This window comes from Schistocerca serialis, chromosome 3 (assembly GCF_023864345.2).
Source record: "Schistocerca serialis cubense isolate TAMUIC-IGC-003099 chromosome 3, iqSchSeri2.2, whole genome shotgun sequence".
In the NCBI taxonomy this organism is placed as follows: domain Eukaryota; kingdom Metazoa; phylum Arthropoda; class Insecta; order Orthoptera; family Acrididae; genus Schistocerca; species Schistocerca serialis.
The window spans coordinates 329,477,866-329,622,044 of NC_064640.1; positions in this window are offsets into that span (position 1 = coordinate 329,477,866).

Here is a 144,179-nt window from a genome sequence, read left to right on the forward strand (position 1 = left end):
GTGCATCTGCATTCGATCTAAAAAAAAGTCAACAGTGAAATTGATCCAAAAATAGAAAAAAGCAAACGTTCAATTGAGGCAAAAATAGAAAATATGATTAAGTAATTTCAATCATCAACAGACCCAAAGATAGGCAATGCAATTAAACAATTTCTGGAAGAATTTAATGCTATTTTTGAAGTATCTAGATGTTATCTGGCTTTAAAGGTAGAAGACTTGCGAACGTAAATGACACACTTGATGCAAAGGATCAGTGAACGAACATTATTTCGTCAATAAGTTATCAAATGTTATTACAAAGTCTGAATACGCAACACAATTCACTAACTATGTCATTACATAAGACTTTGATGAACGAATAAAAGAGAATAATGGAAGTTTTAAACAATATTTAACAAGTATTCTGACACAATTCGATAATTACTTTACCAAAAAAGAAATAGAAACACTTTTTACACATAATGAAAAATATGTAGTCCAATACTTTAAAGAGGTAAGTAATTTTAAAGATAAAGTATATGATAAACAAATATTTGAATTAGCTTTTATGACTGAAGGTGAGCAAAAAATGCACAATTTCGAATACAAATTCAGGCTTAAATGAATTATTGTTAGTGGTAAGAACATAAATAGAGACTTGAATGTTGATGACTTTGGCATCACTGTAAGTGTAGCTGATATGCTATACCAAATAAATAATAATAATCAATCCATAGTGGTACACTAATCAAATTTTCTAACTGTAAGATTGCAAGATTAGAAAATATGGCGAATATAGAATTAAAACTTTTTACAAAAATAATTATATACAACTACAAAAATTGATTAATTAAACACAGAAACAATTCAATGAAAAGATGATAGAAGTAAAATGAAAAAGTTTTGTGAAAGAATGGAGATGAAGTATATTTTAAATGTTTGGGATTTGATAATTCACAAATCAGCAGTATAAATAAAGTTAAAGTAATTTTGTAAGATGTATGTGGTTGACTTACATCTCGAATTTTTCATGCATATAATTAATATCAGTAATCAACTCTTCTTGTCGATAGTAACCCAACAGATTAAAATAATTTTGATAGCAAACAATGTATAAGTTTTCTTTCATTCTTTGGTATAAATTGATTGAAATTCGATTGTAATTCAATCTTAACAGTTCTTCACTATTAGGATGTCGATCTTCAATTCTGTATAGCTGTTTCTGTAAATTTTTCCTCTGAGTTGTAATCGCATAATTATCATATTCACGATCATCATCCAATAATTTTAAAAGAACGAATGTTGGTCTTAAATTTTCATTAACTCTTTGAGGAACAACATGAGGTATAAATTATTTAGTTTTTCATTCCTTTTATTTATTATCTCTGAAGCAGTATCAACTGTTTCTCTCAAGTTTTGAATGTGATCATCTTTCATTTTAATTCTATCACCTTTTAATTCTATTATTTGTCAGTTTAATTAATTATTTTTGTGGTTGTTGTATGTAATTGTATTTTATCTTTGTAAAAAGTTTTAGTTCTATATACGCCATATTTTCTAATTGATGGGGAACATCATGAGAAACCCATTTTCTAAATCGTTTGGTTTCTTCCTTTTTAGATTTTAGAATAGAGTGCAGATTCATTGGTGAAAACTGAAGATTTTTCATAGCCTCTTTAGATGCCCTTTTAAATCTTCAAATATTTTACTGTCATCTATAACCACTTTTTTTCTAATGGCCTGTTTTCTGTTTTTATATCCTAATATTTCAGCAACATCTTTGGTCTTAAATCAAGGATTTTCGTCATCAATAATGTTGTATGTAAGATTGTTATTCATGAAGTAGCTGCCTAAGCACCAGGTCTACAATCAACTCCAATTATTAAGAAAAATCTTTTAATAGCTTAGCAAAAAATAAAAGTTAGATGAAATTTGTATTTTGTGTTCGCCATATTTTCTAATGATCTTTTAAAACTGTTTCGCAGCTGGTAATTTTGAACACATAACTAACTGATTCATTTAAGAAAATTTGTTTTTTAGAAATCCAATAAAAATTATTTCTTATAAATGGTAAACCTAAATGAAGTGGTAGCTAGAACAAAAGAAACTTATGAACTAATTGAGCATTCTGAAGACTTGGATTGTCCTATTTGTTTAAGTGATGAAAATAATCATCGATTTGTCAAGACAAGCTGCAATCATATTTTTCATAAGGATTGTATTGATGAGTGGTTAAAGTAAAAAGAAACTTGTCCATTTTGTAGAACATTTATTTAAAACAGAACACCAACAAGAGCTGACATATTGGCAGCCCATAATTCTATACCAGGGCCTATAATCACCTCCGTTTAGAAATTTAACTTTTTCACAAATTTAATAATTTTTTTCTCTATAAATGGAGCTGGTTCAACAGCAGTCCTCTGTGAAATCCAAATTTTGAAAATGCTGTAGTACTGAGAAGTCAACTGATAATTTTCCTTTATAGAAATACATAAAAGATGGCTACAGAACGATGTGTAGACCATGTATAAATAAATATCATGTAAAAAATTCTAATGAAAGTCGAATTCCTTGCATATGTGGAAAAAGTGTTGCTAGATATTATTACAAAGAACATACACTCCTGGAAATGGAAAAAAGAACACATTGACACCGGTGTGTCAGACCCACCATACTTGCTCCGGACACTGCGAGAGGGCTGTACAAGCAATGATCACACGCACGGCACAGCGGACACACCAGGAACCGCGGTGTTGGCCGTCGAATGGAGCTAGCTGCGCAGCATTTGTGCACCGGCGCCGACAGTGTCAGCCAGTTTGCCGTGGCATACGGAGCTCCATCGCAGTCTTTAACACTGGTAGCATGCCGCGACAGCGTGGACGTGAACCGTATGTGCAGTTGACGGACTTTGAGCGAGGGTGTATAGTGGGCATGCGGGAGGCCGGGTGGACGTACCGCCGAATTGCTCAACACGTGGGGCGTGAGGTCTCCACAGTACGTCGATGTTGTCGCCAGTGGTCGGCGGAAGGTGCACGTGCCCGTCGACCTGGGACCGGACCGCAGCGACGCACGGATGCACGCCAAGACCGTAGGATCCTACGCAGTGCCGTAGGGGACCGCACCGCCACTTCCCAGCACATTAGGGACACTGTTGCTCCTGGGGTATCGGCGAGGACCATTCGCAACCGTCTCCATGAAGCTGGGCTACGGTCCCGCACACCGTTAGGCCGTCTTCCGCTCACGCCCCAACATCGTGCAGCCCACCTCCAGTGGTGTCGCGACAGGCGTGAATGGAGGGACGAATGGAGACGTGTCGTCTTCAGCGATGAGAGTCGCTTCTGCCTTGGTGCCAATGATGGTCGTATGCGTGTTTGGCGCCGTGCAGGTGAGCGCCACAATCAGGACTGCGTACGACCGAGGCACACAGGGCCAACAACCGGCATCATGGTGTGGGGAGCGATCTTCTACACTGGCCGTACACCACTGGTGATCGTCGAGGGGACACTGAATAGTGCACGGTACATCCAAACCGTCATCGAACCCATCGTTCTACCATTCCTAGACCGGCAAGGGAACTTGCTGTTCCAACAGGACAATACACGTCCGCATGTATCCCGTGCCACCCAACGTGCTCTAGAAGGTGTAAGTCAACTACCCTGGCCAGCAAGATCTCCGGATCTGTCCTCCATTGAGCATGTTTGGGACTGGATGAAGCGTCGTCTCACGCGGTCTGCACGTCCAGCACGAACGCTGGTCCAACTGAGGCGCCAGGTGGAAATGGCATGGCAAGCCGTTCCACAAGACTACATCCAGCATCTCTACGATCGTCTCCATGGGAGAATAGCAGCCTGCATAGCTGCGAAAGGTGGATATACACTGTACTAGTGCCGATATTGTGCATGCTCTGTTGCCTGTGTCTATGTGCCTGTGGTTCTGTCAGTGTGATCATGTGATGTATCTGACCCCAGGAATGTGTCAATAAAGTTTCCCCTTCCTGGGACAATGAATTCACGGTGTTCTTATTTCAATTTCCAGGAGTGTATATGCCAGATTCCAAGTGAAGAACATTCGAAAATTTGATTATCAATGAATGACAAAGGAAGCTGTAACTGATCAAGCATCTGCATCTACAAATAAATGTAAAAGTTGTCAAGAGATTGAAGATTTAAGTTGTTTTTACATATATCCTTCACATAAAGATAAATACAGTAATAAATGTAAGAAGTGAACTTTAGATTACATAAAGAATAAGAAAGCTAAAGCAGCATCAGCTGAAACTGGCTTAGGACTGCGTCCAGTGCAATCATCTTGAACTTTATAATTAATTACCTATTAAATAAGAATCCTTACCATCTTTTAAGTAATTATCCTTACCATCGATTTGTGAAAAAATATTTTTCGTAAATCTAATGAAATTTTTCCTTTAAACAGAAGGAGCAAACTGGAAAGATACATATCTGCTTCAACTTCGTGAACAAATGGACCAGTTCATTGTTGCACAACTTTGTGAATATTGCAAAAGAAATAATTTATGTGGATGTATTAAATTACGTAAATCTGACCTAATTACATTTAATTTAATCATTCTACACCTAACATGAGGGACAATCTTTTGAAACAACTACCCTATCATAAAATTGAAAATGATGATGTTTTCCTAACTAAAGGAAAAAAATGTTTCAGTTTTTTACTGATGTGTTTGCCAAAACTAAAGAAGATAAACCATTGAAAAAAAAACATTTCCATTTTCTACAGATGTGTTTGGGAAACATAAGACTAGAACCAATAAAGAAATATTATTTCCTTTTTACACTGATTTGTTTGAGAAACCATGAGACAGGAAAACAATTAGTGATTACATAGTTGATAAAGCATTTGCAAGCAGGTTACAAACTGTCGATTTTGAAAACAGTATAGATTAACTTGAACCTGATCATTTCTTGTCTGCAGTGAAAATTAAAATTCTGAAAATGTGACACAATGTAAAAGTACATCATGGCTTGAAGATAAATTTGAATTTATTTTGTGAGTACAAATTACAGACAGATGATAAAGTACAAGAATTTGGACAACAAACTCAAAACTACACCATTATGACAGAGAAGGATTTTAGTAAGAAGCTGGAGTGTGTGAAGCAAGATATTTTAGCCAAAATATCTTATTTTCAAGCACAAGGATCAGGATGGACATTAAATAGAATTATTGGTTTACGGCTAGCAATTAACAAATCTTTTCCACTGAGGGGATCATCTTACACTTAGTTACCTGCAGATATTAAAAACTAAAATGTTGCCTCAATGTAAAAAATGATAATCAAAAATGTTTTCTGTGGGCTATAAAATCCCCATTGTATCTAGCAGATAAAAATGCTGAAAGACTAACGAAACACAAAAATATTGGTCCTGATCTTGATCAGAAACTTGAAAATATTGAGTTACCTGTAGTGGTTAATCATTTTCCAAAAATAGAGAGTAGAATTAATGTATCTATCAACGTCTGTTCATTTGATGAAAAATATCAAATCCATCCATTAAAAGTTACGAAAAGTAAGAGAGAGACATGTAATGCTCTATGTCAAGAAAGAAGGTGATTCACACTATTGTTATATAAAACATTTATCCCGGCTTGTCTCAAGTCAAATCAATAAACAGGAAGAAGAGAAATTTATTTGTTATGTGCTTGCTTCACTTCAACTGCAAGCAGAAATTGTTTGACTAAGAAACCATTAAAAGTAGAAACGCCAAAGTAATTATCATATATACGTTTTAAAAATTATAAATACACATAGAAAGTTCCATTTTCTATGTATGCTGATTTTCAAAGTTTACTTTTGAAGATGGACAACTGTCAACCGAATCCAGAAATATTATACACAATGAAATATCAGAAGCATGAACCAAGTGGAATTTGCACTACATCAAGACATTATAAACATCATTTTGTTTATAGAGGGACAAATTGTCATAAAAACTTCATAGAAGGCATGAAAGAAGAGGTTGAAGAGATTGGAAGGATTTACTCTGAAACTGAAGAAATGAAACCACCTACACCTAAAGAACAATCAGAACATAACAAATCTAAAGTTTGCACACATTATAAATGTCATTATACAAGAAAAAATAGAAAATTTCATCATCATGATCATCTAACTGGTAAATACATTTCTCCATTTTGCAATAATTGTAATTTGAAACTAAAGCATCCTGACTTTGTACCTATTTATTTACATAATTTATCTGGATATGATTCTCACCTCTTTGTGAAAGAACTTGGCTATGATAAGGAGATAGGCCTAATCCCAAACAATTGAAATAGATATATCAGGTTTTCAGAAGAGTACAGAAAGTTTGAAAATGAGATTTATTGACACTTTTAAATTTATGGCTTTGTCACTTGACAAACTTCGATCAAATTTGAAGAGAGATCAAATGAAAAATACTAGAAAGTTTTACCCATTAGAATTATTTTATCTAGTGATCAGGAAATGTGTATGTCCATATGATTACATGCATTCATGGAAGAAATTTGAAGAGACATAATTACCACCAATAGAAGAGTTTTACTATAAACTGAATGGCTATGATATAAGTGATGAATATTACGAACATGCATTAATGGTTTGGAAAAAATTTAACATGAACAGCCGTGGTGAATAACATGATTTGTATCTGAAAACTAATGTACTATCGTTAGCTGATGTGTTGTATAAAAGCATATGATTGAGACCCATCTTGGTATTATACTGCCTTCGGATTGTGTTAGGATGCAATGTCGAAAATGACCGAAAAACAGCTTGAGTTGTTACATGATTATGATATAATTCTAATGGTTGAAATAGGTATACGAGGAGGAATATCACAATGTTGCAAGAGATGTGTAAAAGCCAATAAAAATACCTGAAAGATTTAGATGATAAAAATATGTCAAATTATTTGCCACACTTAGATGCAAACATTCTGTATGGCTATGCTATGAATCAGTATTTACCATACGGTGGATTTGAATGGGATGATCCCAAAAACTTTCATTCTGAAACTATAAGTGAGATGCCAAATATGTCACGAGAGGGATACATATTTGAAGTAGATCTAGAATATCCAAAAGAATTACACTATTTACATAAAGATTTCCCATTAGCTCCTGAAGGGACAACTGTGCCAGGGACAAAGGAAAGCAGATTGATTACTACTCTGAATTAAAAGCATCATTATGTAATCACTATAGACACTTCAATCAGTATCTGTCTCTTGGAATGAAACTCACAAAAGTACATAGAGTTTTAAAATTTAAACAATCTGATCGGCTAAAGAAATATATAGATCTGGACACACAGATGAGGACCAAGGCTTCAAATGACTTTGAGAAAGATTTCTACAAATTGACAAACAATTCTGTGTTTGGTTAAACGATGGAAAAAAATCATGAAACTGAGTGAATATAAAATTAGTTTCAGATGGAGAAAAGTGTGACAAAATTACAGCAAAGCCAAACTTTAAAAGCAGAACTATATTTAATGAAAATCTTGCTGCTATCCATATGAATAAATCAAAAATTACTTTTAATAAACCTATCTGTGTTGGAATCAGTATACTTGATCTATCTAAAGAATTGATGTATGATTTTCACCACAGAATTATGAAACCAAAATATGGAGAAAATATTGTGTTGTGTTATCAAGCTACTGACAGTTACATTTACAACATTAAAACTGAAGATTTCTATGAAGAAATGAAACCAGTCATTGATAAATTTGATACAAGTGGCGGTCCATCCCATAATATTTATGGTATTCCACAAGTAAACAGGAAAGTTGTTGGAAAAATGAAAGATGAATGTAATGGATAAATAAATGGATGAAAGCAGAGCTCACCATCTGCAGCATCGTCGACAGGACTGACTGCGGACCTTTGGTACAGAGCCGAGTGGAGGGTCTGAATCAGAGGCTGAGACGGTTCTGCGACCATGTTGGCTGCAGATTCCTCGACTTGCGCCATAGGGTGGTGGGGTTTTGGGTTCCGCTGGATAGGTCAGGAGTCCACTACACGCAACAAGCGGCTACACGGGTAGCAGGGGTTGTGGGGCGAGGGCTGGGCGGTTTTTTAGGTTAGATGGCCTTGGGCAAGTACAGAAAGGGCAACAGCCTCAACAGGTGCGGGACAAAGTCAGGACATGCGGGGACCAAGCAGCAATCGGAATTGTAATTGTCAGCTGTCGAAGCTGCGTTGGTAAAGTGCCAGAACTTCAAGCTCCGATAGAAAGCACCGAAGCTGAAATCGTTATAGGTACAGAAAGCTGGCTTAAGCCAGAGATAAATTCTGCCGAAATTTTAACAAAGGTACAGATGGTGTTTAGAAAGGATAGATTGCATGCAACCGATGGTGGAGTGTTCGTCGCTGTTAGTAGTAGTTTATCCTGTAGTGAAGTAGAAGTGGATAGTTCCTGTGAATTATAAACGGGTGGAGGTTACACTCAACAACCGAGCTAGGTTAATAATTGGCTCCTTTTACCGACCTCCCGACTCAGCAGCGTTAGTGGCTGAACAACTGAGAGAAAATTTGGAATACAATTCACATAAATTTCCTCAGCATGTTATAGTCTTAGGTGGAGATTTCCATTTACCAGATATAGACTGGGACACTCAGATGTTTAGGACGGGTGGTAGGGACAGAGCATCGAGTGACATTATACTGAGTGCACTATCCGAAAATTACCTCGAGCAATTAAACAGAGAACTGACTCGTGGAGATAACATCTTGGACCTACTGATAACAAACAGATCCGAACTTTTCGACTCTGTAAGTGCAGAACAGGGAATCAGTGATCATAAGGCCGTTGCAGCATCCCTGAATATGGAAGTTAATAGGAATATAAAGAAGGGAGGAAGGTTTATCTGTTTAGCAAGAGTAATAGAAGGCAGATTTCAGACTACCTAACAGATCAAAACGAAAATTTCTGTTCCGACACTGACAATGTTGAGTGTTTATGGAAAAAGTTCAAGGCAATCGTAAAATGCGTTTTAGACAGGTACGTGCCGAGTAAAACTGTGAGGGACGGGAAAAATCCACCGTGGTACAACAACAAAGTTAGGAAACTACTGCGAAAGCAAAGAGAGCTTCACTGCAAGTTTAAACGCAGCCAAAACCTCTCAGACAAACAGAAGCTAAACGATGTCAAAGTTAGCGTAAGGAGGGCTATGCGTGAAGCGTTCAGTGAATTCGATTGTAAAATTCTATGTACCGACTTGACAGAAAATCCTAGGAAGTTCTGGTCTTACGTTAAATCAGTAAGTGGCTCGAAACAGCATATCCAGACACTACGGGATGATGATGGCATTGAAACAGAGAATGACACGCGTAAAGCTGAAATACTAAAGACCTTTTTCCAAAGCTGTTTCACAGAGGAAGACCGCACTGCAATTCCTTCTCTAAGTCCTCGCACAAACGAAAAAGTGGATGACATCGAAATAAGTGTCCAAGGAATAGAAAAGCAACTGGAATCACTCAATAGAAGAAAGTCCACTGGACCTGACGGGACACAAATTCGATTCTACACAGAGTACGCGAAAGAACTTGCCCCCCTTCTAACAGCCGTGTACCGCAAGTCTCTAGAGGAACGGAGGGTTCCAAATGATTGGAAAAGAGCACAGGTAGTCCCAGTCTTCAAGAAGGGTCGTCGAGCAGTTGCGCAAAACTATAGACCTATATCTCTGACGTCGTTCTGTTGTAGAATTTTAGAACATGTTTTTTGCTCGAGTATCATGTCGATTTTTGAAACGCAGAACTACTATGTAGGAATCAACATGGATTCCAGAAACAGCGATCGTGTGAGACCCAACTCGCTTTATTTGTTCATGAGACCCAGAAAATATTAGATACAGGCTCCCAGGTAGATGTTATTTTTCTTGACTTCCGGAAGGCGTTCGATACAGTTCTGCACTGTCGCCTGATAAACAAAGTAAGAGCCTACGGAATATCACACCAGCTGTGTGGCTGGATTGAAGAGTTTTTAGCAAACAGAACACAGCATGTTGTTATCAATGGAGAGACGTCTACAGACGTTAAAGTAACCTCTGGCGTGCCACAGGGGAGTGTTATGGGACCATTGCTTTTCACAATATATATAAATCACCTTGTAGATTGTGTCGGAAGCCCCATGCGGCTTTTCGCGGATGATGCTGTAGTATACAGAGAAGTTGCAGCATTAGAAAATTGTAGCGAAATGCAGGAAGATCTGCAGCGGATAGGCACTTGGTGCAGGGAGTGGCAACTGTCCCTTAACATAGACAAATGTAATGTATTGCGAATACATAGAAAGAAGGATCCTTTATTGTATGATTATATGATAGCAGAACAAACACTGGTAGCAGTTACTTCTGTAAAATATCTGGGAGTATGCGTGCGGAACGATTTGAAGTGGAATGATCATATAAAATTAATTGTTGGTAAGGCGGGTACCAGGTTGAGATTCATTGGGAGAGTGCTTAGAAAATGTAGTCCATCAAAAAGGAGGTGGCTTACAAAACTCTCGTTCGACCTATACTTGAGTATTGCTCATCAGTGTGGGATCCGTACCAGATCGGTTTGACGGAGGAGATAGAGAAGATCCAAAGAAGAGCGGCGCGTTTCGTCACAGGGTTATTTGGTAACCGTGATAGCGTGACGGAGATGTTTAATAAACTCAAGTGGCAGACTCTGCAAGAGAGGCGCTCTGCATCGCGGTGTAGCTTGCTGTGCAGGTTTCGAGAGGGTGCGTTTCTGGATGAGGTATCGAATATATTGCTTCCCCCTACTTATACCTCCTGAGGAGATCACGAATGTAAAATTAGAGAGATTAGAGCGCGCACAGAGGCTTTCAGACAGTTGTTCTTCCCGTGAAACATACGCGACTGGAACAGGAAAGGGAGGTAATGACAGTGGCACGTAAACTGCCCTCCGCCACACACCTTTGGGTGGCTTGCGGAGTATAAATGTAGATGTAGATGTAATGGAACAATTTTCTGGTTTGAGAGCAAAACTGTATACTTATAGAGTTGGTGACAAAATAGAGAAAAAATGTAAAGGAATTAAGAAATGTGTTGCTAAAAGCAGAATAAGTTTAGAAGATCACAATGATTGTTTGTGTAACAAGAGAGAACAGTACAGCAGAATTAATTTCATTCAAAGTGAGAAGCATGAAATCTTCACAGTTGAGGTATACATAAAAGCTTTGAGTCCACATGACAACGAGAGATATGTCTTGGAAAATGGAGCACATACATTAACATATGGGCATTACAAGTTATTAAAAGTCTAACAAAATTTTTCAAATATAAATTAAATAAAATTTTTGTATATAAATCGAAACTCTCATGAAGAAGCTTGATGATGTAAGTGTGTCGAAAGAGATGTAAAAAACAGGTGTGCTAGACGTAGACGTTTCATATAATGTAACTGTCTGTGAATATTTAAAAACTAGATTTGGAGAGAAACTTTGTCTAGAGCTCAATAATTTGCTTTACCAGACATCTTTTCTGAATTAATTACTGATTGGGATTTTGAAATAATCGGAAAAGGACAAATGAAACTGAAATACAGGGGATGGATGAAACTTAAAAATAAAGATAATGAATTTCATTATATACAATTCTCAATGTGCAATTTTTTATGTAAGATTCCTTTGTTAACTAATTCATTTTATTTATTTCCTTATGTTCACCTTTTATAGAATGAAGTAAAAATGGGTGAATTTGACATTCGCTGTTATAAAAAATAATATTAAATTAAATTTCTTACCTTCAACTACGGAAATGAGTCATTAATTTTATTTTCACCTTTTATATGAAATGAAGAACTCATAAATAGGTTGGTTATCGAATAAAGGAGGTAAATAGCTAAAATCGGTAGAGTTAATGAAAAAATGGGGTACGGAGCTAAAGCATAGAGATTGGTTGGAATGATTTAAACAGACTGAATTAAAGATAACAGTTGAGTTAATTAGAAAAATGTGGTATTGAGTTAGTGAGTGAGTTAGTGAGATAGAACCTACAAAACGTATCTACTCAGAACATATGAAGGTGTAAAAAGATTTACGTACCTCATAACTGAAAATAAATTACAAATTGATGATGCTGTTGATTTATTGACCTATGGAAATAACACAATATCTCATAAAAGAGATTGTCGAAGTTTATTTTCAACAATTGGATTTAGATTCAAGTTGAAATGAAAAATTTAAAAGGTTTAATAAAAGAAACTACCGAAACACCAATTACATATATTTGTATGAATGATGCTTGTCAATAAATCGACGGATTAGCAGTACTTCATCAAGGAGAATTAGTTGGAAAGGAAAACTTATAACCAAGAAGTTGAAATAAGTAGAAAATTAATAAATAAATTTAATGGGTTATTATTAATAATCTTAAAGGAATTCCATGTATAATTAGACTGTTGAATAATCTACCTCATATTTTTTGGGAATTAGAAAGATATGTGAAAGGTTTACTACATACATTTATTAAAAATTATCCACTCAAAATACATGTTCTGAGTTACAATTACTGTGCTCGAGGTCCTACATTAGAAGGACGATTAATGATAGCACATCCAAGAATAAATAAATAAGCGAAATTCCAAAAATATTAATATATATATATATATATATATATATATATATATATATATATATAAAGATAGTGGACAATTATAACATAGGCATAAAGGGGATAAAGAACTTCAATTATGGCAAAAGAAAGTATCATTTCAAAGCACTGCCATAAGAAAAAATCTATTATTTCAATTAGGGGAATAATGTTTGAAAATAGAAAGTTAGGAATGGGTACTGATGTTGAATCAGGTTTATAATTTTTTAAAATTAAATAATTTTATATATTTTTAAAATTATATAATTTCAAAATTGTTTTAACGATACTATTCTATACAAATGAATATTATCGAATATTCCTTACTAACAAGTGGTAAAACTAAACCTTAATCAATTAAAATTAAACTAAATAATAGACAGTAAAATAGTACAGATTATTTCTTAACAGATGCTCAAAAATGAAATGGGATTAGAAAATGGATGACAGTTAACTTTTAACATTATGAAACACTGTTGTTAAAAATGTTATTGTACGTCTCAAAAAAAAGGAAAAGAAACTGGGTCTGTGTTAATAAACTACAAAAGAGGATTTTAACCATTATTATTGGCCACATTATCATACTTAGCCGCTGCTAGTACAATAGAAGGAAAGTAGCAAAACAATAATGGACAAAAATTCAAAAAGATCAAGAATTGGAAGAGCAAAGAAGACATAATTAACAATGGGGAAGAAATGGGAAAAAAGAAAAAAAAGAGAGCAAACAGTTTCCAGACATGTTTAATATAGAAAAACTTGCTAAAGATAAAAAATTAAACAATTTCTTATTTATAGAAGATTTATGAATTACCTATTAAATCTAATTAACTTTAATCTGGAAGAGTACATTTAGATACTTCTGCTAATGTTCGTACTTAATTGCTTTTAAAATATATAATATTCATATGGAGAAAATAAAATTAATGAACAGGTAAAATACTTTCGGAAAATTTAATCTATATTATAGTGATAAAGGAATACAAAATGTTGATGCATTCATTTGTGGTCATTTATGTTTATTTGTATTAAAATTACTGTCAGATAATTCAATATTTCAAGATATTTTAACTTTAAAAAAATACATTTCTGGAAATAAATTAAATATAAGATATGAAGAATTTAATACACTTTAGAATCAATATTTGATCAATACTAAATGCAGGACAATTAGAATAAAAACTTAATACAAATATTAATGATGATGAATTAAGGGGAAATCATACGAAAAATTAATTGAGCAACTATTAAACACTAATTATGGAAAGTAAAATTGAAACATATCAACACATATAATGTTTAATTACACATCAACTAGAAACAGAATAAAAACTAATACAAACATCAATAAACAAGGATTATATAAAGTAAAAATGGCATTAGATCTAAAATTGAAAATTTTATCAAACTATTTCAGGAAGATCTGGGGACAATTTAGAACCACCAAGATAAATGTTTCCTTAAAAAGAACATTAGTAGGAGTGAGTGATGTAATTATTGGGTATGATGCTGTTACCAAACAATAATTAGAGAAAGAATTTAAAATCTTATTACATATGTGAAATATGAAAATATTTTAACACCTATAAATAACTAAGATGCTTAACAAGTTGTAGGAATAGAATTAAAAAAAGTTTAGCAAATTTTAGTAAATGGAATATGATTTATGGTAGTGCAACAAAACACTATCTTAAAGAGATGAATAATGTTATTTCAACATGTAAATATACTTTGGATGGGTTCAATGTTTTAGAAAATAAGGTTTATGATAAAGAAATGATTTATTTTTCATTTAAATCTCATAATTAACAAATGAAACATAAATTTGAGAATAAAAGTCCCCAAAAATACAGTTGTAACAGGTAAAAACATTTAAAATATTTTTCATTTAACCATTTTAAAAATTTTTAAGTGCATTGTGATAATAATGTCAAAAATGTCCCATAGATGTGAAAAAAATTTGTTTTGTGAAAAAATTTACATATTTTGTCTACATAATTACTTAAACACATCGTTGAAATAGAACAACAAAAACTGAAAGAAGGAATTTTTTGAAATTGTGTAACTAAAAAGTGTAAATTTGTTAAAAAATTTTATTTATTGGCCTAAATGCACACAACAAAGATGTGCTTACTCATACAGGACGCATTTGTGAAGAAATTATTAATGAACTATATAAACCAATATGAAGCAATTTTAAGCAAAGATATGTTATGTCTTTTGGAATAGACGAATTTTGCCAAGGTGATTTGGTAGACTTGGGTTGTGGAAAATTAAAAGGCATTCCAAAAATAAATTAAGGATGTCAAGACTTATGAACCATAATTTATGTTCTTAAAGATAGGGTCAGGCTATACCAATTAAAGATAAAATTAGTAAAAATGTAATGAACACTTCTGAAAATATTTCCTGAAAAGAACTCAAAAACATTTACCAATAGATGATGGAAAAAATTACTATATAGATTTTCAAGAACTTATGAAAAAAAGTATTATCAATTATTATCCACCTTTCAAAGAATAACAAGAATCTGTTGAAGGATTTAATGGAACAATAAAAGAAAAAATTTTGAAATTTTGCGCTTCAAAGACATTACAACTGAATCCCTTCAGTTAATAATCTACTTAATGATGATAATAATACAAAATTTTCTGAATACGAAATATAACAAAAGAAGTAAACGAAAAAAAGTATCAAAAATTTTTGCTCTATTAAATAAGATGCCAAAGTAAAAAACTGATGATAAAGTCAGAATTAACAGGAGTTTTGAAGAAAGATACACAGTTAAATCTTTGAGCGAAATTTTTAAAAATTAAAAGTGCTATTTATTCTGGTTAAATTACATCTGAATTAAGAGATTTTAATTTAGAAGTAGGAAAGGAAAACTTTATGAATAAGAACTAATAAAAAAATTTCTGATATATCTCTTGCAGAAAAAGATTTGGGAAAGGAATATGATAAAGTTTTTCTTAAATGGTTAGGATTCGAATAACCATAGTAGTTGGATTCAAATAAAGTAGTCTTATAATATCATTAGAAAAGACTAGACCTTTATAGAATTAAGAAGTTTTATCTTTATAAATTAACTAGTTTGTAAATGCAGGAAATGAAAATTTATGTAATTTATTCTTTTCCAGATAATCTAAAATGTATAATTTTAATATTTTCAATAAAAATGGAGAAATTATTATAAATGATGTAGATGGTTGTGTTCATCCTAAACACGTTCAATTTTTTCCAAGTTTTAAAATTATTCTAGCCAAAGGTACCGATTAATCAACCTATCCAATAAAAAATTTATCACATCTTGGGTTGTCAGGTGTGCTGCCGGATATCAGCGTCGTACTTGCACGATATTTCGGTCACGTAGCTCGAGACCTTCATCAGGTGCGACCTGAGACTGCTCCTCGAGTGGACCTGGTCCAGTATTTACGCCTATGGCCTTCTCCCTCCACCAACAGCTGCATGCGCTTCCTCTGTGGTCCGCGCCCATTCCCTGTGACCTGCTGGAGCGTTGCTGCTCCGTTTTCCGTCCGCTGCGGTTCTAGGTGTTCCCTCTGCGGTCCGCGCCCACCAAACCCGCTCCTGGGGGTTTCATCTACGGTCTGGGGTACCAGGCGTTCCCCCTGCGGTCCGCGCCCGCTCACCACGACCTGTTGGAGCGTTGCTGCTCCGTTTTTCGTCTGCTGCGGCTCTGGATGTTCCCTCTGCGGTCCGCGCCCACCAGTCCCACTTCTGGGTGTTCCATCTTCGGTCTGGTGCTCCTGGCAGTCCGTCAGGGGCTCGTTTACCATCTCCATGTCTCTGGTTCTTCTGTTTGTGTAGTGCTGCAGCTGGCCCCGTTGCTCCTTTAACAATTCCAGAGCCGGATCCCAGGCTCTGCTTAGCTGGTACCCTGTGTCACGATTCATAAGATCGTCAGACATTTTAATCTCAATCGATTCTCTTATAACACTGTCCCAAAATCTGGGTGTTTGTGCTACAATCTTGATATCCTCATACTTCATGGCATGATCTAGTTCTAGACAGTGTTCAGCAATGGCTGACTTAGTCACCTGTTTTAATCTAGTGTGCCTCTGATGTTCTTTGCACCTGATCTCCACAGTTCTTGTCGTCTGGCCAATGTAGGACATGCCACATTGACAAGGTATATTGTAAATCCCCGGTTTTCGTAACCCCAGGTCGTCTTTGACACTCCCCAGCAGTCCCCTGATCTTGTTGGATGGACAGAAAACACACTTGATATTGTGTTTACGCAGGATCCTACTAATTCTGGCAGAAATAGAGCCAGCATAGGGCAGATATGCCACCTTCCTTGCTTCATCTTGGTCTTCTTCAGGAACATATGGTATAGTGGCTGGTTGGAGTGCCCTCTCAATTTGTCTGTCCATGTATCCATTCTTGGAGAAACTGTTTTGAGATGTTCTATCTCTATGGGTAGATTCTCTTGGTCTGATAGGGCACGTGCTCTGTGGACTAAAGTCTTCAGAACCCCATTCTTCTGTGCAGGGTGGTGACAACTGCTGGCCTGCAGATATAAATCAGTGTGTGTAGGTTTTCGGTACACACTGTGGCCAATTGATCCATCTGCTTTCCTCTGGACTAGTACATCCAGAAATGACAGCTGGCCATTCTTCTCCAGTTCCATGGTGAACTTGATATTAGGGTGGCATAAGTTAAGATGTTCAAGAAACTCATTGAGCCTGTCCATCCCATGTGGCCAGATCTCGACGGTGTCATCCACATACCTAAAGAAGCATGTGGGTTTAAATGTGGCTGTCTCCAATGCCCTCTCCTCAAAACTCTCCATAAACATGTTGGCAACCACAGGGGACAGTGGGCTGCCCATAGCTACACCTTCAGTTTCCTTGTAATATTGGTTTCTGTACAGGAAATACGTGGATGTAAGTGTATGACTGAACAGGTCCAACAGAGCACCATCAAATTTCTCTGCAATCAGTTCTAGTGAGTCCTTCAGTGGGACCCTGGTGAACAGCGATACCACATCAAAACTAACCATGATGTCCGAATCTGTGATGTGCAGTTGCCTGAGGCGTTGCAGGAAATCTTCTGAGTTGCGGATGTGGTGAATACATTTCCCTACATATGGAGCCAGGAGACCTTTCAGGTACTTGGCTGTTGTGTACGTAGGTGCCCCAATATTACTGACAATAGGACGTAGGGGCACACCCTCCTTGTATATTTTAGGCAGACCATACAGTCTAGGTGGCACTGGCGCTTTTTCCCGTAGTTGTCTGATGATCTTATCGGGCATCCCTGTTTCCTTCAAGAGAGCACTAGTCTTCTTGGCCACCTTGTCCGTGGGGTCACACTCCAGAATTCTGTATGCAGGGTCCTCCAGAAGTTGGCGTACTTTCTCGTCATAATCCACTCGCTGCAAGATGACAGTGGAGTTCCCTTTGTCTGCTGGCAGTACCACAATGCTGTTGTCTTCCCGTAGTTTCTTGAGTGCAAGCCTCTCCTAGGTTGTGATGTTCGATTTCGGCGGCCTGGCCTTGGTGAGGGCCCTGCAGGTCTCTCGGCGGACTTCCTCTGCCACATTAGGTGGAAGTGTGGCTGCAACTTGCTCTACTGCACTGACGAAACCTGAAATGGGTACGTTTCTAGGGGTCTTAGCAAAGTTGAGACCCCTGCTGAGTACCTTTAAGGTGGTATCATCAAACTGTATGCCACTCAGATTCGTCACCGTGCGTGTCTCTTCCATCTGCTGTGCTTTCTTGCTCATGCAGTCAAACTTTGCAGATTGGCAAGATGAGGCATTCCTTCTAGCACACTCAGCTAAAGACCAGGGGGCACGGTCTACTCAATCCCAATCTTTTCTTGTTAAGGAGGCTGCCATGTACAGATGAATGTGTAACAGCTCCCTGGAGACAACATCTAACCTGTGGCGCATATCTCGAATCCTCTCTCTCACCAGTGGCATGCTAGCTCTGCGTTTTATCTTGTTCGCCGCTCTGGAGTTGATGTGATGTTTAATTCTGGCAAATACTGGTACCACTTCTCCATCTCGACACCTCAGCAAAAAACTGAGAGAACTCAGCATCTTCCCTTTCTTCTGCCGTAACTTGTCCAGCTTCTTGATATTCTGATACATCTCCTCCCCGTAGAGACTTTTGATGTAACTCTTCAGGCTTTCCCGGCGATCTAATGACATCTTGCGTTCGTGCAAGTACGACGCTGATATCCGGCAGAACACCCGACGACCCAAGATGACATTAGATCGCCGGGAAAGCCTGAAGAGTTACATCAAAAGTTTCTACGGGGAGGAGATGTATCAGAATATCAAGAAGCTGGACAAGTTACGGCAGAAGAAAGGGAAGATGCTGAGTTCTCTCAGTTTTTTGCTGAGGTGTCGAGATGGAGAAGTGGTACCAGTATTTGCCAGAATTAAACATCACATCAACTCCAGAGCTGCGAACAAGATAAAACGCAGAGCTAGCATGCCACTGGTGAGAGAGAGGATTCGAGATATGCGCCACAGGTTAGATGTTGTGACCAGGGAGCTGTTACACATTCATCTGTACATGGCAGCCTCCTTAACAAGAGAAGATTGGGATTGGGTAGACCGTGCCTCCTGGTCTTTAGCTGAGTGTGCTAGAAGGAATGCCTCATCTTGCCAATCTGCAAAGTTTGACCGCATGAGCAAGAAAGCACAGCAGATGGAAGAGACACGCACGGTGACGAATCTGAATGGCATACAGTTTGATGATACAACCTTAAAGGTACTCAGCAGGGGTCTCAACTTTGCTAAGACCCCTAGAAACGTACCCATTTCAGGTTTCGTCAGTGCAGTAGAGCAAGTTGCAGCCACACTTCCACCTAATGTGGCATAGGAAGTCCGCCGAGAGACCTGCAGGGCCCTCACCAAGGCCAGGCCGCCGAAATCGAACATCACAACCGAGGAGAGGCTTGCACTCAAGAAACTACGGGAAGACAACAGCATTGTGGTACTGCCAGCAGACAAAGGGAACTCCACTGTCATCTTGCAGCGAGTGGATTATGACGAGAAAGTACGCCAACTTCTGGAGGACCCTGCATACAGAATTCTGGAGTGTGACCCCACGGACAAGGTGGCCAAGAAGACTAGTGCTCTCTTGAAGGAAACAGGGATGCCCGATAAGATCATCAGACAACTACGGGAAAAAGCGCCAGTGCCACCTAGACTGTATGGTCTGCCTAAAATATACAAGGAGGGTGTGCCCCTACGTCCTATTGTCAGTAATATTGGGGCACCTACGTACACAACAGCCAAGTACCTGAATGGTCTCCTGGCTCCATATGTGGGGAAATGTATTCACCACATCCGCAACTCAGAAGATTTCCTGCAACGCCTCAAGCAAATGCACATCACAGATTCGGACATCATGGTTAGTTTTGATGTGGTATCGCTGTTCACCAGGGTCCCACTGAAGGACTCACTAGAACTGATTGCAGAGAAATTTGATGGTGCTCTGTTGGACCTGTTCAGTCATACACTGACATCCACGTATTTCCTGTACAGAAACCAATATTACAAGGAAACTGAAGGTGTAGCTATGGGCAGCCCACTGTCCCCTGTGGTTGCCAACATGTTTATGGAGAGTTTTGAGGAGAGGGCATTGGAGACAGCCACATTTAAACCCACATGCTTCTTTAGGTATGTGGATGACACCTTCGTGATCTGGCCACATGGGATGGACAGGCTCAATGAGTTTCTTGAACATCTTAACTCATGCCACCCTAATATCAAGTTCACCATGGAACTGGAGAAGAATGGCCAGCTGTCATTTCTGGATGTACTAGTCCAGAGGAAAGCAGATGGATCAATTGGCCACAGTGTGTACCGAAAACCTACACACACTGATTTATATCTGCAGGCCAGCAGTTGTCACCACCCTGCACAGAAGAATGGGGTTCTGAAGACTTTAGTTCACAGAGCACGTGCCCTATCAGACCAAGAGAATCTACCCATAGAGATAGAACATCTCAAAACAGTTTTCTCCAAGAATGGATACATGGACAGACAAATTGAGAGGGCACTCCAACCAGCCACTATACCACAGGTTCCTGAAGAAGACCAAGATGAAGCAAGGAAGGTGGCATATCTGCCCTATGCTGGCTCTATTTCTGCCAGAATTAGTAGGATCCTGCGTAAACACAATATCAAGTGTGTTTTCTGTCCATCCAACAAGATCAGGGGACTGCTGGGGAGTGTCAAAGACGACCTGGGGTTACGAAAACCGGGGATTTACAATATACCTTGTCAATGTGGCATGTCCTACATTGGCCAGACGACAAGAACTGTGGAGATCAGGTGCAAAGAACATCAGAGGCACACTAGATTAAAACAGGTGACTAAGTCAGCCATTGCTGAACACTGTCTAGAACTAGATCATGCCATGAAGTATGAGGATATCAAGATTGTAGCACAAACACCCAGATTTTGGGACAGTGTTATAAGAGAATCGATTGAGATTAAAATGTCTGACGATCTTATGAATCGTGACACAGGGTACCAGCTAAGCAGAGCCTGGGATCCGGCTCTGGAATTGTTAAAGGAGCAACGGGGCCAGCTGCAGCACTACACAAACAGAAGAACCAGAGACATGGAGATGGTAAACGAGCCCCTGACGGACTGCCAGGAGCACCAGACCGAAGATGGAACACCCAGAAGTGGGACTGGTGGGCGCGGACCGCAGAGGGAACATCCAGAGCCGCAGCAGACGAAAAACGGAGCAGCAACGCTCCAACAGGTCGTGGTGAGCGGGCGCGGACCGCAGGGGGAACGCCTGGTACCCCAGACGGTAGATGAAACCCCCAGGAGCGGGTTTGGTGGGCGCGGACCGCAGAGGGAACACCTAGAACCGCAGCGGACGGAAAACGGAGCAGCAACGCTCCAGCAGGTCACAGGGAATGGGCGCGGACCACAGAGGAAGCGCATGCTGCTGTTGGTGGAGGGAGAAGGCCATAGGCGTAAATACTGGACCAGGTCCACTCGAGGAGCAGTCTCAGGTCGCACCTGATGAAGGTCTCGAGCTACGTGACCGAAATATCGTGCAAGTACGACGCTGATATCCGGCAGAACACCCGACAACCCAAGATGTCATTAGATCGCCGGGAAAGCCCGAAGAGTCACAAAAAATTTATCGATAGTTTTGTGGAAGGATATTTGATTTTATTACTTTAAAGAAAAAAATTATATTTTATAGAAAATAAAATATCCTTTTATTTTGTCAACAGTTTTATTAAATTTAACCTAAAATCTATTGAATAAAATGGAAGGACAAACCCTTAATTATGGTAAAAAGTTAAGAATATGAAATACTTTATGTTTTACAAATATTTGGTTAATTCTTAAAACTTTATGAAGAAATTCTGGGGGATAACATTTAATCGAAAATTTGCATGGGGTTCTTGTGCTGGAGATTCTATTTGTAGGTAAAAATTATTCTGGGTTCGAAGTAAAAGAAACTTTTGCAAAAGAAGTAAATTTGTTGTTCATAATGGAATTAAGATTAACGATTGATAAATATAATCCAAATTAACAACTCGAATTAGAACAACACAGTTAAAAAAACCTTATAATAATAATTTTTTTCCATGTATTATTAACTGAAAAATCACTTGGACGGTTAATGGAAATAATGTCAAATTATAAACAACTTGTAATTGTAGTACATGAAAATTAAATATGTATTCCATTATTGAAATAGAGACAAACACCAAAAAAATAATTAAATGATTGATTCTTTATTATCTGATAAAGATAATGTATGGAATATTTATTTGAAAAATGATTTTTGAAAGCTGACGACTCAGTGGTTTTTAATGAAAACACAATTAAAAACAGATATTGGTATAAATCCCTAATATGTTATAATAAATTATCCTATTTATGATAAAATATGAAACAAAGAAGGAACAGTATTATGACACACAAAAAGAGTTGTGCAACTATGTGCTACTCTTAGTGACGTAATTCATATTGAAATTTTGCTCTTATATTTTTTTATGGACAAACGAGCTCAACATAAAGTTACAGCACTGATTTTAACAAAGAATTTTTAAAAATGTTGTTTGTTTATTTATTTAATTTTTTAGAAGGTTTTACAAATAACACATCAACTTCTAGACAACGTTTTATTATTTTTGAAAAATTATGAAAATCGCATTGTTTCCTGTATAAATCATATTATGACAATCAAGAATAAAAGGAATTGAAATCCTTGATTTCTTGGAATTTTTTTTAATCTGCATTTTCATCATCGTCACTATTTACATTTTCATCGTTATAAATTGATTATTATATTCTTGTGTGTTCTTCACCTGGAATAGAATTAAAAAGTTCTATTTAATAATACTTATAAATATTTTTTACACAAACACTATTTATACGATTTTATTATTTATTTTTATGCTCTTCATTTAAACAAAATCTACACACTCTTCTATGACCATCTTTAGTAAATTAATATGAAGTAACTAATCAATTGATTCTGCAATTCGACAATTTCTACAGATCTTAGCTTTCATTCATTTAGAAAAAAAAAAATATTACAAAAAATGAAAAAAATTCAACATTTAAATATGTTTCATTATATATAATTACTTTATCATACCCTTATTTTGTTACAAATGCCGATATGTTCAGGTGTCTATACGTAATTACTTTATTACTTCCTTATCTTATTAAATAATGTCAATATGTTAATCTGTCTATTTTTCTTTATGGAACATGTCACTTATTATTTTTAGGCCTTAATGATTATTTTACTATAGTATTTATTGTTAAATTAACGATCTTAGAAATATGAAAATTTATTCTATTTTTAACACTACATCTCTTTATTCCTGTTGACAATTTCTCTATATTTTCGCCAATTACAATATACATTTGTGATCTTCAACCACATAATTCTTCCACTATTATTAGATTATATTTTAAATTCATTTTTCCTAATACTTGATTTTACTTTAGCTATATTATAAACATCATTTTCTACATAATTGATTGTATCAAATTCATTTGACATTTCATAAATATAACTAGCAGTATCATAATAACAATGCTCATTATTTTTTCTTGTTCTGTTTTTATACTAATATAGTGAAAATTATTTATTAATAATTCCAATATGTACAGTGTAGATACTGCAATAGAAAAACGTTTATTAAGGCTTTATTCACACCATAGCAGCCAAATTTTCATAAAATATTCTTTAATATTTGAAATCTGGTTTTGGAACTGATTTATCATATTTATCTGAACCTGAGACTAATTTTAGATTTACTCTGTCTCTCATGTTTTCGTTCATTTTCCCAAATACTGTATTATTCATCAGTTCAAAGAACTTTTTTTAAAATTATTTTAACGTTTTATTCTTATTTCGGTATTTACATCTATGTATTTTTTAAGCAGACAGATTAATACATTTGAATAATTTATATATTTTTATTAATTTCTCCCTAGAGACAAATAATGTTTCAGATTTCTATAATGAATAATGTAATTGTAGTTATTGTGTAATGAAGTTAGTAATTTTATTTCATTAGTTTCTGGTAGAATTTTTGGGAGCTAATTGTAAATTTGTATGAAAATCATTTAATTCTTTGTGTATTCTAAGTTTACATTAAAAATACATTCAAATTTAGAAGTTTTAATATTTCACTTAATTTTTCGAAATGCAAAGTTTTTCTGTTTATCCCATTTCGAACATCCTAAGGTAAATATCAAGACATTGATTTCCATATTCATTACTAGTATCCAAAAACATTGAGTAATAATATTCATTTTAGAATCAAAATGTTAAATTTATTTGTTCTTAGTTTCCACATATCTTTTACTGTATCAAGAAAATCCTCTCCTATTCCTTCTTTGACAATTGAAATCATAGATAATCATCTAATAATTGCAGTGTTTCCTCAACTATTTTTAACATATCGTAAGAAAATAATCCTGGTGCTGTATAGTACCAGGAAGTATATAATTCATAAACTTTTATTTAAATTTCATTGTATTTTCTAAAACATTTGCTAATAATAAAACATCAGATTTTAAACATAAAAATGATATTCTAGTTAGATTTTTGTTAATATTTTCCCTAATAAATTGCATTTGTTTATAATCTTACTTACAAATATGATACTCAATTTATTAATAAAATCTTCCTTTGATGTAGTACTTATTATTCAAATTTTCCCCAGCTATCTATGTAATCATAAAGAAACAAATTTTCTTGTTACTAATATTATAAATTCCTCTGGAAACATTTCGAGTAATCTCTCATTCGAATATCTTTAAAATGGAAGACAGATTATTAGGCCATGAAGGCACAAATTATAATTATCAACAACTCTTATGTCCACAATTTTCAATTTTTTTACTAACAGAACTAAAATATCTATTTTTATTATTTGGTACTAATTTATATTTCTGTTTCCTCATAGTCATGTGTTTTAGAATTAAATGGGAATCATATCCTGATTCATTATGTAAATAAAGTGGTCCAAATTTAGGATGTTTTAATTATAAATAACAATTATTACATAATGGATCTGTTGATTTACTGTTAAATTATCATGATTTCTTTTCCATAATAAATTTTACATAAAGTACAAAAAGTTATATTTATTGAGCCTTATTCGTTCTTCAAAAGCTAAAGACATCATTTCTTCTTTAACATAAAGTTCTCCATTTTCTTCAAGTTTTTGTCCCCACATAGTCTCTAATTTTTGGATTAATTCTTCTGTATATAACTGGATTTTATTGCTGTCCACTTATAGGTTGAATATAATAACAAACATCACTTATTGAATTTTTGGTATTTTGTAGTAAAAGTTTTTGTGGATTGTGCTGACAATTATCCCTTTTTAATGCAAATGTATATATTCGATTTTCTCTGGTAGTTCTACTTATATTGATTAGTTAATTAAATAATGTTTGAATGATCATTTAAAATTATTAAATATTAAAATGTAATAAACAAAAACATAAATAAATTTTTGTATATATTTGTAGTAATCTGACTAGTAACAAGTCCAGATTAACATTTATCCAACAGTTGTAACAATGATTTTCTTTTCTAAAACACAATAAATGATTATGTGTGTCTTCTCCTAGAATTTGTTGTTTTTAAAGGATATACCTGATATTCTACATGAAAAAGTGTACGATATAAGTGTATTACTTTTAGTCTCAATTTTTGGAATACCATAAATTTTATTGTCATTTTTTAAAGTGATCATTAATTTTAGTGTCAGTTCTTGCAATATACTTATTTGCAACAGGAAATCAAATATCCGGTTTTTTTCATCAAGATATTTAACTAATTCTTTACAGTTACTTGTTATATATGAATTTTTACATTTTGGTCTATCTACTGAATTTAATGTTGATGCTATAGACAACAGAAAACGTTTTAGGTCATTAATTTTTAGATTAATGCAAATATTTTTTCTTTTATTTTTTCAGGTAATTATACATTACATGTGTTAATCGATAATTGTAATCCAATAACTGTATTTAATGTCCCTCCTGATCCTAATGTTCGAAAATTACAAATTTTTACTGTAATATCATTTTTACCATTACAACATTTTCAATTATATCTTTTTCTTTAAGAATTGTATAATTTTTAGTTTGATATCCATATTTTATTATGCATAAATCGTCTTCATTAGGTAGTCACAAAGTAAATTTAAATTTATTATTTGTCCATTAGATAATTTAAGAGTTTCTTTAACTACTTTTGAAATTTATATTTTACAATTTCTTTCTAAATGCTTTTTCAGGTAAATATTCATTAACTGTTATTTATCTTGTTGTTTACCAAATATGTCAATAGTAAATGGAAATTTGTTTTAATGGTTTATCTTAAGTTTGTAAAACTTCATCACTACTTTCAATTTTATAGAAAGATGATCGTTTCCCATTATTTTCTCCTATATATGTAATATATGTATATATATACAGGGTGAAAAGTATTTAAATCGACATACTCTAGCAGGTTGTAAGGGACATCAAAACAAATATTTTTCCCTAATGTCAGTTTCTCCTATGAGGAGTATTCAAACCGGTAGAGGAAGAATGCTCTGGTGGTAAATTAATTAAACCAAAAAACATTTTTCCATTATTTTATGACCAAGATACAACACATTAACACAACCCAATTTCAATTACAGTAGATTTCCAAAAATACCTCCATCGACACATAAACAAAGGTTACACCATAGGATCATGTTCTGTCTGACATGGGCAAAAACACCACGAGTATCCTGAATTGTTCCTGCTGCTGCTAATATCCGGGCAACCAGATCCTCTTATGATGCAACAGCAGTTGCGTAAATAAGGTTGCACATCTCTCCCTGCACAAAAATGTCCAGAGAGGACATATCTGGGCATCGAGCAGGCCATGGTACAGGTCCACCTCACCCAATCCACGTTTCTGGGAACTGTCGGTCCAGGAATCGATGCACTCGATGACTGAAATGTGCCGGCGCCCCATCATGTAGGAACCACATGCATTGTCTTGGAGGGAGTGGGGCGTCTTCCAGCAGTTTTGGCCCTGCTCTGGCGAGAAAATTGTAATAGTGCCTGCCATTTAACAGCCTAGGTAGCAGATACTGCCCAATTAAACAGTCCCCCAACAACACCGACCCACACATTAACGAAGAACCGCACTTGATGAGCGCTAGTAACTGTGGCATATGGGTTATCCTCACTGCAAACATGCAGATTGTGCAAGGTGAGGACTCCATCACGCCCGAACATTGTTCCATTTGTAAACAACACAGAGGATGGAATTGTAGGATGCATTTCACACTGTTCCAGGTACCACTGCAAAAACTGTGATATGGGTGGATAATCAACTGGTTCCAGATTGTAGACACACTATAAGTGAAATGGACGTAACAATTACTCTCGAAGGACTGTTTTTACATTCGTCTGATTCGTCCCCATGTTACGTGCAATTTTACGAGTGCTGATTGAAGGATCCCGCTCCACATGCTGCAAGACAGATTCCTCAAATTGCAGCATTCTCACAGTGCGACGGCGTCACTGTCCAGGTAATCTGCTAAATGACGTGGCGTCATGCAAACGTTGGTACACAGCAGCAAAGATCATATGATTCGGGATACGGCGATTAGTATATTGTTGTTGATAACCCCGCTGTGCAGCTTGTCCATTGTGGTGCACTACGTATTACGCACCAACCATATCAGTGTACTCACTCCCGGTGTATTGCTCCAGTAGTAAACAGAGACAATGCACTACTACACTGGTGGACAGCATTTGCCTACAACTGAAGAGCGTAATACGCCCTCTAACAACTGAAAACTGTAATATGGCCTCTATCAACTGAAGAGTGTAATACGGCCTCCATTGGTTTAAATACTCCTCATAGGAAAATATGGCATTAGGGAAAAATATTTGTTTTGATGTCCCCTACAACCTCCCAGAGTTTGTCGGTTTAAATACTTTTCATACTGTATATTCAGTCATTAGATTCAGTTAAATTTAATAAAATATATTGGTTAGGAATGTCGTTGTTTAGGGGGAGGAAAAATCGGCACTATTAGAAGAAATCTGCCGATACCACCTGCTGGATCAGGTGGAGTGGAATCGGCAGATTCCATCTAGTATCACATAAGGATATATATATCCTTATGTTACAGCACATGGAATCTGCCGATATATATATACAGGTATATATACATACATATATATATATATATATGTATGTATATATATATATATATATATATATATATATATATATATATATATATATATATATATATATATATATATGACTATTACGTTTTTAACTAAAAAGTAAATAGGATTTTTTTATTACATTTAAAATATCCATTGAAATTTTCCACTTTACAATACCTCTAATTTCATTTTAGATGAAAGTAATTCTAAGAAGTATAAGTAAGAAAATGCAGGTGTCTTAAAATTCGTATATTCATTTGTAAAGGAAAAAAAAGATTTTAATTTTTCAATTCTAGTAAATTATTTTTTTATTCTAGAAGTTTCTTAATTTTTAGTGTTTTAATTCTGTAATTTTTAAATTTTCAATACATTGTATTGCATAGGAATTTTTTAATTGATTAAAATATATAATTCATTCCCGCTTTTTTCAGTGATTACATTCAGTTAAATTTAATAAAATATATTGGTTAGGAATGTCATTGTTTAGGGGGAGAAAAAAATCAGCACTAGTAGGAGAAATCTGCCGATACCACACGCTGCTGGATCAGGTGTGGTGGAATTGACAGATTCCATCTACTATCACATAAGGATATTTTATTAAAGGTAGCCCAGCAGTTGGATTTTAAGTTCTTGAAACTATTTTTAGTCCACTTTTTCCTATAGGATGAGCATTTTCATAGGAAGATACTACAGCAGAACATATGAAACATTTTACCTCGACTGGCAGCAGATTTTCATTGTCCCAACATTGTCTAGAATTGTTTTGACATTTAGGAGAAGAAACTGGTCTTCAGATATCTACTCCAGGGTAGCTTTCAACTTACTAACACAGTCAGTTAACTGAAATTGGATTACTGTCCTCAGTGTTTCTCACTGCTTCATGAAATGATGAAGCGTAGCTGAGAAAAAAAAAAAAATCCCAGAAAAGGTGCTCTGACAGAAGGTTTGAAGGAGCAGTAGACATGTGATTTTAGTAGTTTAAAAATTCTGATAACTCTTTCAACAGCAGCCAATAGTGCTAACCATTGTGTGATAGAATAACCCAGAATCATTGAAAATGTGTTTCCAAAAAGCTACAATGGTGTTTCAGACTTTCAACTCTCATAGTTTATGATCTGAAGTATCCAAATATTTTGCAGACTACCATTTCTGTATCTATAGGATAATTGTCAGTAGCTGCTTGAACTGTATTGTGCAGAATACAAGCAGCACACCAAACCCATATCAGTTCATGGCTAAGCTTCACTTGCAGGTTGCTAAAAACATTGTTCTGACCATTTCCTTCAGCACCTCCAAACCTGCAGTTATTATTACGAGCACACAACACAACAATTTCTTCTTCTGGACCATTTTTTCTGAGGCAGCCTGTTAAATAGTCACTTACATTAGTAGATGTTTCTCCAGGCAATGATTTCAGTTGTGATATGCTTATTTCTACACCAGGTATGGAAACAAAATATCTAACAAGGACAAATGAAAACCTTAATCTCCTTATGGTTAGATACATCAGACGCAAGTAGAAATAAATATCACCTTTTCCAAATTACATCACAACACAGTTAAAATATGAGCAACTAGTGCATTCAGGACTGTGGGCTATGTTTCTGTACTTGCACATGCAAATTTACACTCTAATGATGCTTGAAGAAGCTTTGATGTACAGTGTGTAGATATGAAGCTATGACTGTCCTGCAAAGTATTCTATGCAAAAGCTCCCTTAGTTATAGGTAACCTCTCCTGCTGTCCACAAAGTTTGTCATATTTAAAGAATTACTTTAATGTTGCACTAGACACTGATACAAGACTGCTGCTTTATGTTCATCAGTTTTGTAAGTGACACTGTCTACATCCATGTTCACCAAAGCTTAATGAGAGACTACAAGCATGTGTGTGGTATCTCATTTTTCCTCCAGTTTGAAGAGCTTTCTTGCTTATGAATAGATATTATTTTAGCAGTTACATGTTGAGGGAGCATTTGCACATCTTTGAACTCATTCTTGCTGTGATATATAATCATTCATGAAGAAAAACAACTTAACTTAACTAATACAATACAGCATAATCCTATGTAGCACACAATACAATCTGATACAATTATGCATGAACTGATGAGATATAGAGATAGAAACAAAGACTTGCAGCCTTCATTCTTGTGATGGAATTCGCATAAGCAGCTGACACCTTGCAAGTCGGTACCAAAGAGTGGTATGATGGTCCCAGTTGTTTTTGGTATTGATGGAACTTGAACCTGGAGGCAACCACATGGTGTCTCTCAGACTAGTCATTACCCAGCAGAATGCGTATCTCCCAAAAGGAGAGTGTGACAGGGTCTAACAGAGTAGCCAACTTTTGGAACAGAAAGGCCTTTGCTGGTGAACCCCAAGGGGGGAAAAAATATGGCTGTGATGAACCATCTGTGACTTGAAATGCTGTGGGATACTGTTTCAGATGATACAAGTATGTGTTCCAGACCTCCTTAGTGTCAATAAAAGATTGAAATAATGGGGGAGGTATGGGAGTGCCACTAGTGAGACATGCTGAGGCCTGGCACAACTGGGTCTCAAGCGCTCTGAGTTTGTACACCCAAAACTGAAGTTATTTTTGTAACAAGTCTACCTGGAGCTGCTGCTGTTGCGCCAACATCTATTGATACTCCAGCACACAAGCCAGCTTTGTGTCAATGTTACCAAATAACTTCCTGTTTCTTTGTCACCAATGCTACATCTGTGCGTAGTCAGGTATCAGTACACACATTAGAGCTCTGAAAGAAATGGTGACACATAGAGAACCATCAGGCAGGAGAGCCACCAGCACAAGAGTAAACAAAATGTGACAGACAGACTGCAGAAAAAACAATAGACGGGGACAAACAACCTTGATTACAAGAAGGCCATACCTGAAGCCTTGAAGACAACAAGGCCAAGAGAAGCAGAGAGACAAATTAAAAATGTGTCCAGAGAGAGTAACTGGATGATAAGCAAGGTAGTTATCAAGCAATCTTAGAACAGCAAAAATGAATCCGAAAATATTATGCATTATCATTGAACTGACCAACTACGTGCTGGGCAGCCACCTATATACTGGCTGCACAGTCTGCTGTTTTCCACTGTACTCATGTTGCCAGATGGTGATCTCCCCATGTGATGACAGCACTGCATGGCTGTCATGCCCCCTGATGGCCACTTAAGTTGATGTCCTCTGGTGGGGATTCTAGTCTTCCTATTAAATGAATAGCCCAATTAGTGGAGATTGTGGATGACCACTTCATGAAAAATCATCATGTGTGCAACCTCCAGTCTGTATCAATTGTGGAGATGATCACCATACACAATCCCAGACGTAAACGTGCCACCTTAATTAGTATATGTAAAATCCAGGAACTTAGCCTCCATCAACACCCTCTCCCTTTTTTTGAAGCCCAAAAAAGAGTGTCCACTTACATCCCATCCCAATAGTATAACAGTTTGTTGGTACTATACCCAGGCCATCAGCATTTCCCTGATTATTTGATCCATTAATTGTCTCAAAGTTGATTATTGATATTCAAAACAGTAAATTAGCCCATTGGGGAGATAGATCTTGTGGTTATCGCAGAACCATATTGGTTGTAATTCACTCACTGCAACCAGCCAGAGAAATTACATCATCTTTTGCCATGCAAGCTCTTCCCAGAAAAGTCATAATGTGAACCATTGGTTAATGCAGTCACAGACCACAGGTTCCAGTGTATTCTGCTCCTCTTTAGTTCCTATGCCCACAGAATATAATCCTCCACAAGAGACCAATCACTCTAATGTAGTTAAGGAGAAAAAGAAGAGATTTGGTTACACTGGAGGTACCGGATCTTCCCTCACCAGCAGGTCCAGAAACCACGTTTGTAGATGTTACTCCACCCACACAGGTGACAGACAGCGATCCTGGAGAATGACCATCATGCCTAACTAGGCTACTCTGAACATAATAACGCAATGGAACTGCAATGGATGTTACTGTCACCTACTAGAACTACTACAGTTAATGGAATCTCTCAGTATGTATTGTTACCCTAAAACCACACTTCACTGATGACTGTTCTCCAACCCTTCAATGTTACCATGCCTTGTATCAGAATCATACTGGCCCTGAGAAAGTATTGGAGAGTTTTATACATTGGTTTACACAGGAGTTGTCAATGAGTGGATTGCCCTCTTTACCACACTGCAAGCAATATCAGTGTGCCTGTGAACAATTCTAGTTGTGTTCTGTGCCCAATGCACATTTTTGGTTGCCAGCCCAGCAGTCTCTTTCACCAGTCTACTGGCTTTGCTACAGTGATCACTACATGATGAACCAGTGGTAAATACCACTTTCTGACGTTCCTGTCACTTCTTTGCCACTACTAACTAACCAACTTACTACTTGATGGACTATTGGCAGTCTTCGCCTCTAGTTAGGGAAAGCTGGAAATTGCACCTATGCTATACCTTTCGTCCCCTCCCCAACAGGTTGTATCAACAATGTTGTGAGAAACATATCTGGTGTGATCATCCATGCTGCTGGAAACGCTGTCCCCCTTTGTATTGACCCCCTCCAATAGCAACCAGTGCTGTGCAGGACAAAAGACATTGCAAGCAGGTATTCGGAATCATCAAGGGCCCTGCAACATCTCATGTGACATATTTCACAGACAGCCCTCATCGTTTTGAAGCAGATCTATGAAAAGGTGCACTAGATAATTAAATTCAATAAAAAGGACTGTTGGGAGCATTATATCTTTTTTTTTTATGTATGTCATCTCATCTCAGTTGTGGGCCAAGCTCTCTAGTCTTCTGGTCTGCCAACGATCAACAACTGTTCCAAGTCTCCTATTTCACATTACTATTTCTCGCTATGCATATGTTCTTGATGAATGTATTATGCCCATGAAAGACAAGTTCAACACATCGCCATATCCCTTACCCCAGAAATCCAGAATTATATAATTATCCTTTCACTGACTGAGAACTGCTTCATTCTCTTTATTCATCATATGATATGGCCCCAGGTTCTGATTCAATTCATAACCAGATTATCCAACATAAGAATGTGAGTCACATGCTCCACCTACTCAGGCTCTTCAACTGTATTTCACTACAAAGTGTCTTCCTTCCACAATGGAGGGACCATATCATCATACAGCTCTGATGTGAGACCAACATTCCCAACATGTCCACACCACTACATTTGTAGTGTGCCTAAGAGATGTTTGCGCATAATACTCATTACTCGAGGCAGATTAATCTACCAAGTTCCATACGAGTTTGGGCATAGCGTGTGCATTCGCACAAGAATGTCAATGGCCGGAAAGCCATATTTTAGCTATATATGATGGTAGTATCTCTTCCCAAAAGAACAGTTACCACAGATGACCATGCAGCTTTGTTAGAAATGAAATGATAATTAAATGGACACCCTAGCTGCAAACAGGCATTGATGCACTTCATTGGGGACATGTTGAAAATGTGTGCCCCGACGGGGACTCGAAGCCAGAATTACCTGCTTGTGGTGTGGACATGTTGGGAATGTGGGTCTCACGGGGAGCGTGCAAGGGATACTACGCTAAACTGTCTTCTCTGCAAATGAGAGTGTATGTAGTCAGTGAACCATCGCTAGCAATGTCGGCTGTACAACTGGGGCGAATGCTAGGGAGTCTGTCTAGACTAGACCTGCCGTGTGGTGGCCCTTGAAGGCTCAGATGGATAGAGTGTCTGCCATGTAAGCAGGAGATTCCGGATTCGAGTCCCAGTCAGGTCACACATTTTCAACATGTCCCCAATGAAGTACATCAATGCCTGTTTGCAGCTAGGTTGTCCATTTCATTATCATTTCATTTCTAGCAAAGCTGCATGGTCATCTGCAGTAACTGTTCTTTTGGGAACAGATACTACCGTCATATATAGTTAAAATATGGCTTCCCAGCCATTGACCTTCTTGTGAAAATGCACATGCTATGCCTGAACTCGTATGGGACTTGTTAGATTATTCTGCCACAAGTAATGAGTATGATGGACAAACATCTATTATTCGCACTACGAATGTAGTGGTGTGGACATGTTGGGAATGTGGGTCTCACACGGAGAGTGCAAGTGATAAGTCCCTGCAGGTGCACTATCCTTTGTGTCATAGGTGGCTCAGCTGGATACAGCGTCTGCCATGTAAGCAGGAGATCCCAGGTTCGAGTCCCATCAGGGCACACATTTTCAACGTGTCCCCTATGAAGTACATCAATACCTGTTTGCATGGTTTTGTGGTCCAGCTATCTGTTTTTCAGGCAGTAATCAGACACAAGAATTGTATACAACTTTTTGAACTTTGTGAATTTAATCTTGTCATTCACAAAATAAAAATCAACTGTGGCAAGTCACAGGAGAACGTCAAGATGGGTCATGCATCTGAAGTTGTTTTACACCTGATGGAAGCTTTCTTGAACAAAGGATATGTGCTTCATATGGATAATTTTATAATTCTGCATCACTTACAAAATTGTTGTTGACTTGCAAAACCTATGTGTGTGGAACATTACATAACGTCAGGAAGAAAAACCCAAATTATTTCTTATTATGTAATGAAAAAAAGGTCAGTTGGTGCAGAAAAGGAATGCAATATTTTGTTTTTAAATGGAAGGACAACAGGGAATTCATGACCGTTTCTAATATACAACAAGCCAAAATGGTGTAAGTTCACACAAGATGTAGTGGAGTTGCCTTGAAATCAGGTATAGTCAGAGACTACAACTGTTGTGTTGGCAGAAGAGCCAACACCGTGTTACTTGAGGAGGCCGAAATGCATGCGTTTTAGCTCACACAGGCTGGCGTGAGGAGGGAAGAACTATACTGACATGAGGTCTGGAACATGACAAGGAATTAGAATGCAGAAAGTGGGCGTAATTAGTTTGATACTTAACTTTAATCCATTAATGATGAACGTCGCTCTTGACGGTATATGAGTCACAATATTATCTGTTCAGAAGACATAGTAACTGAATATGGCACCTTGCTAGGTCGTAGCAAATGACGTAGCTGAAGGCTATGCTAAACTGTCGTCTCTGCAAATGAGAGCGTATGTAGTCAGTGAACCATTGCTAGCAATGTTGGCTGTACAACTGGGGTGAGTGCTAGGGAGTCTCTCTAGACTAGACCTGCCATGTGGTGGCACTTGGTCTGCAACCACTGATAGTGGCGACACGCAGGTCCGATGTATACTAATGGACCGTGGCTGATTTAAATGCTACCACCTAGCAAGTGTGGTGTCTGGGGGTCACCACAACAACAATGGCATGAAAGGTGTTGATCAGTCAGATCAAATGCTGTTATATTATTGATCACTGCAAAAAACTATTAAATGGCCAAAAAAACTTGATCTATATGTAATGCAAATTTGTCTGCACAATGTCCAGGGGTTTTATAATCAAACAGCATGAAGAGTGTCAAGTTTCCAGATTTTAGAGAAAAAATTATTCTGGCATTGATTGGGGAAAGGACGCCAGACATCCCAAAGAAAATGAGGACTGATGGAAGCTTTCATTATTTAGAGACAATAAACATCACAGATAAATTAAGTGTGTCCAACAAACCCATGCAGACTGTGCACACAACAAAAGAAATGCTATGAATCATGGTACATTTGTCCTATTTGTGAGGAAATGCTGGTCTTTTGTATGGAAGAATACTTCAAGACATATCATCAATTGAAAACTTTATTTTAAGTACCATTAGTGACACAAAGTATTCATTTCATGTCCAAAGCTAAAATAATTGTATGAACTCTTGTATAGATTTTTCTGTTAGTTTATTCCAATTGTGAAAATAAAAATTCTGTTACACCAAGCCCAGATGCTTTACTATACTTGTCTCTGATGCCTGAGGCCAGTAAATTGCATGTATTTCCTATTAACATTTTCATTTCGAACTTTATGCTGAAACTCATATGAGGTGCCAGCAGACATGTCATCAGCTACAAGATAACTTGTAGTTGGAGGTCACCATGTTAAAAGTAGCCAATCTGTACAAAGCTATTAAATACTGGTAACCCACTTTACTTTGAACAACAGGTGATTTACAGCTTTCAAATACATTTCAAAATTCATAATTTCGTCATGTTACCTTATATACTTTTGTTTCTCGATAGAGCAACATCATAATTGTAAATGAAATACATAGTGTTGTGCTTTTCATTAAGAATTCATAATTTGGCTCAGTATGGTAACTGTAAATGGATAATGTTGATTTTGATGGATGTGATCATGTTTGACACATACTGTAATTAATATTATTTTTAAACTTTGAAGTAGGTCTGTTGTTTGAAGCTCATAGGATCAATATTTGTCAACAGTAATACTTCCATCAGCTGAAAAAAGGGCCAGTTCTGTCTCTTGGTTTAACACATGGTGGTTATTCTTTCAGACAAGTCCAAAAGACGAGACACCATTTTTTATCCAGCAGCCATTATGTACTAATACACAAAGAAATTACAGACCTTGCCTGTGAGTGGCCACTGATTGAAGTCAGTGGGGAATCAGGAACAAATTTTCAACTTTCCCCATTAATTTCAATTAATACATGATTGCAGTGAAGTTCTGTAATTTCTTTGAATATTAATCAGATAAAATGATAGATAATTATTCTAGATCAAGCATAGATGTTAGCCTTAATTAAACCTTGGAGGCCACTCATTATTATTTACATTGTACTGAGAGTTATTGAGATTTCATGAATTTCTTCAGCAGCATGGTGTAACTTGCTACTTGTTGTTATTTAAGTAAGAAGTAAAGCAGTCTTGTAGTGAACCATGTATACCATAAGAATGTAGGTTTTTAATAGAAACTCATTACAGAAATGGTAAAATACCTTTCATACGTCACAGAAGATGCCAACTTGAAGTATTATATTGGTTCAAAATTATTTTGTACTCATTGGATGTATAAGTATTTTCTCCAGTGGAGCATAAATTCTGAAATATGAAAGATTATTTGCTAAGTATCCCATTAGTGTCTTTGTATGTGCCAACCTTGAAGACTTTATCACATTAAATAGAATGGAAAATGAGGTTGAGAGAGAGAATTATTGATGTTTATTGAATAATCCTTCATATAGAGAGGCATGACAATGGTATACATTAATCTGAAATGAAATAAATTCACTGGAATGAAATTAATGAAGTCATTTTGTATGAAATCAATCAAGATGCAATGACATGAAATGATATTAACAAACACTGGTCAGAAAAGGTAAACCTGCAGTATAATAAATGTGACATGACATAAACTTTGTGCTAGATTGCAGCTCAAATCCTTGCAGACATGAAGCTATTTTAGCCTGCCTTCAGCCCTGAATTAGTTTTTCACTGTCACTGATCTTTCCTTCTGTTGCTCAGGAACACTAAAATCTGAAGTCCTCCTATGGAGTACTTGAGAAAACAATGGAGTACTGATTTGGTGGAGGACCCTGGTTCATCCTGTCATAAAGATATACATCAGCTAAATTAAATCCACTGAAGTGAAATTAATAGATGAAAACATCTATGATAATGTAAACTTTAGTTTGGTCTAAGGGAATGCTTAAAGAGCCAAGTGGTTAAGCACATTGTTCAGGTTAAAATCCCAACCTGGGATAAGTTTTCCTTTGTCATGGCATATTGATGTATTTATCTGTCAGTGAAAATATTCTTAATTAATTATGTATTACATATAAGTCAAGGAAGATTGATGGGTTGGTTGAGGGTTTAAAGGACTAAACAGCCAGGTCATCAGTCTCTTGTTCATATAACAGTCCATCTGGATTTAGTGACATCAGTCAGAAATCTGATGAAACTGTGACAGTATCTAGGAGTGGTAAACATGGAAGCATCAAAAGCAGTATTGATGCCAAGGATAGGAAATAACTGCATGAGAGATAAAAATATATGTGTGAGGTGGGTCTGCAGGCCAGAGAGCAAATGTGGACCACAGGGGCCTCATCTGCAGTGATGGTCATCATCTGCACATATTTGGAAAAGTTAAGACATTACTGGAGTAAATAATTCCTTCTAGCTGGGTGGAGAGGAGGTCCATAATATTGAAAATGGTAAATATATCATAGATGTTGGTGGGACTGAAAAAAGTAAAATAAAGTGAAGGAAGTAGTCAGGTTGGTGAGGATGTAAGTGGAGTTAAGTATCCTCTATGGCTCAGCATGTGATGGGAGACCACTCTCCCACAATTGTCTTGCCCCTGATCTGATATAGTTGAAGTGTTCTCTTGATGGAACTATAAAAGCCTGTTCCCTTGTCCTTTTGTCATCAGTTAAGATGAAGTACAAAGAATTCTTAAGACCTCTCCTTCCTCAGGATACTATGTGAAGAGGCATTTCTAAAAGAGTAAAATAGGGTGCTTCAGATAACAGGGCTAACAACATCTAAAAATAATTAAAAGAAGAGTACAAGAGGGATGAACAGTGTGACTAATCGAGTAAATAGTGTTGGGGATGCCCCATTCCAGCTTATGGATTGAATGACCTCAAAGCCTAAACAGTGCCCACCTCCATCCTCAAAAATAAGATAAATAAAGCAGTTTGAACCATTATATCTAAGAATATGAATCACTTTCTGGATGGAAAAAAATAACCACTTAACTTCTCATACTTTGTTTGCTAACATTAGAGGCCAAAAAGGAAAAAGGTAACGCTTGTTGTAGAGATCCAGAAGGAGGTGGCATTTCACCAGACATGAGCTATAGGGCTCTGGAACCCCTGGTTCCTTATGGAAGACAAAGCTTTGTGTTAATCTAATGTGACTAATGTGGAGGAGACATAGCACAGTGGATTTCTTCTGGTAGGAATGGAAGAAGGGCTGCCATGCAGTTACATTCTCCTTTATAGTATGTAGTTCATTAGAGGGGGCAATAGTCCAACAGATGATGTTCCATATCCAAGTCAGTAGAGTTGTTATATGCACCTGTAAGTCCATGCCTGGGATTGTCAGAGGTGATTGTAAAAGTAATCGCTTCTAGTCAAATGGCTGCCCAGTTCATTCCCTGGGATACCCACTTGATTTGGACCCAGTGAAACACAAGTGAGCAGGTAGTATGGCTAAGGTCAGAGAGAAGATCATGAATAGCAGATATCATCAACAATGGGAGGTTTGATAAACAAATTGTAAAGCTCTATTAATGGCTATCAGCTCCACCATAAAAACACATGGTCCCAGCAATGAATTTTGTCACCCACTGTATGAAAAAAGAATTTAATATGGTGGATGATTAGGAAATTGTTGTATGGTGATTGTATAAGCGATCAAGATGTGGCATCATAGGTACTGAAAATCTTTGATCTCCACTTCCAGAAGCAGAAAGTCTGTGGAACTAGTCAAGATGATGTGAGTGGCCAGTCTCAATCCACAAAGATGTATTGGGTACAGTAGCTTCAAAATTAGTGGTTGCACTGAGCCATTAACCTGGCAACCATTATCCACCTGGGACAAGATCAGGACCTGGTAAATACAGAGCAGAATAGCATCATAGCACAATATGCAACCCCAAGAGGTGTGGGTGAGGTAACAAACAACATTAAACATTCGTTTTTAACTGATGAATATGGGGCAAATATGTCAACTTTTTATCCAAGAGGAGTCCCAAAAATCAGGCCTGAATAACAATGTTTCAGTTCTAGGTATCCAAGTAGAGTTCTGCGATGAACTGGAGCACAATGAAAAATGGTTGATCATGTTTTCATGGGAGAAAATTGGAAGCCTTTTTAAGAGGCCCAAATGAAAGCTCTTTGCATGGCTCCTAGCAGCTGCCATTCAGGTGTAGTTGTGTATTAGGAAGTTTACCAAATGCAAAAATTGTCAAAATACAGCATGGGGTTAGCCACTGGTCCAACAATGATCACTGTCCCATTGATGGCTATAAGGGAGAACATAGCATTAAGTAAGGAGCCCAAGGGTCACTGTTTTCTTGGACCTGTGGAAGCTGAGCAATGTACCAACCCTAATCCAAAATGGTGGGATCGATATAAATTGACAAATAAGGATTGGAAGGGAGCCTCCATATCTCCACTTGTGATGGGTAAGTTAAATCTGATAACATTAAATGCTGTAGTAAGCTTAATGTAGCTATAAAACAACTGCAGCGAGATCCTGCCACGAAAAATAAATGCAGTAGGTTTGCTGTTTCTACCCTAACCAGATGATCAGTTGTGGATCATCCCCCGAATGTGGTAGTGTAGATATGTTGGGAATGTGGGTCTCATGGGGAGCATGCAGGGGATAAGTCCCTTCAGGTACACTACGCTTTGTGCCCTCAGTGGCTCAGATGGATAGAGCGTCTGCCATGTAAGTAGGAGATCCCAGGTTCGAGTCCCGGTCAGGGCACCCATTTTCAACATGTCCCCAACGAAATACATCAATGCCTGTTTGCAGCTAGGGTGTCCATATAATTATCATTTCGTTTATTGTTAGGAATGTAATTATCACTCATGATGCTACTGAAATGATGTAAAAGTGGTCTAGTTTTGTAGAGTTGGTCATTAGAGCGCAATGAGTGGTCTGACAAGTGTAGATATCTCAATGTCAGCTGAAAACTGTTTCTATGCATAAAAGATTTCCAGAATGAGACATTGCAAAAAGGATGTGTACTGCAGTAACATTCTGTTCATGGAAAGCAATAAGGTCCCATGTGTGGCATGTAATCTGCCCCTCCCTCACATAATTGGTTTGTTGATTGTCACTGACTTTACAATAAATTCCTCTAATAGGCTTCAAGAGGAGTAAGATTTACAAGTTACTTGTTTACTTGTCTTCTTTCCTATAGTTGGCCCCAGGTCTTCATGTACAGGGGTTGATTCTTGAAGCTGAAATTTTTCTAAATTATAGGTTCTCATGGTTCCAGTTGCCATAACTATTGAAGAATTGCCTGTTTTATGTTGATTTTTATTGTTTAACATTTTTCTAGATCACACTGTATTTACAATTTCCACAACAAAATCGAAAATTACATTGTTATTGCCAAACATAAAATATATGTTTGATCACATTAGAGGCATGCCCACTACCAATCCATTCTGCAGAACTAACAATGTTCCAACTACTTTACAAACTTTCTTGACAAATGACTTTCTATTAATCTACACCATTATTTTATAGATGGATCCAGAAATAAATTTAATAAGTGTCGTCCAGTTGCACAATTAATAATAGGAATTTTAAGTGTGCCAGATATGTTGTAATTTCAAACGTTTCTAAAATAAAGGTAATTTTAACTGTACGTATCAATTGTAACATGGAAAATAAAGTAATTTCTTGTTACAGATTACAGCTTGAAATACAACACATTGTGTAAATAATCATATGAAATTCTTTTAGGGAAACAGGTGAGATAATATTAACTTGTTTAAAAAGTAGAAAGTGTTTTTAGTATCAATAACTTCTGTTGAAGAAAAGTAATGCTGGAGGAGGATGTCCCTTTACAGGAGACAGCCCCAGAAATACTTTCATTTCCACAACATTTGTATCCCTCCATCTTGAGAGCCAGGTTGACCTTCTCCTCCCACGTTTTTCTGCTTTCTGGCTCACATAAGGATTTGTTTCTTGAAGCAATGACGTTCAGGGCTCTTTGGCGAAAAAAATAAATCAACAAGTGCATTGATCCCAAAATTTTCTGAGTCTAATCTCAACGCAACATTGTCATTGAATGTAAATATTGGTGGATCTTGAGGAATGTCTGTACACTCGTCACTGTTATTTGAAGTGTTGCTACTGTACCAACCTGCTCATCTTGTTCATTGAATTCACTGTTGTCTGCATCTGAATCATCACTTAAATGTTCAAATGAAGATGATTCGTGGAAACCCACCACCCTAGATTTCATTCATAAACTCTTCCCATTCTAAATCATTCAGCTGTTCAAGTTCTACATCACTCAGTTTCCTCTTATTACTAGCCATTTTATGAGGAAAATTGAATGCAGATAATGATAAATGTCACTGAACCATGTACAATGAAGACTGAACAACTACTGATGCAGTTACAACAAAGATCTGGCTCATTTTTTTTATACAGATGGACTACAAATGAGATGCCTATTCACTCTGTACAAACTTCTTAATACGACTTCTGGAAGCAGTTTACTGATTTTGGCTGCAATTGTCAATGTGTTAAGCTTTATGAAAACATAGCTCAAACAGATTTGTTCTTCAAAAAATAACCCACCTTTAGAGATGGTAGAATTCTAACAATAACTTATAATCAAGGTAGAAAACATTCAGTTATTGGGTGTACATAGTAATTAAAACTTAAAGTGCAAAAGACATATTAAAACTTTTAAGTTTTGCGCATTTTTTCCATAAGAATAACTGAGAAGTTTTACAACATAAAAGTCTGTAAATTATAATATTTTGGATACAAATTTTGTAGATATTGTTAAGGATTATATTTTGGGCAACATCCAACTGAAATGGAAAGTGCATATTGTTTTACAAAAGACATACACATGTTACAGGTATATGTTCAAGCAGTGGGGAATATTAATAACAGAGGGAAGACCATCTTTATGGCAAGCTGAAAAAGAGATTTAAAGAGAGGTGATATATACGTGTGCATGATATACACTTTCCCACAAATATATTTCTCTTCTTCATATTTCCTGTGTGTTACCACAGATGACGTGTCACAGATCTCATTTGTACTAAGATTGCAGGACCACAAGGTGCCTATTTGCTTCCATCACCCTGAGTGAAATGCATAAGTTCTAACAAATGTACACCAACCTGCTGCCTTCTATGGTTGTTGTCCCCTGTGTAGAAAATAGCTTCTAGATCATGAATCCATACTCTTGAAGCTGTAAGAAACTCTTAGTCAGGAAATGTTGTTTTAGAAATGACAAATTTCCAATCTGTTTGTTTACATGGGATGCCACACAAGAAACTGCACAAATACATTCCTTTTTAGACTCACAAATAATTTTTATTCTTCAGCAAATTAATGAAATGCATATTTTCATAATTAGTATCACACTGTTCTCAACTGCTATCCAAATAACCATACACTGTTAATAAAGTCATAACTAACCTAGACCACAGCAGACAACGTGTCTGTCTTCCAATACTGCCAAACTAGCTCTGATTTACAAACTAGACACTGCTAACTAAGTCTTAACTGATACCATGGCAGACAACATGGCTATCCTCCGAGGCAACCGAATGAGCTCTTATCTTGCAGCAGAACCACTTCGCCCACAATCCAAGTTAGGCACAATCCAAAGATCACTGAAGTGCTTCATCTGCCTTTTCATTTTGCAGTTGATTGTTATTTTGCTAGTTATTAATACTTGTGAAATAAAGGAATGATAGCATGCTATTTTGAGAGATGCTTTAGTTTGAAACTCAAGTAAATACGGTGTTTAATTTTTCAAATATTGTTAGTAGAAGATTATCATTTTGGTGCCCAACTTCCAAATGCAGCAGCCAACCATGGAGAGGGACCACAATTTAGGCAGGCTTTCTCACGATACTCATACAGAACCAATCATCTGTCATTGGTACCTCACACCACATTATGTCATATAGCCATAGCCGCCTTCTTAACTGCTCTAACAAGAGCTTCTTGTAGCTATGGATGTCAGTCAGTGAGGCCTTGCATGAAGTCTGCATTCCAAAATATCCCCAAGGCAAGTCTATTACAGAGATGTTATTGTCATGGAATCACTTTGCCACATGCCGTACATTATGAACAGGTGGTTGATCATGTTAAATGATGCAATTGTCACACCCAAACTGTTCTTCAAAAGTGGAAAGCAAGAAGGTGCTTAAAACAGCAATGTAGGCCTGTGATGTGATAGTGCCAAACAAGGGGTGCAAGCTTCCTCCATGAAAATCATGACCACACCATAACACCACCACATCCGAATGTCACTGTTGGCACTACACACGCTGGTAGATGACATTCACTGGGCATTTGCCATACCCACACCCTGCCAGCGTATCACCATATTGTGTATCATGATTTGTCACTCCAAACAACAGTTTTTCACTGTGCAATCATCCAATGTTTATGCTACTTACATCAACTGAGGAGTTGTTTGGCATTTACTGGCATGATGTGTGGCTTATGAGCAGCCGCTCAACCGTGAAATCCAAGTTTTCTCACCTCCCGCCTAACTGCCATAGTACTTGCAGTGGATTCTGATGCTGTTTGGAATTCCTGTGTGATGGTCTTGACAGATGTCTGCCTATTACACATTATGACCATCTTCAACTGTCGGCAGTCTCTGACAGTCAACAGCCAAGGTTGGCCAGTATGTTTTGTGCTGTACCTGTCCCCTCACATTTCCACTTCACTATCTGATCAGAAACAATGGATCTGGGGATGTTTAGGAGTGTGGAAACCTTGCATAAAGATGTGCAACAAAAATGACACCCAACCACCAGACCATGTTCAAAGTCTGTAGGTTCCACAGAGCACCCCATTCTGCTCTCTCACATTCTCTAATGACTACTGAGGTCACTGATATGCAGTACCTGGCAGTAGGTTGCAGCACAAGGCACCTAATATGAAAAACATATGTTTTGCGGGTGTCCAGATACTTTTGATCACATAGTGTAAATATAATCAATAAGACTCATAACTAAGTAAATCATTAATTAACAGCTAGGTAAAAGGTACATTAGTAATACCAGTGGTATGCAGGCTGCTTTACTATCTCCTGTCATTAAAAAAAATCTGTATATATGCAAAGAAACAATTTTTTTCCAGAATTTGCGATTCATTTATCTGAGCTTTGTTTTCACAGTTGTTTGTGACCAGAGCATAAATACTTCATTGTCAGCTGTCATATAAGAGTAGCTAAACATGCCAAAGTATTGTTACTCTTCTATGAACTGGATGGAAATCTGAAATCTTTGTAATGTGCATTACTCTAATTTCTGAGAACACTTTAATAGTCTGTGGAAAATAGGAAAAGGTACATGAAAGAGAAGGGAGAATGAGAAAAGGTGAGATGGTCTGGCAAGAGTTTGAGAGCATGTGGTAGCTGATAGCCAAAAGTAAACAGACATAAGTAAATTAAAAATATACAAATACAAAAATAAGAGTAAATAAATATGAAAGAAAGCACACTATAAAATGGCAAAGTAACAAAATAGAGCATAATTTTGTCTTCTTCTTCATTTTTGTGGTCTTATCCCACGTCTTCATGGAGTCAGTTTGTTATTCTCACTTAGGCAATGTTAATGGTAGAAGGTGGCTGGATATCCTTCCTGTTGCCACCCCTTCCCTCGGGATGGAATGTGTGTAATCCATCTGTCTATATCTAGTATTAGCGTAACTAGAGATGAATATGAGTACCAGCCCAGTATTCACTTAATGGACTGGGGAAATTGTCTAAAATACATAGCCAGGCTGGCCAGTGCATTGGGCCTCATCATTAATCTGCCAGGCAAATTTAATGTGGATCCCGTGTGCCTACCCAAACCCCAGGAACATCATGCCATGCACTTGGCTGATAAAACTGAGTAGACAGTGGGAAAAATAAAATTAGGTATCACAAAGAATATAAAAAATATTTAAAGGGAAGGTGGAATGAAGGAGGTTACACGAATAAAGGATATTAAGACAGTGTAGAGAGAATAGGCATGTTTGTAAAACAAGAATCTGCAGATTAGGAAGTTACTCTATGATAATCTGAAAAGCTTGCACTGGAAGAAAGTATCAGAATGATGAAATAGGTTCTGAAACTATGATGATGAAAATATGTATTAAAAGTTATTATCAAGTCTGACACAATGAAGAAGAGTATTTCAGTTTCATCATGCCAGGCATACAGAACTTTTATGAAATAGTTACTGTTGATACTTTATTTTATTGCATCATGTGTAATTAATACATTCACAAAAGATGATGCTGTGATTTCCCATTAACAGTATGATATGGTAATATGTTATTTCTGGCAAGTGCAACACCGATGTGCTATTGCATAAGAAATGTGTTATGTGCAAATGGAGGAAACATATACTAAGTTAAATGGAAAAATAGTTATACAGATTCAAGTTTAGGACTGTTGTTAACTTTGCCTCTCTCTCTGCTTTAGTATGTGTAATAACTATACCTAGTTTCATACAACAGTTATGGATAGCTTACGATTTACCCCCTGAAAGGGCAGACTGTTTTTTAGAATATGAGAGAGCACACAGTTTGTACAGTGTCTTCATGTTACCAAGGTAAATATATAAGATTAAAATCACACTTTAATCTCAGTTTAATGAAACTATGATAAACTAAACTTACATTATGTAAGTTAAAGCACTGTATACTTAAACAATAATAAAAATATATTGCTCTGTTGCCATGGTCAGGTGTTACCCCAGAGTAACAACTCATTTGAAGCATTAAACAGAACAGTTGCATCCATCCCAGCAAACTCCTTATCTGATTAGACAACTTCCTCATTGTGGGACTGAGCTGCTAGCACATAATCGGGATCATTTTCCTGTGTGGAACGTAACTGTTTTCTAATGCAGCTCACTGTTTATTTTATTTTATTGCTGCTCACCTGGATGTGTGACAACACAATTTATCACTGTGCTAGTGGAGACTATGCTGAAGGAATATGTATGGGCTCACAGTTGTGAAACAACAATGGAATGGTGCCAAACACTTTTATTTGTGTTTGGTGCACTTTATACATATGCACACTGGCTCTAAGATTAAATAAAGGCCACAAATTTGATTTACCTCATAATTTAATTGTACATTATTCGTATGGTACAATGTTCAGACATCTTTAATATTAAATAGGAGTAAATGACTGATGCCTTTTTCTCGTCACGTCTTCACGTCTGCTGTGCAGCGAGCTACCTTAATTTAAGTATTAACTGTATTTTTCTTACTTGTGACTTCTTCTTCCGTGTGTATTTGCTTTTAGGAAGCTTTAATTGTCGAGTGCTATTAATAGTTCCATAGATTTCGTGTTTGTTTTGAACACAGACAGAGAGAGTCCGTTTAGTCAACCATAGTGCCAGTCATGCTAGTGTTTGTTTTCAATACAGTCCAGAGACAGGTAGTGCTATTTTCATTGTTTTCTACAAGAAGTGACTAGCAACCACAGTTTAGTGAATAAACAGCCGCCTTTAGTGAATTAGCAGTCTAGTTAAAGGTTGATTAACTCTCTTCAGTAAATTGATTCCTTAGGATGGATAGGATGTGTGACTGCTGTGTACGGACACAGGATGAGCTGGCCACTCTTCGCGAACAGCTGAGCGTGTTGATGGCCGCGGTCAGCCGTCTTCAGGCTGCTGCCTCGGAGTGTAGTGGCTGTGGGGAGTCTGGTGCGTCGCAAGGTACACCCCAGGTGTTACATGCTTCACCCACTGTCCCTGCTGTCGAGACATCTTTGCGTGTACTGGGCGTGGTTGGGCCACCCTCTCCCCAAGGGGAGTGGCGGGTTCAGCGGCGTTTGCGGCGCACGAGGCGGAGGGTCAATGTGGAGGCTGGCCGTGTGGCATCGCCCGCTCTGCCTGGGAGTGGACATGTGGCTGCTCCTTCAGCAAGGTTCGAGCAGGCACACGGGGGGAGGGGTTTATTAGTTATTGGGAGCTACAACGTTAGACGGGTGATGGAGCCTCTTAAGGAAATAGCGGGAAGGTCGGGGAAGAAGTCTCATCCAAGGTGTGGAGGAGGCCCTACCGGCGGCGATAGGGAGCACTGGGTGCACCCGACTGCAAATTGTTGCTCATGTTGGCACCAATGACTCCTGCCGTCTGGGTTCAGAGGTCATCCTCAGTTCGTACAGGTGGTTGGCGGAATTGGTGAAGGTGGAAAGCCTCGCTCGCGGGGTGAAATCAGAGCTAACTATTTGTAGTATCGTTCCCAGAACCGATCGCGGTCCTCTGGTTTGGAGCCGAGTGGAAGGCTTAAACCAGAGGCTCAGACGATTCTGAGGAGATCTGGGGTGCAAATTTCTCGACCTCCGTTATTGGGTGGAGAAATGTAGGGTCCCCCTGAATAGGTCAGGCGTGCGCTGCACGCCGGAAGCGGCTACAAGGGTAGCGAAGTACGTATGGAGTGCACAAGGGGTTTTTTAGGTTAGAGAATCCCCTCCCTAGGCCCGACAAGACGCCTCCTGAGACACAGCAAGGTAGGAGTAGGCAAAATGCAACAGGGAATAACAATATTAATGTGCTAATAGCAAACTACAGGAGCGTCTACAGAAAGGTCCCAGAACTGCTCTCATTAATAAACGGTCACAACGCTCATATAGTACTAGGGACAGAAAGTTGGCTGAAACCAGACGTAAATAGTAATGAAATCCTAAACTCAGATTGGAATGTATACCGCAGAGACAGGATGGACAGTGAAGGGGGAGGCGTGTTTATAGTGATAAGAAGTGCAATAGTATCGAAGGAAATTGACGGAGATCCGAACTGTGAAATGATTTGGGTGAAGGTCACCGTTAAAGCAGGCTCAGACATGGTAATTGGATGTCTCTATAGGCCCCCTGGCTCAGCAGCTGTTGTGGCTGAGCACCTGAAGGATAATTTGGAAAATATTTCGAGTAGATTTCCCCACCATGTTATAGTTCTGGGTGGAGATTTTAATTTGCCGGATATAGACTGGGAGACTCAGACGTTCATAACGGGTGGCAGGGACAATGAATCCAGTGAAATTTTTTAAAGTGCTTTATCTGAAAACTACCTTGAGCAGTTAAACAGAGAACCGACTCGTGGCGATAACATATTAGACCTTCTGGTGACAAACAGACCCGAACTATTTGAAAATGTTAACGCAGAACAGGGAATCAGGGATCATAAAGCGGTTACGGCATCCATGATTTCAGCCGTAAATAGGAATATTAAAAAGGGTAAGAAGATTTTTCTGTTTAGAAAAAGTGACAAAAAGCAGATTTCAGAGTACCTGTTGGCTCAACACAAAAGTTTTGTCTCAAGTACAGATAGTGTTGAGGATCAGTGGACAAAGTTCAAAACCGTCGTACATAATGCGTTAGATGAGTATGTGCCAAGCAAGATCGTAAGAGATGGAAAAGAGCCACCATGGTACAACAACCGAGTTAGAAAACTGCTGTGGAAGCAAAGGGAACTTCACAGCAAACATAAACATAGCCAAAGCCTTGCAGACAAACAAAAATTACGCGAAGCGAAATGAAGTGTGAGGAGGGCTATGTGAGAGGCATTCAATGAATTCGAAAGTAAAGTTCTATGTACTGACTTGGCAGAAAATCCTAAGAAATTCTGGTCTTATGTCAAAGCGGTAGGTGGATAAAAACAAAATGTCCAGACACTCTGTGACCAAAATGGTACTGAAACAGGGGATGACAGACTAAAGGCCGAAATACTAAATGTCTTTTTCCAAAGTTGTTTCACAGAGGAAGATTGCACTGTAGTTCCTTCTCTAGATTGTCGCACAGATGACAAAATGGTAGATATCGAAATAGACGACAGAGGGATAGAGAAACAATTAAAATCGCTCAAAAGAGGAAAGGCCTCTGGACCTGATGGGATACCAGTTCAATTTTACATAGAGTACGCGAAGGAACTTGCCCCCCTTCTTGCAGCGGTGTACCGTAGGTCTCTAGAAGAGCCTAGCATTCCAAAGGATTGGAAAAGGGCACAGGTCATCCCCGTTTTCAAGAAGGGACGTCGAGCAGATGTGCAAAACTATAGACCTATATCTCTAACGTCGATCAGTTGTAGAATTTTGGAACACATATTGTGTTCGAGTATAATGACTTTTCTGGAGACTAGAAATCTACTCTGTAGGAATCAGCATGGGTTTCGAAAAAGATGGTCATGTGAAACCAAGCTCGCGCTATTCGTTCACGAGACTCAGAGGGCCATAGACACGGGTTCACAGGTAGATGCCGTGTTTCTTGACTTCCGCAAGGCGTTCGATACAGTTCCCCACAGTCGTTTAATGAACAAAGTAAGATCATATGGACTATCAGTCCAATTGTGTGATTGGATTGAGGAGTTCCTAGATAACAGGACGCAGCATGTCATTCTCAATGGAGAGAAGTCTTCCAAAGTAAGAGTGATTTCAGGTGTGCCGCAGGGGAGTGTCATAGGACCGTTGCTATTCACGATATACATAAATGACCTTGTGGATGACATCGGATGTTAACTGAGGCTTTTTGCAGATCATGCTGTGGTGTATCGAGAGGTTGTAACAATGGAAAATTGTACTGAAATGCAGGATGATCTGCAGCGAATTGACGCATGGTGCAGGGAATGGCAATTGAATCTCAATGTAGACAAGTGTAATGTGCTGCGAATACACAGAAAGATAGATCCTTTATCATTTAGCTACAAAATAGCAGGTCAGCAACTAGAAGCAGTTAATACCATAAATTATCTGGGAGTACGCATTAGGAGTGATTTAAAATGGAATGATCATATAAAGTTGATCGTCGGTAAAGTAGATGCCAGACTGAAATTCATAGGAAGAATCCTAAGGAAATGCGATCCAAAAATAAAGGAAGTAGGTTACAGTTCGCTTGTTTGCCCACTGCTTGAATACTGCTCAGCAGTGTGGGATCCGTACCAGATAGGGTTGATAGAAGATATAGAGAAGATCCAACGGAGAGCAGCACGCTTCGTTACAGGATCATTTAGTAATCGCAAAAGCGTTACGGAGATGATAGATAAACTCCAGTGGAAGACTGTGCAGGAGAGACGCTCAGTAGCTCGTTACGGGCTTTTGTCAAAGTTTCGAGAACATACCTTCACCGAAGAGTCAAGCAGTATATTGCTCCCTCCTACGTATATCTCGCGAAGAGACCATGAGAATAAAATCAGAGAGATTAGAGCCCACACAGAGGCATACCGACAATCCTTCTTTCCACGAACAATACGAGACTGGAATAGAAGGGAGAACCGATAGAGGTACTCAAGGTACCCTCCGCCACACACCGTCAGGTGGCTTGTGGAGTATGGATGTAGATGTAGATGTAGAATCAAACATGAGGAAAGATGCGAGTGCAATGCTAACAACAAGACTTGTGAAACTCAAGTTGATTGCCACAAGTGCAAGTGATTTAAGTGATTTTTGTGTTGGACATGCGATAATGTGTGCCAACATTTCTCCTACAAGTATTTATTTACGTCATTAACTTTTTCCTTTTGTAAATAGCACATAAATGATTTTAATTTTCTTCATCAGTTTTTGTGTTGAAACTCAAATACCAAATGTAATATTAAAATTGACAACGTTATTTTAAGTGAATAATGTACATGCGTTCAGTGTGCATTCCATCATTTGCAACTATGACTGACTGTTAACGGCTCATTTCTTAGCTAGAACTTAACCTTGGTGAGTCACATACTGATTGTTCCTCCAGAAGTGCAACGTTAGCTTTGTTACTTGTGAAATACTCAATTAAACCCCCCCATGAACCATGGACCTCGCCGTTGGTGGGGAGGCTTGCGTGCCTCAGGGATACAGATAGCTGTACCGTAGGTGCAACCACAACAGAGGGGTATCTGTTGAGAGGCCAGGCAAACGTGTGGTTCCTGAAGAGTGGCAGCATTATTTTCAGTAGTTGCAGGGGCCACAGTCTGGATGATTGACTGATCTGGCCTTGAAACACTAACCAAAACGGCCGTGCTGTGCTGGTACTGCGAACGGCTGAAAGCAAGGGGAAACTACAGTCGTAATTTTTCCCGAGGGCATGCAGCTTTACTGTATGGTTAAATGATGATGGCGTCCTCTTGGGTAAAATATTCGGGAGGTAAAATAGTCCCCCATTCGGATCTCCCGGCAGGGACTAGTCAAGAGGATGTCAATATCAGGAGAAAGAAAACTGTTGTTATAAGGATCGGAGTGTGGAATGTCAGATATCTTAATCAGGCAGGTAGGTTACAAAATTTAAAAACGGAAATGGATAGGTTAAAGTTAGATATAGTGGGAATTAGTGAAGTCCGGTGGCAGGAGGAACAAGACTTCTGGTCAGGTGACTACAGGGTTATAAACACAAAATCAAATAGGGGTAATGCAGGAGTAGGTTTAATAATGAATAGGAAAATAGGAATGCAGGTAAGCTACTACAGACAGCATATTGAACACATTATTGTGGCCAAGATAGATACGAAGCCCACGACTACCACAGTAGTATGAGTTTATATGTCAACTAGCTCTGCAGGTGATGAAGAAATTGGAGAAATGTATGATGAAATAAAAAAAAAAAATTATTCAGATGGGGAAGGGAGACGAAAATGTAATAGTGATGGGTGACTGGAATTCGTCAGTAGGAAAAGGGAGAGAAGGAAACGTAGTAGGTGAATATGGATTGGGGGTAAGAAACGAAAGAGGAAGCCACCTGGTAGAATTTGGCACAGAGCACAACTTAATCATAGCTAACACTTGGTTCAAGAATCATAAAAGAAGACTATACTAGGAAGAAGCCTGGAGATACTGACAGGTTTCAGATAGATAATATAATGGTAAGACAGAGATTTAGGAACCTCGTTTTAAATTTTAAGACATTTCCAGGGGCAGATGTGGACTCTGACCACAATCTATTGGTTATGAACTGTAGATTAAAACTGAAGAAACTGCAAAATGGTGGGAATTTAAGAAGATAGGACCTGGATAAACCGAAAGAACCAGAGATTGTACAGAGTGTCAGGGAGAGCATAAGGGAACAATTGACAAAATGAGGAAAGGAAATACAGTAGAAGAAAAATGGGTATCTTTGAGGGATGAAGTAGTGAAGGCAGCAGAGGATCAAGTAGGAAAAAAGACGAGTGCTAGTAGAAATCCTTGGGTAACAGACGAAATATTGAATTTAATTGATGAAAAGAGAAAATATAAAGATGCAGTAAATGAAGCAGGCAAAAAGGAATACAAATGTCTCAAAAATGAGATCGACAGGAAGTGCAAACTGGCTAAGCGGGGATGGCCAGAGGGCAAATGCAAGGATGTAGAGGTTTATCTCACTAGGGGTGAGATAGATACTGCCTACAGGAAAATTAAAGGGACCTTTGGAGAAAAGAGAACCACTTGTATGAATATCAAGAGCTCAGATGGCAACCCCGTTCTAAGCAAAGAAGGGAAAGCGGAAAGGCTGAAGGAGTATATAGAGGGTCTATACAAGGGTTAAGTACTTGAGGACAATATTTTGGAAATGGAAGAGGATGTAGATGAAGATGAAATGGGAGATATGATACTGCGTGAAGAGTTCGACAGAGCACTGAAAGACCTGAGTTGAAACAAAGCCCCCGGAGTAGACAACATACCATTAGACCTACTGACAGCCTTGGGAGAGCCAGTCCTGACAAAACTCTACCATCTGGTGAGCAAGATGTATGAGACAGGCGAAATACCCTCAGACTTCATGAAGAATATAATTATTCCAATCCCAAAGAAAGCAGGTGTTGACAGATGTGAAAATTACCGAACTATCAGTTTAATAAGTCACAGCTGCAAAATACTAACCCAAATTCTTTACAGACGAATGGAAAAACTAGTAGAAGCCGACCTCGGGGAAGATCAGTTTGGATTCCATAGAAATATTGGAACACGTGAGGCAATAATGACCCTACGACTTAACTTAGAAGCTAGATTAAGGAAAGGCAAACCTACGTTTCTAGCATTTGTAGACTTAGAGTAAGCTTTTGAAAATGTTGACTGGAATACTCTCTTTCAAACTCTGAAGGTGGCAGGGATAAAATACAGGGAGCGAAAAGCTATTTACAATTTGTACAAAAACCAGATGGCAGTCATAAGAGTCAAGGGACAGCAAAGGGAAGCAGTGGTTGGGAAGGGAGTGAGACAGGTTGCAGCCTCTCCCCGATGTCATTCAATCTCTGTATTGAGCAAGCAGTGAAGGAAACAAAAAAAAAAAAAATTAGGAGTAGGTATTAAAATCCATGGAGAAGAAATAAAAACTTTGAGGTTCGCCGATGACATTGTAATTCTGTCAGAGACAGCAAAGGACTTGGAAGAGCAGTTGAACGGAATGGACAGTGTCTTGAAAGGAGGATATCAGATGAACATCAACAAAAGCAAAATGAGGATAATGGAATGTAGTCAAATTAACTCGGGAGATGCTGAGGGAATTAGATTAGGAAATGAGAAACTTAAAGTAGTAAAGGAGTTTTGCTATTTGGGTAGCAAAATAACTGATTATGGTTGAAGTAGAGAGGATATAAAATTTAGACTGGCAATGGTAAGGAAAGCATTTCTGAAGAAGAGAAATTTGTTAACATCGAGTATAGATTTAAGTGTCAGGAAGTCGTTTCTGAAAGTATTTGTATGGAGTGCAGCCATGTATGGAAGTGAAACATGGACGATAAATAGTTTGGACAAGAAGATAATAGAATCTTTCGAAATGTGGTGCTACAGAAGAATGCTGAAGATTAGATGGGTAGATCACATAACTAATGAGGAAGTGTTGAATAGGATTGGGGAGAAGAGAAGTTTGTGGCACAACTTGACTAGAAGAAGGGATCGGTTGGTAGGACATGTTCTGAGACATCAAGGGATCACCAGTTTAGTATTGGAGGGCAGTGTGGAGGGTAAAAATCGTAGAGGGAGACCAAGAGACAAATACACTAAGCAGATTCAGAAGGAAGTAGGTTGCAGTAGGTACTGGGAGATGAAGAAGCTTGCACAGGATGGGGTAGCATGCAGAGCTGCATCAAACCAGTCTCAGGACTGAAGACCACAACAACAACAACTCAATTAAACATTTAATACTTTCACAAGAATAGTGTTTATTCAAGAAGTTGATTCCATAGTACAATTACCAGTATTTGTTCAAGTTATTTTGCTGTACAGATTTTTTTCAGTGTAAATACACACATTGTTTTTATTTTTATTATTCCTAATATTATTATTTTGTTACTTGTGAACTATTGTTATTTATTTGAAGTCTGGGCATCTCAAAAACACATCTTCCACTGTGAGCAAAGATTTATTTTTTAGGAAGTACTTGTTTATCAGCAATACACTGCTTACAGTTTTGTCATATGTTGATAACTGTAGCTATATGGTGTGCGCTTACCACAATTTGTTTCCAGTTAAATTTTATCAACCTACTTTTTTTTACAATGTTCACATGAAGAAATAAATCTGTAAATTAGGTATTAGCAGTGACTAATGTAAGAAGGTGTTGTACTCACTGACATCTCTGTTCTCATGTATATGGATATGGAACTTTCCTTTGCATACTTTGTGATCAATTGTCTCTCACAAGTTAAAAAAAATATTATTTTGGTATAAAAAAGTCTGTATTTTAACTAGTGTATATGGCATTGTATGTTTATTGCAATAAGCATGTGGATTCTCTATTTGTAACACACAGGAAGTCCTGTAGTCTGAAGCGATAGTATTTACTGAACTGCACTATCAGAAATAGGACTTTGTGCACCATTATTTCATAGACGCTGCCTGTTTGCATCACAGGTTCATAAAACCTCTTAGTTCAGAACTGGGTATTCTTTCTAAGGTAATAGTTTTATTTATTTACTAATTTGTTACATCCTGTGTACGCTGAAATTATGATACACAAACTCAACTGGAATGAATGAAGAGAAGAATTAGCTGTGACCTTGTTGGAAAAAAATCTCAAATTTAGCCAGAAGCAATTTTAAGAAAACAGTAAGATAAAACTTCATGTTTGAACTGTGTGAGTCCAATGTCACAACCACTGTGCCTTCCCTAACTTCTTCCATTTTCCTCTCATTTTTTTACCAAGCAATAACTGTGCAGGTGTAAAATATACACACCAGAACATAGATTAATAACCAAAATTCTGAATTGTGGAATCTGTTGGGGAAGAGGTATGGTGAGCTCATGAAATAGACAAATGCAGACCACTTTGTCAGAAAATACTATTCCTGGAATGTAAAGTCACACTGTTTGAAATACATTTTGTTTTTAGATTGTTCCTAAGCAGTCTCATGCTGTCTCATCCATGTACTTGTTTTAGCTGTTAATGATGCTGTTCCTATGGGCTGCTAGTTACACATTCTGTCTACTAAAAAAAATGATGTTTCAGTCATTTAATCAATACATCATTAGAAGCATCTGTAATTCTGTGTGAAACTTTTGCTACTTGCATGTAAATATGTTTATTAACTGAAACTTCATGTACATCTACATTGATACTCTGCAAGCCACCCAACGGTGTGTGGCGGAGGGCACTTTACGTGCCACTGTCATTACCTCCCTTTCCTGTTCCAGTCGCGTATGGTTCGCGGGAAGAACGACTGTCTGAAAGCCTCCGTGCGCGCTCTAATCTCTCTAATTTTACATTCGTGATCTCCTCGGGAGGTATAAGTAGGGGGAAGCAATATATTCGATACCTCATCTAGAAACGCACCCTCTCGAAACCTGGCGAGCAAGCTACACCGCGATGCAGAGCGCCTCTCTTGCAGAGTCTGCCACTTGAGTTTATTTAACATCTCCGTAACGCTATCACGGTTACCAAATAACCCGGTGACGAAACGCGCCGCTCTTCTTTGGATCTTCTCTATCTCCTCCGTCAACCCGACCTGGTACGGATCCCACACTGATGAGCAATACTCAAGTATAGGTCGAACGAGTGTTTTGTAAGCCACCTCCTTTGTTGATGGACTACATTTTCTAAGCACTCTCCCAATGAATCTCAACCTGGTACCCGCCTTACCAACAATTAATTTTATATGATCATTCCACTTCAAATCGTTCCGTATGCACACTCCCAGATATTTTAGAGAAGTAACTGCTACCAGTGTGTGTTCCGCTATCATATAATCATACAATAAAGGATCCTTCTTTCTATGTATTCGCAATACATTACATTTGTCTATGTTAAGGGTCAGTTGCCACTCCCTGCACCAAGTGCCTATCCGCTGCAAATCTTCCTGTATTTCGCTACAATTTTCTAATGCAGCAACTTCTCTGTATACTACAACATCATCCGCGAAAAGCCGCATGGAACTTCCGACACTATCTACCAAGTCATTCATAAATATTGTGAAAAGCAATGGTCCCATAACACTCCCCTGTGGCACGCCAGAGGTTACTTTAACGTCTGTAGACGTCTCTCCATTGATGACAACATGCTGTGTTCTGTTTGCTAAAAACTCTTCAATCCAGCCACACAGCTGGTCTGATATTCCGTAGGCTCTTACTTTGTTTATCAGGTGACAGTGCGGAACTGTATCGAACGCCTTCCGGAAGTCAAGAAGAATAGCATCTACCTGGGAGCCTGTATCTAATATTTTCTGGGTCTCATGAACAAATAAGGCGAGTTGGGTCTCACACGATCGCTGTTTCCAGAATCCATGTTGATTCCTACATAGTAGATTCTGGGTTTCCAGAAATGACATGATACGCGAGCAAAAAACATGTTCTAAAATTCTACAAGAGATCGACGTAAGAGATATAGGTCTATAGTTTTGCGCATCTGCTCGACGACCCTTCTTGAAGACTGGGACTATCTGTGCTCTTTTCCAATCATTTGGAACCCTCCGTTCCTCTAGAGACTTGCGGTACACGGCTGTTAGAAGGGGGGCAAATTCTTTCGCGTACTCTGTGTAGAATCGAATTGGTATCCCGTCAGGTCCAGTGGACTTTCCTCTATTGAGTGATTCCAGTTGCTTTTCTATTCCTTGGACACTTATTTCGATGTCAGCCATTTTTTCGTTTGTGCGAGGATTTAGAGAAGGAACTGCAGTGCGGTCTTCCTCTGTGAAACAGCTTTGGAAAAAGGTGTTTAGTATTTCAGCTTTACGCGTGTCATCCTCTGTTTCAATGCCATCATCATCCCGTAGTGTCTGGATATGCTGTTTCGAGCCACTTACTGATTTAACGTAAGACCAGAACTTCCTAGGATTTTCTGTCAAGTCGGTACATAGAATTTTATTTTCGAATTCAATGATCGCTTCATGCATAGCCCTCCTTACGCTAACTTTGACATCGTTTAGCTTCTGTTTGTCTGAGAGGTTTTGGCTGCGTTTAAACTTGGAGTGGAGCTCTCTTTGCTTTCGCAGTAGTTTCCTAACTTTGTTGTTGTACCACGGTGGGTTTTTCCCGTCCCTCACAGTTTTACTCGGCACGTACCTGTCTAAAACGCATTTTACGATTGCCTTGAACTTTTTCCATAAACACTCAACATTGTCAGTGTCGGAACAGAAATTTTCGTTTTGATCTATTAGGTAGTCTGAAATCTGCCTTCTATTACTCTTGCTAAACAGATAAACCTTCCTCCCTTTTTTTATATTCCTATTAACTTCCATATTCAGGGATGCTGCAACGGCCTTATGATCACTGATTCCCTGTTCTGTACATACAGAGTCGAAAAGTTCGGGTCTGTTTGTTATCAGTAGGTCCAAGATGTTATCTCCACGAGTCGGTTCTCTGTTTAATTGCTCGAGGTAATTTTCGGATAGTGCACTCAGTATAATGTCACTCGATGCTCTGTCCCTACCACCCGTCCTAAACATCTGAGTGTCCCAGTCTATATCTGGTCAATTGAAATCTCCACCTAAGACTATAACATGCTGAGAAAATTTATGTGAAATGTATTCCAAATTTTCTCTCAGTTGTTCTGCCACTAATGCTGCTGAGTCGGGAGGTCGGTAAAAGGAGCCAATTATTAACCTAGTTCGGTTGTTGAGTGTAACATCCACCCATAATAATTCACAGGAACTATCCACTTCTACTTCACTACAGGATAAACTACTACTAACAGCGACGAACACTCCACCACCGGTTGCATGCAATCTATCCTTTCTAAACACCGTCTGTACCTTTGTAAAAATTTCGGCAGAATTTATCTCTGGCTTAAGCCAGCTTTCTTCATGGCAGATTTAAGCTGTGTGCTGGACAGAGTCTTGAACCCAAGACATTTGCCTTTCATTAACAAGTACTCTATATGAGCTACCCAAACATGACCTGCCTTCACTCCTTTACTTCCATCAGTGCCTCATCTCTTACCCTCCAAAACTGTGAGGTTGGGTCATCAGTCATGCTTGGGTAGCTGAGTCACTAGAGCATTGTCTGTGAAAGGCAGTAGTCCCAGGTTTAATTCTCAGTCCTGCACACAGTTTTAATCTGCCAGGGAATTTCCAATCCATGCCAAATCTGCAAAAAAGTGAAAACTCATTCTGGATGCTTCCCTCAAAATGGATGTGGCCAGTTTCCTTCCTTATTCTTGTGCTGTTTGAGTTTGTGCTCCATCTCTAATGACCTCATCCTTGAGGGAACATAAAATCTCAGTTTTCCTATGTTTTCAGAGAAATATATTTTCACTGTGACCTCACTCAGAATATCAATGCAGAATATCCATTTTATTCTCAATAGCTATTCAGATATCTGGAGCTGAAATTGATGTATTTTCAAAATTTGGACTGGCTGCTCTTGATTTTATTGCGTTTGTAGTTAAAATTATTGCATATAAGGTCCGCCTGTTAATGCAAAACACAGGTTTTTCATGTGAGGTAAACCTGTTTCAGCACCTCTGTGCTATCATCAGTGTTTTTTTTTATTAAAATATATGAAATGTGAACACATTTTAAGTAATAACTAATCTACAAAAATTACACATAAAGACAGTTTTATTTCTTTTTGTTGTTATCTTAATTTTATATTATATGGTTACTCAGGACCATTTTTCCATTATCATTCACTGGTAGCTTGCCATCTGTTACCAAACATGATAATGTGAATTTGCTTGGTGAGTCAAATGTAATTTTGTTATGTTCTGATTGTCAAATCACCAAATAATTTTAATTTTTTTTTTTGTACTGGACTTGATCAGGACATTCTTGAAAAATTTATTTCATGTGACCTTTGGTATGCCTTCTAGAACATACTTCCTCAACAACATTTAAGGTTGTGCACTAATCACTTCTTCAATGGATTTCAGTGTACTTCCTGCTCTTGTTTATACACTAGGCTTTGAACTCTCTTTTCATTTTATTGCCTCTGTTACGGATTATTTTATCTACCATTCATCCTTCTCACCTTCTTTTTTATTTAAACATTTTTTCTGTCAGTTTCTTTTCTTTTCTTTCTTTAAAAAGTTTTTTCAGTGGCTTGTATTGACACTGAGATCCATTCTCACTTAAACATCTATGTATTAATGTTGTTAACAATCTCCTGTGTGTCTGGTGGTCATTATCTTTCATTGACTTTCAATAATTTTAAATTCTTATTTATTCTTTTTAGTCTTTGGTATAACCTCTGGTTTGGACTGCTTGTATTCAGCAAAAAGTTAAGTTTTAAAGTTTAATCTCTTATGAAACAGCTATTTTCTTTTCATTCTGCTTCAATAGGGCAATTCAAACCACATGGACTGGATGGTATATTTGCAGTATCTTACATATAGGAAACCTGAAGCACTTGTTGCCTCCCTAAGACAGCATAGAGATTGGAAATACCAAATTTTTGTTTTACAGAGGATCTATTTATACATATGCTAGCACAGCTAGCATGATGACTACTGCATTTCTCAGCAATAAGAGAGGTTAGGCAAATTAACACTTGTTAGTAATTGGGACAAACCAAAGCTAAGTCCAAGAATTATATGTAAAAAATGTGCTCAGTGTAGTTCTTCTTCTTCTCCTTTCTTTCTTTTTGATATGTCACTTTGATAGAGACTGATTAGTCATTTCTAGTAAATTGAAACCTTAAAATACTTTCTCTCTCTTATTTAAACTATGTTGTACTTCTATATCATGACCGTGTAATAGAAATGTGTATACACAACTCAGTAATACCTCTTACAGTGGTAGCCTACATTTCAAGCCTACTCTGACTCTTTTGTGTGGACCTGCATTTATGTCAATGTTTATGGTCAGTAAAACCAGTAGGATCATTAAATTCAGATCATTACACCATATTCTGACAAGTACTTGACTTTTTATTTGGCACATCAGAGCCCCTACTGGGATGTCTACATGAACATATATTGCCTTAGAGAAATGTGCACGATTCACAAGCTTTCTCAGTTACATCTCAAATAGGGTTTTATGTTGAAGCTTAAAAGTCAAAACAAATTTATTTATCCAAACAGGACTGCTAACTGTCATGCCCTTAGAAAAAAGCTAGCCCTTTTCCACACTGCCTGAGTATTGTTACCTGAGAAATTTGTGTAACAAAAAATATATACATTTAATGTACACTCTTAATTTCAAATGTTAAGATTTTGTGATTTTCAGCAGCCTGTAGAATGTTCAACATTATGAAATTAGGAATTCCCTTCATTGCTGAAAGTAATTTTATAGATCCCAAACATGTTGTGGCTGTTGTGGTCTTCAATCCAGAGACCGGTTTGATGCAGCTCTCCATGCTACTCAGTCCTATGCAAGCTTCTTCATCCCCCTACCGCAACCTACATCCTTCTGAATCTGTTTAGTGTGTTCATCCCTTGGTCTCCCTCTATGATTTTTACCTTCCACGATGCCCTCCAATACTAAATTGGTGATCCCCTGATTCCTCAGAATATTTCCTACCAACCAATCTCTTCTTCAAGTCAAGTTGAGCCACACATTTATCTTCTCCCCAATTCTATTCAGTACCTCCTCACTAGCTATGTGATCTACCCATCTAATCTTCAGCATTCTTCTGTAGCACCACATTTTGAAAGCTTCTATTCTCTTCTTGTCTAAACTATTTATCATCCTCGTTTCACTTCCACACATGGCTACTCTCCATACAAATACTTTCAGAAACACTTTCTTTGCCATTGCCAGTCACATTTTATATTCACTCTACTTCAACCATCATCACTCATTTTGCTCCCCAAATAGCAAAACTCATTTACTACTTTAAGCGTCTCATTTTCTAATACCCTCAGCATCACCTGATTTAATTCGACTACATTCCATTATCTTCATTTTCCCTTTGTTGATGTTCATCATATCCATCTTTCAAGACACTGTCCATTCCTTCCAGCTGCTCTTCCAGGTCCTTTGCTGCCTCTGACAGAATTACAATGTCATTGTCCGACTTCCAGGTTTTTATTTCTTTTCCATGGATTTGAATTCATACTCGGAATTTTTCTTTCATTTCCTTTACTGCTTTATCAATATGCAGATTGCATAACATCAGGGATAGGCTACAACCCTGTCTCACTCCCTTCCCAACCACTTCTTATCTTTCATGCCCCTCGACTCTTATAACTGCCATCTGGTTTCTGTACAAATTGTAAATAGCCATTCACTCCCTGTATTTTACCCCTGCCACCTTCTGAATGTGAAAGAGGGTATTCCAGTCAACAGTGTCAAAAGCTATTGCCTCACATGTTCCAACATTTCTACAGAATCCAAACTGATGTTCCCGAGGTCAGCTTCTACCAGTTTTTCCATTCATCTGTAAAGAACTGGTGTTAGTATTTTGCAGCCGTAGCTAATTAAACTGATAGGGCATTTTCACATCTGTCAACACCTGCTTTCTTTGGGATTGGAATTATTATTTTCTTCTTGAAGTCTGAGGGTCTTTCGCCTGTCTCATACATCTTGCTCATAAGATGCTAGAGTTTTGTCAGGACTGGCTCTCCCAAGGCTATCAGTAGTTCTAATGGGCCTTGTCTCGACTTAAATCTTTCAGTGCTCTGGCAAACTCTTCACTCAGTATAATATCTTCCATTTCATCTTCATCTGCATCCTCTTCCATTTCCATAATATTGTCCTCAAGAACTTTGCCCTTGTATAGACCCATAATATACTCCTTCCACCTTCCTGCTTCCCCTTCTTTGCTTAGAACTGGGTTTCCATCTGAGCTCTTGGTATTCATGAAAGTGGTTCTCATTTCTCCAAAGGTCTCTTTAATTTACCTGTAGGCAGTATCTATCTTACCCCTAGTGATATATACCTCTAGTGATATATACCTCTAGCCATACCTGTTTAGTCATTTTGCACTTCCTGTCAATGTCATTTTTCAGACGTTTGCATTCCTTTTTGTCTGCTTCATTTACTGCATTTTTATAATTTCTCCTTTCATCAATTAAATTCAATATTTCTTCTGTTACCCAAGGATATCTATTAGCCCTCGCCTTTTGACCTACTTGATCTTATGCTGCATTCACTATTCATCTCTCACCGCTACTCATTCTTCTCCTACTGTATTTTTCCCCCATTCTTGTCAATCGTTCCCTAATGCTCTCCCTGAAACTCTCTACAACCTCTGGTTTTGTCAGGTTATCCAGGTCCCATCTCCTTAAATTCCCATCTTTTTGCAGTTTTTTCAGTTTTAATCTACAGTTCATAACCAATTGATTGTGGTCAGAGTCCACATCTGTCCCTGGAAATGTCTTACAATTTAAAACCTGGTTCCTAAATCTCTGTCTTACCACTGTATAATGTATCTGAAACCTTCCAATATCTCCAGGTTTTTTCCATGTATACAACCTTTTTTCATGATTCTTGAACCAAGTGTTAGCTATGATTAAGTTACGCTCTGTGCCAAATTCTACCAGATGGCTTCCTCTTTCATTCCTTACCCTCATTCCGTATTCACCTACTATATTTCCTTCTCTTCCTTTTCCTACTATCGAATTCCAGTCACCTGTGACTATTTAATTTTCATCTCCCTTCACTGTCTGAATAATTTCTTTTATCTCATCATACATTTCATCAATCTCTGCATCATCTGTGGAGCTATTCGGCATATAAACTTGTATTACTGTGCTAGGCATGCGCTTTGTATCTATCTTGGCCACAATAATGCGTTCACTATGCTGTTTGTAGTAGCTTACCCACACTCCTATTTTTTTTATTAATTATGAAACCTACTCCTGCAATACCCCTGTTCGATTTTGTATTTATAACTCTGTATTTACCTGACCAGAAGTCTTGTCCCTCCTGCCACCAAACTTCACTAATTCTCATTATATTTAACTTTACCCTATCAATTTCTCTTTTTAAATTTTCTAATCTACCTGCCCGATTAAGGGATCTGACAGTCCACACTCTGACCTCTAGAACACTAGTTTTATTTCTCCTGAAAACAATGTCCTCTTGAATAGTCCCCACCAGGAGATCTGAATGGGGGATTATTTTACCTCCGGAATATTTTACCCAAGAGGATGCCATCATCATTTACCCATACAGTAAAGCTGCATGCCCTTGGGAAAAATTATAGTGTAACACAAAAATATGAATGTGACAGAGTGTGAGATCCACCAATACCACTGCACTTGGGTTTAGCTAAACGAGCCTAAAAACTCACTGTCATGGACTTTCTTCAATTTGGATGAAAGACAATTTGTGTAACAATTGCAGTCATCCATGAACATCAGATACATCAGCATTGTACAGAATGTATAGAACAGAGGAAAACTGTGTCTTACATACTACACTATAAAACAGAAGCTTGAAATTTCCAGATGTAGATGCATAATAAGTATTCATCTGGTTAGCAATGGGCATCCGGCATTCTCTCACATAGAGCTGTCTACAGTCAAACAATATTGTTTGTTAGTTTTGTGAAACTATAAAGTACATTTTTTTTATTATTTGAACAACTGCAGCCAGTTTCTTTTGTTTCTCTTCTATTTTAAATGGTAGTTTATTCAAAATTTGTAGCTAGTTTTGATAATCTCCCATTGTTAGATGTTTGATACCGAAACTGCCAGAAGTTCATACTAATATTCCACCTACTGTGCAAAAAAGGATAATTATTAGTTTGTACTAATGTTCTAATAAAAGCAGCAATAAAAAATCTTCGAACCAGCTCTGTGTCATTGTTTGGTTCAATTTTGAGACAAGTGACAGCAAGGCAAGAATTTTTAACCCCAGTTCTTCATGGCAAAAATGTTTCCTAGTACATTTTACCCATGGAAAAATTTATTCAATATATTTCTGATGTGAGTGTAACAGACATATTAGTGTCACTCATCAGCAGAAGAATAGGACAGGGGAGTGTTACATAATGTATCTATTTTTACAGCATTTGTTCTGATAATATTCATTCAGATCTCTAATTGCATGTCATTTTAATGGCCACTGTTATTGACATGGGTTTCAACCATATGGAGGTTATGGGTTTTAAGTAAGAGAAAAAAACCAAATATTCACTGGTAGTTGTTATTATAAGCGCACCTAAAACTGTACTCTACTATCATGGAGTTCATTACAAACCAATGTGGGACCGATGACCCGCTGTTTGGTTTCTTCCCACAAATGAATCAACCAACCAACATACTAAAGTAATGTACTTTCTTTGTGCAGTGAAACTATGAGATCTGATTATACTTTTTAATATCCCCTATTTAGCATCACCTGCACAACTTAGTCCAACAAGAAGAATGATCTATTAACCATCAAGTGTATATAGTAAACTTTTAATAACACATTTCACTTAAAATATTCAATACATATGCCATGAATTAAGAAAGGAACCTCAGTCACATAACTGCTTCTTACACTAGGTAATAAGGAGCAACTTATACAGTAGCCAACATGAATTTCAGTACGGTTGCAACTCCTCATTCCACATAATGGGATATTCCCTTACTGTTACATATACACAAAAGAAGTAGTGTACAAGTTGAATACATAGTAAACAAACAACAGTTGTCAGAGCTGTTTACTAATTGCAGCCATAAATATTAAGAAATAATCAGCAGCTGTCTCCGTAAATATGAACAATTTGATATTCCTATGGTGAGATGGTAAAATGCTGACAACCTGTTTACAAAGAGAACAGCTTGAATTATTCATATTATCATTGTATGGATTTTCACTATTCTTTGTAGCATACATCCTATGCAAAATTGTGTTTGACTGCTTCCCTTGTCTTCTACACATCCTCGAAAATACTTTGTTGCTGATGAGTTCACTGTCACAATGAAGATGTTCTAGATTTTATTATGACAACAGGACCATTATCAATTCATTAAATGACAGTTGTTTTATTGAAAGAGACATACATTAGGAATTTTGATTCTAGCCGTGAAGTTTAGAAATTAACATCATTTTAATGCAATGAGCATACAGCTTCAAAGTGAAACATTTTGAAAAGCTAATCATCTATATCGTGTAATTATTAGTGTAGCAACTAGCAGATCTAATTTTCCAGAGCTGTAGGATTTTCAGAGAGTCCAATGGAATTTTCACGTTACAGCAAAATTTCCGAAACAGCTCTATTATATATTCTAATTTATGATTGAGGTAAGTCTGTTCCAGGACAATCCTAAAGCACATACAGGTTTTACTGAAAATACAGCTTGTTTCAATACCTTCAAGTATTATTATACTTTCCAGTAGCTTCACGTATGAGCCACAGTTTAACGGTGCTCCTATTATTGCAGTCTCTGTGGCAATCTTGGGTTATGTTAATAACAAAACAACTCTTTATGAATGGTATTTGCAAATAATTCTACATAATGCTTGGGGGAGCAAGAGCCCAAAAAATGGAAAATGGGATTTTTGGACAAGATTTTTTGCTGCTGTTGTTACAAAATACTGTGCTGATATTAAGTGCAAATCACTACTACGTTTCTCTGTGGACTGTGAGTTGCTAAGTGAATGTTCAATAAGTGGGCTACAATTTACTTTATCACTATGAGTTAATGCATGTTTGAGTGCTATGGATGTAGTACTGTAGGTTTTCTTCACTTCTGTATAATGTGAGTGGTGTCACAGTGGCATTAGATATAAACCTGAGTAAAAATAAGATTATGAATGCTCTATTTTAATGCCACTAGTACAACAAGATAGTATGTGTGCAAGACAATGAGACATGTTGCACTATGATGAATTTTCAGTAGCATTTCACTCATTCTTAAAAATGTGTCAGATGTAAAACATTTACTATACATGTAGATACATATGCATTTAGATTGTTTAACAATCTTTATACAATCAATGTTTGGCAGATTTTCTTAAAAATTTATTTTGCAGATTTAAAGACCATAGTATGAAAGAACATGTACAATTCTGACACTTCTAAAGTCTTTTCCTTAGGATTTAACATTATTTAGGCACAAAATTGTTAGGAACATAAATATTCCAAATGTTCTGTGCAATAAATTGATTTATTTTTAATGAAATGCAGTTTAACAATGGAAATGTTTCTGTTAAATGTAATAATATTATAATATCTGCAGGCATAATGAAATAATATTTAAATGGGTGAGTCATGCATCCATCATGTTTCTCGTCTGAAGAAACAAAATGTCCAATACTGACTTAATTGGTACAATAAGTACAATTCAAGTTTGATATTGTTACGGTCCTATGCATTCTACAGTAATACAACTATTTGTGAAGTAACATTATTTACTCATTTTGCGTCTAATTGAATATGCAGAAAGTCAATGAATTGTTACCATCTCTTACATAAATTCATTTTCTTGGGACATTATCATGCCTGACCTTGTAATAACAGCAAATAATAACTTTTTCACAGCTCAGGTCTACAGTCCATTAGCAATGATTCAGCATATTAAAATATCACCATTGTAATAGCCTTGCAGTTATGTTCCTGAACTTCATTTTATTGTTTTCTCTAATTAAAGAGGATTTTTATCACAACTGTATTTTGAAGTTTTTTTCTTTATGTCCAAATCACAGACTGGTAAATACAGCAAAAAATGTACAGATTTTTCTTGACATTATAACCACACTGTGACAGTTTGGGGTCCATATCATCTATGGACAACCAAAATAATGTCTCATGACATCATACTTTTTATAAAAAAATATTTACTTAGCTGCAATAGAAATATTTGCATTTTGTGTACAAATATGTTTGCCAGCGTTTCAGACACAACAAAGACTATATTATCAACACTGACAAAGAGAAATATGTTCATTATGATACACTGATAAGCTGTTCAACTTTAGATTTAAAATATGACTCTTTTTCCATGGTGCAAAATCCTTCTAGTAAGTTGCTAAAAATTAATTATGGTGCAGACACTTAATAGTGTTTATTACTTACATTTAATATTTGAAAGGTTCTGTACTAACATTCCATGTACAAGATATACTGAAGCAACACTGACAATTCTTAGTGTGTAGCATATGACAAGGGTGAATCTCACTGGAAAATAATTTTTGAGCACATGAGGCCAAGAATTTTGTGATCTACATTTATATCTGCTAGAGTCTCTGTAGTAATTGGGAAATTAATGAAACAGCAAATCACCAAGTATGTAGATGACCATGGTCTGCTGAATAATAATCAACATGGCTTTTGAACAGGTGGAAGACCTTAAAATCATCTCCACTTTATGGTTACTAGCAACTATTCCTCTCATAATATTGTTACATTCCATCCTGGATTATCCATTTCAGAAGCCCATAAACAATCATAATGGATTACACATAATTCTTTCTGATAATTTGGAAGCAATAGGAGTGAAAGATATAGAAAACAAATGTTTTCAATCATATTTGCAGAAAAAGCACATGTTGTGGAACCCACATCACCTCATTCTAATGATAAAATCAGATTCGCATCTGTTGCAAAGAGAGTCACAATAGATTTACTACACGGTAGAATACTAGGCTCCCATCTTTTCTTCACTTACATAAATGAGATGCACACCTCAGAAATTTGTTCACAGATGACAGTAGTACAATAGTGAGAAATATCAAGGAATATCTGCCCACAACAAGTGATCAAGTCCTGAAGTCCAGTCATTCATGGTTCAATGCCAACAGGATGACCTTTAATATGAAGAAGATAAATTATATTAAATTAGGAAATATGAATCAACAAATCCAAGATCTCCAACTGGTACTCACCAGAATTGAGTTAGAAAGGGTACAAGGGACAAAACTTTTAACAATGTATGTTGATCAAGTCAAACTGCAAATACCATTTAACTCAACTGTCCTAGGGACTCAATTCTGCAAGCTTTGCTCTGAGAATTATTTTGTGAAGTTTGATCCTCAGAGGATGCTAAAATGTCTTATTTTTGTTACTTTCTTACTCTTTTATCTTTCAGAATAGTTTTTGGTGTAAAATAAATAATCAATTAAAGTAAAGGAAATTTTTGCATTGCAGAAAAAGGCTATTCAAATCTTACCATATAGCTCTTCTGTGGTTCATTGAAGCCCTTATTATAAAAATTCTGTTTGAATACTGTAGCCTCCCTCTACATATACGAAAATGTGTGTTGATGAAAAGGGCTAGTCTTTGTGACTAGCAAATCAACCATGATTACTATAGTTACAGTATTCACAATTGTGGGTCCCTCCATGTAGAACAAGTAAGAACAACTCATAATCGAGGACATGTGAGCCAATTTGGTGTCACTCCTTATAATCCACTGTCTACTTATATGGAGAAAGAAGTGGCTTGTATCACAGAGCTCAAATCACTTCTTTTTGAGAGGTGTTTCTACAATCTAAATGAATATGTGAGCTTACAGGAATACTAGGTCCTCATTTGTTGTCGAGTTCTTTTGATTCTGTTAACTGATCAACAACCTATGCTTTTGTTTTCCCAAAAGAATGTTTCTGACATTGATTTTCTGTGTTCTCTGTTTCAAATTCAGTGCAATATACTCTCTCAGAGAATGGATCTGGTACTAGATTAGTTGTGACAGGTGTAGTGTAAACAGGTTTTTGTGTGTTCATGTGTTACATGTTTCAACAGTGTTATATAATGTGTTCATGTATTCTTACTTCTTTGGAAGTGTTTCATATCAAAGTTTCATGTTGTATTTACTTCACTGATTTACTTCTTGTGTGTGCATCAGTCTGAATGTTTACTATGTAATTCCCCTTCCAATCATGTAACAGGTGAGGTGGCTATGCCAGTCTTAATGCACAGGACTCTGATTCAGGGAGAGCAGTGTGTGTTCCTCTCCATCTGGCCATCCAGGCTTGGGTTTTACATGGTTTTCTGAAACTGTTAAGGTGAATGCTGGGATGGTTCCATCTGTTAGGCCATGGCCAACTTTCTGTCCTATCCTCTCCTAATTCTGTCCTAATTTGTTTATACTTTAAATATGTATATATTATTTCTGTAATGTATGTAATATCTCCGGTACTGTTGTATTGAAATATCTAAGGATAAATAAATAAATAAAAAATAAACATATTCCAGAAGCCACCATACAGTACAAGGTGGTGGGTACCTTGTACCACTACTAGTCTGTACACCTTAGTACAGCCTTAATCTCTGTTATCTTGTCTTCATGGTACTGAAGTGAAATGCATGCTGATAGTACTAGAATTCATCTACAGTCAGCAGCAAATGCTGGTATTCTGATCTTTCTCAGTAGTGTTTCACATAAATGATGAAATCTTCCCTCCAGGGATTCCCATTTTTGTACATGGGGCACTTCCATATTACCAACACGTTGGCAAACTACTGATAACAAATTCAACAAAACAATTCTGAACTGCATTGATGCCTTCAACTGATCCAACCTGGCAAGGATCTCAAATACTCCTGTAGTACTCAAGAATCCCTCCCAGAGTCCTCTTCTAGGTACCTGGTTGCCTTAATATCAAATAATAACAGCACTGGAAAGACTATGAGGAAAATGATACAAGCAGGAAACAGAGCTTACTTTGCAAATTCACAACTCTTCAGGAAAAGTCTTGTTACAACTCCCTAGATCAACCAATAGTCACATATGGGTCATAACTATGGATACTGACAGAAGATGAAGAGACTGCTCAAAGAAGCTTTGAGCAAAAATTAATAAGTGAATGTTATGGTTCAATAACTCTTTCATGGACAGAATTATTGTGTGATTACTTTAAATAAATTGGAAGCAAATAACAGTTAACAGAAAAATATATGAATCATAAAAATGCCATATTTGCTGCGTTTTTAAAAGTGAGTCCATGCATGAGATGGGAAATATTCTTCCCATTGCCCTCCATCAAAGTTAAGTGATGTAAGGAAGAGTTTCAATATATTTCATATTTATTTTAAAACTTTACTTCTTTTGTTATAATTATTGTTCACAATTATTTTCCACGAAATTTTCTAAAACATGGATCAATGCAAAGTTAAATTTCACATTATGTACAAACACAATAAGTGCACCTTTCTGGTGCATTGGGACCGGTATTACAATGACGGTGCTATGTGTAGGTGTCTCCTGAAACTGACTGGTGAGTCCCACAGAAACAGGATGAGCATCTTCAGATATTTTACCCTCTTTGACAGAAAAAGGGATTTCTGACATCTTTTCCAGGATGAGAAGCGAGCAGCCAGTTGCCTTGTCAGACAGGATCTGTATATGAGCTGATCATAATCTCCTCTTTCTATTTTACTTATTTTCCATAGTATTTAGCAGTTTTATATGGTAGCATCCACCAGGAAATAAAATATTCTGTGACACTACTTCTCAGAGCATCTGTCAAGAGCATATCTGTCTCATACTTTATCAAACTTATTGATGCCACCCATTATTTTGATGTATCCAGTCACAACTTCAGAACAGAGAATGTCTGTACTAGAACCACTCTTTTTTTCTTTTCTATCACTGTTGCTTGTCTTGTGTCATGAAGAGAAGACAGGAAAGTTACTGGATGGTTGTCCACCAACTTTATAACAGAAATTGCTCCTTTCAACTCAAACTGGAAGTCCCTTCTTCCACTTTTGAAGTTTTCCATCATGATTTTGGGTAAATCTGTCCTACTGGTCATCATATTCTCACACTTCTTCAGAAGTGTTGACATTAATTTCAAAGTGGTGAAAAATCTATCGAAAGCAACTATTTTATTTTTATTGTGTATTTCCTTCATTAGATCTACAACAACGCTTTTGCCCTAGGACATGTTACTGTTTTCCACATGGCTGTGTGAACATAAGAGTTCATTATTTATTGAGAAAATGAATCTGACAACCACCACACTTTGCAGCCTCATTTCACAAGCTTCATTCACATGTACTGTTTCACTCATGATTTATCTTTTATGAAATCACTGAGTCATCTACTGATGTAAATGATGAAGGCCAATAATTGTCCTTAGAATTCTATAAAATTTTTATATCAATGGATGCATTTTATGTAATTTGTCATATTATGCATGATTTCTAGGTTTTGCTGCTTCATTATTATAGGACTGAATAGTCTCCTCAACCCTTCACTTGTGGTAACATCAGTAATTGACTCTACTTTCAGCATATGGTCTGAATTCAAAAAATCAGAGAGAGAGCAGGAAGTTCATGAATGACCGTCATAATAAACCATCAGCGAAAAGCTTTAATTTCTTGAATTGTTTTGTCCATCTGGGTTTTTGATGGGCTTCTGACAACATGTTTCTGTTTTGCATAAAAGTTTATTTAATTTACAATGAAAGTGAAAATATCATCACCAAAGAACCCAGAAAAAATAAGTGAACTTTCATTGGCACTAAAAATAAATTTTAGTATACCTACCCTTCTTCTTTGAATGTTGTTCCTCACAATGCCAAAGTAAGAACAATATCTATTCCATTCATCTTCATTTTCAGTTTCAATGTCAATTTAACTTCCACTTTCAATGTCCAAGTTATTGTTACTGGCATTTACAGGAAGGACAGTTTATTCAGTGTCAAGTTCACCAATATAAGCATCTTGCTCCACCCAATGTAACTGAATCACATGCAGTTATATCATCTAAAACATTCAGTTAATTGACAGCACCTTCATCTCTACCAGTTCCCCAATCACTTTTATTGGGTAATGAAAATGCTTGTAGAACTGACTCCCATATAGGAAGTACAATGAGCTTCATATGTGCCTGTGTAAGTCCAGGAGCTGAAGTGAATCATTCAGTGGTACGTGGTGAACAGGGAGACCATGTCTAAACTGGCCATGATGTCAGAGTCAGTGATCTGTAGCTGCCTGATATGACATCGGAAATCCTCTGAGCACCGAATGTGATGGGTTCACTTTTTCACATAAGGCAAGAGCATCTTCTTAAGCTGCCTTTCCCTGTGCACCTTATGGAGGCCGTCAAGTCTTGGTGGTACTGGAGCTCCTGGCCTTAGCTGCTTAATGATCTTTTCTGGAAGACTAATTTTTTTTTAGAAGAGCATTGGTCACCTTATCCACCTGGTCTGTGGGGTCCCTTTCTACTGGTTTGAATGCCGGGTCATCCAGAAGTTGTCACATCTTACTGTCATAATCTGCCTTCTGTAGGATGACAGTACCATTCCCATTATCAGCTATCATCTTCCTGGAGTTGTTTGAGGGCCAGCCCCACATCATCAAACATGTTTGATTTGGGCAGCTTGGTTTTGGTGAGTGCCATACATGTGTCTCATCAGACTGCTTCAGCCTCACTGGCAGGAAGTTTCAGAATCACCTGCTGCACTTCATTGAAAAAGGCTGCAACAGGATAATTTCTGGGACTACCTGTGAAATTAAGACCCTTGCTCAGTACTTTCAAGATGGTTGCATTGAATTCCTTCTCACTCAGGTTGACAACCATGTGAGCATCCTCGTACTGCTATGCCTTGTTGTTAAGATTTTCAAACTTGGCTAGCTGGCAGTATACTGATTTATTCTGTGTGCACTCTGCTAGAGAGCAGGAGGTATCATCAACTTGGTCACAGTTTTGTCTGGTTAGAGAGGTTGCTATAAAAAAGTGTAGAGACACAAACTCTCTGGATGTCACATCAAGTTGGTGGTGCATGTCACGTACTCTCTCTCTGACTAATGCTAAGCTCACTCTATGCTCAATTCTGCTGACCACTCTGGAATTGGTGTGATGTTTAATTGTAGCAAATAATAGAACCCTAGTGCAACAGAGATAAATACTTGACTGGTTTCACATGGGGATCAGTATCAGACAGCACCTGAAAAAAACTGAGTCACTTGGTTGAAATATCATTCAGGAAAACCATGAATAACCAACAGTAACCTGTCTGTTTGACATGTTTAGGATTGTTGAGATTTAGAGAATGAGCCATCTGATAGGAAAGTGATTCAGACTATAGCGACAGGGAGGGATATCTCCCACCAACAAAATCAAACATTGCAGGTGATGCCCACAAGGTATGTAAATAAAATATTTTACAATTAGCAGGAAAAACTAAACCATAAGTTACAGTAACAAATATCAGAACTATCTACCTCATGCTAAAGCAAGGAGAACAAAATCGTGGAGAGTCAAAATAATTGCACTCAAAAGCTCCACTACAGATCAACATTTGATAAAACAATGCCTCTGCAAGATTGTACAGCTATAATAGTGGGAAATTCCAGTTGGAAATAGCACCCTGTACTGTTCACTAGATGGATCGATCATATAGAGGTGGGAACAGTGTATGTCACAGGGCCTGGAACAGTTTTCTTGAAGTGGGAAGATTTTTTTCATTTGCCCACAAAAGGGATAAATGAGGAAGAAGTCTGCAGGATATCCTATACAACGTAGCTACAGGCATTAATACAAAGAAGAGATATAGTAAAATTTCTCAAATCACAATGAGTACGTGGCGCCAATGTGGTCGACACCAGCACAATATGTGTTTGTCTTTAGACTCTGAGCATTGTCTTTGGACTCTGAGCATTGTCTTTGAGCTGTTCCGCCATGTTCAGTTCTTTGTCAGCCTTGTATGTGTTTAGGTGAATAAATGAACTACTGCAAAATGTGTGTAGTTTGGTGTAACCAACCCGAATAAACCTCTCAAGTATAATGGCTAGGACATGCGGAGAAAATGTTGGAGGATAGAATACAAAAAAAAATAATGAAAGGTATGATCCACTAAAGCACTCAAACACCACAGACTAACACTTGAACCCCGACTAACATGGAAACGCAATATACTCACCATTCAACAGAAAGCCCACAATAGACTGAAATCACTAAACTCGTAACTGGCCAAACATGGAGATTGCATCCTTCCACAATCCATCAAACCTGTAAATCCCTGATCCGATCCATCCTTTGATATGCAAAAGTGTCATGCGCTTCCACTCCTCCATCCTCTTATCAGGCCCTTAAGATTCTCAAACACCATGCACTATACTTAGCCTTCTGATTTTACATCCCCTCTACCACCACCATCCCCTAGCAGCTTATAAAATTCCCCCACCCCTCCCTTACTCCCACATCTTGAAAAGCTCTGAATATCCTAAGTTACCCATACATTAGACACTATTACCCCCCCCCTCCCTCCACCTAGCTTCCCCTCTGATCACTACTCCTGGTACTCTGCCATGCGTCTATGAACACATTACCCCAAAGCTACACTTCCTCACCCTCCACACCCTCTTCCAATGAAATTGTAATTACCTTTCGTAACCCAACCATGATATTTATTTATTTTTATTTATTTATTTATTGTTCCATGGTCATGGAACGAGTCAATACATGAAATTATAACACGATAGTAGAAACAGATAAAATGAAATATAAAAACATATTCAGGCGACAAGTTGTAAGTTTAAATAAAAAAAATCATCAATGTAACACTGGAATTTGCTTAATTTTTTAGCTCTTCCAGGAGCTCCTCGACAGAATAGAAGGTGTGAGCAATGAGGAAACTCTTCAGTTTAGACTTAAAAGACTTTGGGCTACTGCTAAAATTTTTGAGTTCTTGTGGTAGCTTATTGAAAATGGATGCAGCAGAATACTGCTCTCCTTTCTGCACAAGAGTCAAGGAAATGCATTCCACATGCAGATTTGATTTCTGCCTAATATTAACTGAGTGAAAGTTGCTAACTGTTGGGAATAGGCTAATATTGCTAACAACAAACGACATTAAAGAAAATATATACTGTGAGGGCAATGTGAGAATTCCCAGACTATTGAATAGGAGTCGACAAGAGGTTGTCGAACTTACACCACATATAGCTCGAACAGCCCATTTTTGAGCCAAAAATAACCCTTTTGAATGAGAAGAATTACCCCAAAAAATAATACCATACGACATATGCGTATGAAAATATGCGAAGTAGGCTGTTTTTCTTGTTGCACTGTCACTTATTTCAGATACTGTTGTAATGGTAAATAAAGCACCATTTAGTTTCTGAACAAGATCCTGGACATGGGCTTTCCACAACAGCTTACCATCTATCTGAACGCCTAGGAACTTGAACTGTTCCGCCTCGCTTATAATATGCCCATTCTGTCTGATCAAAATATCGGTTCTTGTTGAATTGTGAGTTAGAAACTGTAAAAACTGAGTCCTACTGTGATTTAGCATCAAATTGTTTTCCACAAGCCATGAATTTATTTCATGAACTACATTATTTGATACTGTTTCAATATTACACACAAGATCCTTCACTACCAAGGTGGTGTCATCAGCAAACAGAAATATTTTTGAATCACCTGTAATACTAGAAGGCATATCATTTATATAAATAAGAAACAGCAGTGGCCCCAGCACCGACCCTTGGGGAACGCCCCACTTAACAGTGCCCCATTGCGACTAAATATCACTACCACTCTCAATATTGCGTAGAATTACCTTCTGCTTTCTGTTCTTAAAGTAAGAGGCGAACCAATTGTAAGCTGCTCCCCTTACTCTATAATGGTCCAACTTCTGCAGTAATATTTTGTGGTCATCATAGTCAAAAGCCTTCGTTAAATCAAAGAAAACACCTAGCGTTCGCAACCTTTTATTTAATCCGTCCAAAACCTCACAGAGAAAAGAGAATATAGCATTTTCAGTTGTTAAACCATTTCTAAAACCAAACTGTACATTTGACAGCAAATTATGTGAATTTAAATGCTCCAGTAACCTTGTATATACTACCTTCTCGATAACTTCAGCAAATACCGATGGCATGGAAATAGGTCTAAAGTTGTCAACATTATCCCTGTCTCCCTTTTTATAAAGTGGCTTCACTACAGAGTACTTTAATCGGTCAGGAAACCGACCACTCCTAAAGGAAAAGTTACAGATATGGCTGAGTACTGGGCTAACATACACAGAACAATACTTCAGTATTCTGCTAGATACACCGTCATATCCATGAGAGTCCTTGGTCTTTAGTGATTTAATTATTGAGCCAATCTCCCTCTTGTCGGTATCATGGAGGAGCATTTCAGGTAACAGTCTCGGAACACTTTTTTCTAAGAGTGCTATATGATTCCCTGTTGGGACAAGGTTTCTATTTAGTTCACCTGATATATTCAGAAAGTGATTATTAAATACTGTACATATATGCGACTTATCAGTAACACGAACATTCCCACTACGCACTGATTCTATATCCTCGACCTGTCTCTGCAGACCAGCCACTTCCTTTACGACTGACCATATGGTTTTAATTTTATCCTGAGACTTAGCTATCCTATGTGCATACCACATACTTTTTGCCTTCCTAATAACATATTTAAGCACCTTAAAATACTGTTTGTAATGGGCTGCTGCATTTAGATTTTGACTGTCTCTAACGTTTTGATATAATTGCCACATTGTTCTACAAGATATTCTTATCCCTCTAGTCAGCCACCCACGCTGCCTGTTTGTGCTAGTACCCTGTTTTGAACGTTCTAACGGGAAGTAACTTTCAAAGAGCACGAGAAAAGTCTTGAGAAAAGCATTATATTTATCGTCTACTGTACCAGCGCTATAAACATCTTGCCACTCTTGTTCCTTGATACGGTTTACAAAGGTCTCTACAGCAACTGGATCAGCTTTCCTACACAGTTGATAACTATATTTAACATGTGCTGCAGCACAAAAATCTTTTAGAGTTAAAATTTGTGCATCATGATCTGAAAGGCCATTCACCTTTTTGCTAACAGAAATGTTGTCTATGGTTGTTCTACTCTTCCCTTGCACTCTCGTTGGAAAGAATACGGTTTGCATAAGATTATATGAATTAAGGAGGTCTACCAGCATCCTTTTCCTTGCACAATCACTTATACAATTAATATTGAAGTCACCACATATAATTAATTTTTTGTATTTCCTATAAAGTGAACCAAGAACCTCCTCTAGCTTTAGCAAAAATGTTGTGAAATCGGCGTCTGGGGATCTATAAATAACAACAGTTAGAAGTTTAGCTCCATTAAATTTAACCACACCTGCACAACATTCAAACACCTTTTCAGTGCAGTACTTTGAAACATCAATTGACTCAAATGGGATGCCGTTTTTCACATACATGGCTACTCCCTCACACCGCAAAGAGCTCCTGGATATCTGCCCTGATATATATCCATTCTACCAGATCAAAACAGAACTCACCCTGCCTCCCTTGATCAGGGCTCCATCTTCTCCACTCCTCTCCACCCACATCCTAAGGCATGGTCAGGAACAGCAGCTCTCGTCATTCCCCAAAATTACTCCTCCAGACATTCGCCCATGCAGACACCCTCTTAAGCTTCATTCATATGAGCTATATTTTTCTAGAATTCACTCAATAAACTGAAACTGATGATTCACTTTCCGTACATCTAATTGCGTTTCATATTGCTTTAAAATGTTATGTCTAAATATTTAATTGACATGACAGTGTCAAACAGCCCAGCACTAATGCTGTATTATTCATTTACTCATCCTTTGATCACTGTTTAGAGTGATACTGGATATGTCAGTACACATTTAAAATTTCAGTTACAGTGCATATTACGTTTCGAACACATATATTATTATGTTATAATAAACTTACACACATATGTAAAATAACTAAACATCCCTGCCAAGAACCATGGACCTTGCCAATGCTGGGGAGGCTTGCGTGCCTCAGCGATACAGGTGGCCGTACCGTAGGTGCAGCCACAACGAAGGGGTATCTGTTGAGAGGCCAGACAAACGTGTGGTTCCTAAAGAGGGGCAGCAGCTTATTCAGTAGTTGCAGGGACAACAGTCTGGATGTTTGACTGATCTGGCCTTGTAACACTAACCAAAACGGCCTTGCTGTGCTGGTACTGTGAACTGCTGAAAGCAAGGGGAAACTACAGTCGTAATTTTTCCCGAGGACATGCAGATTTACTGTATGGTTAAATTATGATGGCATCCTCTTGGGTAAAATATTCTGGAGGTAAAATAGTCCTCCATTCGGATCTCCGGGTGGGGACTACTCAAGAGGACGTCTTTATCAGGAGACAGAAAACTGGCATTCTACGGATCGGAGCGTGGAATGTCAGATCCCTTAATCGGGCAGGTAGGTTAGAGAATTTAAAAAGGGAAATGGATAGGTTAAAGTTAGATATAGTGGGAATTAGTGACGTTCGGTGGCAGGAGGAACAAGACTTCTGGTCAGGTGAATAGAGGGTTATAAATACAAAATCAAATAGGGGTAATGCAGGAGTAGGTTTAATAATGAATAAAAAAATAGGAATGCAAGTAAGCTACTACGAACAGCACAGAGAACGCATTATTGTGGCCAAGATAGACACGGAGCCCATGGCTACTATGGTAATACAAGATTATATCCCAAAGAAAGCAGGTGTTGACAGATGTGAAAATTACCGAACTATCGGTTTAATAAGTCACAGCTGCAAAATACGAACGCGAATTCTTTACAGACTAATGGAAAAACTGGTAGAAGCCGACCTCGCGGAAGATCAGTTTGGATTCTGTGGAAATTTTGGAACATGTGAGGCAATAAGCTTTTGACACTGTTGACTGGAATACTCTCTTTCACTTTCTGATGGTGGCAGCGGTAAAATAATGGGAGCGAAAGGCTATATACAATTTGTACAGAAGCCAGATAGCAGTTATAAAAGTCGAGAGGCATGAAAGGGAAGCAGTGGTTGGGAAGGGAGTGAGACAGGGCTGTAGCCTATCCCCAATGTTATTGAATCTGTATATTGATCAAGCAGTAAAGGAAACAAAAGAAAAATTCGGAGTAGGAATTAAAATCCATGGAGAAGAAATAAAAACTTTGAAATTTGCCGATGACATTGTAATTCTGTCAGAGACAGCAAAGGACCTGGAAGAGCAGCTGAATGGAATGGAAAGTGTATTGAAAGCTGGATATAAGATGAATATCAACAAAAGCAAATCGAGGATAATGGAATGTAGTCGAATTAAGTCGGGTGATGCTGAGGGAATTAGATTAGTAAATGAAACACTTAAAGTAGTAAAGGAGTTTGGTATTTGGGGAACAAAATAACTGATGATGGTCGAAGTAGAGAAGATATAAAATGTAGACTGGCAAAGGCAAGGAAAGCGTTTCTGAAGAAGAGAAATTTGTTGATATCTAGTATAGATTTAAGTGTCAGGAAGTCGTTTCTGAAAGTATTTGTATGGAGTGTAGCCATGTATGGAAGTGAGACATGGACGATAAATAGTTTGGACAGGATGAGAATTGAATCTTTTGAAATGTGCTACAGAAGAATGCTGATGATTAAATGGGTAGATCACGTAACTAATAACGAGGTATTGAATAGAACTGGGGAGAACAGGAGCTTGTGGCACAACTTGACTAGAAGAGGGGATCGGTTGGTAGTACATATTCTGGGGCATCAAAGGATGACCAATTTAGTATTGGAGGGCAATGTGGAGGGTAAAAATCGTAGAGGGAGACCAAGAGATGAATACACTAAGCAGATTCAGAAGGCTGTTGGTTGCAGTAGGTACTGGGAGATGAAGAAGCTTGCACAGGATGTAAAAGCATGGAGAGCTGCATCATAACAGTCTCAGGACTGAAGACCACAACAACAACAACAACAACAACTGAACTTCACAGGATTCTTTTTCTTACTCATCTGCATTAAAATAGATTTTTCTTCATTTTGAGCAAGCTGCAATTAGTCACACCAAATATAAATTCCGTCCATGTACGCTGTATCCACCTACAGTCACGCAACACAGTGACACTTTCCTGTACACTACAATTTCATCAGCAAGGAATTGCAGATTACTGTTGACCCCATCCTTCTGTTTGTTTATGTATGTAGAAAACAAGAGCACTCCAACCACACTTTCCTGGGGCAGTCCTGATGATAGTTTGTATAACGCAAGAAGTGTGACATGCTTTAAAATTTTCATTTTTGATTTGCATACAGAACCTACACTGAACTAGAAAAATACATGCGTGAAGACAACAAAGTATGACTGTGTGTTCAGTATTTCAGTCACTGTGTGGATTCAGGTGATGTTACAGAAATAAGTGCCATGGCCCAAACATAAGGTTAAACATAGTAAAATTAGACTGGAATAACGAGTTTATGGAAAAGAATGTAAGCCTTCCAGTATCCTTCTTTGGAGCTTAACTTCACAAACTCAAAAAACAGTTCTCAGTCAAGTCTCTGTCTTGAAGTGTGTGAAAGCCAGTAAGTCCAATGCACTGCGTCTCACATTGGACTGCATTGCAATTACTACAGTCACAGTAAATGTCTCACACTGTACACTAATTGTTTGTTTTTGCATGAACACTATGATGTGCCATATTATGAGAGGCAAGAGGTCTCTTCTGGCAGAGACCAACTTCCACCAGAAGTCCGGTGGCAGCTCCATGAAGCATCAGAGGTGAAAGTCTGAGGTCAGTAGACTGGTTTGCATCAGAGAACAGGCCACTGAAAGTTCCAGAAAAGACTCTGATAGATGGATCATGGCAGCAGTCAGTGTAAAGGTAAAAGGAATCATCCTTGTATAGCGGTCCCTCGTTTGCTGTCTTCACTGTTGACGTACTGGCTGAAAAAATAGGGGTGGACATGCAGTACTACCTGTTGTAAATCATGTAGCCGACAATTGCACAGTTGCATTTCACAGTCATTTATTTTCACTTTCAATTTTTAAAACTAAGAGCACATTACACTACAAAACACTGCTCAAAGTCATAACTCTGTCTGAAATTGGTTAAACTTGAAAGATTTTGGTTTCTTTCCCATTTGTAAAACCCAAAAAACTCAAGACGTGCAGTAGCATACATATGCTAATCATTATGTTATGAAAAAGGAATAGAGTTGTGGCATTGATAGGTCATATCGAGCACAGACAACCTTTATCTTTGGGACTCAGGTCATTCATCCGTGCCGCCATGTTAATTCAGTCTGTTCTTATACCTTGTACTGTGTGCACGTCTATGATAATTGCCGAAATATATGTACGTGCAGATATTAGTGGGGACAGTTTATTACATACATTGCTATTCGTATCCTGTTCCCATAGAGTCACCGTCACGTAACTTAATTACTATTCAACTCAAAATTAAGGGGACGGAAGTTGTACCAAATCATCGCCCCACTTCTCTACTGAACCACGAGCACTACTCTCATTCAAACCGAAAATTAAATTCTCACAAAAATCACAAAATGATACCAAATGGTTGACCTGTCTGCATATTCACATCAGTCTAGCACCACAGTTATCAGTAAATCAGCAAAATTATTTTTCTTTGTCCCAGTAAGCTCGTAATTCATCAGAACACAAATAGTTTTCGGATAATATACAGATTCAATGATGCAGCATTATATGACCTGTATCTCAGTAAAATATTGTTCTTTCTGTTAATCTCTCATTCCCAGTTGCAGTGTCGTGAATTGCACAATATACACAGTACCCAATGTTGCATAGTTCACAATTAGATCATCAATACAGCTACACCACATTTGTTTGTAAACGGTTACCTTTTTCATTAGTCACATCTGTCAGCTTGTAACATCATAGATTAAGGGTCGACCTGCGACAGCAATCGCACAACTTGCGTACGGGCTGCTAGACGCCGCCGCGAGAGCTAAGAGTGCATAGCGATCGCAGGCGCGCGTGTTGCATACGGGCCGCGAGGTGCCGCCACGAGCGCAACCGTATGTAAGTGCCGACGGAGTTCGTCCAGGCTCATTTTTTTGGCATCTCATTTTTGCCTTTTCTCTTATTTGCTTAGTTGCTTAGCTCTTATTCTTTTATGGCTCATGTTATTGTGCTCTCTTTCAGCCATTCTGATTGTTTTGATTTACTCCTAATTGAGAAGTGGTCATTTTGGCATTTCACTTTTGAATATTTCTTATTTTGCTAATAATATGCTCCTTAGCTTTTTACAGTTGAATTGATTAACATAGTCTCACGTACTGTTTGTACATTTCAGCCTGTTCATATTTTGATGTTCTTTAAATACTGTAATAATTATCGGAAGCATTTCTTCCCTTAAACTTGTGTATAGTATTCTCGATGTAGGATTTGTTCTGTGACACAGGTGTAGGGTTTTGAATATAAATTATATACGAAACTCTGCTTTAAAAGGAATTTATTTTTTCAGTTTCTGCTACATCAGACGACAATTTTGTGATATGAGAGAGAAATTTGAGGGGCGAATCCATGGAAATAGTCTTAAGTGATCCCCTTTAAAAATAAAAATTTGTGTGACACTGAAAGACGTGACACTGTAGGCACCGAAAATTGATATATATATAATTATACGTCACAAGCTCCATTATTTTACTTACATTTGTTACCTTGTTAACTAGTGGAGTGCATTCTCAAAAAATATCCCTACTGCAGATACAGGCTCCCTAACTCATTATTTCATTATTTCATTATTGTTTCATTATCTGATAAACACCTGCTCTGCTTATCTAATGCAAAACTGATTCTACTGAAAAACAGTCCACAGTAACAGATCCTTATGCTAAGGCAAACTTAACTCTCATTAACAACCAGACAAAATTATCACTTAGAAAAACTATTATTTGCTTGACATTCTAGCCTAAGGGCGATATACATACTGATCTCACTTACTCTTTCCACACACATTACTCAAGGCAATTATGTTTAATGTTGCAGCTTAATGTTAGGAAAGGTTGTATCATGACATTTCTATAGATAGATATCTCACATATACTGATTACACTGAACACAAACACTTCTAGTATTTATTCCGTCTCCCTTACTCCACCTCTCACTTTTTTTTACCACTGGAGTTAATTTTATTCGGCTTGTGGTTTTATTTATTTAGATATGATTATATATGTGTAGCAGCAAGTAAGTTGGTACATGATAACTAGTAACTTTACTTTACGATATTAAAGGTTGGCCGGCCGCGGTGGCCAAGCGGTTCTAGGTGCTTCAGTCCGGAACTGCGCGACCTCTAGGGTCGCAGGTTCGAATCCTGCCTCAGGCATGGATGTGTGTGATGTCCTTAGGTTACTTAGGTTTAAGTAATTCTAAGTTCTAGGGGACTGATGACCTCAGATGTTAAGTCCCATAGTGCTCAGCGACCTCTAGGGTCGCAGGTTCGAATCCTGCCTCAGGCATGGATGTGTGTGATGTCCTTAGGTTACTTAGGTTTAAGTAATTCTAAGTTCTAGGGGACTGATGACCTCAGATGTTAAGTCCCATAGTGCTCAGAGCCGTTAGAACCATTTTTTATTAAAGTTTGGATTTGCAATGTTCAGACTGATATAAAACTGAAACTTAGAACTGATGGCAGTACACAAAATTATTTGTAACAAGTTACTATGGTTTTGATTCTATGTTATTACACTGTCTTTGCTTAGTAATTCTTTCTTCATAAAAGCAAGTAACTTTGAGTAATGTTGAATAAATATTTCACTTTGGCTGTATGAGTCACACTAGCACACATATGTTAAGTTCAGACATGGAGTGGGAGAGGGAATAAACACTTTTATCATAAAGGTGGCACACCGTGGATCAAATTATGGTTTTTCCACATCTGCTCTGGATAATCATGTAGGAAACATTCACTTGCTACTGCAACGTAATCAGGAAAGAAAGAAAACTATATCTGAACTCACCACCTTGCATCGTATTCAGAAAAGTCAATAATGAAATTCAAATGATCGTTACAGCACTGAATATTGTTTACGTTATCAGTGGATTTTTTAATACTGTTAATTAGAATAGGCGCTCGGCTAGCCCGAGTTCTCTTAATTTCAGGGAAAAAATGTAAAATATTGCTTTAGTTTCACAGAGCAGACCTTGCCACAAAATGTGAAAATGATAAAGTCATAACACAGTTATTCATTATGTAGAGCGTGTCGCACAGTACCTTCCAAATCAAACTGAGAAATGCACTGAAAAATATGATACAGTCTGCCGGCACTGCTGGAAGCTGTAAGAAAATGTTAAATATTATTATGTTACCTCGCTTTACCGGCGAGGCGACTGCGATGCCTGAAATAAATATTTTTTTAAATGTGTCGCGTCTGTGGCCATTGCCCTCGCAGATTGGTACAGCGGCTTCCGCTAAATTAAATGCTGAAAATGTCTAAATTATTTACGGGACAAATGGCTGGCAACTTTACAAATTATTTCAAAAACATATTTGCTCAAACTCTATATATTCAAACAAAAATGCATTAATTTTACACACCTTTTTACAACAACTCGCCTAATGGCGGATCTCAAGCTTCATGAACAAAAGACTCACGGCTAGCATATACATTTGCTTAACACGCAAGTGTTATGCGTAACGAAACCCAAAGAGAACAGAGAGATTATTACAATGTTTTTTACTATTTATACATTTACTGAATTGTCCTTTTTATCTGAGGCACAGATCATAATCACTAATTCATTTAACAAGATAATAATATGTCATGGATTCAAAGTTAAAAAATGCATAAAACGTCAAATAATTATGAATGTCCTACATACACACATAATAAATTCGTGAAATGTTTACACAGTCTTGCTTTATTGTTTCACTTGGTCATGTTTATTCGTGTTTAAATTATTTCTCTTTCGCCATGTGCGTGACACTGTATCGATACATGTTAACTGGTGTTACACACACGGAAAAAATTCTATCACACGCTTTTTATGACGTCTGGCCAAGAGACGCTACATCTTCCACAATTAATATTCACCCAAGTTGAATTATACTACATATAGCTTCTGCTGCTACACCAATGAGCTGATTACTTCAGTTATTAATTATCCTCCATATGTGCCGACACCTTTCATTTAAAGTTTACCTTCCATGCGTTTGACAGAAGTTCTTTAACCATTCTTTTCTTCCATCCTTTTACGATTACATTATTTGTCTCTAACACAACATAATACACATAAATAATACTGGAGAATCCTTTTTTAACATCCCTATAATAAACTATCCTACAGCAAAAATCACATCAAAGTCGAAGATAGAATGTGTCTGATTGACTTACAAACTACATATAGCAAAAGGAGAAGAGCTTGATTGCCTCAGGAAACATGAAAAATGAGACAGACTGCTGGGGTAAACATTGTCACCACAAAATTAATCCAGCACAGAATGTTGAACCCCCTACTTGCTAATTGCACAGGAAATTAGTCTCAAATATTACATCAATGCTGAGATTTTGAAGCACCAAGAAATTGCACTTTAACAACTGTCCTGCCACTTCCACAGTTAATAGTACCTCTTGTTTCACACTCTTTGATAGCTTAGCAGCAGCAAAAACAAATTTGGTTCCCAAAACATGCATCACTACTATACCCTTTATGTTCTTAAGAGACTCAAAAAATGCCTGTGAACTTCCATTCAGATCACTACCACTGTCCAGTAAACGTTTAACATGTACACCTCATACACTTGCTGTTATTATAGGATGATACACTTCCTTTTCACATAGCAGGTGATCCTCATTAATCCTTTCCCTGGAAAAACTAACATTCTGGTTACCAAAATGATTTTCAGACACAGTCAAATGACAGATAGCATGATCTTCTTCCCCATTACCAGTCTCAAACTCTAAATCTTCATTAGGCCTAATATTATCCTCCTTTATTCTCACTTTACTTACCACATTGCCCTCATTATCAATTATAAATTCAAATATCTCATCCTCATCACTAGTGGATTCGTCAGTGCTATCAACATTAGAATTCCTGTCAGAATGAAACCCACTGTCACTTTCACTGTCCTCAAATATTGGGCTAATCAGCTGATGCTTGTTTAACATCAACACACTCTGTTTCATTATTTAATTTTATTATAGTAAGTTCCTCCTCATATTTTATCTAATACACATTGCTACCCACACTAATATTCAACGTCTCACTAGAATTAGAAATTACATTCGTCTTCCTACTGTCATTATCATTACTCTTACCTGTGATTACAGCACATTTATATACAAATGGCTCTTCATGACTACCTGCTCAAGTGTGAGCCGAAACTGGAGCATTTTCTAGTTTATATGGTTAGGTCCATAATTAAAGTCATCTCCACCATTTCTTTTACTTGAATTTCTCTTACCATTTCCGTGCCCATTCTGGCTATCCTCCACCCTAACATTCTTTTAATATCTACTATAATTAGTCCTGTCAATCCTATTTATCTGAAATTCTCTCCCTAATTGATAATTGTCACCAAAATTCCGCCTAAGATCTTCCACTGAGGGTATCACCCTCACCGCTCTATCAACATAGCATTTCGACGGCTGGCTAAATTGGCGAAGGCGGCCTCCATCTCTCGAGGGGTGGAAGCCAAACTGACGATCTGCAGCATCGTACCCAGGGTGGACCGGGGTCCTCTAGATTGGAATTGAGTGGACAATCTAAAACGGAGGCTATGTCGACCATGTGACGAAAATGGTTGTAGATTCCTCGACCTACACTATGGGGTGGAAGGTTGTAGGACGCCCCTTGATAGATCAGGGGTCCACTACACACAGGAAGCAGCTACATCGGTAGGACAGTATTTGTGGCGTGCACATGGTTGTTTTTTAGATTAGCCTCCTCCCCAAGGGAAACAAACGATTGGCCTGAAAAATTACCAGATCATGACGCTGATGTGGGTGTGTCAACTGTAAAAATTGTTAGTTCGGCCAAACAGGTCATTCCAAAGGATTTAAAAATGCTAAATCTCATGCTACTAAATTGTCGAAGTGTCTGTAGCAGCCCGCATCTCGTGGTAGTGCGGTAGCGTTCTCGCTTCCCACGCCCGGGTTCCCGGGTTCGATTCCCGGCGGGGTCAGGGATTTTCTCTGCCTCGTGATGGCTGGGTGTTGTGTGATGTCCTTAGGTTAGTTAGGTTTAAGTAGTTCTAAGTTCTAGGGGACTGATGACCATAGATGTTAAGTCCCATAGTGCTCAGAGCCATTTGAACCATTTTTTTTGTCTGTAGCAAGATCACCGAGTTACTCTCTGAAATAACCAGTAGCAAGGCCAATATTGTATTAGGTACAGAAAGCTTGATGCAACCAGACATAAATAGCAGTAAAATTTTGAACTCGGATTGCACAATGTTTAGGAAGGATAGGACTGATGCCATGGGAGGTAGTGTGTTAATTGCCTTTAAAAGCTATTTAAACGCAGTCGAGATCGATAATGAGTCGGACTGTGAAATAGTCTGGATAAAGCTGTCAATCAGACAAGGATTGATCATTGTATTAGGATGTTTTTATAGACCACCAGCATCCGCAACAAACGTCGCAGAACGTTAGAGGGAAAGTCTTGAGTACATAGGAAATAAATATCCAAAACGTCCATTAGTTATAGGTGGAGACGTTAATCGGGCATCCATTGACTGGGAAAATTACACGTTTATCACAGGGGGCAGAAACAAAGATTCGTGTGAAGTTGATCTAGGAGCGCTCTCAATATACAACCTTGAGCAATTGGTTAGTAAACCAGCTCGAGATGGGAACATATTAGGTACCTTGGCGATAAACAGACGTGATCTTTTTCAGTAAGTTAATCTAGAAGAAGGTATTAGCGACCACAATGTCGTTGTGGCTTTTATGTCAGTGGAAGTTGCCAAAAAACCAAAGAAACAGCGTAGAGTTTTCTTGTTTGGGAAAGCAGATAAAAGTGTCATCAATGAATATCTTCAAAGGCAGCTCCAAGCATTCACCACAGGACACAAAAAGCATCTTTGGTCGGAATTTAAAAGTATGGTCCACAACGTGTTAGAGAAGTGTGTGCCTAGCAAAAATATAGGGGAGGGAAAGGATCCACCTTGGTACAACATACATATTAGGAAGTTGCTGAGAAAGCAGAGAATTTTGCACAGTCGTTTTAAAAGTAGTCGCTGCTCCGCTGACAAACATAAATTATGCGAGATGAAAGCAACTGTCAAAAGGTCAATGTGAGATTTTCTTAACGAATTTGAAAGCAATATTTTATCTGCAGATTCTAAAAATAACCCCACAAAATTTTGGTCGTACATAAAAGCTATGAACACTACAAATAAATCAATACCTTCTCTTGCTGACAGTATCGCTAATATAACGGATGAAGATAAACAGAAGGCCGAAATTCTAAACCTAGCTTTCAAAAACTCGTTTACGCTAGAGGACTGCAGCACCATTCCCCCTTTCAACTACTCAACAAACGCAAGGATGGGTGACATAGTGTTTAGTGTATCTGGGAATGTAAAACAGTTAACATCCTTAGACGCCAGGACTGCATCTGTTCCAGACGGTACCGGTATCCCCGTAAGATTATATGTTGACTATACTACAAATATAGCAACATTCTTATCCATCTTCTATCAGACACAATTGGAACAGCGGAAAGTTCCACGGGACTAGAAGAAGGCCCAGGTCACAGCAATCTATAAAAAGGGTAGAAAATTAGATGCACATAATTACCATCCAATTTCACTGACATCGACTAGTTGTAGAGTCATGGAACATATTTTGTGTTCAGGCAGAGTGACCTTTCTAGACTCTGAGAAGCTCCTCTGTAGGAACCAGCACGGTTTTAGCAAATAGCGATCATGCTAGACACAGGTGGTCTCCTTTGTGGATGATACACAACAGGCTGTAGATGACGGCTCCCAGGTTGATGCCATATTTCTCGACTTTCGAAAGGCGCACTGTCGCTTGCTCCAAAAAGTTCTCACCTACGGTCTATCCAATGACATATGCGGTTGGATAGAAAGTTTTCTTACACACAGAGAGCAGTATATCGTACTGAATGGGGTGACTTCAACAGAAACAAACGTAACTTTAGGTGTGCACCAGGGCAGCGTAATAGGTCCACTGCTTTTTACGATTTACATAAACGATGTGGTTGATGGTATTGACAGCGGCATTAGAGTGTTTGTCAATGATGCTGTACTCTACAGGAAACTAGTATCACACGAAAGATTAGCAGAAAATAAATGCTTGGTGTAATGATAGGCAGTTATATCGCAATATTAGTAAGTGTAACGTACTGTGTATAACAGTTGCGTTTCACAGTTTTTCACTTGCGCTTTTGACACCCCCCCCCCCCCCCCAATAAAGCACAGTTATATATGGCCAGTGCACTATTGTTCTAACTTCCCATAAGCCTCATTAAAAGTCAGCAGGCGAACATCCACATACTGCTACAAGAGTTTCCTGTTGAACATCAATGAGCAGTAAAAACATAACCACATGATTCACAGTTCTTTCGGAATAGTCAGGTTTATATGGAACAGACACTGTCATTGCTTTAACACTTATTTCACTGTTAAGTTGATGTATTGTTGTCGTTCTAACCAACACAGTTTCCTCATCTGAAATTTGGCCTTGGACTGACTGTCTGGATACCAAAAATCGGACCCTTATGTATCATCACAATAACAGATGCTGAAACTACACATTGTTTGTAGTTTAATTTACAGAAATTACAATTAAAATTGAATTCATTTGATTAACTGAATACATCAAAAAATTGGTTCTTTTCAACAGATTTTTGTACTACAAGAGTTAGTCGGAATTATTTGTTTAAATAATGTAATTACCAAATATAAGTATGCAAACAATACTTTTGACAAAACTGTTAATTACTTTGGAGTTAATGTAGGGCTGGCTTTGCTAATATATTTCGAAGAGATGCTTTAAGATGACTAGTATTTCGTCTTCCAAATGTTTTTAATTAATATAGCATTTATATTTGTTTATACATCAACAACAGAATTTCAGTTACGAAACAATCACTGATTTCACGCTGTAACAAAGGATACTAACTAGGCTAGTCACAATAAATTAGAAAGTCAATTACATACCTAAAACTACGCCAAAAATTTGATCTGGTGTTATATTCTTTAAAACTGAGGGCCAATCTTTCTCTTTCATGAAAATGCTGATTATATTCACATACGTTAATGCTATGCACCCCTCGTGGTTTCGTGGTAGCGTTCTCACCTCCCGAACACGGGGTCCCGGGCTCGTTTACTTGCGGGGTTAGGGATTTTCATCTGCCCCAAGATGACTCAGTGTTGTTGTGTTGTTATCATCATCATCATTCATCCCCATTATGGTCGGAGGAAGGCAATAACAAACCACCTCCATTAGGTTGGTTGGTTGGTTAGTTGTTGCGGGGAAGGAGACCAGACAGCGAGGTCATCGGTCTCATCGGATTAGGGAAGGACGAGGAAGGAAGTCGGCCGTGCCCTTTGAAAGGAACCATTCCGGCATTTGCCTGGAGCGATTTAGGGAAATCACGGAAAACCTAAATCAGGATGGCCGGACGCGGGATTGAACCGTCGTCCTCCCGAATGCGACCTCCATTAGGGCCTTGCCTAGTATGGCGGTGTGGGTCTCCCGCATCATTCCCCTACGCTCTGTCAAGAAGCATGGGGTTTCATTTCCATGTTAATGGTAATTAGTTACAAGTGAAAAAAACGAATTTTGAGGAGCCAGGTGGCAAAACAAGAAGGGAAGTGAAAATGTCCCAGCTTGCGTCGTCACACTTGAAGAGCTCAGTATGGATTGGCATTCTGTGATTGTGCACCAGCTTAAAGAAGGTCACAGCACACAGATACAGTATGATGAAAATGTGGGCATGTGACATGAGGAGGTGAAATATTGCCTGTAATAGTAGTGCTCTTGTCATTATAGCACTCACTGCTGTTGACAAGCGTTTCACACATTGCGGTGGCTATCAAAGGTACTGTGGACAACAAACCTGCCTGCCTGGTTGCTGACCAGGATAATCAGTATTATACGAGGCAAGCTCTGGTTGGTGATACGCTTACCAGCATGTAAGCTGGCTCTGGAAGATATGCCTGACTCTTTGCCAACTGCAGGAAGTGGGTGTGCAACTGGTTCCTGTCTAGTGGGCCCATAGCTGAAGATGTGGCACCCCTTTCCCTCAGGAATAGACGGCAAAGCCATATTGGTGGAGGGTAATGACACTGCCTCCATTGTCCCCCTGAAAACGCTGGTGGCACAGTTGGGAGATGGCGGGCAAGGCACCAGTGCGGCATGTGCCCGTTGGTAGTGGCCTGGGGTCTCAGAGACGACATCCTGTGACCTGCTCTGTGGGCTTTGATTCGGGTCCCATCCTGACTCTGGCGTTGGCAGACTCAGAGCAGATGGGAACAACTGAGGAGCTATTCATCTGGAGCATATCCGCAGAAGTAAAAAAAATAGCGACATAAAGTAACTACGCCAAGGGGACTGAAAATGGCGCAACAGCACATGGGAAGTTTGCACTGAATGCTCAGAGAATGGACAGCAGTGTGAGGGCACACTGGAAGGAACATGATGAAAACACTGGGTTCTGAGGGTGGATATAAAGACAAGAGCACCAGAACAGTAACGATGTTCCGCCAGGAGGTTTTATAGGAGTGTGGGGGCAGCTGAGAAAGAGGAATATTCCATGAGATTGTTGAGGGATGTCAGGCGGGGCAGCACAGACGATGATCACCTGTTGGTGAGTGTCGGTGGAAGGTCTGTATTGATAAAGTGTACATCCAAGCCTGGAGCAGAGACGTAACTTAGAGCTGGTGCTGAGACAGAAAAAGCAGGCTACAGTTGAGACGTCTGGAGTCCATGCACCATGAAGGCACTTTGGGGAATCCCATTATATCCCTTTGAAGCTGCAGTGTGCCAGATTTTGTTTCTAACTACAGTGCCTGCTGTATGCAGCACTCAATCTCCTGGATGTCACGCAATATTAACATGACTTGGGGAGCTGGGTCAGAGTCAATGACAAACATACTGCAAAGAAAGCTGAAAGTTAGCACACAAAGTTTTGAAAAAGTAGCTAGTATGCCCCAGGTATCTGGGAACTAGGACAAGTTCTGAACGAGTTCACATAAAAACTCACTGCTACCAGTAGTGGATGAGACACTCTGAAACTGTTGACAATGATAGGCACAAAATTATTAAATCTGTGAAGTTATCATCAATAGTGGAACAAAACCTGAAAGCCATCACCAACTGATACAGGATGAGAAATGTGGAAGCCATCAACTGGAGCTAATACAAAACTGGAAACCATTGCTAATGTGGGATGAGTGGGGAAACTGGAGCCAGTAACAAATTCTTATCCTCGCCACCAATTAGTGGGATGAAGTTTTCATTGATGGCTCTGGAGCTGGTGAAAAATGTTTATCCTTATATGTAGTTGACCAAACGTCAGGTGGGGAAAACACTGCCCAGGTAGACTATGAGTAGGGAGTTCAGTGAAAGAAACATTAAACTTCTATTTTAATTCTTTGAAGCTCAGTTACACAAACAGGAGACCTAGTTCTCAAACCAGTCTGTCTTGAAGTGGGCGAGAGCCAGTATGTCTGATGGACTATCAGCCATAGAAGACAGCATCACAATCACTAGAGTCACAGCTAATGCCTTACACAATGCAGTAATTGTCTCTGATAGCAGAAACATTGTGAAACACCATAATACAAAAGTTCTGGAGGTGCAGCATGGTAAAAGCCATGCTGTGGTGTTGATTAGATTGTTGTTGTTGTTGTTGTGGTCTTCAGTCCTGAGACTGGTTTGATGCTGCTCTCCATGCTACTCTATCCTGTGCAAGCTTCTTCATCTCCCAGTACCTACTGCAACCCACATCGTTCTGAATCTGCTTGGTGTATTCATCTCTTGGTCTCCCTCTACGATTTTTACCCTCCACGCTGCCCTCCAATGCTAAATTCGTGATCCCTTGATGCCTCAGAACATGTCCTACCAACCGATCCCTTCTTCTAGTCAAGTTGTGCCACAAACTTCTCTTCTCCCCAATCCTATTGAATATCTCCTCATTAGTTATGTGATCTACCCATCTAATCTTCAGCATTCTTCTGTAGCACCACATTTCGAAAGCTTCTATTCTATTCTTGTCCAAACTATTTATCGTCCATGTTTCACTTCCATACATGGCTACACTCCATACAAATATTTTCAGAAATGACTTCCTGACACTTAAATCTATACTCGATGTTAACAAATTTCTCTTCTTCAGAAACGCTTTCCTTGCCATTGCCAATCTACATTTTATATCCTCTCTACTTCAACCATCATCAGTTATTTTGCTCCCCGAATAGCAAAATTTCTTTACTACTTTAAGTGTCTCATTTCCTAATCTAATACCCTTAGCATCTCCCGACTTAATTCGACTACATTCAATTATCCTCGTTTTGCTATGTTGATGTTCATCTTATATCCTCCTTTCAACACGCTATCCAATCCGTTTAACTGCTCTTCCAAGTCGTTTGTTGTCTCTGACAGAATTACAATGTCATCGGCGAAACTCAAGGTTTTTATTTCTTCTCCATGGATTTTAATACCTACTCCGAATTTTTCTTTTGTTTCCTTCACTGCTAGCTCAATATACATCCCTTATTGCAACGATTCGAGGAAATATTGTCATTTGCTCATTCTTGGTCTAGCCACTGTGCAGTTTATGTGGGTTCCTGGTCACATTAGCCTGACAGAAAACGAGGCTGCTGATGCTGCTGCCGAGGCTGCAGTCCTCGTACCTCAGCCCACTAATTCCTATATTCACGCCAATAATCTCTGTGTTGCCGTCTATCAGGAGATGGTGTCCTTTTGGCATTGTCATTGGTCCTCCCTTCATACGAATAAGCTCAGGATTATTAAGCTTCTCCAAGCAGCTTGGACGGTCTCCTCGCGCCCCTCCCCCCCCCCCCCCCCCCCCCCCACCGTTACCGCGACTGGAGCAGGTCATTTCAACAGGTTTCGTATTGGGCACTGCCTTTTTAGCCATTGTCCAACGACTTTGTACACATTGCGCCCAAGTTTTAACTGTCCAACATTTCCTGATGGAATGTCCATTTTTTAACCGTTTACATTCCCGCTTGGATTTGCCACTTCCGTTATCGGCCGTTTTAGCAAATGATTTGTGGACTATCGACCGCGTGTTACTTTTTATTCATCAAAGCAATATGGCGAAGGCCATTTAATTTTTAGTTTTGGGCCTCTGTTTCTGTATGGTGTCTTTAGTAACCGTCTCCACATCCCTTTTTTTAACTGTCTGCTCTTATGTCAATTGGGATTAATGTTTAGTTGTTTTCTAACTCCTCTCTGTTTTCGTGTTCTATAATTTTGATGTGGGCGCGTGTGACCCCAGTTGTTTTTGCGCCCTTAAACAAAACAAACGGGTGTAAAGTTTAATCACCTGTACAGTAGGAGGACCATATCCCACAGACTGTCAGTTGCAACAGAGGGTCCCTGTTTTGTTGTCTGATACAGTGTTGTTTCTGCTGTATCATGTCCAAGCAGTGTATGACTTCAGCTTTGTGCACAAACATACACTTTGTTTTTCCACCATGTCTTCCAGGTCTGTGTCAGGTTCAAAACTGACATTAAGACATTTAGATCCCTTGGCTTTCACAGAAAACTGGACATCGCATGGTGTAAATTATACTGCTGCTCCCACAACAGACACACAGGATGATTGAAATAAAACACAGAGGCGTTGTTCATTATTGACAAAAATGCAGAAAATATCACAACATATTGACGTTGGAAGAGTTTTGTGACATTGTGGAACTCTTCCAAATAGCTGTCTGAAGGTGACTGATGATCTCTGCATTTAAATTTATCTTTCACAGCGATGGTGTAGCAAATGGCTTGGTGTTCTGTTTCGACTGTTTATTCATACTGGGGTCATGTATGTGATCACTGTGTCAGAGCTGACTGTCACCGGAAGGTGTTGCCACTCCACCAAGACTCTTTCTTCATGTTAGACAAGTGAGGGCAGTCAATCATTATGTGGTAATTAACAGCATACCAGTAGATGGATAGGATGGAAAACACACTGTTGAAATACAGTAACAACCATCAAAATTGATAGCGCAATCACTTTTAACAATTTTACCAGTTTTTTTCTGTAGTATCAACACTGACCAGTGCCAAAGCAGTTCCTGTATAATTTCTAAGCCCCCCGTCCTCTAATTTGCAAGTGCCATATATTAGATTGCGAACGAATACACACACACACACACACACACACACACACACACACACACACAGTGATTCTCTTACGACCTCAATCTAGCGTTAATTTTTTTTTTTAAACGATTGTCACATAGCACACCATTTACTGTACCTCTTCGCCTATAAACCAGTGGATATATCACAGAAACTCTCAGAGAGATAGAACGCGTTACAAATACTGTTAGTACGAGAATTATATAGTGGCAGCATGAAGCAGTTGCAAATATCTGCTTCGTACCACATTCCTTAACAGAAGCACATTTTAATATCGGTGATTTTATTACGAACTTACGCTGCTGGCGACGTGCACCTGCCCTTTCGGTCCGTTAATACACATCCTTCGATCACAGTCTATAATCAAAGGCTGCAGTCATCGACTGCGCGGCTGGTCCCGGCGGAGGTTCGAGTCCTCCCTCGGGCACGGGTGTGTGTGTTTGTCCTTAGGGTAATTTAGGTTAAGTAGTGGGTAAGCTTAGGGACTGATGACCTTAGCAGTTAAGTCCCATGAGATTTCACACACATTTTTTTTATAATCAATTACGAGATATTAGTTAGGAAGAGCATGCCATTTTTAAGCAATACCAAACTACTATTTATAAAGCTCGCATTAATTTTTTACGTGGATATCGTCAGCGATATTTGTGTGCGCCTGTAGAATAAAAACAACTTTGCAGGAAGACAGTAATATAGCCGTTGCGACAGTGTTTTTAACATCTGGGGTCTTGTAAGACGATTACGTCATTCATCCTAAGACACAGTGGTACCACCTGGAAGAAAAACAGATGAGGCATATCCATCCATCGCGGATTTTCGGTCAGTAATGTTTGGTATCGCCAGCATTCAGTTATTGGCGAAGTATTACACTTAGTAAGGATTGTGTGATAGATACACTGTGATCAGCGGGATTATTAAGTGTGTATTCTTTGGTCAGTGTTCTGACAAGTGCAAAGATAATGACTGTGCTGTCATAAGGGACGGTATGGATTAGACTATGAAAATTTCCATAGCTCTAAGGGGAATGAAAGACTTTTTTACGTGGAAAATTATGTCCAGTCATAAGAAGGATACAGATTTCCATATTTTTCGAGCCACAGCTGTCAAGAGGGGATATTTCCGGTGCTTCGCTCGTTGTCAAATGTCATCGAATTGACACTGCAATCGTAATATTTAATTACAAGTACAGAGATAAAATACAATGAGGGGCCAAAGAAACTGGTTCACCTGTCTAACATCGTTTGGGTCCACACGAGCACACAGAAGTTCCACGACAAGACATGGCATGGAATCGACTAATGTCTGAAGTTGGCTGAAGGGAACTGAATGCTGGGCTGTAAATAAATCCGTAAGATTACGAGTGGGTGGAGATCTCTTCTGAACAATTGGTTGGAAGGTTTACCAAATATGCTCCATAATGTTCATGTCTAGGGACTTTGGTAGACAACGGAAGAGTTTAAACTGAGGAGAGTGTTAATGGGGCCACTGTGTAACAATTCTGTACGTGTGGAGTGTCGCATTGTCCTGTTGGAATTGCCGAAGTTCGTCTGACTGCACAATGGACATGAATGGATGCAGGTGATCAGACAAAATGCTTACATATATGTCACCTGTCAGAGTCGTATCTAGACGTATCAGGGGTTCCATATCCCTCCTACTACATATGCGCCACACCATTATAGAGCCTCGACCAGCTTGAACAGTCCCTTGCTGACATGCAGGGTCCATGGATTCATGAGGTTGTCTCCCTATCTGTACACGTCCACCTGCTCGATACAAATTGAAACGATACTCGTCCGACCAGGCAACATGTTTCCAGTCATCAACAGTCCAATGTCAGTGTTCACAGGCCCAGGCAAGGCGCAAAGCTTTATGTCATGCAGTCATGAAGGGTACACGATTGGGTCTTCGGCTCTGGAAGGCCGTATCAATGATGTTTCATTGAACGGTTCGCATGCTGCCACTTGTTGATGGCCCAGCATTGAAATCTGTAGCAATAGAACTATTCTCTTCAGGCTTCGTTGATCCCGTTCTTGCAGGAACTTTTTCCGGCTGCAGTGATGTCGGAAATATGATGTTTTACCGGATTCCTGATATTCATGGTACACTCGTGAAAGAGCTGTGCAGGAAAATCCCCACTTCATGTCTACCACGGAGATGCTTTGTCCCATAGCTCGTGCCCTAACTATAACACCACATTCAAACTCAAATCTTGATAACCTGCCATTGTAGCAGCAGTAACAGACATAAGAACTGCGCCAGTCACTTGTCTTATGTAGGTGTTTCCGACGGCAGCGCCGTATTCTGCCTGTTTCCTCTCTGTATCTGAATATCCATGCCTATACCAGTTCCTTTTGGTGCTTCATTGTATGCGTGACTGGTTTCATAGGACGATTGCTCCTGGCGTGCGTGACGTGTGATGGCAGTAGCATGTGGCTGGAATGATTGAGGTTTCCAGCTTACGGCAGGAGCCGTCCGAACTTTACGAGCTGGAGCACAAGAATGCAGCTGACCTAACCGTGTCGCCCTGTAGTCGGGTGAACAGCGAACTAATACTCAGTATGTGCTGGGGAGCCTTCGTGATCACGTGTGGTCTCTTTGGAAATTTGAGACTATTCAATATGGACGTATATTTTGCTGGACAGTTATTCCCTCCCATGTAGACTGACCAGTTGACTGCTTCTACAAACTTCCCATCTTTATTTGGTTGAGAGAACATCGACTGTGACGTGTGTTGTATGCATCTAGATGGTGAAAAACAGGTGGAAGAGAGGTTCACTGCTTCTCAAGAAATGAAAAAAACCTTAGATATCTTTGTAAAGTACAAACATGATTTGGAATTTGTTATATCATTGACACTGGTATCCGTTAAAAAATATGAGTGGAACTACCAGTTTCCTTTATTTTCTCGAGTTTTCGAGTAAATAGCTTCACAGATGTGGTAAGTTTCTAGTTACTCAGTGATTTGCAGCAGATTCCATCCCTCTGCACCTAGCTAAAGTTTCGGGTTTCTAGAGATATAATTTCCACTCCTTAGTTTCGGAATTATAACTACTGTGCAAGTGATCGGTAGCAGCATGCCGCTTTGTGGCTGAAGTCAAGAATTATCTCGTGCGTCGTATGATATTCTAGTAAACCATGTGAAAATACATATGTTCTTGTAATCTAAGTGTCTGAAGATGGCTGTAGAAAGCATGGCAGTAAGCAAGCAGGTTTGGGCCAGCAACAGTAACGCAATTGTACCGCTTGGAACCAGCCCAGAATTAGTACACCAGCTCAGAGAGCGACCACAGTCCGGTGAGGGCGCTCTGATCGTATGTCCGACAAGCGTGTCCAGGGGCAGTTGACTGGTGACTGCTGAACACGGTGGATGACCAACCGACGGCGCTGGAAGTATCTAGTGGCGCCAGAACTACATACAGTGCAAGTGCACATTTTTTTTTGGGGGGGGGGGCTGTCTGTCCTTGCAGTACGAGTGTCTGGTAATCTATAGCCATATGCAGGTTTGTAGAATTGATAGTTTTGTATGGTGCAGGATTCTAATTCAGGTCTTACTCGTCCATAGCAAGGCAGTGTGATAAAGGAAGTGTCTATGGCGATAGTTTCTGTATGTCATGATCTGTAGACCACTTTTGCAGGGTTTAACTGTCAATGGAATATGACAGCAGTATGCTTTTTTCGACCTGTACATAATAGTTTTGCTACTGAAAGCATCGTAATTTGCCTGTCTGCAGAAAATGGCGAACAGTGCTCCTACACCGGAAGCAGCAGCTACAGCAGTAGTGTAGGGTGTGAATTCAGTGAGAACCAATCAGAATGCTCTATTCACAAGAAGTTTCATGATGTCAGGGAGACTGAGCTCCTGTGTGCAGGGCATAGGAACCCTTACAGACTGGTTCGAACAAGACGGGGGCAAGGCATCTACGGACAGTTGTGTGACGTCTGAGGGTCACGTGATGTCTTCTTTGTTCGAGTGTTCACAGAAAAGTCCAAGCAGATAGTCATTCTCTGGTTCGGACAGGTGGGATACTGCCCTCCCCACCCACCATTGTGGCTTTAGAGCATTTACAGACTAGTAGGTGTAGGACTTCGAAAATTCACCGAAAATTCCAGCCATTTTTCTCGTCTGTAGGACAGTGCACCGCATTCTGTTTGTGTACTTGTTCTGATTTTCCCATCTGTGCTTAGGCCTCAGTGTGTGCTTCGAGAAGGATGGGAAATAACGTCCATGTGACTCTAGTAGAAAATATAAACTAAGCTCACTTACCATTCCAGAAAAGTGATGAACACGACAGCAGCTGTAGGACTCAGATATTCTCTCCCTCTCTCTCTCTCTCTCTCTCTCTCTCTCTCTCTCTGCCTTTCTCTTTGGCAGTACTTCCAAGGAGAACTCGAATAGTGGTGAGGGTCCTGCCTTTACAGTTACAGAGCGACATTAATTTCGACGTCCTAATACCATCATTTCTGTGTGTAAAATCAGGTCTTACAGCTGATATATGTTTCAACATCTTTTTTTCTCACAAAAGCGTGTGAAGTGGTTCACATGGCTCTGAGCACTATGGGACTTAACATCTCAGGTCATCAGTCCCCTAGAACTTAGAACTACTTAAACCTAACTAACCTAAGGACATCACACACATCCATGCCCGAGGCAGGATTCGAACCTGCGACCGTAGTGGTTGCGCGGTTCCAGACTGTAGCGCCTAGAGCCGTTTGGCCACTCTGGTCGGCGTGTGATATCTCAGGGAGTTTTTACAGGTGTGCAGCTATCTTTCTGGAGTCTCTGTTCCAGTGTGGCGGTATACATCGCAAAACTGAAGCAAACTACTGTGCAGAGATCTTTTTTGAAAGTGTGTTTGGAGGCATATTCGGTTGGATTTAGTAATACATTATGGAGTCTATGCTCAAAGACAAGGCCATTTCCCACAAAGGCGCGCGAAGTGTCTCAGGAGTGACTCCACAAGTGCGCCGCGATCTTTCTTCGCGAGGGGGGGGGGGGGGGGTATGGGGGGGTTGGGTGGGGGGGGGTGTTAGGTTAGTGGAGGTAATTCAAGTTATCTATTTCCCCGCGAAAATTTGAAATTCCGAATCGATCTCACTGCGACATTGCTACTTCTATTGATTGCCACCAACTTGTATCATCCATATTGAATAAATGCCGGCCGGAGTGACGAGCGGTTCTTGGCGCTTCAGTCTGGAACCGCGCGACCGCTACGGTCGCAGGTTCGAGTCCTGCCTCGGGCATGGATGTGTGTGATATACTTAGGTTAGTTAGGTTTAATTAGTTCTAAGTTCTAGGCGACTGATTACCTCAGAAGTTAAGTCGCATGGAGCTCATGCCATTTGAACCAGAATTTTGAGGTCATGGAAACAACCTTGACATCTGACTTGGAGACAGTAAGTACATACTTTCGTAAATGGAGATTACAGCCAAATCCTATAAAACCGAAACTACATGTTTCCATCTCAATAATAAATTAGCAGGCAAATAACTTGACGTTCGTCTCGAGGGAAATCAGCTCCGATCTAATGAGCATCCAAAGTACCTTGGAGTCACTTTGGGCAAATGGTTCAAATGGCTCTGAGCACTATGGGACTCAACTGCTGAGGTCATAAGTCCCCTAGAACTTAGAACTACTTAAACCTAACTAACCTAAGGACAACACACACATCCATGCCGGAGGCAGGATTCGAACCTGCGACCGTAGCAGTCGCGCGGTTCCAGACTGTAGCACCAGAACCGCTCGGCCACCAACGGCCGGCACTTTGGACAGAGAGCTTATTTATAAACATCTGGAAAATACTACAGGCAAACTACATACGAGGGATATTATTCTCCAGAAGCTGTGTGGCACTATTTGCGGCTCCTCGGCTGACACGCCTCACACGCCGGTACTCGGACTGGTCTACTCGGTCGTGGAGTACTGCTCTCCGGTCTGAATGAACAGTTTTCACACAAAAAAATCGTCGCGCAGCTGAATAGCACGATGCGAATTGTCAGCGGAACCGTAAGATCAACCCCAACACATTGTCTGCCACTTCTGAGCCTCGTACCACCTGCGGGGTTGGGGACTTTCCGATATTCAAAGGAAAGAGTCTGTTATTTGTTCGGCGCACTGTGTTGACTCTCTTTCATGCAGCTCCCACACTTACGTCTCGTCTATTAAATTCCATTTCAAACATATCATATTGCTGTCAATTATTTGCAGCTAATACTCGATGGAGGCAGCGTATAAGTACTATATCTTTGTTAATGAGTGGGGAAGTGACTCTGCGACGCCTGTTGGATGGGCATCGACGCAAGTTGGACGTAGTGTCATGGGCAATGCAGTCACTGTCCCAACATAGACACGCCACAATATAGATATACCTGTCATAGTCACGACGAGAGTTGACACTAGCTTAAAAAACAATTGAGTTTCTAATTTGATCTGTTGAGTTCATACTGTCTTTTCGACAGATATTCTGTTCAGTCCAGACTCTAGTGTGAGGCAAACTCAAATACAACTGCATGGCGGTTTGGCCACTATTTCAGCTGAAGGGGCAACACAGACCCACTCGCCTTCCGATATATGGCCACAGCATACAGGAAGTGTTCGCACCTGCCACGGTATCGTGACTTATTAGTCAATATGTTGAACCTCGTATTTCATAGTCCAGGTATCGATTGAGTTACAAGGTCCTTGTAGCATTCTCACGTATATTGTTTCACAGTTTTTAATTTTTGTGGTCATGCAAGTGATGTTTAAAAATATAAGTGGCAGATGTCGCAAGTACGAGGGCATTTATTTATTCAGCGCATGGCAGTGCACATCATTTTATGCTTAATTGGGGGTAACGATTGGCCACTGACAGCAAACGAATTATACACGATCTTGCAGGCTTTAATTTTCACCCCAACAGCTTCGAAGAAAGCCAGGGAACCCGAAACAGAAGTAACAGCGTCTACCAAAATGACATCACGACATTCAGCTACCATGGTCAGAATAGTACGACCAGGAATACAACTTTGATAGTCAGCAAAAACTTGCTCCAGCAACGCAGAAAACCGGTGGTTCACCGCCCTCGCCAGTGTTATAATAAGAATTTAATAACGTAATACACTGAAGAGCCAAAGAAACTGGTGCACCTGCCTAATATTATGTAGGGCCGCCGCGAAGACGCAGAAGTCCCGCAACACGATGTAGCATGTACTTTACTCACGTCTGATGTAGTGCTGGAGAGAACTGACACCATGAATCCTATCAAGCTGTCCGTAATTCCGTAACAGTACGACAGGATGGAGATCGCTTCTGAAGTGCACGTTGCAAGGAAACCCAGATACGCTCAATAATGTTCACGTTTGGGGACTTTGGTAGCCAGCGGAAGTGTTTTAACTCAGGGGAGTGCTCCTGGAGCCACTCTGCAGCATTTCTGGAAGTGTGGTGTATCGCATCGTACTTCTGGAATTCCCCATGTCCGTCTGAATGTACAATGGACATAGATGGTTGCTTGTGATCAGACGGGTTAGTTAGGTACGTTTCATCTGTCAGAATCGTATCTAGACGTATCAGCAATCCCACATCACTGCAACTGCACACGCCCCACACCATTGCAGAGTCTCCACCAACTTGAACAGTCTCCTGCTGACATGCAGGGTCCATGGATTCATGAGGTCTCCATACCCTTACACGTCCATTCGCTCAAAACATTCTGAAACGAGACTCGCGCGACCAGGCAATGTTTTTTTCCCACTCATCAGCAGTCCAATGTCGGTGTTGACGGGCCAATGCGAGGCGTAAAACTTTGCGTCGTGGAGTCATCAAGGGTAGACGAGTGGGCCTTAGGCTCCGAAAGCCCATATCGATGTTTCGTTGAATGGTTCGCACGCTGTCACTTGTTGATAGCAATCCCAAATCACTGCACCTGCACACGCCACACACCATTGCAGAGTCTCCACCAGCTTGAACAGTCTCCTGCTGACATACAGGGTCCATGGATTCATGAGGTCTCCATACCCATACACGTCCATCCGCTCAAAACATTCTGAAACGAGTCTCGTGCGGCCAGGAAACATTTTTTTCCCACTCATCAGCAGTCCAATGTCGGTGTTGACGGGCCTATGCTAGGCGTAAAACTTTGCGTCGTGAAGTCATCAAGGGTAGACGAGTGGGTCTTAGGCTCTGAATGCCCATATCGATGTTTCGTTGAATAATTCCCACGCTGCCACTTGTTGATTGCCAGCACTGAAATCTGCAGCAATTTGCGGCAGGGTTGCACTTCTGTCACGTTGAACGCTTCTCTTCAGTCGTCGTTGATCCCGTTCTTGCAGTATCTTTTTCCAGACGCAGCGATGTCGGAGATTTGATGTATTACCGCATTCCTGATAATGACGGTACACCCGTGAAATGGTCAAACGGGAAATCCCAACTTCATCGCTACCTCGAAGATATTTTGTCCCATGGCTCGTGCGGCGACTATAACACCACGTTCAAACTCACATCTTGATAAACTGCCAAGGTAACAGCAGTAACCGATGTAATAACTGCGCCACACACGTGACTTACCTAGGCGTTGCCGACCGCAGCGCCGTATTCTGCCGGTTTACGTATCTCTGTATCTGAATACGCATACCTATGTCCGTTTCTTTGGCGCTTCTGTGTCGGATGAAATTTATCAGTTGCTGCCTGACCAGAACTTTTTGGAATTAACATAATTTTGCCAATTTTAAACGAGTCGGAATCAGAGCGTCCTATCAACACTTCGTTCTAAAGCAATGTAGTAGTAGTAGTAGTAGTAGTAGTAGTATTAATAATAGCTGTACCCAACAAAGTTCAAAAGTGCTCTTGAAACTATCTTGTCAAGCCATCCAGTCCTGACGATTTACGTGAAGGCGATCGATAATAAGGTCATACATATCGTCACACTGCCGGCCGGTGTGGCCGAGTGGTTCTACGCTCTTCAGTCTGGAACCGCGCGACCGCTGCGGTCGCAGGTTCGAATCCTGCCTCGGGCATGGGTGTGTGTGATGTCCTTAGATTTGTTAGGTTCAAGTAGTTCTAAGTTCTAGGGGACTGATGACCTCAGGTGTTAAGTCCCATAGTGCTCAGAGTCATTTGAACCAGTTTTTTATCGTCACACTGAAAAGCATCTGAAAAAGCAGCACTACAAGCAGATGGAAGTCTACGATTCAGAGCCTGAATAAACAAATGGGATGACGTGTAGACATCGTATGTCACCACATCAAAAACATTCATCCGAAGAAAGCAGCAGGCCCAGACTTCATCCAACCGCAACTACTACATCACCTACCTCCAGGAACAATCAACTTCTTGACGTCAATATATAATGCTTGTTTGAGACTTCACTACTTTCCCAAACCATGGATGCAGGCTCGCATAACCACGTTACCCAAACCAAACAAGGACCTACTATTTACGCAAAATTATAGACCAATATTACTGTTAAACTTTTTAGGAAAGATTTTAGAAAAGCTCATCCAAGCAGAACTGAAAGAATTCCTCAAGGAGAATAGTATAATCATCCCAGAACCGTACGAATTCCGTGAAGAACATAGCACAATCCACCAGGTGACCAGACTTGTTGAACACATATGTCAAGCCAGGAACATAAGACACAGTACTGGAGCGGTCCTGCTTGAGACAGAAAAAGCGTTCGATAAGAGTGTGGCACTATGGCCTCATCTTTAAACTTCATCAATACAACTGCCCCAATCATCGCATTCACACTATAGCGTCATTTGTCCGCAACAGGACGTTCTATGTTTATGTCCCAGGAGCGACTAGCAACACCAGAAAAATAGAGGCTGGGGTACCACAATGATAAGTCCTGGGACCAATTCTCTATTCGATTTACACAAATGACATCCCCAAACAACTAGGAGGTCACTTATCCCTATTTGCTGATGACACCGCAGGGTACCGCAGCAGTTAAAATCTCCAATACATAGTCAGGAAAATAGAGCAACACTCCAGACCATAAAGCACTGGGCAAACCAATGGAAAAGTACCATCAACGCCGAGAAGACGCAGGCCGTACTTTTTACTTATAAAAGAATACCTCCTAACCTCCACATCCGGCTCAGCGACAAAAACCTTCCATGGGCAGACTCAGTAAAATATCTTGGCATCAAGCTGGACAAAAGGATGACATTTCGAGACCACGTCACAGACATCTGAAACAAGGCCACAGGAACGATCTTTAGACTTTACCCAATCATTAAAGGCAGTAGAGTCAACATGAAAGCCAAAAATAAGATTTTCAAAACCATCACTGAAGCAGCCATCAAATACGGATCCGAAATCTGGTCAATGGCCACAGACACCAATATCGCAAAAGTACAGAGAGTCCAAAACAAATACTTAGTAATTGCTTCTGATGCTAGCCGGTATCAATCAAACAGAGACATCTACACAGCTCACAGTATACAAAAAATTACAGAAATCATCCAAAAGAAGTCCATTAAATTTTTCCACCAAACCTCAGACTCCAACCACCTACTCATCAGGAATCTGGGATAAAATCCACCCGACCCCAGAACTAAATTCCCCATGAACTATAACGTACGCATTTAATCAAGTCATATAAGCTAAAGACACCATAATACACACACTCAGACACTAAACATATACACACAGTCACGACGTTTTCATCCCATCATTTCGTTACCATCATCACCAGACAAAAGGCAGTGATCACATCAGATGCGATCCTTTGAACACAGGGGTTCATTACCCATCAGACCACCTCGTCGTAGACAGGAACGGATACTTCATACAGCCCAACACAGAACTGGTTGAGAGCACACAATATGTACTGTGACATCACAACACTGCCGCCCTCAGTGATACAAGCACGTCGACGACGAGGCTGATTTCGAATCTGATGTTACAGGGAAGTAAATTCATCCGCTTTCAAGGAACGTGGTTGCAACGCATCCTTAATCCTTCCATTTGACGCGGCTTCAAGCGTGACAAATGCATTTAGAAGCGTGACGTCTGCAGTCCGCAGGGCAGCCTGATGACCACTTTCATAAAGGTCAATGAAGGGAGTGTAGTAAAATTTTTGTGTCCTCCGAAATTAGCAAGGAATATAATCAGTTTTCGGAGCCTTGGCTTGGCCAGTTGAATCGGCCATTCGAAAATGGAGGCGTATCACGCAATTCAGCAGAGACTACAGTCCCACACTTCCAGGATGACTTCGCCTAGAAAGGGGACCCTGGAAGTGCGCCACATTCAGTATCCAAGCCGACAGGAACAATTTCACCAACTGTGTGTGTAATAGTCACTGCTGTGATCGTGCAGCTGGCGTGGATGACATCGACAGCCGAAGTCCTATCACGCATTCAAAAATGGTTCAAATGGCTCTGAGCACTATGGGACTTAACATCTGTGGTCATCAGTCCCCTAGAACTTAGAACTACTTAAACCTAACTAACCTAAGGACATCACACACATCCATGCCCGAGGCAGTATTCGAACCTGCGACCGTAGTAGTCGCGCGGTTCCGGACTGAGCGCCTGAACCGCTAGACCACCGCGGCCGGCTATCACGCATTCAATCAGATAAAATCTGTCAAGCCTACTGCTAGAAGTAGCAGTTTCTAGAAACGAACTAAATATTGCAATTCCGGACGGAAATTAAAACTGGGAGGCTCGCCTACAGAACGCGGCACACTTAAATTCACCACCTAGCTTAATACTCGGTGGACTTTTCCGTATTGCATGAACCACCTGCTCCATATAAAATCTGTTACAGTCTGAACGGCGTCCATTACCGGATGGTGCATAAAGGACAATCAAGGCCAGGTGAAGAGTATATCCCATTCCTCTACAATTATGAGGAGCTTCAATTCCTCAATGGTGATGCCTACCGTCTACTAAAGACAAGGCATTTCCCTTGTAATATTCGGGAGTCACATTAAACACAGTGCAAAAACAAGGGAGAGAAAGATTAAACTGAACTTCTAGGAATACGACAACCGCAAAGAATTCAGAGAAACTGCTGCAGTGACTTGAGCTGCAGTTCCGATTCCACCAGATTAACATTTAAGGAAAGAAACGTATAAGCTTGCGTATTTTAACAACAAAAAACCAAATTCGATCTGCTGACCATCTTAAATAAGCCGCCATTGTGTGTCAGAGTCATTGACAAGTCCGAGGGTGCCGGGGTGCTGGTGGGGGGCTTGCACACCCGTCTTTGCAATCTGTGTTTCTGATTACGAACCACCGCACAGTCAGCTTGGACGCGTTGTTTGCAGCGATTTCTAGGCAATACAGCTTCTGTAGTTGAGGCTGTAGGCGGTGCTTTAGCATTAACTAAAGTAGTTGAGAACAAGGAGCCTCCGAAGCCCACTCCGCAGGATGAGATCCTTGCAGTTCAGATCGACGCACAAGAAAGGGGTCGGGCAACACATTTGGCTCGACAGGTAGGACTTCCTGACCAGCAACCACCCCCAAGGGAGAAACAACAATAAGTGGTTCCGACATTACTTGAATGGATGACCAGGGAACAGGTAAATTTAGGGGTGCATCCAGTTGCTGCTATTGAGTCGTTGGAAAACCAGAATGCTAAACGAATGTGCAGCTCTTAGGTAGTTCCGGAGGAGTTACCTCAGCTGCGAGACAAACAGACCTCAGCAGCTGTTTTCGCTTCACTGACCCCATAACGAATGCAGTACTCAGCACTACGAGATACATCAATTGACGAACTTACTTCAGGGAGGGGTGGGTGAGGAGTGAACGAATCCGATTCCTCAACATTCTGAGAACATCTGTTATGTCGAACTGCAGACACTGCCGGCTTGGCAACAACTATTTCAGGACCGTGCTGTGTGGTTAATGGCGGAAATTGGGGAGCAGTAAGCTGCTCGTGCCTCTATTGTTCCATTACACCCGGGGAACACGTGGCATCAACCTCGCAAGCAGTAGAAACGAGATCAACTAACGTCAATTTTCTACGCTGTTCAAATGAAGACTGCAGTACAAATTTCTGCAGCCGGCAATTTGATTTAACGTGGTCATTTTCATTACAGAGAAAGCACGTCCTGCTTTATCATTAAAAGTTACATGAATGCGGTAACCAGAGACCTGTAGTTGGGAAGAAATGTTATGTTTGATTACCATCTCCACTGGACGGAACATTGCAACCGGTTTTAGGAACAACCGTGTTCGCATCCTATAATATAATCAAAACGGAGCAACACCTGAAATTGTCTTCAGCCTCGGCGGGAGATTAAACGTTCTGACATTTGCATACTCCAGTCCCGCGTTAACAAGAAGCACCACACTCATGGAACCATCACGATGTTTAAAGTGAAGTTGAGAACCATGACGCAAAACAACCTATCTACTTGTAGTGGATCCGAAAACTTAATGAAAAAACGGTCATCGGAATAAAAATAGGCAGTATAAACCTGATCACGTGTTACGCGAGTGGTATCAACGAGCCTATCGTGAATCTCCGAACATTCGTAGTGTACAGAGCGCATGAATATGTCGAAATTGAAGCGTACTGTACATTTTCTCGAAACACGTTTGGAACCCATAGCCGACATTACGACCGGACACACACAACCAATGTTACGGAGCAAACGACGATGTAACACACACGAAGACATAAACCACACACTGCACTGAGGGAAAGTCATCTTGGTGTGCGTGGCGTTGCCGTGAGGCGGTAAACCAGCAACCTTCCCACTCGGTGCACGAAGCGCAACTACCCACTAGACTAACACAGCTCAAAGAATGGTTCAAATGGCTCTGAGCACTAGGGACGTAACAGTTGAGGTCATCATTCCCCTAGAACTTAGAACTACTTAAACGTAACTAACCTAAGGACATCACACACATCCATGCCCGAGGCAGGATTCAAATCTACGACCGTAACAGTCGCACGGTTCCAGACTGAAGCGCCTAGAACCCCTCAGCCACTCCGGCCGGTGACCATCACAGCTCTCTATCACTATAGCAAGTCAAATAATTTTCTAATTTTATTTTTTGATTTGTTTGATCTTTAATGTACTATGTCAACTAAATTATTGACTTACTCGTCAGATTTTGTAGTAATCGAGGACATGATGATTTATTATTTATCGCAGACAGAGCGTAGGTTTTTGATGCCTGGGATGCACTAACTCGCACAGACACTGGATGTTCAATATGCCGCTGTGTCAATGGGCGATCGTTAGTGTCTAGGTTCGAGATAATCCATCGCTGTCAAAGCCACGACTTGTAAGAGTTGATGGACAGGACATACTGCAACATATCACTTCAGTGCTTGACACAACGTTTGAGCAGCCATACAACTGAAAACTACTTTTTCCTTATTTAATACAGATGGCACGTGGTGTACTTCTGGTCACTGCACGTCACAGAGCACGAAAAATAGCGTGGAGGCTAGAATATCGTAACTGAACGCTCGAAACGTGGAGAAGGGTGACTTGGACTGAAAATAACGAATGACCAGCTATAATTCCCACAACACAAGAAATGCACTAAACTAGTCCAGTACTACTGAATGTATATATGCCACAACCAATCCTCCTTTAAACTCCATCCAGTCTTCTATTCTGTAACCGTAAATTCTTAGTCTTGGAAATTAATAAATACTTACTTAACCTAAATATCTTTCAGCTTTTCCGTGGAAATGACTATAAGCATAGAATCATTGAACAATGATTTTTAAACGGACCTGTCAGACAAAATTCATTTTTCGAGTCCGAAAACCGTGCTTCACTCTCTCCACTTAGTTTCCTCGACGAAAAAAAGAGAGAAAAACAAAGCAAAAGACAAAACACACCTACTCCTCATCATCCACTGACTGCAGCTGCAGTGACCGTGGCTAATGTCGGAGGACCAGTAGCAAAAAATGCGTCTTCCACTGTGCAACATTGAAATCACAACATATGACAATCTTTATTTTATGCTTTAACACTTTTCTAATTAGCAATTGAAATATTTCAAAAACTGTATCAGTGTCCCCATTTGGAAACCTGTATAGGCTTGCAAGTATTGGCTTTCACTCTTATGAAGCTTAATTGTGCGTCTAGCTCTGTACAGTATGATGCTGCAGCAATTTCTGTAAATTTGAAATCATCTCTGACAAATATCCCACTCCCACGATTTCGCTTTGTTTTCTACGCATTGTTTGCAGCGACATTTTCTTGAGGAACAAATATATCCATCCGATTTTCCATTAGCCAACGCTCACATCCACATCCTAACACAGTAATTATTAATTTGTTATAATGTGAGCACTTTATCCCTCATTTCGTTCTTCTGAATACCATTTGTCTCTGTATCAAAGTATATTTTCTATTACCAGGAGATTGCCAGATTGGTTATCGACATTAGACAGCACCACGTACCTGTTTCTAAGGCGTAGGCGGGTAGTTGTACACCCAGTTCCCTCATTCGCCTCCCGTTCAGAGTCATGCGATACTACCACAGTCTGCCATTCACTCCCAGTGAGGACTACCCGGACAAATGTTGCACAGTGGAAGACGCATTTTTTGCTACTGGTCCTCCGACATTAGCCACGGTCACTGCAGCTGCAGTCAGTGGATGATGAGGAGTACGTGTGTTTTGCCTTTTGCTTTGTTTTTTTCTCTTTTTTTCGTCGAGGAAACTAAGTGGAGAGAGTGAAGCACGGTTTTCGGACTCGAACAATGAATTTTGTCTGACAGGGCCGTTTAAAAATCATTGTTCATGGATTCTATGCTTATTTTGTACTGTACCAACCAGTGAGTTTTGCAAGCAATAATTGTAGCATAGACAATATCATTGTAAATATTCCCAGTTAAATTTACACAATTAGTATTGCAAATGGATGCTTTGCAGACCATGGCTCATTGCTGCTCAATCTCTCTAGTGAACTACCGAACTACTCTAGTATGCACGATGAAAAGTGGGTATGAAGACGAAAGGAAGAGTACATTATATCACTTACTAGTGTTTCAAAAGACGCTAACTGGAACTTCGTCTATAAGGGTTCATCAGATAAAGCTTGTATTGACACAGAGTTTGGAAATTTTAAATAATATATAGAATTACGATGTTCCTGCTCACCATTAATAAAAAATAAAGTGTCCAGAATGTATAAAAAAACGTTTAGTTGCTGCACAGAAAAACTGACCCAAGTAAGAAAAACATGATTTTTACTACATATTGAATATAAAAATACTCGTAAGCAAATGCGAGACCGGAATACGTTTTATCAGGCATACCAAAAATGTAAAATAATTCACACACTTAAGTTAATACATAGAAAAAAAAGCTGCCTCTAAATAGGAAATAGAATGTGGAGCCAACAAATGCAAGACAGCATGGCAAATTATAGCCTAAGCGAATCCTTAGAATTGTACACATGGGACCCAGTCCAGTACAGTTGAACTGAATGACCACTTTCTTAGTTCAGTTAAGGAAATGGAAGCAACAGACACATCTGCAACTGATTTGCTTATAGCCCATCCACCAGCGTATCACCTCTTTAACTGGTAAAGAATCACTCCCACAATAATTAAGAGAACACACTCAAAATTATGAAACACTAAAAGCATGGACAGTTGCTGGCTCTTCATTTAAACATATAAATTACAAAAATATTATTATATATGTCATAAAAATGGGTGTACGTATATATGTCTGTCCCACATTTCCACCTAAACCACTGGATCGATTTCAACCGAACGTGCTACATTAATCACTTACTGTCTCAAAATAATCGCTGTCACGGAAAGAACCACCTATCTAGCAGGGTAATGGAGGTAAGGGTGAAAAGCAGTGAAGCCCTAGACGTTCGAATAACCGTCAAGAAATGATGAAATAAAAGAAGACTGTCGCTTACTACATTTTCACTGTTCATACAGTAAAACTGCTGCATGAAGCATTACGTTTTAATTTATTTTTTCTGTACTACCGACAGTATATATGTGACACATGCGACCGAGGAGAAATTCACGTGTAGAAAGCTCCTCATAAACTTCTGGATCGAATTCAGCCAAATAGATACACTTTTTACTTCCTATATGGAAAGAAGTACTGTAGATTTAAGAAGAAGCAGTCTCCTATTTGGATGGAAATGATAACATGGAGATAGAAATAGAAGGAGGACATAGAGGGGAAAGGAGGAGATGGTCATACGTAGGGAGAGGAGGAGGTGGCCAGACAGAAGGGAATGGACAGACAAGGGGAAGAGGAGGAAATGGACGAAGTGGAGCGAGGAGGAACTAGACAGACAGGAGGATGAGGAGATAGACTGAGGGGAAAGGATCTCTTGGACCGAGGGGAGAGGAGCAGATGTACAGAGGAAGCAAAGAGAGCGGAATGGACAGAGAAAGGACAGACAAGGAGATGCACACAAAGGAAAGAGAAGGAGGTAGGTAGAAGGGGGAGAAGGAGGAGGAGGAACTACGGAGCATTGTGGGGGTGGAGGAGACATGGCCAGAGGGGAAAGGAGCACACAGGCAGAGGGTGAAGGAGCAGAGTGACAGAGAAAGGAAAGAGAAGGAGATGGACAGTGAGAGGGGAGAAAACGAGATGGAAAGAGAAAGGAAGGAGGGAGAGATGAACAGAAGGGAGAGAAGGAGATGGAAAGAAAAAGGAAAGAGAAGAAGATGAACAAAGAAATGAAGAGGAGGACATGGCTGAGAGAGGGGTAGGAGGAGAGGGACTAGTAGAAGACTGACATAAATACTTATCTGGACAACGCTGGGTAGTCAGCTAGTTTTAAAATAAAGCCATAGACTATCTGTAAACCACTGGCTTTGAATTTAATAAATGTATACAGTCTGAAGTGTTTCCCGACTGTCTCAAAATCTCCAAAGGTAGACCAGTGTTTAAAAAGATGATTAACATCTATCTCAAATTTATCGACCAATATCAATTGTACCAATATTTTCTAAGATATTAGATTCACTTACGTATTCCATGTTAAGCAACTGTTTTGAGACTAGCAACCTTTGAGTAATAGTTAGGATTCCGACAGGGCAGGGATGTGGCAGCGGATGCTTTGCAAATTATTGCACAAATATTAACAGCTCTCATAAACTGGAGTATTGTGGAACTTGAATTATGTGACCCTAGCGAAGTATAGGAGTGCATTCTGTTTGACATCCTGACAGCAGGACTAGAAATTTTTAGTGTATGAAATGAAGCATTAGCAGTAATGGATTCGTATCTTCACAACAGAAGACCTTTTGTGACGTGTAAAAACCTCTCCTCTCTAGCAGTAATTAATACCAGTATACCATAGGGTTCAATTTTTGATATGAAGATACTAACTGTTCTCGAAAGAACAGATACCATTGATGACCATGCAGCTTCTCCAGAATAAATGATAATTAATTGAAACCCTCAGCTGCCGACAAGTGTTGCTGATATACCTCGATGGGGACAGCTGAAAATGTGTGCGCCGACCGGAACTTTTTTCTTCGAACCCGGGATCTCCTGCTAAAGTGGCAGACGCTCTATCCATCTGAGCACAGAGGACACATATGAATAGAGCGACTGCAGGGAGTTATCCCTTGCCGCTCCCCGTGAGACTCACATTCCCAACCGTCCACAATCTACATACGTAATGTACCTAATAGATATTTGCCCATCCACTCATTACTCACGCCCACTAAGGTGACGATTCCTGTAAGAGTTCGGGCAAGCTGTGCCCATTCGCACAGACGAAGGTCAATGGTTGGGTTGCCTTTAACTTTATATGAAGATAGTAACTGTTCTCGAAAGAACAGATACCATTGAAGACCGTGCAGCTTCTCTAGAATAAATGGTAATTAACTGAAACCCTCAGCTGCCGACAGGTGATGTTGATATACTTCGATGGGCACAGCTGAAAATGTGTGCCCCGGGTTCGAGTCCCGGCCGGGGCACACATTTTCGCTGTCCCCATCGAGGTATATCAACAACACCTGTCGGCAGCTGAGGGTTTCAATTAACTATCATTCAATTTTTGAACTCGTCTTCTTCATCATTACATAAATCATGCTGCCATATGCTAAACTGATGACACAATCCTGCTTCACTCACATTAGAACATCTCAGCTTTGCATAAAAATACACAGGGGTCATTCAAATCACCCTCCACTCGTTCTCATCAAATAAATATTCAGTAATCCAGAGAATACCACAGCTTTATTATGAGTGCTCAGAGCCACAGGATACAAGTCTATAAAACTGTTAGGAATGCATATGGAAAGAACATGTCAGTCAGCTGCGCAAAAAGGGTATCTCGAGTTTCCTCTCTCATAATGAGTCAGAGAAATGGTTAGTGTGGACTATCTTAGAGTAATGCATTTAAGACTTGTCCAGTTGCATATTACTTATGCCCCTCTCGTCTAAGGACACACCTGTTACTTTACAAAATATTGAATAACCAGAAAAGAATGTTATGCATAAAGTGTAAAACTTATAAGAGGGAGCCCTGTCATCCTCTATTTTTCTGTCTTAGTGTAGTGACAGTTGAAAATCTTTGCATAAACGCCTGTGTAATATTTGTGAAAAACAACGGCATGAAATGCTTTTTCACAGAAGAAATTAATGACTACAATACAAGAGTATAGGCAGAGTATACCGCATAATGGTAGAGGCTAACAAGAACTGGTAACTCACACAAAGTGGATACTTTGAAAATCTTCACTAAACTATCATAAGTTGCCCAGGCCATGTCATTAAAAGTTCTTTGAGGATGGTTGCACAACAGTTTTACAGACAAGCAATTCTTCTGTATGAAAGTGTTTTATGATCTGAGTAGTGCTAAGATCAGTTTGTAAAGATAACTAGATTTATTGTTTATTCTGCTTACCTCGGCCATTGTATAATGATTATTAGCATGTAAGATAATAGCTGCATGTACTCTCTCAAGATTGTTTGTTGTGAGTAATTTATATTAATTGATTAATTGTATTAAATCTCTGTATTTAATACATTTCGTATTTAGTAAGTTTGTATGCTATCTGTGTTCATCAATTTAGTAACTGTAGTATGTACTGAACAATATATTCACTATCTCAATATTTATGGTATTTACAAATTGCTTGTACAGTAACTCCATCTGTTCGCTGTGCGATGGTACCTAATGGCTACAGCTCTTCTAATACATCCCATAAGAACAAACCAGTTGCGTGTTGCCTGTGGTTACCCGTATTTTAGGTAGTTGGGTTATGCACAGCTCTGTTTTAATATAACAGCTCGCTGGAGTGATAGCTGTGCACATCTGCTTTCATAGCCTGCAGCTAATTCAATGCAAATAATAACTTGCAGCTGTGATCATGCAGTCAAATAGTGTATGCACTGACCACAATTGTGAGTCAATGAAATACACATAAATAAAGAGTAAAAGTTAAGTGAATAATTTAATAACAAGGGATTTATTCTAACAGAAGTGATTCAAGAAAGGACACCTGAAATAAACAGGGAGTGGCCTTATGATATCCAGCTAAAATACAGACAGACCCTTATCTAATGGAGGAGTGGCCTTATGATATCCAGTTAAAATACAGACTGACCCTTATCGAATGGAGTCTATTTACATTGAAAGCGTTATGTGTGTGGTAGCAAGATGCCCAAACTAAATTGTAATCAAGGGTACTCGAAAGCTAAGTCCATTTCATTATCACAAAATATGAAAGATTCATCAGCTCAAAACAGTTTAGAGTTCAACGTGATGGTTTATAAATTATCACATGCGATACAAAGAATTGTAACTCATACTCTGTCTGTTCTCAGTTCTGTAATACCAACAGTATAAGTTAGAGTCCTACTCTGGAGCACAGTAAGACGTACTGAAATATGAAGTGCCTTCAGAAGTTAAAGTACGGTAGCAGCCATTCACCATCCAGAATCAAACACCTCAATGATCGAATACCACTCATTACCACAGGCAGGTGTGCCTCCTTCCAGTGTGAAAGTGTCCAGAATCGCTGACTTGAGCTCTTCACTCGTGAAAGTCCCAGTCTCTACTTGACTTCTGTAGTGTTCGTTACTGTCTGCTTTTCCATTAACTAAAGACCATCCCCACGAAGAATACATTCTTCTTAAGCTCTATAGACATAATTTGATTGATCTTGACCACTTCTCCGCCTAAACTAATAAATTACAAGAATATTGACATAAAGAAATGTCAAACTTTGTTACTCTCAGCTCAGCAACAATAAACTTGAGTAAAGGTTTCTCCGTAAATAAATAAGTCAGTATTCTTGAGCAATTGTGCTCACGAAAAACGATAAATTGTCATTTAATATTGTGTAAACAGTTATTTAGATGTGCTTGTCAGAAGTTAATTCAGGCACTCTTTTACAAAATTGATGTCAACTAACAAATGGGATTGACCACTTCCTAAATTACCATGGTTCTGTATTGTCAGTTGTAACTGATATTTAAATACAGTTACTGGCAAAATATTAACGTGTTCTTTAAATAAGTACACAAGGATGACAATATGTATGGTATCCATGCTGTATTCATTTGCATATGTAATTGTGGAGAATATGATATTCTGACAAACATTTGTGTAATAAAAAAGACGTGAAAGACGTCATACGGCGATAAATAAAATAGATCCAGATGAGTAGCTTTCTAGGATGATAGCTATCGTGGAGTGCTATCATCTGAGATACTGTTTGTTGAAATCGCATGAAGCAATAAAATGTTGTTAATTTAGAGGTTAATTGTGAAAATGGTTATTTACTGTGAAATATTAACTTCTGTAGTTTTAAAGACAATAAAATATAATTGTGACATGGGATGGGTCTCATTTTTCTGAGATCACAGATGCGTTCAGGTTTGCTTTAATACTTGACTATGAATTATTATACATTCTTCAAGAGCTGTAGAAGCCATCTTTCAACTTGTTGGACACTCCGCCATTTCTTGGTGATTCTTCTGCCCTCTTTCACAAAGGCCATGCTAGCATCACCGTCCGAATTCCTAGCCTCGTGATTTTCTCCTTTCCTGCTACTCTGCTCGTCTTTGTGTCTCGGCTCACTTGTACCTGCTGTGGCGCCCCTTAGCACTGGGCTCTTAGCGTGCAGCCGTACAATAAATTAGTCTTACCTCGCACCAACTTTGGGTGGTCGATAACTTCTCTCACATACTCATAACGTCGCCTCTGTATATAGTGTCAGAAATTTTTGTTATGATATGTACCGAAGACGAAGCCCTTCTCATCTCATATGATCAATGGCCAATAAAGATTCTTGATACATCTGAGCCAGTGCGAAATGCCTCGACTGGTGGGCCAGTGGCCGATATCCCTGCCAGGTCTGGACAGGGAAAGAGGGAGTATCACACTTAATGACGAAAACTGACACGGGTAAAAGTATGAGACAAGAGATGGAAAAACGATCCTGTAGACATGGGTCCACGCATGAAGTGTTAACGAGACAACTGCGAATGTGTGGTTACTGGCTAATGACTACAGTATGTAATATTGTTCTATTAAGTACGAATATATTTTAAACGTAAACTTTTCATATAAGTTTCCATCTAAGTGGGCTCGAATTTCACTCAGGGGCCACCCTAACAAGGAATACAATACCACTTCAGTACTTTACATGTTACAATTTACTATACATTTCTACCTGGTAAAGGAGATTTTCCACGTGTCGTTCTTGCATTGAGATACAATATTGCACTCGTTTCTACAGTGGTTCACGAATTCTGTCAAACACCCCTAAATCATTTTGTAAACCTTGCTAAGGCCTAAATTCGATGCTCCACTTCGTTAACCTCGTCACCAGTAGTACTCTAAACTTCAGTGTTGAGTTGATACAACATAAACAAATCCTAATGAGTGAGATGATGCCTTCTTTGAGGTGAAGGTACAGGCCTTATTCGATTTTTCCATCTGGTTGCATATTGGTACGTTACATTTAGTCGTACATCGGCAGCAAAATGTGCCAGTGCCCATCCTGCATGTAGCACCCATGTGCCATTCGTGAAATTAGAGCCCAATTAAACTTGGACTAAATCAAAATGTTTGTATTTAGAACATATTTGTACCAATTAGGAAAATATTTCATACTGAAGTCAGAGGACTGATAGGAAACAATAATGTCAAGAATAGATACGTTATGAATCGCAATAACCCATCACCTAATGAATATATAAATTTCATATTTATTTGTTTCACACTCCATGCATGTTCATTGTTGATGTGAGTCGTACAGAGACGAGCAAAATGGAAGGATCAAGAAATGATGGACGCAGATTGGTTCAGTTGTAAAAAGGTCACAGCACGTGAAAAGTGATTGGCGGCTCATATTTTGAAACCAAGTGGAATAAACTGGAATAAACAAAAATATGCCAGTTACAAGTCGTCCGAACACCATGATAGAATATTAAGCAATATCAGTCCGAATGTAACATATACAGGGTGTACAGAAACACACACACTCTCTCTCTCTCTCTCTCTCTCTCTCTCTCTCACACACACACACACACACACACACACACACACACACACACAGACACACACACACACACACATACACACACACACACACACAAACGATTCGAATATTACCTGAGACGGCAATCCAGCAATCCGTAAATGAATGGTTTAGGTGCTGAGTACAATCAAAGTTTGAAAGCGGTAGTGTCAGTGTGCCATCAGAATGTGATTGGTAGCTTGATTAGTTATGCAGCCTAATGACCATCAGTAAATGTTGGAGTCAATGACTGCACCTAATACCGTAGCTGCACTTGAACTGCTTCTTTTCATGGTTCTGTATCCACATTATAATTTGGTAGCTGCGTTGTACGTTAGAGAAGCATAATTCTTGACACCATTCTGACAGGTACCATTACACAACGAAATGACTGATACGATGCTTGGAGAGGGCAACGACAGTACTCTAACAGGGTAGTATGTGAGAAGGTTTCTTGGTATGTATCATTCTATGTTCACGGCAACCGAGATGACTACGAGTGACTGGAAAGTTCAAGAAGATAGATCCGTTGTGTTTTCCGCCTTGAGTTTTTCCAAAATTCTAGCGTGTACGACCAGTAAAGTGCGTTTTGTATGATTGTTACATATTCCTGTATGTAGAGAAATAGGAGACGAAGGAGAGATGAGCCTTCCTTGACCCCGACTAATAGGTCATCGGCGTCGGCGTTCTAGGAATTTATCTGACGTAAATTGCGCTCTTACGGAATATTGTCTCAGTTATGCGATTAGATTAGTGATTTCCTGTCAGTTTACAGTTCGTAGTAACAGACAGAAAGTCTTCGAGAAAATCACAAGTTCCTTATCGTTACCAACGATGTAGGAGACAATTTGAACAGCCGTCTTAGGTTGCTTGTAGATGATGCTGTCATTTATCGTCTGGTGAAATCATCAGATCAAAACCAATTGCAAAACCATTTAGATGAGATGTCTGTGGTGCGAAAATGGGCAGTTAACTCTAAATAATGAAAAGTGTATGATCACCAACGAGTGCTAAAATAAATCCATTAAACTTCGGTTACACGATAAATCAGTCAAATTTAAAGGCCGTAAATTGGACTAAATGCCTATGAATTACAGTTACGAACAACTTAAATTGGTAGGAATACATAGGAAATGTCGTAGGGAAGGCGTACCAAAGACTGTTTTATGGCCAGAACACTTATACGGTGCAACGGATCTATTACAGAGACTGCCTACACTACGCTCGTCCGGCCTATTGTGGAGTACTGCTGCACGGTGCGCTTTCCTTATCAGATATGATTAACGGAATACATCGAGAAAGTTCACAGAAGGGCAGCACGTTAGGTATTATCGAGGAATGGGGGAGCGTGTCACAGAGATGTTACAGGATTTGGGGAGGAAATCATTAAAACAAAGGTGCTTTTCGTTACGGCGGAAATTTCTCACGAAACTTCAATTACCGGCTTTCACCTCCGGTAGAGAAATTATTTTGTTGGCGCTGGCCTAGATGTGGAGGAACTATCAACACAATAAAATAAGGGAAGTCAGGTGTTCTTTCCATCCGTGCGCTGTTCGAAAGTGGAATAAGAGAGAATTAGCATCAAGGTGGTTCGATGAACCCTCTGCCAGGCACTTCAGTGTGACTTGAAGAGTAGCCATGTAGATGTAGACATAGACGTCAGCACATTACAATGTCAGCCTTCTAGGAACTGTACGTCTGGTGCTGAGGGACTTGTACTTGTTACATAAAGGTCGGTGACCTCCCCATTCTCTCCCCCGTGATGTCAGCGTTCTACGAATCGCACCTCCGGTGCTGGTTCCTGCTGTTCTTTTGGCCAATCACTGCGGTGCTCCACTGCTCACATCATCACACTCTTTGCCAATAGCTGTTGCGTCCCCACCGCTCTTGGGCAATTTGCTCTCCATTCCAGGTATGTGCTCGGCAGTGAGAGGACCACAATTAATTTTGCAAACTGAAAGTGTTTGTATGGAGTGTAGCCATGTATGGAAGTGAAACATGGACGATAAATAGTTTGGACAAGAAGAGAATAGAAGCTTTCGAAATGTGGTGCTACAGAAGAATGCTGAAGATTAGATGGGTAGATCACATAACTAATGAGGAAGTATTGAATAGGATTGGGGAGAAGAGAAGTTTGTGGCACAACTTGACCAGAAGAAGGGATCGGTTGGTAGGACATGTTGTGAGGCATCAAGGGATCACCAAATTAGTATTGGAGGGCAGCGTGGAGGGTAAAAATCGTAGAGGGAGACCAAGAGATGAATACACTAAACAGATTCAGAAGGATGTAGGTTGCAGTAGGTACTGGGAGATGAAAAAGCTTGCACAGGATAGAGTAGCATGGAGAGCTGCATCAAACCAGTCTCAGGACTGAAGACCACAACAACAACAACAACAACAAACTAATAGTAAAAAACATTTCAGGATATGCCAAAAAAGTAGATATAACTGCTCAACTGTTAACCACTGTATGCTGATATCTGTCGCATACCGAGGTGGCCCACACGTCTATCGACGTCGTACACATGTCGTACCGACATCACACATAGATCGCACACCGCCTTACGACACTTTATGGTGATATGCATCTACCCAAATTGGAAACTGGCCCTGACTTGTCCAAAGGCTTCGTGAAATGCAGATGAAACTGCGCGTTGTATATTATTAGCTGTCTCACGTTAAATGCAAATCTTCACTCCACAGTTGTAGAAAATGAGTCAATCACAATGTAGCTTCTGCTCAAAATTATCTGAATAATTTGAATCATTTATCAACCTTGCGCTGCTGTTCTAGGCCAATTGGTGCTGTCCTACTGCTCTCGTGCCATTTGGTCGATGTTCTGGATCGGTACTCTGTAGCGAGAGGGTAAGGGCGTGAGTGTGTGGCGGTTCCACCTGCTTTTAATATTCTTCGTTTGTTGTCCTCGGTGTCGACGTGCTGCGTTGCTACACTGTCTGAAAAGATGAGTTGTGGATCGCGACACTGACTACTGCAAATTATGTAGCCGACAGATGCACAGTTGTATTTCATAGTACTTTAAATTTCAGTGTTAACAATCCCAAATATTACACAGTTATATGGCCAGTGCATTATTATTTAACTTTTGATTAGCCTCATGATTAGTTTTCAGGCGAAACTCCACATACAGCTACAATAGTTTCCTGTTGAATATCTACGAGCAGTAAAACCTAACCACAAAGTTCACATTTCTTGAAGAATAATCTGGTGCGTATGGATGAGACACCGTCACTGTTTTTACACACGACCTAATTGTTTAACACTTATTCCAAAGTTAATGTGAAGCATTGTTGATATTCTAACCAGCATAGGTTACTCGTCTGAAACTCGGCTGTGGACTGACTGTCTCGTGACCAAAAATCGGGCCCTTATATATCATCACAATAATCGGTGCTGAAACTACACATTCTTCGAAGTTTGATTTACAGAAATTACAATTAAAACTGAATTCATTAAATTAACTGAATTCATCGAAACATTTCTTGTTAGCAGTTGTTTGTACTGCAAGGGCTTAGGCAGAATTATTTGTTTAAGATGTTTGAAAGTAACAAATAGAGTTACGTAAACAATGCTTTTGACAAAACTGTTAATTACTTTGGAATTAATGAAGAGCTCGTTTTGCTAACATGTTTTTAAATAGAGCTAAATGATGCTTTAAGATGACTAGCACTTTGTCTTCCAAATGTTTACAATTATTACAGAATGAAAGCTTGTTTATATGTCAACAATAGAATTTAAGTTACGAAACAATCACTGATTTCACCCTATAACAAAGGATACTAACTAGGAATGGTCAAAATGAATTAGAAAATCAATTACATATAGAAAAACTAGGCACAAAATTAGATCCGTTGTTATATTCTTTAAAACTGATGGCCAACCTTTCTCTTTTACGAAAATGCAGATTCTACTCACTATGTTAATGTTAATTAAGTGAAAACGAAAAGATGAATCTTAAGGAGTCAGTTGTCAAAACAAGAGGGGACTTAAAATTAGCCCAGCTTGCTTCGTCACTAGTGTTTCAACAAATCAGTTTTTTTAATTATTTTTATCGGGAATTTGGACATTCGAGGTCTGTAAAATGTAATGGGAAGAAGAGAGTTAGAAACTTGTTGTAAATGTTACCAGAATTAACGAGATAAGAGACTTTGACACGATAAAATAATGACATTGTAGCATATTCTGCAAAACTGTTGGCAAATATTAAAGTAAGATACTTTGAAATTACAGTTAGTGTGTAATATAGCAACGCCATGTTAAATTCTACAAAAAAGCTAGGCCTCCGCACGAATTATGTGTGTCTGGTGGCTATCCCACCTAAAAGTACTTGCCAATATTACTAAAATTTCGTATCATAATTAAAACAATTAGCAGCAGAATTTTGGCAAATCCTGTAACTGCTATAATTGTGGCTGATTTATGTACACAAATACCTTGTCTAACTATGACAAATAAATCATTGCTATGAGGAAACACGTCTTGTTATTACTGTTTCTGCTTATCCTTCTGTGCGCATTTACTTGAAGTATCCAGATGCTGTGATTTATACTATGTGTTAGAGATCGCAAAAGTCAGAATGAGTAGGCGCCGTTTGCATGTTGGAATGCTGTATTTGTTTGGCATAATACGACACACACGATGATTAGGCAAAGAAGGTCTGAACTTGTGAGCTAATTATTTTTGCAAGTCTCAGCCTGTACTGAGAAACGCACGGAAGCATTTATACCGAATCGGTGATTGCGAACGTATTATGTCTCCAGTTTGTCGATCCGATGAAATATGAAATTGCAGATGGACATTAATATGAGATCTGTCTCGGATACCATGTATAAACCAGTGCCAATGCCATCGCTCTCCTAACTTCAGATCGTCGCAACATCCTCATTTCAAATTCTACGACAAGACGGAAAATACTAGCCCATACACTCCTGGGAGAATTGTGTGGATTGGCGGCGACCCTACTTAAAAATGTAGCCATCATTACTATTCTGAATGGTGCAAAGTGGTCACATTCAAACCTTTATTAGCACAATTAGCAGCGAAATATTGGCTATTTTTCTGTAATGACTCCACAAATATCTGTCCTAAGTACGAAACAAACTATTTATACACTCCTGGAAATTGAAATAAGAACACCGTGAATTCATTGTCCCAGGAAGGGGAAACTTTATTGACACATTCCTGGGGTCAGATACATCACATGATCACACTGACAGAACCACAGGCACATAGACACAGGAAACAGAGCATGCACAATGTCGGCACTAGTACAGTGTATATCCACCTTTCGCAGCAATGCAGGCTGCTATTCTCCCATGGAGACGATCGTAGAGATGCTGGATGTAGTCCTGTGGAATGGCTTGCCATGCCATTTCCACCTGGCGCCTCAGTTGGACCAGCGTTCGTGCTGGACGTGCAGACAGCGTGAGACGACGCTTCATCCAGTCCCAAACATGCTCAATGGGGGACAGATCCAGAGATCTTGCTGGCCAGGGTAGTTGACTTACACCCTCTAGAGCACGTTGAGTGGCACGGGATACATGCGGACGTGCATTGTCCTGTTGGAACAGCAAGTTCCCTTGCCGGTCTAGGAATGGTAGAACGATGGGTTCGATGACGGTTTGGATGTACCGTGCACTATTCAGTGTCCCCTCGACGATCACCAGTGGTGTACGGCCAGTGTAGGAGATCGCTCCCCACACCATGATGCCGGGTGTTGGCCCTGTGTGCCTCGGTCGCATACAGTCCTGATTGTGGCGCTCACCTGCACGGCGCCAAACACGCATACGACCATCATTGGCACCAAGGCAGAAGCGACTCTCATCGCTGAAGACGACACGTCTCCATTCGTCCCTCCATTCACGCCTGTCTCGACACCACTGGAGGCGGGCTGCACGATGTTGGGGCGTGAGCGGAAGACGGCCTAACGGTGTGCGGGACCGTAGCCCAGCTTCATGGAGACGGTTGCGAATGGTCCTCGCCGATACCCCAGGAGCAACAGTGTCCCTAATTTGCTGGGAAGTGGCAGTGCGGTCCCCTACGGCACTGCGTAGGATCCTACGGTCTTGGCGTGCATCCGTGCGTCGCTGCGGTCCGGTCCCAGGTCGACGGGCACGTGCACCTTCCGCCGACCACTGGCGACAACATCGATGTACTGTGGAGACCTCACGCCCCACGTGTTGAGCAATTCGGCGGTACGTCCACCCGGCCTCCCGCATGCCCACTATACGCCCTCGCTCAAAGTCCGTCAACTGCACATACGGTTCACGTCCACGCTGTCGCGGCATGCTACCAGTGTTAAAGACTGCGATGGAGCTCTGTATGCCACGGCAAACTGGCTGACACTGACGGCGGCGGTGCACAAATGCTGCGCAGCTAGCGCCATTCGACAGCCAACACCGCAGTTCCTGGTGTGTCCGTTGTGCCGTGCGTGTGATCATTGCTTGTACAGCCCTCTCGCAGTGTCCGGAGCAAGTATGGTGGGTCTGACACACCGGTGTCAATGTGTTCTTTTTTCCATTTCCAGGAGTGTATGAGCAAACACATCCAAAAAATGGTTTTCTCTGTCTATCGACTTGTTACAGTTAGCGTGGAGGAACCGCCCAAGTACGTTTCTTCGCCTGTAAGCTATGTTTTGTACTGCGATACTCAATTGCATTCTTTAGTACTCTTGACGAGTATGGATGTAGAATGCTGGAAAGTGGTGCTAAATATTACATGGCATATTCTGCAAAAACCGCTGTAACAAATACATGCCAATTCCATGTCAAAAAATAACACACTGCCACACTTACGTTCCAAGTATATATCATCACCGTGTGACGCCCCTATAAGACTGCCCTAGTACTGTCTTAAGTAAACTACAGAGAAAAAATCCTAAATCTACACTGAGAAGAAAACAATTACCCATATAGTGTAGGATGGGAATAGGATAGACAACCACTTCTTTTAAAGTAAATTCCAGTTGGTGGAGACCTACACACAACCGTCCACACTCGGTATCAGGCTGGGCAGTCACTATCGCAGTCGCTTGTTGCCGCGCCAGTCCCAACCGCAGCGTTCGGTGGTGTTCTGCTGCTTAAACGTCTGCCTCGACCTTCTGATAGGACACAACTGAGATGATGCCATTAGTTTTTCGTCCTTTCAGAGCACGCACCAGAGGATATGCAGTGTGCAACCGATCAGAATCTACCCACCAGAGCACTTTAGAGGATGTTTTGCAAAGAATTTCGATAAATGTTATATTTACGCAGCCCGTATGGTATATAGTCATTATGTATTGTCGTTAAGGAATAAGATGCACATCTGTGTATACAGGATGTATCATAATTAATAGCATATACGCAGCAGGTACTTCAAGCTCTTTGTTCTCCATATTTTGGGAGGTGGTAATACGGGACAAAAAACAAAAAGTGTCGAATAGGCATGGGCTCTAAAGTGCACACCTTGACCTTGGTTTACGATCAAAATGGCTTTACGTAGAGCAGCAGAAACCTCTGGGAAGGTGGAACCGATGCCAACCATAGTTGCCAGTGCGTCACCGTAAGTAAATATGTTTCCCAGGCTCGGGTCAATCGGGTACAAGGCAAGGATCCCTGTAAGTTAGCTGGAAGTATATTTGGGGGAAGTAATACGTCGCTGCTGTATACACAATTTCCTTCTGTCAGTTTGCGCATATCACCAGATAGATAGATAGATAGATAGATAGAGAGAGAGAGAGAGAGAGAGAGAGAGAAATGCGTGTACTATTTCGCAACCATCACTTGCTTGTAAGTGTGACGAGCGCGTCGAGATGACGTAGCAAAGTGATCACAATGTTCCAAATTCTATCCTCCTTCTACAGCACCTCCACGCATACATATACATAACACTTGTCAATAACCTTGATATAACACCTTAAAACGCGCCACTTAACTATATATACGCGTGCTACTAGTCATTTATATAGGGAGAGTATTCTAACCGAAACGCAACACTGTACTTCAGTAAGAGCCAGTGGAAGATGACTTGGCTACAGTATCGAGCTCGAGATAGTAGAATATGAGATAGTTTCCTTTAAGTTACATTTTCAATTGAAGCAACATTTTTGAAATATATTTTTTTAAATATTACATTTCTGTTTTAATAGCTCTGTGCCTGCATACTTGAAAAGTAATAAATTAAGACTAGCATCTTAAGGCTATTTTTCGTAATCTATAATTCACCTCCCTTTTGCTGTCTAATGCTACCTCTTTCATCTTCCAAAAAATAAGAGTAACATTTCTTGTAAGATTTATTCACCATTAAAGTCCATTCCCACCTCTTTCACTCTTGTCTCACTCCCCTGGCACTTCATCCTTCCAAAATTAATAAGCAAATCAAGCCGGTCACGGTGAAAGTATCGTTTTTTCTGTTGCGGTTTCCCTATACCTCAACACTTTTTACTTTCCTCCTCTAACATTCCTAGCAATATCTATGAAACAATTTTCTTTAAATACCCTGTGTTAATACTAATTTTTCGTTGTGAAAACATTTTTGCGTTATTACCTTCTCCTCTAAGATAAAAGGAACTGTGACATACAGTTCTATAAGATAAATTATCTTACTTGGCAATCTTATGTTTTGCAGTTCTACTCTTCTCTCTGTTGCATGCTGGCTCCCTCCCTCTCTCCTTTCTCTATCTCTCTCTCTCTCTCTCTCTCTCTCTCTCTGTACGGAAGGCCTGGAAGAACTAAGGTCTGTCTCTGTGATTAGGCGCGGATATTCGCTATCAGTTTCCGACTTCTGGAGTCATCGTGCGAGTAAGTGGAAATGTACAACACATTATGCCAATAGCTGCCAGTGGTGATGGCTAGTCGGCCGTTCTGTAGTTCTAAGTAGAGACGTGAAAAGTGGGTGTGTATACCAAGCTGGTGTTCCTTGAAGGCAGCACTTCGCGAAAATAACTAGAGCTGAGAAGCACTGTAAAAAAAGAATGAACTATATTGTTTTATCCGCCTCGGCAGCTGATCGGTCAACACAGCGGATTGTTAACAGTAGGGGCCCTGGGTTGATCACTGTCCGGGTCGGGGATTTTTCCCACTCGGGGATTGGGTGTTCCGTTGTCCTCACGCCTATATCGTTATAACCGACTTTCCAGTATTGAGATGGCTGAATGAGAACGTCCCAAAAGCCAATAAAAATAAATTAGATTGATCGCATGAGATCTGATGTAATTGATTTCCTGTGACACTTTGATCTTATTCCCATGAAATCTGATGTGACATTTCCTGTGACACTTAGATCTTTCTTGCTTTGAACACATATTGCCAGTTTTCTCTGTTCACATTTCTGATAACGTAGCAATATTATAGCTGGGATTTAAATGGAGACCTATAGCGTTGTATGTTTCCGGTTCAGTGGTAGGAATCTGGAACTTAACGTAATGTAATCATGTTGCTACAGAAGTTATTGTAGTATGTTGGTGGTAACGTTTTTATCCTCGCCTCGTGGATCAAGGCGAGGGTGTTATGTCCTGTCTGAAGTATTTTGGTACTACTCACGTTTTGGGACTTTATCCGGGTACGCTGATAATTTTTTCTAGTAATGGCGTAATTGCCTCATGTAATGAGACTGCGCACATTATCGCACCGGGACTGCATTTACGCTAGTCACTTGACCGCGAGGTGTGTATTATACACACATAAAAAAAATGTTTTGCATCACCTCGGTTCCCAGAACTCTTGAAGATAGACGTTGACTGGGGATATTGTATCACACACACAGTGCCTTTCACTGTTCAGAGATGTCACTAAACCCGCCCAAAGGTGTATTGTGCGGCAGCGTTATCGCTTCCCGCGCACGGGTTCCCGGGTTAGATTCCCGGCGGGGTCAGGGATTTTCTATGCCTCGTGATGACTGGGTGTTGTGTGATGTCCTTAGGTTTGTTAGGTTTAAGTAGTTCTAAGTTCTAGGGGACTGATGACCATAGATGTTGAGTCCCATAGTGCTCAGAGCCATTTGAACCCAAAGATGTAAACAACCACCCATGAGCAGCGCCTATTAGACGGAGAGGGTCCGACAGCCGATCATTTCAGTCATTCCACAAGGAAGGAGGTACACGGCTTTTGTTGTCTGTAGTTCAACCATGTCTAGACAGTCAATACCGCGGTTCGATTGCGTCCGCATTGTTACTCTGTGCCAGGAAGTGATCTCAATAAGGGAAGTGTCGAGGTGTCTCGGAGTGAACCAAAGAGATCTTGTTCTGACGTGGAGCAGATACAGAGAGACAGGAACTGTCGAAAATTTGCGGCCCCATCGTGCACATCTTGTGAATGACTTCCTTCAGGATAACGAAATCGCTCGACTAGAGCGACCAGCATGTTCTCCAGCATGAGCCCTATGGAACATGCCTGGGATAGATTGAAATGGGAAGTTTACGGACGACGTGACCCACCAACCACTCTGAGGGCTCTACGCTGAATCGCCGTTGAGGAGTGGAACAATGGACCAGCAGTGCTTTAATGACCTTGTGGATAATATGCAACGACGAATACAGGGCTGCATCAACGCAAGAGGACTTGCTACTGAGTATTAAAGGTACCGGTGTGTACAGCAATCTGGACAATTACCTGTGAAGGTCTCGCTGTATCGTAGTACAACATGCAATGTGTAGTTTTCAAGAGCAATAAAAAGCGCCGTATGATGTTTATGTTGATCTCTATTCCAGTTTTCTTTACAGGTTCCGGAACCCTAGGAACCGAGATGATTTAAAACTTTTTTGATGTGTGTACAAGTTGATACAGCTGCATCTTTCGATGTCGTTTTATGCAGCGTGCAATTTTATTCCTGGTCTTCAGAGACCACGCGCGATTTTTCAGATTCTCTCGCTCCCTACTTGCAAGCTGTTATTCACACAAAAAAATGAACAGAACCTTTTAGTAGGAAATTTAATATAGCTAAATTTTGTATTGGGATACGTTTTGGCTGGAGGCCGAAGTCTTCGAGCGATTCAAGATAAATGTACAAAACTGGCTTTCAGAATCTCACACTCATCCCCCACCGGTCAGAATCTGTAGTATGTTGTTTGTGGCACTGCAGCTTACTATTACACAAAAGTTTGCGACTGCACGAATTATTTCCCACAGACGACCATTTTTTTGTTTTTATTGACTGGCAGTATTCGGCCTCCGGTTTTCTCAAGCACTTAAAAATTATAAAACTGGGGCTTGTGTATATTTTATCAAACAATTTGAATTTCAACAGCATGAAATAAATAATTACTTCGCTGTATTTGTCAGGTCTTCTGCGTACGAATCTACTGTGATTGTAAATTAGTTTTAGCGTAACGTTTACAAAAGTATTTCTTTCATTACTCTCACGGTCACATTTAAATTAATAATGTTAACGAAATAGCCGATATGGTGGTGGCACATTAGTCCACACAGTAAAGGCCGCAGAAGTTTTAATATCTGGAATAGTTCTTTCACTCGCAAATTTTTGTTCAGTGGTAGAAGGGAATGTCACGAATAACATACCACAAACTCTTACTGGTGAGGGATGAATGTTAGGGTTTGGGTGCCGTTGGAGCTCACTTTTCTTCGTTTCTCTTGAATAGCTCTAAAACTGTGGCCTCCACCAAACACGTATCCCAGTACAAAATGTAACTACGTTAAAATATCTAATGATTTTTTTTATCTAGGACTAATAGTTTGCGCTTAGAGAGCGCAAGATTATAAAAATCTCGCTCGTGGTTTTCGAAGGTCGATGTTTACCCGCTTGTTTCATGTAACGACATCGATAGGGGCAGCTGAGTCACCTTGTGTGGTTGTTCGTCACTTAGGGACAAATCAGCTAATACCTGCAATGAACTTCCTTTGGTGCCCCAATGTTTAATCTGTTCCATTCCTACATAATCTAAAACGTTGCTTTAACAGTTTTGGATTTCTTAATGACTGTCAAGTAATTCCATGGAAGTTTAAAAAGTGGGGTTGCTGGCCCCGATATCTGTCATTCCCCTTAAATTGTATTTACGCAACCCACAATATTTTCAGCTAATTAGGACCTATTTCGAATGCAGTACTCTACCGTTAGAATAGCCTCCAATTACTTGGACTAGTTTAGATGGGCCATATACAAATACTCTGTGGAAAGAAATCAAACGATTTCATTTATCTACCATTAACCATTTTAGCTACATCTCTCCATCAGAGATTTAACCTAAAGACTGAACGATATTCATAGAACAAAATATTGGATTACCTCCAGGAAGCCGGCCGGAGTGGCCGAGAGATTCTAGGAGCTACAGTCTGGAACCGCGCGACCGCTACGGTCTCAGGTTCGAATCCTGCCTCGGGCATGGATGTGTGTGATGTCCTTAGGTTAGTCAGGTTTAAGTAGTTCTATGTTCTGGGGGGACTGATGATCTCAGAAGTTAAGTCCCATAGAACTCGGAGCCATTTGAACCAACTTCTAGGAATATAATTTGTGTTCCATCTACTCGCTTTGGTTGGTTGGTTGGTTGATTCTGGGGAGGAGATCAAACAGGGAGGTTATCGGCCCCATCGGATTATGGAAGGAAGTCGGCCGTGCTCTTTCACAGGAATCATCCCGTGCACGCTTTGGTTTCAAGATGGGGAGATCGTCTAGAACCATTGCTTATCACTACCATAACAAGGTCTCAGCTAGCTACAGAAGAAATTAAGTTGTTTTCCTTCTTAAATTAATCAGTGCCACTCAGTATTTAATCAGTTTACATATTCACAATAAAATGTTTTGTTTTATTGGTTGAAGCTAAAAATGCTCGCATTAATTAGTGTGTAATGTAACATTGCACATATGTTGGCAAATTATTCGGGTGTCTACTGGTAGGAAACAAGGACAACTTGTTTGTTCCGGCTGAGCGCTAACAAATGGCTGCAAGGTTCGATGTGTCCTATTCGGCTGCGTAGTAGATGCAAGCCTGTCCAAGTACAAAGGCTGTCAGCGTGTAGCCGCAAATGGGTAAATCCCAAAGTAGGAATTTAGTACGGCGGTTGCTCCCAACGCCTCAGTCTAGTAGATGCACCAGAAATAGTGGAATTTAAAACAGTCTGAAATATGGCTATTTACAACTCTTAGCCGGCCGAAGTGGCCGTGCGTTTAAAGGCGCTGCAGTCTGGAACCGCAGGACCGCTACGGTCGCAGGTTCGAATCCTGCCTCGGGTGTGGATGTTTGTGATGTCCTTGGGTTAGTTAGGTTTAACTAGTTCTAAGTTATAGGGGACTGGTGACCTCAGCAGTTGAGTCCCATAGTGCTCAGAGCCTTTTGAACCATTTTTGCAACTCTTAGAAATTCAATAATAATCCACAGTTCCATAGTAAAGCAAATCTGAATACTCAATTAAGTTACAGAAACGCAGCCCAGCCACTTCATCGATAGTCGCTGATATTTCTACAGGAGCGCATCCTTCCACTTTCAAGGTGAAATTGCAGCAAGTAATTGAAAATCTCGGTTTTCAAAGAAACTTTGTATAGATTACACACGCACCCGCACTGTAAACTCTGGCTCCATGACAAACCAAAAATGACCGACGTCAGAAGTTATCGATAGTGAAATTAATAATCTATGGGTGAGGCAACATAAACTTCCATTTTTTTTTTTTTTTTACAAGTGAGAGAGCGGGATTCCGTGCAGAATTAAAACAAAAACCACAATCTCTGTTCGTAAGGTTATTTGCTAATTTAATTTTAACAGCTTCCTTAATAACACTATCCCAATAATTGGAAGTGAATGTCATAATCTCCGTGTTGTTATATTCCATAGGATGACCGGTGAGAAGATAATATTCTGCAATGGCGGATTTGCGCGGCTTTCACATGCGTGTGTGCGGCTTGTGCTCAGTACACCTGTCCTCAACAGTCCTGATATTCAGACCAACATATGGCATGTCACAACTGCATGAAGTACGATAAACGCCCGCCTTACGCAAACCAAGATCATTCTTTACGGAATCTAAAAGGCGCCTGATCTTAGATAGTGGTCGAAAAACACACTTCCCACCATTGAGCCGTGTGTCGGCTCTCAACATATATCGCGCTGTACAGATTGTTCTGAGCCCTTCCATTCCATCGCTAACTGATTCTTTCATATTTATCGTTATGCCGCGTACGATTTTGTTGAGATTGCCCTCTGGCGGCGTGTCTGGTCTTATCGATCTTCGAGTCGTTGCTTCCTGTTAGCCTTGTGTAAGGGAATAATATCTTTGGGGGGATGGCCGACTGGTGGCCTAGCGGTGACGAGTCGATCGGTCGGGTTTTAAAATCAGGAATTAGAGAATGTCGGACGATGAGACCGCGGCGTGGCGTGGCGGTGTTGAGAGTTGGCTGTTGTTCCGTGAAGCCGCGTGGTCTATCCTGGCAGTGCGAGATGAGTTGGACGAGTTGACGGGATAAGGCTGTAAGCTCTTGCTGTGAGCACCCGGGGGCCACGACTGTGGTTCGGAGTCACTACGTAGTGAGAGCGGCAACGGATGTCTTTAAATTTTCCGTCTGGAAGCGGGAATGATTGACTAGTAACTCGCCTAACCTGAGGAGTTGTATTTCGCCGCCATGGGTGCAGAGAAGACGAGGACTCCGGTGACAGAGCGCGTGGCTGCGTGACTGCCCAGTTGGGTACGCTGGCGACGTGTACACGGTCGGGTGTGAGGAACCTTTGTATCGGAGTTCACCTGCTGTTTCTCTGATAAACTGCAAGTTAAGTTGGTTAAGGGTTTAGATGTTAATTGAAGAGTTTTGGTTTGTGCAACCAGCGTCTTTTCTGCCTTGTGGCCTCCTGCGTTCGGGTTTTCTGTCCCTGTCGCCGGTGTATTTATAGACAGTGATCTTTCCCGCTTCTTATTAGTACTGCCCGGCAGGAAGTGTAGTTTTGGGCAGTGATTGTTGTTTTAGATTACATTTTTCTGCCTTGTGGCCTCCTGCGTTCGGATTTCCTGTCCCTGTCGTCGGTGTAATTATAGACAGTAATCTTTTGGCTTCTTATTAGTACTACCTGCGAGAAAGTGTATTTTTGGGCAGGGATTATAGTTCCTGATTTGATTCCTCCGCTTCCCCTGGCCTCGCGTGAGGTCGATGTGATTGCTGAATGTGAGGCGTTGTGGGTCTGTTAGTCCGCTTCTAGCCTGAGCATCCTTCGGGAGATAGTTGTGGCCGCCCCTGCACCCGGTCGGTGAATTACTTCTATCCCAGGACATTTTGGTGGCCGGACATGATACTAAAGTTGTTAGTTATTGTAAGATGTTAAATGGTTTTATTTTACTTGGATTGTTTTTGGCTACTTTAAAAAGGTTAAGTTTGCCTTTCTTTGGTGGGTTTTTAAAATTTTTAGTTATTGTAAAAGGTGAATGACTGATCTTTACTATGATTGTTTTAATCTACTTGGCATCCTTTGAAAATGCTAGTTCTGACTCCCTGTTAGCGAGCCCTTGTAATTTAATATCTTGTTGTGCCAACGTTTAAAAGAAGTTGGCTCCCTACATGTTCGGTAACGAAATTGTATGCAGATTGGTGGTTTTTTAGTATCATTATTAGGAAAGTCTTAAATTTATTATTAAATGCTTTATCAAAGTCTGTCTTAAGTAAAATGGCTTGGCTATTAACGGTAAAGTAAAGTTTTTAATTTCATTACTTGGAAAATTTTGATTTGTTATCAAATATTTTATCAAAGTCGGTTTTAAGTAAAATGGCTTGGCCATTATCTGTAAAGTAAATTGTTTTGAAAAGGCACTCACGCCTACTAGCTTTTTTGGATCTGTTCCTGGTCAAGTGATAAAGAAGTGACATTTAATGGTTGAAGTAATCAATAAAGGAAATTTAAATTGCAACTCGACAGTAACCAACTAATTTTGGCCCCGTTTCCCAACTTGGGGTTTTCCTTGATTAATCGTAACACCCGTCTCAATCATGTTTACGTAAAACACGACCAATAATGTTCGAAATGCTCCCTGCGTAAGGAAAAAAGATCGCAGACTTTGGTGTCACTTCGGTATTATCATCACTCACCCGGTGCACGATTATTCGATAGTGCATCGCACGTTTGACCTGTCTGTCACTGTAATAATTCTCACGAAAGGTGACTTCACGATGGACTAACTCAGTTAACACTCCCGATTTGACACCACTCGTCTAACATTTTCAGACTATGATATGATATCATCATTTGATAGTGGCGACGTATCTCACTACAGCGTATGTACGACATATGTATGACATACATGCGGTGTTTGTGTGACGCATGTATGGTGTAGTCGTACACGGCATATTTGGGGCAGAATTTGTACATATGCATGATATAATTGTGTGTGTATACGTTTGTTTTTGAAAACAAAGAGGCCTTTTATTGGCTATCCTTACTTACGTATGTATATATATCATCAATTTGCAACTGAAAATTACTGCAATAGCCACTCATTGTAACCTTATATTTCTCATGATTGCTTGGCAGTCCAAGTAAACTATTACGTCTTGATGCAGAAGAGTGCTGGTGTAGCCCAGGCAATAGCAAGTCGTGGGACACCTGCGATTCCTGGTCCAGCAGTTCTGTCAGTATTGGATTAATGGCTCTTTAGGCTGCAGACGATTGTTGCTGCGGCTGTGCCACTGAGTAGTCGAATAGCAATAGGTCCCATAGGTTTTGAAGACATCCTGTGGACAATGGATGGCGCTACTGAAGTAATAATACATCTCAAAACACATCCGTGTCCTCGTCCAGCACCAGATCAGGATTTGTAACATAAACGACAAAACGTAAATATAAATACATTAGATATATACTGTGTACAGACAATGTCATATCGTTATTAATCATCACAATAGGTCAGCGTGTCCGTAATATGCACATGCCGTTGTTCTGTAAGTCCTGCATGGAAGCAGTATAATGTTAGCTGCTGCCCTCATGTAGCACTGGAGTGCTGTGACTAGAATATGCATACAAACAGATTTTCCTAATAATAACCATATTGTTATTACAAAAGGTATTGATAAATACTGTCAGACTTCTTCTTCCCAGCTGACTCCAGTTACTACTGTCGGTATTTTCAACTGGACAAAGTACCGCCGGAAGATGATGGTGTTCACACAAATGAATTATGAACAATAAAATTGCTAGAGAGGTGGTGGAGGGCTGAACTTGTATGCCATTGGCGAAAATGTCAGGCTTCCTGCGGTTTTGGGTGACTGAGAAATTGGTTTAGAGCATGATGACGTTGTTGCACATAGTTTGTGCCATTGTCCAAGGGCGGGTGGGGGGGGGGGGTGAGGGGAGGAGGGAGGGGAGGGGCATCGTGGGAATGCTGATGCCAATGTTATCGATTCAAGGAATGCTGGCGCTGAGATCAGATCTCTTGGCTCAGAACCAGCAGTTACGTCTTCTACTATTTACACAAGAAGTGGAAATATGTATTTCACTGAGACTTTGAAGAGATGTACAAGAGTGGAGAAAATGTCACTGTGTCCTATCAGAGATGACGGAATAGCATGAGTTTAGAATTTCTTTCGTTTAACAGCATACTATACGTGCCTATATATTTTAATATTGCCAGTGGACTCGACATGCCCTGAAATATACAGAGGAAACAGAAGTGCATAAACTGTAACAATACTGAAATAAGTACTTCCCAGTGGTCGTTAATATACATCTAAAATTGTATGACATGCATTGGATCGTATCTATACATATATAAAATTAACTAGGAATGACCAAAGAACTCACCATCTGTAATTTGATTTAATATATATATTATTTTATTTTTAGACAACAGACGTCTTAATTTCGGAGCGATTTAATTCTTTAAGCATCTGGCTTGTTACTGATCGTCTATCACATTTAAACATTTCTAAGTACTGGACACATTCTTAGCACTTTAAGGAAATGGATGGCAACAATGCAGTTTGTACACTGCAGTAGGTGAAATGCACCACAACACGCACTGCGTCTCACTAAAAAATGCCTGCTGATTTCGTTGTTATACGAGTGAATGGAAATGGAAATGACGTGTGGCTAGAGCATCCCGTCGGGTAGACCGTTCGCATGGTGCAAATCTTTGGAGTTGACGCCACTTTGGCGACTTGCGTTTCGATGGGGACGATATGATGATGATAAGGACAACACAACACCCAGTCCCTGAACTGAGAAAATCTCCGACCCAGCTGGGAATCGAACCCGGGCCGTTAGGTATGACATTCCGTCGCGCTGAACACTCAGCTTCGAGGGGCGCAATACGAGGGGATAATTTTGTATATGAATTTTTTCCGTCCACGTGAGAATGTAAAAGACGAATGATTTCTGTTTACAACTTTTCTCAGGAACAGAATAGTTACTGTGTCGGATTTCGTTTTCTTTCATAATTGTACTTTATGTACATATGCATTTTTATTTTATCTATTCTGAGCCAAAAGCTGTTACGCAATCACACTCAGACGATCACACAAAGTTTACTGGCTGCTGTGCCTTCAAATATCAAAATGGCTCTGAGTACTATGGGACTCAACTGCTGAGGTCATTGGTCCCCTAGAACTTAGAACTAGTTAAACCTAACTAACCTAAGGACATCACAAACATCCATGTCCGAGGCAGAATTCGAACCTGCGACCGTAGCGGTCTTGTGGTTCCAGACTGCAGCGCCTTTAACCGCACGGCCACTTCCGCCGGCCCTTCCAATATCAAACTGCATTATTTTGATGCAGTTTGAAGAGGTATAGGGGCCAGCCCAAGGATCTCCTATCCGTTGACGCACTTCCAGACCTTGGAGCAGGTACGTTTTATTCGAGAAGCTCCTCTATAGGTCTCACGAAACTTTGAAAACCTTTTTCCAGTCCTCCAACCAAACAATTATCCTTTCCACTACCCAGAACAGAACATAGATCCTCCACACGGCAGTTAAACATAATTTCTCTGGTGCAGTGTACTACGTCTGCAGCATCAATGTCAGCAGCAGTTGGCACCACAGCGACAGAACTGTTACAAATCGGGTACTTCAAAAACAGCTCCGCACCAGACGCCCTGTAGAACGCATTCCACTGACCACAAACTACCGCCATTTGCCAAGTGAGAGCTAATTGGAGGGCAGGGTTGATGTCTGTTGCGTTTTATGATGAAAGTTTGTTCTGACTCGGTGACATTGATGGCCATGTGTTTCTAAAAGGAAGCCACTTGGGCGCCTCAAAAAACTTGTCTGCGTGCTCGACACAGTGGGCAAACATCTGGAGTTATGGTCTGGTGTGCGATTTCGTGTGACAGCAGGAGCACTCTTGTGGCTATCCTTCGTACCCTGACTGAAAAATCTGTACGTTAATCTGGTGATTCGACTTATTGTGAAGCGATTCACGAATAGAATTCTAGGGGATGTTTTCCGAGAGGATAACTCTCGTCCATATATCTCTGTTGTAACCAAAAATGCTCTACAGAGTGTCGATATGTTATTTTGCCCTGTTCGATCACCAGATGTGTCTCCAGTCGAGCACATATGGGATGTCATCTGACTACAGTTCCAGCATCACTCACAACCAGAGTTAACTGTCCCTGTTCTGAACGTCCAAGTACAACAAGTATGTAGTTACATCCCACGAACTGACGTCCACCACTTGTACAGCACAATGCATATACATCTGCATACTTACATTCAACATTTTGGTGGTCACACTGGTTATTAATGTAACAGCATTTCACATTTACAATTGCTTATCGCGCGCTTACAGTAACCTTTGATGTTGCAACTTTAATCATTTAATTATGTTACCTATACAAATGTAAACTCGAAATTTCGTTACTGTACGTTAAATATTTTTTGGAGTTCCCATTTTCTTCCGTCAGCCTAAGTCAAATGAATTTACTGCCTGTTTACGTATGTATTTGACAGTAAATTTGTCGTTTTTTGAATAGAACTAAAATATGTACAGAACATTTTGCTCATGCCACCACATATGTTACCTTCACATGCAGGAATAATTTATTGTGATAGAGCCTGATAGAAGCAACTTTTCCCAAGAGTATCAGTTACATTCTTTGAAGTGGCATGGAGAAACATCTGTCTGGGACTTGTGCATCACGATGAATGTCACATAGGTTACATTTTCGAAATAACAACATATTAGGATCGATTGTAACTAGTCTAACATCTAGGTCTTTTGAAATTTCTTTTTATGTTTGTAGATACAGTTATTTAAATTTTTATAATAATCAATACCAAAATAGCATTAGAAAACAAAGTCTGCAGCTACAATGACGATAATTTACTGTTGTCAAACACTTGCATAAAAACTGAAGTTGCAGCATTACGATGTTAATGTTAATCTCATGTACCAGACACACTGAAAATATTCTTATAACCTATTTTTATTTTTCTAAATGAGTGTTGCGCGAAATAAGAAAAAACAAGATTTTAACGTCATCGAACAGTAGTACTGCATGAAGGCTGGCTTGATCGCTAATCAAAAAGCCGTGCTTCAGGACAGAACGACTTTATTGTTGTAATACGTTATTTTCAGATATCTGTTAAAAACTACTAAAGAAACATGGAAATTACAAGATAGTATCATAATAGGGAACTAAATGAAAAAACCTTATTTGAACACACAACTTACTTCAAGCAAAAACATACCTAGGAGAATCGTGCTGCAAGAAGGTTACAAGATGTGCATGTAACAGTCATAAGCAGGTTAGTGAAAAAATCGTAACTTGAAACTTAGAGGCTAACATTCACGCCAGATGGCGGTATAGTGGTAATAGTGGCGCCACACTTCGGCGCAATTGACAACATATCCTAAACATTTAAAATTAAAAAGAAAATGGTCAAGTGTACATTATAAAATTACAACATTAAGAAAGAATGCAAAAATTTTTTTAGTTTATAACAAGAAGAGCAAAGAAAAAAAAGCCACGTACCTGTCGTTACGTGGCAAGGTAGTAGCAAATTTTGTTTATGATGAATGTTAGATATGAGAACATAATAAAAGTCCAACAACAAACTAATTATGTTACAAAATTAAAAATGTGAAATAAAAACTAATAAACAAAGCTATCTCGGCTGCCATCAGGTGGCAGAATAGTTACAACAATGACGCAGTTAAACTGACAATGGATAACATGAGAGCTAAGCAACAAAATAATATAATATTATAGCACAAATAAGGAAAGGAATGAAATGAGCCATATTGTCTGACGTCAGCTTGTAACAGAAATTAACAGGTGAGAGGAGCACAAAAGTAGCATTGAGTGTCTTTACAAAAACTGTAAGCGCAAACAAACAGAATAAACAAAATAAAAGTGACAATAAGATTCAATGTCAGTGCAAACTGAATTTCTTCTTTAGATGCAATCTATTCATCGAACAGTATTAACATTGGGCATAGTGTCTATACCAGAAAGGGGTGGGAGGTGTGTGATGGGAGTGGATGAGAAAGGGAGTGTAATGGAACGGGGACGTGTTACAATGCGAACAACAAATCATGTTATATAGAGCAAGGCACTGGAAAGACGGCATGATCTGTATCTGTGGTACCGTTACTTAAACACAAGACTTACCAAGAAACATATAGGTACAGTAGTATTACTGCTGGTATAAAAAATCAAAATGTATGATAACGAGAATAAGATAAATGTGATGTCATTTAGTTAGGATGAATGATATAGCGCCTTACAGTATGGATACTCCTCAGTGGAAATCAGTTAGAATAGGTAACGTCTCCAGGGCAAATGTTTTTAAAACTCGTTTACAGGAGATTACATGGGAAGTATGTAATAATAAACCAAACGGTAGCACAAAATTTAATCTATTCCATGAAAAATTCATATCAATATATGAAAATAGCTTTCCACATAAACTAGACAGTGTGTACACCAAACGGCAAGCTTGAAAACCACGTGAAGTGGTGTATGGTACAAAAGTGGAGTGAGGTACAAGCAACCCATTCCCGTGGGAGAGTTCGCCAGTTGTACTGAACTTGCTTCTGATTGGTCGGTACATTCGGGTGTTAGGCGCCAAAACGCCTAATTTCTCTTATTAATTATTTATATATTTTTCATTCTATTTAACCGAGTTTTCCGTATGACAATCCCTCATGGTTACCCTAGGAGTGTACCGTTTCTGTTTATTACATTTCACAAGTTTTGAGAAACGTAAGAGTAATGATATTACAACTGAAGTGCTTCGTACACATTTGTGTCACTTTGGAACGCCTGGGAGATGAGGTACTTCGGCTGTGCTAGTCATTCTGTTTTGGGTGTTCCGGAGGGCTGGACGTGTATCTCTGTTTTTGGCGGACATGTCGCACTCTATATCGGAAGTTGCCAGAAAACTTACCGTACCAGTAAGAAAGCTATGTCGAGTGTTGTAGAAGACCTTGTAAAAAGTGATATTTTAAAATATAAACAAACAGGATACATTAATGAAAGGTGTCGCCTACCATCATTGTCAGTACTACAGATCTTGCCCTCTGTAGATACAGAGACTGACCTGGGCAAATGGCATCCCATAAGAAAAAGCACAAACAAAGGTAGAAGTTCGAGATGACAGCATAGCAGCCTCCGCCGAAGAAGATCCCACGACCGACGAGTTGTCTTCTGCGCTGGAGACACAACTTTAGAAGACGACAGGTTGGTGGAAAGAATGGGTAGGGGCTCTTATTCAGTCTCTACAGATCTCCCCAGCTTCCAAATCTGACTAGCAACATGACAACTTCTATTTTACAAATGGTATCCCTTGCGGAGAACATGTATTTAAAGAAGAGGCAACTATCCTTTAAGGAAAACTGTGACTCAGGTGAGATGTGAAAATCATAGTGAGAACAGTAAATTGTAATGACTATCATAAAATGCCCGAATCAACAGTTTATGAACAATGAAAAAGGAAAAAAGCGACACAGTGTGAACTGTGAAATTGCATCCTATTTTAACTTTTATAAGTTTCTTTGAACTGTTAGGCAACAAAATCGATAAACGCCTCTAATTAATATTGCCGCGTAGTTGAAACTGAAAATGCGAAAACGCAAATCGATGTGTAAAGTTATAAGTGTGTGAGCGATCCAAACGGATTACGTTTTATATCACCGCTAAAAGAAACAACGCTTCAGGGAGCAGTTAACAGAGCAGCGTACAGCAGGCGAGGCAAATGACTTGGAAGCAATACCTGTCGTCTCCACCAACTACAGTCAAACGTCAGAGAGCGACGAACGGCGGGGATAGGCGTCTGTGGTTCACAACGGCAGCCGAAGACACCCTACACATCAAAAACAATGTGGCGAGCAGCAGCATCGCACCGGAGAAAAATGTAGCGTGTTCGCTAATCACTTTACTACAAGCGAGATTAAGCCAGTATAATCAACCTTAGGGATTTTTAAGAATATTGTTAAATTGTTTCGTAATAATTTCTTTTATAACGAAATGTCAGGGTACAATCTTAGAAGAAGACAGGCAGTGCAACCTCAGAGTAATGAAATTGAAGAGGCAAGCCAACTACAGGGCATGCCAGATGCAATTAGTAATATAAATAAAGAGGAAAGTGTACAGAATGAAATGGATGATAACTATTTACCAATATCATCTGATGTAGAAACTGACGTTTTCCAAGAAAACACAATTTCACGTAGTAGCAATAGTGAAATTGGAGAGGTGGATTCTGATGTAGATTACATGAATGTTAATAATGAGTTATATAAGGTGATTGGTATTGTCAGAGGTGATGACTCTGACATCATCACTGCTAATGAATCAACAAGTAGTGGGTTAAGCCATGGAACACCATCAGCTGATACATTGCCTACACAAGGTAATAATGAAAGTGTGGTTGAAATGGTAATAGAGTTAGTATCTGAGCAAAAAGAAATATTAAAGAAATCAAATGAATTAAAGAAAGGGAAAAATTACTTGTTGATAAAATAAAAACAACAAACGAGGAGATAGCAAAAATTAATCATAAGCTTGAACATTTAGAGACCAGGGTTGGCTCTCGTGGAACTAGAATAGGGGCTTGAGAAAAAAGAATTGACTATGAGATTAAAGAATGGGGTAAAAAATTAGATAAGTCTAAGCGAGAGGTTAATCATAAGATTGATGACGAAGTAGCGAAAATAAATGATCTCATGCAAGCTCAAGGTACTTTTGTATTGTCAATTAGGGATAAAGTCATTAAATTAAGTAATGATCAGTGTAAAATAAACAAAACTTGCAAAGATACCCATGAAAGACAAAACAAACAGGTCGTAGACTTAAAAGACGAAAATGTAGTCCTTAGCCGTAAAGTATCATGAGTAGAATCTGTTTGTAATCGTAATACAAATACGATGTAGGGTTGTTTGAGAGAAATAGAACAAGAGGTAGAAAACATATCTCCAGTAAGTGAGATGAGAAAAACATATATGATGTGGAAATTGCGTTAAAACAGAAGCAGCCGGCCGTTGTGGCTGACCAGTCCTAGGCGCTTCAGTCTGGAACCGAGCGACCGCTACGGTCGCAGGTTCGAATCCTGCCTCGGACATGGATGTGTGTGATGTCCTTGTGTTAGTTACGTTTAAGTAGTTCTACGTTCTAGGGGACTGATGACCTCAGATTTTAAGTACCATAGTCCTTAGAGCCATCTGAACCATTTGAATTT